Source organism: Rana temporaria, chromosome 2 (assembly GCF_905171775.1).
Source record: "Rana temporaria chromosome 2, aRanTem1.1, whole genome shotgun sequence".
NCBI classification, from domain to species: domain Eukaryota; kingdom Metazoa; phylum Chordata; class Amphibia; order Anura; family Ranidae; genus Rana; species Rana temporaria.
In genome coordinates, this window is record NC_053490.1 from 15980313 (window position 1) to 16124491 (window position 144179).

The following is a 144179-nucleotide window of genomic DNA, read 5'->3' on the forward strand; positions in this document are numbered from 1 at the left end:
TTCCATCAAGTAGCTGGAATAGCATTGTTAAGTATGGCCGTCGTTCCCGCGTCGAAATTTGAAAATTTTACGTCGTTTGCGTAAGTCTTCCGTGAATAGGGCTGGACATAATTTACGTCCACGTCGAAGCCAATACGTCCTTGCGGCGTACTTTGCCGCAATGCACACTGGGATATGTACACGGACGGCGCATGCGCCGTTCATAAAAAACGTCAATCACGTCGGGTCACAGTTAATATGCATAAAACACGCCCCCCACATCCTCATTTGAATTAGGCGCGCTTACGCCGGCCTATTCACGCTACGCCGCCGTAACTTAGGAGGCAAGTACTTTGTGAATACAGTACTTGCCTCTCTGACTTACGGCGGCGTAGTGTAAATACGCTACGCCGCCGCAAAGATGCGCGCCCCTACCTGAATCCAGCTAATATAGCTCCTTTAGAGGGGAGGGATGCTGAGAGGCAAGAGATTATACGAATGATTCAACAGTTCCCATGGATATAGGATTCTTCTGAAGTGCGGGAGAGACGACCTGCATGAGACAGAACGCCAGAATTTGAGTCACCACTTGGACAGGAACAAGGGATCCCACAGATGCTATCTGATTGAAACCTGCAGGTGTTACGCCCATAGTTATTTTACCTTTTATTTGTAATTTTTACACTGTTCTTTAAAAAAAAAAAAAAAAATTGGGTCACTTTTATTCCTATTACAAGGAATGTAAACATTCCTTGTAATAGAAAAAAGCATGACAGGTCCTCTTAAGTATAAGATCCAGAAATGTACTGGGCATTGGGACTACAGGGAGTTTCGTACAGGGAATTTTCGTATTTACGAATTTCGGAAATTCCGATTTTCGGAAATACGAAAAAATTTCGGATTTTAGAATTCGAAATATCGAATTTTTCAATTCATTTTTCGAAAAAAATGTTTCAAATTTCGAATTTTTCGAATTTTAGCATTTTCCGAATTTTCGTATTTACGAATTTTTTAATTTTCGAAATGTCGAATTTTTGACATTTCGAATTTTTCAATTTTTGAAATTTCGAATTTTTCAGTTTTCGAATTTTTTAATTTTCTCATTTTTCAGTTTTCGAATATTTCAATTTTTCAATTTCCGAATTTTTGTATTTCTGAATAATTTCGTATTTCGAAAATTGAAAAATTCGAATTTTTCGAAATTTGGAATTTTTCGAAAGTTGGAATTTTTCGAAATTTCGAAAAATTCCAAATTTCGAAAAATTCCAAATTTCGAAAAATTCCAAATTTCGAAAATTCAAAAAAAAATTCAATTTTCGAAATTTCGCATTTCGAATTTTTGACATTTCGAATTTTTTAATTTTAGAATTTTTCAGTTTTCGAATTTTTTAATTTTCGAATTTTCGAATTTTTCAATTTTTGAATTTCGAATTTTTGAATGTTCGAATTTTTTAATTTTCTAAAAAATCTAAAAATTCAAAATGTCAAAAATTCGAAATTTCCGAAAATTCAAAAATTCAAAAAATCTTAAATTTCCGAAAATTCTTTTTTTTTTTTTTTTGGAAATTCAGAAAATTCGTTTTTTTTCGGAAATCCGAAAATTTCCCGGATTTACGAAAAAAGCAAAAAAACGAATACAACAAAATGTTTTATTTTTTTTCGAAATTTCAGAATTTCCGAAAAAATAAAAAAAACGAATGAAAGAAACACATTTTTCGAATTTCCCGAATTTACGAAAAAATTTAAAAAAAGAAAATAACAAACGAAAAAAAACGGCAGTGCACATGTCTAATTGTTACACTGTTCTTTAAAACAAAAATGGGTCACTTTTATTCCTATTACAAGGAATGTAAACATTGAGCATGTAAACATTCCTTGCAATAGAAAAAAGCATGACAGGTCCTCTTAAGTATGAGATCCAGAAATGTACTGGCCATTGGGACTACAGGGAGTTTCCCGGTGGGCCGATGGCTCAGCGGGGCGGTTTCGGTGACAGCCTGTCAAAGTTATGGCTGTGCGGCACATTAATTTGAGCACCGCTGTACTGCCTAAAAAATAAATAAAGTAGAACGGCTAATGGCCAGTGAATGGGGGGGCTTGGGTGGCCATTGTGGTTGGCTGGCCGGGTTTGTCCGGCCAGCCGTTATAAGATTGACCTGTCATCCGCACTGCCCATCAATTCACTTCATAGTGCCTAACCCAGGTAAACCTCAGCGCCGCTGGATTGCTGAAAGGCAGCCAATAGCTGTGCAGCAATGCCAAATTCTGAAATTCCAGCCAATGAGGCTGTAGCAATGTTCCTGAATGTCGTTAGCCCTCCCGCTTTACTTTTTTTTGTGCATGTTTGCAAAAAGTGGGCTGGTCTGGATGAAGTCCAGAGCCAAAATTGTTGTCCCAGTCCAGGCCTGATGAGATCTGGGGGTCAAAAAGACCTCACATCTCATATTTACACTAAAATGCAATAAAAAAAAAACAAATAAAAAAAATTGTAATTTAATAAAAAAAAAAAAAATGTCCCCTTAAGAGCTATGGGTGGAAGTGACGTTTTTTTTTTTTTTGGAATTCCTTTATTTACCAAGTTGAGTTATAAGTCGCAGTCAAAAATAACAAGATATACAATATCTTAATCAAGTAACAGATAGGTACACTTAGGTCAAAACAGAATACAGCACACCCAGCATTGCACAAAATTTGCAGGCCATAGCGACCAATGCATTTGTGAAGATAATGTTCAGCGCAACGAGCTGGGATGAACATCGTACATTAATAGAAAAGACCATGGGGCCAGATTCACAGAGGAAATACGCCGGAGTATCTACTGATACTCCGGCGTATTTTCAAATTTGCCGCGTCGTATCTTTATTTGTAATTCACAAAAAAAGATACGACGGCTTTTGGCTAAGATCCGACAGGCGTACGGCTTCGTACGCCTTTGGATCCTAGGTGTAATTTTCCGGCGGCCGCTGGGTGGAGTTCGCGTAGTTTTCCAGCGTCGGGTATGCAAATTAGCTGATTACGGCGATCCACGAAGCAATCTCTTACGTCGTCGCTAGTCGGTTTTTCCCGTCGCAAACTTAGGCCTGCTTTTTCATGGCTTATCTTTAGAACAGCCATGTTAAAGTATGGCCGTCGTTCCCGCGTCGAATTTCAAATTAATTTTTTTTGCGTAAAACGTCCGGGAATACGAAACAACGTAACGCACGTCGCCGCTCAAAAAATACGTTGGGGCGCCGTAATTTCGCGCAAAGCACGTCGGGAAATTTTCACACGGAGCATGCACAGAACTTTCGGCGCGGGAACGCGCCTAATTTAAATGATACACACCCCATTTGAATTAGGCGGGCTTGCGCCGGACGGCTTTACGTTACACCACCGTAAGTTTATACGCAAGTGCTTGGTGAATCAGGCACTTGCGCTAAAAACTTGCGGCGGTGTAACGTAAAGGGGATACAATACGCCGCCGCAGATATTCGTGAATCTGGCCCATGGTGCGTACACTTTATTGCATAAAACAGTAAAATAAACTGATAGCGAATGCATGGGAAGACATAGGCCCGGATTCACAAAGCACTTACGCCAACGTATCTACAGATACGCCACGTAAGTGCAAATATGCGCCGTCGTATCTATGCGCCGGACTCAGAAACTAAGATACGCCTGAAAATAGGCTTCATCCGACCGACGTAACTTTCCTACGCCAGCGTATCGTGGGCGCATATTTACGCTGGCCGCAAGGGCCGCTCCCATTGATTTCCTATTCAAATATGGAAATGAGGGAGATACGTCGATTCACGAACGTACTTGCGCCCGGCGCATAATATACGCGGTTTGCGCAAGTCGTACGTCCGGCATAAAGTTATTCCCCATATAGGAGGCGCAACTCATGCAAAGGTATGGACCAGGGAACAGAGCCGTCGTATTTTACGTTGTACGTGAATATGACTAGGCGTAGGTTACGTTCACGTCGTAGGCAGTGATTCGATGTATCTTAGGCAGTTGTTTCTACGTGATTCTGAGCATGCGCACTGGGATGCGGCCACGGGAAGGCGCATGCGCCGTTCGTTTTAAGTACTTCTATGGCGCTTGGCCCATCATTTGCATGGGGTCACGCCTCATTAGCATGGCTCACGCCCACTTCCACCTACGCTGGCTTACGCCGAGGAAACCCAGCGTAGATTTGACAGCGAGTGGGAGCGAGTGCTTTGTGAATACTGTGCTTGCCTCTCTACGCTGCGTTGGCGTAGCGTATATTCGATACGCTACGCCGGCATAAATATGCGCCGATGTATGTGAATCAGGGCCATTGTAACTTAGATTGGGACTTTTCAATCAACTTAGAGGGAGATAAAACGCCCCTTAGGCTCGATAAACCCAGAGATGGGGCAACCTAAAAAAACAAATACAGACAAGGATATGCAATAAATCTGAAAAACACATCCCATCACTGAGTCCCAAAATAAAACAAAAAGGGGAACGAGAGGAAGGAAAAAAAAAAAGGAGGGGGGGGGGAACCAGAGAGAGCAGGAAGTAGGGGGGAGAAGAGGAAAGAAGCAGATAGCAGAGAGGGCCTCTCGCCCAGGGAGTGGAGATGAAGCCAGGAAAGTTAGATCATTTGTGCCACCTCCTGGAGGTACGCGTCAGTGTACACAATATGATTCCAAGGCCTCCAGGTCTCACGGAAGGTCTCCTCCCGGTTGTGTAAAGTAGTGGTGAGATCCTCCATATTTCTTAATTCATTCACCTTGGAGAACCACAGAGATTTAGATGGGGGTTTTCCGACCTCCAGCAAAGGGGGAGGCATGCCTTGGCAGCATTCAGCAGCTGAATCGTGAGAGAGGGCTTATATTTCTTAATCAGTCTGTCTGAAAGATGGAGCAGGCAGGCCACCGGGTTTCCTTCCAGGTCAACTTCTGTCAGGTGCTTGACCGTGCAGACCACCTCACGCCAGGTGGAAGTCAAGTTTTGACATTGCTTCCGCCCTGCAGTGGTATGGAGACAGGTGGGGGCCATCGTCCCCTCACTCGTCTCCATACCCAGGAAGGAGAAGGACCAGATTGTCTCTGCTGCTACCGACGGCTCCGGTAAGCGGCGGAGGGCACAAAAGAGCGGTGAGACGGGGGCCCTCTCCCGCCGCCGATAACGGTGATCTTGCAGCGAATCCGCCGCAGAGACCACCATTATCGGAAACCGGACCGCCAGCTGAAGAGGAAACCTGGGTTATGGTAGCTAGCTGCTGCCATAACAGAGATATCCCTCTTTAAAATGCCGATGTATATAGTCGTGCGGCGGTGCCGGAAGTGGTTAAAACCTTCAACAAAGCTTGCTGAAAGCTCTGCAAAAGCTTTCTGTTCACACTGCACTTATACAAGTTGAAGCCCGTGTGAAACAGGCCTGACAAAAGAAGCAAATGTACATGTGGGATATTGATTTACACAGTAAGAGCAGTCAGTGGGTGTAAAGATTTATTATATAGTGTAACGATCACCACCGTTTACGATTTCCCTTCCATCAACCACGACAGCTTATCTGACACTCCAACCAACAGGACCCGATCCATCCCCTTTCCCAGAATAACCGAGACACACAGCTCTGGGTTCTGGTTTCAAATGAAAGACATCTTTAATGGTACACTCTCAGGGTTTTATACAGTTCAAGCATGAAAGGAACAAAGAGACTCTCCACCCCCCTCATCACACACTGTGGCTTCAATACACTTTCAGATGGGCTAATTACTAATCACTATCCAGACATTTCGGCGCCGGGCTGACATTTTTAACATGACCTAATTACTACACCTGAGAAGTCACATTCCACATCTTAGACAGACGTTCTGTCTCCGCATACAGCTTGACAAGTTCCATTCCACATCTTAGACAGACGTTCTGTCTCCGCATACAGCTTGACAAGTTCCATTCCACATCTTATATCAATAGAATTCACACAAAGCAGCATCACACAATGAGAGGTCTTTCAGAAGCAGACTCAATTAGCATGTCAACAGTCTACACAGAGGAATGAGTCACTATTGACCGGTTGGGTCAACATTAACCAACAACTTGCAATATCTCAAGATCCTGCAATATGAACTATCAGTAATGTCCCATCTCATGTAATTTCTAATTAATATTTCCCAGTCACCCTATGCCCAAAAGGGACACAGGGTGACCCTAGACACAAGAGTTATTAGTGACGCTGGCACAGGAGTACCCCTCATCCTTCCAAAGTCTCTGTTTGTCACGGGTCATTCCGTTACATATAGTCTATACATTTATCTTATAAAAAACTATTATATTAAAACCTAAATTAAAAACTTTCCTGATTGCAGCGTGAGAAGGTGGGTGACAGGTCCACTTTAGATTTTGGCAAAGAACTCATATAATTTAGTGCAAATACATTTCCAAGAATCCATGCAGTGCCCCCAGTTGGCGGGGTATGACATTACATGACACAGCAGTTCAGCGGCCAGCGCAGAGCTGTAAGAGGTTTGACGGTAGGAGGACTCCACTGGTCCTGACGAAGATTCACTCCCCACACATGCTGGCGTGTTGTTCTATCTCAGTGCTCAGGAAGCGGAACGCACACAGCGGGCATGTGACCCAGGACTCTGGAACATCCCGAATGACCTGGAAGCCGTCCAAGGAATCGTCGTCTGAAGACGATAAGACGATACTGGGCGGCTGATAGACTTCCCCGCAGCTAGAGGCGTGAACAGGAAGGGCATCGGCAGGAAAGTACCCTGGAAAGGAAAAGAGTAAAACATGCTTATTTAATAGTCCAGGATGAAGGCGATGTGATAAAATAGAAGCTTTACTTATATGAGGCGCCATCAGGGGTGCACAAGATGATTAAAAATGGAACTTCAGCCATGTTTCAAACAGACCCTCCGCCACACCCAAAGTCTCCCTGGTGTTTTGTTTTTAAGGTCAAAAATGTTTAGGCATGAATATCCCTCCCTATACTTACCTGAGCCCTCATTTAATTCAGCGCTGTGCATGTCTCCAGCTCTTCTCTCCCCTCACTTACTGGTCTCACTGGCTTTGCTGGGGCACTGGGAGCCATTGGCTCCCCGCTGCTTCCAATCAAAGTCAGGGACAAGGTAGCAGGGGGGGGGGGGCGATTTTAGGCCGATACGTATTCTTCTACCTATTTTTGGTAAAAAAAAAAAAAATCGCAATAAGCGTTTATCGGTTGGTTTGCGCAAAATTTATAGCGTTTACAAAATAGGGGATAGTTTTATTGCATTTTTATAAAAAAAAATGTTTTACTACTAATGGCGGCGATTAGCGATTTTTTTAGTGACTGCGACATTATGGCGGACACTTCTGACACATTTTTGGGACCATTGTCATTTTCACAGCAAAAAATGCATTGTTTACTGTGAAAATGACAATTGCAGTTTGGGAGTCAACCACAAGGTGTGACGTCATCGATTGTGTATCCCTATATCAGGGATCACACGATCGATGACGATGCCACAGTGAAGAACGGGGAAGCTGTGTTTACACACAGCTCTCCCCGTTCTTCAGCTCCGGGACCGATCGCGGGACTCCAGCGGCGATCGGGTCCGCGGGTCCCAGAGCTTCGGACCGGGCCGCGAGCGCGACCCACGGCTGTGTACTAGCACAGGACGTACTTGTACGTGCATGTGCCCAGCCGTGCCATTCTGTCGACGTAAATGTGCAGGAGGCGGTCCTTAATTGGTTAAAATGTTAAGCCCTGTACACACGATCGGATATCTGATGGAATCTAGTCCGATGGATTTTTTCGGCGGATATCCGATGAAGCTGACTTTCATCAGTCTTGCCTACACACCATGGCCCGGATTTAGATAGCTTTGCCTATCTTTAGGCGGGCGTAGCGTATCTCAGATACACTACACCGCCGTAAGTTTGAGCAGCAAGTTGTGTATTCACATACAACTTGCGCTTAAACTTACGGCGGCGCAGTGTAACTGGACCGGCGTAAGCCCGCCTAATTCAAAATAGGCTGGTTGGGGGCGTGTACTATGTAAAATAGTAGTGACCCCACGTTTTTGACGTTTTCAACGAACGGCGCATGCGCAGTCCGTGGACATATCTCAGTGCGCATGCTCCAAATGACGTCGGCAAATCGTCATGCTTTCGACGTGAATGTAAATTACGTCCAGCCCTATTCGCGAACGACTTACGCAAACGACGTAAAAATTTCAAATTTCGACGCGGGAACGACGGCCATATTTAACATTAGCTACGCCTCATATAGCAGGGGTAACTATACGCCGGAAAAAGCCGAACGCAAACGACGTAAAAAAAAAAGCGCCGGGCGGTCGTTCCTGAATCGGCGTAAATACTAATTTACATATTCCTCGCGTAAACAAACAGAAGCGCCACCTAGCGGCCAGCCAGAAAATGCAGCCTAAGATACGACGGTGTAAAATACTGTCGGATCTTAGGGATATCTATGCGTAACTGATTCTATGAATCAGGCGCATAGATACGACCGAGCGCACTCAGAGATACGACGGCGTATCAGGAGATACGCCGTCGTATCTCTTTTCTGAATCCGGGCCCATCAGTCAAAATTCTGATCGTGCCAAAGCACGGTGACGTAAAACACAACAACGAGCCGAAAAAAGTTCAATGCTTCCAAGCAACTTGATTCTGAGCATGCGTGGATTTTTGACCGATGGAGTTCCATACAGACGATCAGATTTTTCTATCTTTTTTTTATCCATAGGAAAAATTTAAAACATGTTCTATATTTTTACACCGATGGAAATAAAACCAGCAGCAGACAAACCGATCGTGAGTATGCGGCTTTACTAAACCCAGGATCTGCATTCACTATATCTGGTCTCCCACAGTACACAGAACGTGGAAATGAAATAATTTTAGTAAATATAAACTGCTGAATACCTTTTCTCATCAGCAGTACACAGTATAGCAGTCTTGTGACTTCTATCAGTGTCTGATTAAAGCTTGTAGGAGGAGTTTTCATTCTCTCCTAATTATCCTATGAGGCTGCAGGACCCCTGACCCTCTGTCTGGACAGTGCCGATTGGCCCTGTGCTGATCGCATGCACTCTCCCAAGAAAGAAAAACTCTCTAGCAATACACACCAAACTGAGCATGTGCAGAGTGCCTCCAAGGCTCTGTTCTATCAGGAGTGAAAGAAGGGGGTGATCAGAGAAGACAGGATCAAACAACCTTTTTAGACAAGGCGGGGGATTAACCCCTTAGGTTCCACAGTGAATATAACAAGCGTGCTTTACTACATATACAGACGGATTTTACTATTGTGGGTTTAGTAACACTTATCATATGTGAAAACAATCCCAATCAGGGCTGTCATGGGGCAAAGCCTGAGATAAAATTGTGACATTGGATCCACGGCGACAGTCAGACAGACGTTTGCCCATATACAGTACAATCATGTTCTCACCTGCACAGATAGGACAGCAGCTTGTCCCGGGAGGAGGGAGCTGTGTTGGGTACTGACCGCCACGTTCTTTTCTCTGTGGATTACCAGACGGTCTCCTCCCTCTGCCGATGACACAAACACATTAAACATCAACAAGAGGAAATGACTGTTCAGCCGCTAACATGAGGCTCAAGCAGTGGCTTACATGACCCCCGGGGCTGATTTTATTTTTTTTAACCACTTCCAGACCTGCGCACGACGATGTACGTCCTATTTTTAAAGATGGATATCTCGGTAACGGCAGCAGCTGCTGTCACAACCGAGGTATCCATTTTTAGTGTGCGCGGTCTGGAATCCGATAATGGCGGTCTCCGCGGCGGATTCACCGCGAGAACACCGTTATCGGTGGCGGGAGAGGGGCCCCCCCCCCTCCCGCCGCTCTCCCGCGCCCTCCGCCGCTTACCGGAGCCGTCGGTAGCGGCGGAGGCGATCGGATGCTGTCGGCTGGTGAGCGGGGACGAGACTGAAGGAAAAATCTCCTTCGCCCGTCCCCATAGCTCGGCTGGGCGGAAGTGACGTCAAAACGTCAGTCCCGCCCAGCCTCTTAAAGAGACAAATTTTTTTTTTGGTCATTTGAAAAAATGACATTTTTTTTTTTTTTGCATTTTTTGCATTTAAGCCCAAATATGAGATGTGAGGTCTTTTTGACCCCAGATCTCATATTTAAGAGGACCTGTCATGCTTTTTTCTATTACAAGGGATGTTTACATTCCTTGTAATAGGAATAAAAGTGATCAAATTATTATTTTTTTTTTTCAGTGTAAAAAATAATAAAAGAAATAAAAATAAATCAGAAAACAAAAAAAAAATTTTTTTAAAGCGCCCCGTCCCGACGAGCTCGCGCGCAGAAGCAAACGCATACGCGAGTAGCGCCCGCATATGAAAACGGTGTTCAAATCACACAAGTGAGGTATCGCCGTGATCGTTAGAGCGAGAGCAATAATTATAGCCCTAGGCCTACTCTGTAGCTCAAAAAATGCAACCTATAGAATTTTTTAAACATCGCCTATCGAGATTTTTAAGGGTAAAAGTTTGCCGCCATGCCACGAGCGGGCGCAGTTTTTAAGCGCGACATGTTGGGTATCATTTTACTCGGCGTAACATTGTCTTTCACAATATATAAAAAAATTGGGCCAAATTTATTGCTGTCTTATTTTTTTATTCAAAAAAGTTAATTGTTTCCAAAAAAAGTGCGATTGTAAGACCGCTGCGCAAATATGGTGCGACAAAAAGTATTGCAATGATCGCCATTTTATTCTCTAGGGTGTTAGAAAAAATATATATATAATGTTTGGGGGTCTTAAAGTGGAGTTCCACCCATTTTTTTATGTTTGTCTGTGCTGCATGCTCTAATCTCATAGTGTTCAGAATGGACAATTTTTATTTAATTTGTTGCTTGTAAATACCTTTATTTTGTAGTCCTTCATTACTTCCTCCTCCTTATTTGCCTCGGCTATTTGCAAGGGTTTCTGGGATAGGCATCATGTTTCCCAGTAGTCCTTGCAAACCTGACTGAAACCTATTACATTGCTTGTGCACTGAGCATGTGCGAGATATGCAAAGCTGAAATCCAGGAAGTCATACAGTCTGGTTTCATGATGCCCACACTTAAGATGGCCCCAGTCAATTTCTATTTTATAAAGTGTCTAAATGCTGTAACAACCTAACAAAACGGACCTTAGTTTACAGACTAACTTTACTAGAATACATTAAGCTTGTGTATTACAGGGGTATTTATATTTAAAAAGTGAAATTGTGGGTGGAACTCCCCTTTAAGTAATTTTTTAGCAAAAAAAAATGTTTTAGTCTTGTAAACACCAAATCTGAAAAACACCCAAAGTAGAGAAGTGGTTAATGCGGAGATCTGTTGATGCTGCCGGGAGTCTATTGTTTCTGGGGGGGGGGGGGGATTTTGTTGTGGGTGGTCCATTGTTGTTAGGGGGATCTATTGTTGCTGGCAGCAGGGGGTCTATTTTACTGTTTTTCTTGATATCATTACCAAATTCCAAACAAATTACTTAGCATCACAAAATGATACTTGGTTCGATATTGTCTAAAAGGGGCGGTACTGGGAGGTGGGCAGGGGCGGAGAAAAGGGGTGACGTGGAAAGGGGGAGTTCCTGCACCTATTGGCTGAGAAACAAAAGCCCTGCTGCAAATCACTGAGCAGCAAATGATATCACCTGTCATGTGCTTCAGGTATCTTGCAAACCTGGGGCTAGATTCAGGTAGGGGGACGTAACATTGTGCGGGCGTAGCGTATGTTATTTACGCTACGCCGCCGCAACTAAGACGGGGAAGTGCAGTATTCACAAAGCACTTGCTCCTTAAGTTGCGGCGGCGTAGCGTACATCTGTCGGCGTAAGCGTGCCGAATTCAAATTGTCAAGAGGTGGGCGTGTTTTGTGTAAATAAAACACGACCCCACGTAAATTACATTTCTCACGAACGGCGCATGCGCCGGCCGTGAACGTATCCCAGTGCGCATGCTCCTAATCACGTCGCAAATAGCCAATGCTTTCGACGTGAACGTAATTTACGCAAAGCCCTATTCGCGAACGACGTAAAATTTTCAAGATTCGACGCGGGAACGACGTCCATACTTAACATTGGCTACGCCTCATATAGCAGGAGTAACGTTACGCCGGAAAAAACCTTTACGTAAACGACGTAAAAAAAAAATCCGCCGGGCGCACGTACGTTTCTGAATCGGCGTATCCAGCTCATTTGCATATTCTACGCTGAAATCGACGGCAGCGCCACCTAGCGGCCAGCGTAAATATGCACCCTAAGATACGACGGCGTAAGAGACTTACGCCAGTCGGATCTTGGCCTAATTTCGGCGTATGTTGCTTTCTGAATACAGAAAGAAGATACGCCGGCGCAGCTTTGAATTTACGCGGCGTATCTTTAGATACGCCGGCGTAAATTCTTGCTGAATCTAGCCCCTGGCCTGTTAGTGGGTCCTGAGAACGGGGGTTGATGACCACTGTTTTAAGGCTTACCTTTGCCGGGGAACCGGCGCCCTCTTCTGGTGGGGGCAGGGCTGCTGCAAGCAGTCACTGACGGCCCGGAGTGCTTCCCTTGCCTGCCCACCTCCGACATCTCCTTCCCAGGTTGGCAGCTGGGTTGCAGTTGAAGGTGTTGCAGGCTTGATCTTACCGCCAGTGGGGCAGATTCAGGTAGCTTTGCCCCTTTTTTTACGGAGGCGCAGCGCACCGTTTTGCCGCTGCGCCTCGGTAAATTTCCTGCGCTACGCGCGATTCACGGAGCAGTAGCTCCGTAAATTGTGTGTGCGCTCCGGGAAAACTGCCCGGCGTAAGGGCGCGTAATTTAAATGATCCCGTAGGGGGCGTGGATCATTTAAATTAGGCGCGTTCCCGCGCCGAACGTAGTGCGCATGCTCCGTCGGGAAACTTTCCCGACGTGCATTGCGGCAAATGACGTCGCAAGGACGTCATTTGCTTCAAAGTGAACGTGAATGGCGTCCAGCGCCATTCACGATTCACTCACGCAAACGACGTAAAATTTAAACTTAGTGACGCGCGATTGACGGGTATACGTAACATTGGCTGCCCCTGCTATTAGCAGGAGCAGCCTTACGCGAAAGCCGACGTACGCAAACGACGTAAACTGCGTACGCAGGGCTCGCGTAGGGTTGTGAATCGGCGTTAGTATGCAATTTGCATACTATACTCTGACCACAGCGGGAACGCCACCTAGCGGCCTGCGTAAGAATGCAGCCTACGATACGATGGCATAAGAGCCTTATGCCGCGCATATCTTAGGCTGCAGTCGGCGTAACGAGGTTCCTGAATCAGGAGCATTCGTAACGCCGGCGCAAGTAAGCAATTGCGCTGCGTAACTATGGTTACGCAGACGCAATTGCTTCTTGAATCTAGGCCAGTGAGTGGATGGGTTGTGTGGGGCAGTTGTTTTTACCCTCCACCACAAAGAGGGAGACACGGTTTTGTCTAAAGTGTTTGCATTCTCTTCTGTTTCTCCCTGTGCTGCCATCCAGCCTAGGGTGGCATGAGATTGCTCCAGTCACTGGATCACCCATCACTCACCACCTTCCTGCGCTGTCCTTCCCTAGTGAGCCGCTGCCCATCACATGCATATGGTAGCCAGGTGACGGACAGACTGTGATGCTGCCTTTCTGCCTCGGGCTACTGTGTCCCACTGAGCAGGGCCGATCCTAGGGTCACAGGCGCCTGGGTGCAGAAATATTTCTGGCGCCCCCACATGGGCGTCGTCATGTTACTAACTCCTCCCCTTTACAAATGTTTCTATGGCAACGACTCAACCACAGAGATGCTCCTCCCACAAAATACAGGAAGAGGACACAGAGAGGTCTTCTGTTAGAGAGTCTGTTAGATGTTTGGCGCCCCCACCTCTGCAGGCGCCTGGGTGCAATGCACCCTGCCTAGGATGGGCCCTGCTACTGAGGATGGTCCACAAGCCTTCTGCTGTGATGCGTAATGTGCCCCCCCCCCTCATCTGCAGGGCCGGGACCGACAATGCAGGCGCCACAGGGTAAAAGGAAGGGAGGAAAAACAAGCACATGTCAACTCTCCTCCCCATATTGCTCCTGACCCGGAAGCGATGTGTACGATGTCACTTCCAGATCCCCAGGAAAGAATGTAATGCAGTGCGATCTGCAGTGCATTACATTCAGTGGAGCACAGGGGAGACATGCACATAAACCAGAACTCGACAAATCCCGGCCGCCAGGTCGCCATGGCGACTAGAAATAGGGTCCTGGCGACTTGGCTTGGCGTTTTTTGTGAGCTGGAGCCATCTGGTGGTGGCCGTTGGTATTACAAGTTATTACCACCAGATGTGTAAGCTGGCGCCATCTGGTGGTGAGCCGTTGGTATTACAAGTTATTACCACCAGATGTGTAAGCTGGAGCCATCTGGTGGTGGCCGTTGGTATTACAAGTTAAGCATTACAAGTTAAACAGCAATTCTAATGTAATTTTTCACTATTTTCACTGCCATCTTCTTCCCTCTAATTAGAAGCCCCAAACATTATATATATTTTTTATCCCAACACCCTAGAGAATAAAATGGCGATCGTTGCAATACTTTCTGTCACGCCGTGTTTGCGCAGCGGTCTTACAAGCGCACTTTTTTTGGGAAAAAAATTACACTTTTTTTAATTAAAAAATAAGACAACAGTAAAGTTATCTCCATTTTTTTTTTATATTATGAAAGATAATGTTACGCCGAGTAAATTCATACCCAACATGTCACGCTTCAAAATTGCGTCCGCTCGTGGAATGGCGACAAACTTTTACCCTTTAAAATCTCCATAGGCGACATTTAAAAAATTCTACAGGTTGCATGTTTTGAGTTACAGAGGAGGTCTAGTGCTAGAATTATTGCTCTCGCTCTACCAATCGCGGCGATACCTCACATGTGTGGTTTGAACACCGTTTACATATGCGGTCGCTGCTCACGTATGTGTTCGCTTCTACGCGCAAGCTCGTCGGGACGGGGCGCGTTTTCTGGCTCCTCACTTTTTTAGCTGGCTCCTAGATTCCAAGCAAATTTGTCAAACCCTGACATAAACGCACGTACAAACATAAACGTACGCATTGGGGAGCCTACGCGTGAAAACGCAGATTGCCATACACATCGCTGTGCACAAACTGGCTCCTAACTTTTTTTTATCTGGCTCCTAGATTCAATGCAAATTTGTCAAGCCCCGACATACCAGTGTTACTCACCATCATGGCCTAGGCCTTCAGGAAGACTCCAGCTCCTCTCCAGGCAGTCCCTTTTAGTCTTACAATAATGCACCGGGCTGCTGGCGGGCACCATGATGAGCACTGGCAGGCAGTATGCATTTGGCAAGTCACACACCCTCTGGGCTAAAGACGTATCTCCTCTGCATCACTGTCCCCCGCAGTACATCTTCTCCAACACAAGGTGTCATCCAGGAGATGACATACCCCCCTCCTGCCCAGGCAAAATTTCAGCTTCCGGCACTGCGTCGCTTTAACTGACAATTGCGGGGTCGTGCGACGTGACTCCCAAACAAAATTGGCGTCCTTTTTTTCCCACAAATAGAGCTTTCTTTCGGTGGTATTTGATCACCCCTGTGGTTTTTATTTTTTGCGCTATAAACAAGAAAAGAGCGACGATTTTGAAAAAAAAAAAAACATTTTTTTCTTTTTGCTATAATAAATATCCCCGAAAAATATATAAAAAGACATTTTTTTTTCCTCAGTCTAGGCCGATACGTATTATTCTACATATTTTTGGAAAAAAAAAAAACGCAATAAGCGACTGGTTTGCGCAAAAGTTATAGCACCTACAAAATAGGGGACAGAATTTTTTTTTTTTTATTCTTTTTTTTTTTACTAGTAACGGCTGCGATCTGAGATTTTTATTGGGACTACGACCTTATGGCGGACACATCGGACACTTTTGACACATTTTAGGGACCATTCACATTTATACAGCTATAAATATGCACTGATTACTGTATAAATGTGACTGGCAGGGAAGGGGTTAACACTAGGGGGCGAGGAAGGTGTTAATTGTGTACCCTGCATGGTGTTTCTAACTGTAGGGGGAGGTGACCGATCTGTGTCCCTATGTACAAGGGACACAGCATCAGTCTCCTCTCTCCTTGACAGGACGTGGATCTCTGTGTTTACACACACAGATCCACGTCCTTGTCTTGCACCACCGATCGCGGGTGCCCGGCGGACATCGCGGCCGCCAGGCACGCGCATCGGCATCTCAGTGATGCGTCGGGGGTGAGCGCATGCAGCCGGCGGCGCTAGCGTGCCCCCCCAGTGGCTGGAGGACTCGCGGACGTCTAAAGACGTCCTCCCGGCAATTGAGAGCCACCTCGAGGCTGTCTTTAGACTATAGGCGGGATCTCAAGTGGTTAAGGATCGCTGCACGACGATATACATCGGCAGAATGGCACGGCTGGGCACAGGGATGTATATATACGTCCCCTTTAAGAGCCCAGCCATGGGTCACGAGCGCGCCACCGGCGGCGCGCTGGCGACCCGGTCCGAAGCTCCGTGACCGCGCCCGCGGGACCCAATCGCCGCCGGTGTCTCGCGATCGGTCCCCGGAGCTGAAGAACGGGGAGAGGTGAGTGTAAACACAGCTTCCCCGTTCTTCTGTGTGGCAGTGATCGTCTGTTACCTGATATAGGGAACGACGATCAGTAATGTCACGCCTACAGCCACGCTCCCCTACAGTAAGAATCACTTAACCCCTTAGCGCCCCCCTAGTGGTTAACCCCTTCACTGCTAATGTCATTTTCACAGTAATCAATGCATTTTTATAGCACTTTTTGCTGTGAAAATGACAATGGTCTCAAAAATGTGTCAAAAGTGTCCGCCATAATGTCGCAGTCACAAAAAAAAAAACGCTGATCGCCGCCATTAGTAGTAAAAAGAAAAAATATTTTTTTTTATAAAAATGCCATACAACTATCCTCTATTTTGTAAACGCTATAAATTTTGTGCAAACCAATCGATAAACGCTTATTGCGATTTTTTTTTTCCAAAAATAGGTAGAAGAATACGTATCGGCCTAAACTGAGGGAAATTTTTTTTTTTTTTTATATCTTTTTTGGGGGATAATTATTACAGCAAAAAGTAAAAAATATTGCATTTTTTTTTCAAAATTGTCGCTCTATTTCTGTTTATAGCGCAAAAAAAAATAAAAACCGCAGAGGTGATCAAATACCACCAAAAGAAAGCTCTATTTGTGGGGAAAAAAGGACGCCAATTTTGTTTGGGAGCCACGTAAATTTGTGAATCGGCGTATCTAGGTCATTTGCATATTCTACGCCGAAAACGACGGAAGCGCCACCTAGCGGCCAGCGTAAATATGCACCCTAAGATACGACGGTGTAAGAGACTTACGCCAGTCGGATCTCAGGCTAATGTCGGCGTATCTTGCTTTCTGAATACAGAAAGAAGATACGTCGGCGCAGATTTGAATTTACGTGGCGTATCTATAGATACGCCGGTGTAAATCAATGCTGAATCTAGCCCTTGGGCTTTAAGCGCAGATAAAAATGACAATAGTTGCAAAGCCAAGGACACACATAACACAAAACAAACATACACCTACAAGCATCCTGGTAAAGACACACATGCCGTAGTGAAATTTACTTCTAACTATATAGAACCAGCAGGACAGGATGAACGGGTAATCAGGAAGATCCAGCAGAGCGGGGCCTGGAATGCAGAACAGAATGTAGTACACAGGAGCGGAGCCAGAACACATACACTATAAATACAGGAACAAAGTAATGCAGCACTTGGGGAAAATACTGAGGTCCTGAGCAATGAGCCTGCAGCAAGGACTGGCTACTTAGTCTCCCTATAGGCAGCATCAGGTGGCAAAACTCTGGGAGCTGCAGTGGCATGACGCGATTGGCACTGCGCTGACAAGCCATTCACCTCTGCAGCTAGGGGTTCGGATCCCGGTCTCACCTACATGTAAATTGAGTTTGGTGGTCTCAGGTGTGGGTGTGCTATGCGAGGTAAGCCTGCGCTTAGTACGCCCACCCCCTCCCACAAAAACCACCACTCTTACACGCACTCGAAATTGGGTTAACATGCACGCACTTTGACCACGCGGTCTCTAAAAAGAGAGGCGAAGGACTAACAGGGCTGGTTGAGAGGGCAGATCCTCTCACTCCCTTATAGGGAGTCCCTCTGCCCCGTTGGGCTTCAAAGCGGAGCAGGTAGGGTGGGAGGACCCACTCACACACCCACCATTGCCACCCGGGGCATGGAGAAAGGTGGCAAATTGCCTCTACTCCCAACTCCTGCAGTACGGCTCCTCTCTCGAGTATACGCACAAAATACCCAAAAAATATAAAGGTGGCAAAACTCTGCCAGGTGGGCACAGGAATTGCACAACTCCAATCCAGTAGCCACAATGCTCCCCCAGTCCCTGACAAACAGCAGTGCATTACCTCCCGCGCGTCCGTACTGTTCTCTGCCTGCCTCTGTTGGAGGAATTTCCACAATACTTTGGTTTGCTGGGTGTCACAGACGTCTCAGGACAAGAACCTGCAAGCACACATACAAGATGGGTTAGTACACCCAAAACATGATTTCACATTATGAGGGGTTCCCACCATCCCTTCACCGATATCTCAGCCCTGCACACCTGTTATGTTTATTATGAGGGGTTCCCACTATCCCTGCTCTGAGTTACTGGGTCTGTACAGCTTCTTTGCTCATGAGAGGCTCTCGCATCATGAGTCAAGTTCCTGGCTCTGTACTCCCCTCTGTGCCTACTATGAGGAGTTCCCACCATCTCTGTGTTTGAGTTATCCACTCTGCATACCTGTTGTGCTCATTAAAAAGTGGTTCCCACCATCCCTGTGCTAAGTTCTCAACTCTGAATACCTGCTGTGGGCATTATAAGGGTTTCCCGCCATCCCTGTGCTGAGTTCACGGGTCTGTACACCCGCTGTGCTCATTATGAGGGGATGTCACCATCCCTGTGCTGAATTTCTGGGTCTGTACACCTGCTGTGCCCATTATGAGGGGTTCCCACCATCCCTGTGCCGAGTTCCTGGGTCTGCACACCTCCTGTGCCCATTATGAGAAGATCCCACCAATCCTGCATTGAGTTGCTTCCTCTGCACATCTGATGTGCCCATTATGAGGGGTTCCCACCATCCCTGTGCTGAATTCCCGGGTCTGTACAACTGCTGTACCCATTATGAGAAGATCCCACCAATCCTGCATTGATTTGCTTCCTCTGCATGCCTGCTGTGCCCATTATGAGGGGTTCCCACCATCCCTGTGCTGAGTTCCCAGGTCTGTACACCTGCTGTACCCATTATGAGAAGATGCCACCAATCATGCATTGATTTGCTTCCTCTGCATGCCTGCTGTGCCCATTATGAGGGGTTCCCACCATCCCTGTGCTGAGTTCCCAGGTCTGTACACCTGCTGTACCCATTATGAGAAGATACCACCAATCCTGCATTGATTTGCTTCCTCTGCATGCCTGCTGTGCCCATTATGAGGGGTTCCCACCATCCCTGTGCTGAGTTCCCAGGTCTGTACACCTGCTGTACCCATTATGAGAAGATGCCACCAATCATGCATTGATTTGCTTCCTCTGCACAACTGCTGTGCCCATTATGAGGGGTTCCCACCATCCCTGTGCTGAGTTCCCAGGTCTGTACACCTGCTGTACCCATTATGAGAAGATACCACCAATCCTGCATTGATTTGCTTCCTCTGCATGCCTGCTGTGCCCATTATGAGGGGTTCCCACCATCCCTGTGTTGAGTTCCCAGGTCTGTGCACCTGCTGTACCCACTATGAGAAGATCGCACCAACCATGCATTGATTTGCTTCCTCTGCATGCCTGCTGTGCCCATTATGAAGGGTTCCCACCATCCCTGTGCCGAGTTCCCAGGTCTGTACACCTGCTGTACCCATCATGAGGAGATGGCACCAACCCTGTGTTGAGTGGCTGGCTCTGCATGCCCATTATATGAGGGGTTCCTACCATCCCTGTGTTTGAATTATGAACTCTGCATACCTGTTGTGCTCAACAAAAAGTTCACCACCAGTTCTTAACTTTGAATACCTGCTGTGAGCTCCTGGGTCAGCACACCTACTATGCCCTCAATGAGAGTTTCCCACCATCCCTGCTGGGTTTTTCATTGATGGAGCACGTGCAGAGGAAGGTCCTCAAACTACGGCCTTCCAGTTGTTCAGGAACTACAATTCCCATCATGCTCAGTCATGTCTATGAATATCAGAGTTTTACAATGCCTCATGGGATTTGTAGTTCTGCAACAGCTGGAGGACCGTAGTTTGAAGATCCCTGGTAACTACTCCATAGTGAGTGGGAACAGAGCCAGCAGAAACAACAGCACACGGATGGTGCTCATGGAACCGCCCTGAAATATAGAAAGTAATCAGAGGACCCCTCCAGAAAATTAAACCACATGAGCAGACTGGCCGAGGCACTTGTCTGTCCTTCCACACTCACCAGAGGACACCGGGCTCTCTCCATGTTGGCCGTCGCCCTCTCCAGGCTGTAGGGGGGTGGGAGAACTCGATGGCGATGTGACGGGATAGCTGCGTTTACGTGACTGGGTTGCCGATAGCACCATGCGGACTGTGCGGCTGAGGCATGGGGTGCGGGGAGAAGGTGGGGACATGACCCGCTGCAGCCTCTCCTTTATCCGTTCCTCTCTAGGATCCCTACAGACAAAGGGGAAAAATTGTCAAATTCAGACAAACCCCTCGGGGGTGTAAACATAAGATCCCAGCCTATCAGAAGTCTAGGAACTGATGACATCACTGGAAGATGAATCTAACCATGCAGGACCTCTGCTAAGCATTATTTGCATATTCAATGGCTACAACTCATTGACGGCTCTATCATTTTAGATAAACTAAACTTATTTTCCCCACTGTAACTGTGAATTTTACAGGAAATGGAACAGAAATAAAATCTAGAACCTTATTACAGCCTACCGATTGTTGGTATCCTCTTCTTTCTGAAGTTTTCCTGGAAGCATGCCGGAGAGGAGAGAGGACTTATATTCCTGAAAAAGAAACCAGGATTATAACACTGTGTATGGGGGGGGCGGGACATTAGAAAGTAAGCTCCTTTGGTGCAAAGACCATGTGACTGGCTCAGTGTTCTCTGTACAGCACTGCGGTATTGGTCAGAGCTATATAACTGTATAATATTAACTCGTTGCCGACCAGCCGCCGTCATTTTATGGCGGCAGGTCAGCTTCCCTGCGCGAGAGCCCGTAGCTATAGGTCGGCTCTCGCGCAGGCCACCCGCTCGCCCCCGACTCCCCTGCGTGTGCCCGGCGGGCACGATCGCCGCCGGGCACACGCGATCGCTCGTTACAGAGCGGGGACCGGGAGCTGTGTGTGTTAACACACAGCTCCCGGTCCTGTCAGGGAGAGAAATGCTGATCTTCTGTTCATACAATGTATGAACAGAAGATCAGTCATTTCCCCAAGTCAGTCCCAACCCCCCCCCAACAGTTAGAACACACCCAGGGAACATACTTAACCCCTTCCCCGCCCCTTAGTGTTAACCCCTTCACTGCCAGTGGCATTTTTATAATAATCCAATGCATTTTTGTAGCACTGATCGCTATAAAAATGGCAATGGTCCCAAAAATGTGTCAAAAGTGTCCGAAGTGTCCGCCATAATGTCGCAGTACCGAAAAAAAAAAAAATCGCTGATCGCCGCCATTACTAGTAAAAAACAAAATTAATAAAAATGCCATAAAAATACCCCCTATTTTGTAAACGCTATAACTTTTGCGCAAACCAATCAATAAACGCTTATTGCGCGTTTTATTTTACGAAAAATATGTAGAAGAATACGTATCGGTCTAAACTGAGGAAAAAAAAAATGTTATATTTTTTGGGGGATATTTATTATAGCAAAAGGTAAAAAATATTCATTTTTTTTCAAAATTGTCGCTCTATTTTTGTTTATAGTGCAAAAACTAAAAACCGCAGAGGTGATCAAATACCACCAAAAGAAAGCTCTATTTGTGGGAAAAAAAAGGACGCCAATTTTGTTTGGGAGCCACGTCGCACGACCGCGCAATTGTCAGTTAAAGTGACGCCGTGCCGAATCGCAAAAAGTGCTCTGGTCTTTGACCAGCAATATGGTCCGGGGGTTAAGTGGTTAATAGTGTGCGACTGTGGGGGGGACATTAGAGTGTAAGCTCCTCTGGTAGAGAGACTGATGTGACTATCTCAGGGTTCTCTGTACAGCACTGCGGTATACAGTCATGGCCGAAAATTGTTGGCACCCCAGAAATTTTTCCCGAAAATCAAGTATTTCTCACAGAAAAGTATTGCAGTAACACACGTTTTGCTATACACATGTTTATTCCCTTTGTGTGTATTGGAACAAAACAAAAAAAGGAGGAAAAAAAGCAAATTGGACATAATGTCACACAAAACTTCAAAAATGGGCTGGTCAAAATTCTTGGCACCCTTTCAAAATTGTGGATAAATAAGATTGTTTCAAGCATGTGACGCTCCTTTAAACTCACCTCCTGGGGCAAGTAACGGTCGTGCGATGTGGCTTCCAAATAAAATTGGCGTCCTTTTTTTCCCCACAAATAGAGCTTTTATTTGGTGGTATTTGATCACCTCTGCGGTTTTTAGTTTTGCGCTACAAACAAAAATAGAGTGCCAATTTTGAAAAAAAATTATATTTTTAACTTTTTGATATAATAAATATCCCCCAAAAATATATATATATAAAAAAAAAAAATTTCCTCAGTTTAGGCCGATACGTATTCTTCTACATATTTTTCGTAAAAAAAAAAAAACGCAATAAGCGTTTATTGATTGGTTTGCGCAAAAGTTATAGCGTTTACAAAATAGGGGGTATTTTTATGGCATCTTTATTAATATTTATTTTTTTACTACTAATTGCGGCGTTCAGCGATTTTTTTCATGACTGCGACATTATGGCGGACACTTCGGACAATTTTGACAAATTTTTGGGACCATTGTCATTTTCACATTGTTTACTGTGAAGATTACAATTGCAGTTTGGGAGTTAACCACTAGGAGGCGCTGATGGGGTTATGTGTGACCTCATGTGTGTTTACAACTGTAGGGGGGTGTGGCTGTAGGTGTGACGTCATCGATTGAGATTCCCTATATAAGGGAACACACAATCGATGACAGCGCCACAGTGAAGAAGGGGGAAGCTGTGTTTACACACAGCTCTCCCCGTTCTTCAGCTCCGGGCACCGATCGCGGGACTCCAGCGGCGATCGGGTCCGTGAGTCCCGTGGCCATTCTGCCAACGTATATCGGCGTTAGGCGGTCCTTAAGTTAAAGTGGAGGTTCACCCTAAAACAATTATCTAACATTACATCCAGCATACTAACGACATGTACAGTATGCTGGTATTTTTTTTTTTTTTCGCCGTACATACCGTTATATTGTTATTGTTCTGATTCCCCTGGGACTGGGCGTTCCTATTGAGAGCTTAGATGATTGACGTCTGGTGAAAAACTTCCCATGGCGCATAAGGCGCGTCACCAGTTTTCCGTAAATAGCCGACCTACGGGTCGGCGCTATACGGCGCCTGCGCCCGCCGTGTAGAGGTGACTGCACAGGCGCCATATAGAGCCGACTCGCAGGTCGGCTATTTACGGAAAACTGGTGACGCGCTTTATGCGCCATGGGAAGTTTTTCACCAGACGTCAATCATCTAACCTCTCAATAGGAACGCCCAGTCCCGGGGGAATCAGAACCCGGAAGCCGGGGGGAAAATAACAATAAAACGATATGTACGGCAAAAAAAAAAATACCAGCATACTGTACATGTCGTTAGTATGCTGGATGTATTGATAGATAATTGTTTTAGGGTGAACCTCCACTTTAAGGGTGCCAAGAATCTTGACCAGACCATTTTTGGAGTTTTGTGTGACATTATGTCCAATTTTCTTTTTTTCCTCCCTTTTTTTGGTTTTCTCCAATACACACACAAAGGGAATAAACATGTGTATAGCAAAACATGTGTTACTGCAATACATTTTTCTGTGAGAAATACTTGATTTTCTGGAAACATTTCTGGGGTGCCAACAATTTCGGCCATGACTGTATGTCAGGGCTATATAGGTAGATTCACACACAATGGTGTAAACTTGCGGCGGCGTAGCTTAGCGTGTTTAGGCTACGCCGCCGTAAGTTAGCGAGGCAAGTACATGATTCACAATGTACTTACCTTCTAAGTTACGGCGGCGTAGCCTAAATCGGCGGGCGTAAGGGCGCCTAATTCAAATGTGTTTGGGGGGGGGGGGGGGGGGCGGGGCGTGTTTTATGTTAATAGTGCTTGACCTTACGTTTTTTTCGAACTGCGCATGTGCCGGGCGCCTACATTTCCCAGTGTGCATTGCGGCTAAGTACGCCGCACGGGCCTATTGATTTCGAGGTGGACGTAAACGACGTAAATCCCGATTCACGGACGACTTAAGCAAACAACGTAAAAAATTTGAATTTCGACGCGGGAACGGCGGCCATACTTGACATTACTATTCCATTAGGGCTAAGCTCTAACTTTAGGCGGCCTATCTCTAACGTAAACTGCGTAAAAGTACTGCGTCGGCCGGGCGTACGTTCGTGAATTGGCGTATCTCCTCATTTACATATTCTAAGCGCCACTTAGCGGCCATCCAAAATATTGCAATCTAAGATAGGACGGCGCAAGCCGTCGTATCTTAGCTTTGTTTAAGCGTATCTCTGTTTGAGCATACACTTAAACATAAGTCGGCGTAGATTCTGAGTTAGGTCGGCTTATCTACTGATACGCCGGCCTAACTCTTTCTGAATCTACCTAATAGAGTCTAGCTGGTGGTCTCGCTCTCTGTCCCATCAATCCTCCCCACAGTCAGGTTACCGGATGAATAATACCTGATGAGTATTGGTTTCCGGAGCGCAGTTCTGATCCTCTTCTTCCAGCGCAGATCGAAGGCGTATAAAAGACAGGCCGAACTGTGCCTGCTTGTTGAAGGGCTGACTGCAGGTGATTCGTAGTCGGTCCCATTTCTCACCAGCAGTCTCTTCCAAGAAGTCACCTACAAATGAGAAGAGCATTGCAGTAAATGTAAACCCAATTACTAAGGGCCAGATTCAGGTACATTTACGTTGCTCCGCGGCAGCGTAACGTATCTGATTTACGTTACACCGCCGCAGGTTTACAGCGTAAGTGCCTGATTCACAAAGCTCTTGCCTGTAAACTTGCGGCGGTGTAACGTAAATCCGCTCGGCGCAAGCCCGCCTAATTCAAATGGGGCGGGCACCACTTAAATTAGGCGCGTTCCCGCACCGAACGTACTGCGCATGCTCCGTCGGGAAGATTACCCGACGTACATTGCGCTAAATGACGTCGCACGGACGTCATTGGTTTGACGTTAACGTAAATGGCGTCCAGCGCCATTCACGGACGACATACGCAAACGACGTGATTTTTTAAATTTCGACGCGGGAACGACGGCCATACTTAACATTGCTTAAACCACCTAGGAGGCAGCCCTAACTTTACGACGCGTATCGCTACGGAAATGACGTAAATTTAGATCGACGGGCAGCGCGGACGTTCGTGAATTGCCGTAACTAGTCATTTGCATATTCTACGCCGACCGCAATGGCCTCGCCACCTAGCGGCCGGCCTAGAATTGCATCCTTAAGATCCGACGGTGTAAGTCAATTACGCTGGTCGGATCTTAGGGCTATCTATGCGTAACTGATTCTATGAATCAGCCGCATAGTTAGGACGGGCGGATCACAGAGATACGACGGCGTATCAGGAGATACGCCGTCGTATCTCTTTTGTGAATCTGGCCCTAAAATCTCATAGAGGCTTTAAACATGTTAATATTTCATTTTTATTTTAAAGTTTTCAATATTTTTAAACCTGCAAATTTCATAAAAAAAAAAATCCTTGATGATCCTGCCATGAAGATCCTTGTTCAGGTACTTCCTGCTGTGGGGTCCCTGTCCCCCAATTGTTTTAATGCAAAGAAAGCATCACAAGAAGTGCAACGTTTCGAGGCCACGCAGGACCTCTTCGTCAGGCAAGTGATGACGAAGAGGTCCTGCGTGGCCTCGAAACGTTGCACTTCTTGTGATGCTTTCTTTGCATTAAAACTTTTGGACGTTATAGACGATCCGTGGTGTGCTGGCGAATATGTTCATGTGGTTGATTGTTCCAGTACCCAGCTGGTGATCGCTGCAGCACCCATTTTTGTATTTATGAGCCGTTTCTCCAGGAAGGTGTGAAATTGGAGTATTAACTAGACTGTCCCCCAATTGTCACACGGGAGTGCAGTGGAGACTGTGACTGGCGATTTTCAACACACACGGGTTACAGCCCTCAATAAGAACCCCCCTCCCCCCATTGCTTTTTTTGCTTAGCGTCCATCCTCTTAGGGGCGTGGCTTCCATCAAGGGGCTGCATCCCCCCGACCCAGTTAAGCTTTACAGATAAAATATTTGCCTGGAGATGGGCTTTAACTACTTGCCGACCAGCCGCCGTCCTTTTACGGCGGCAGGTCGGCTCGTAGCTATACGTCGGCTCTTTCGCAGGCCGCTCGCCCCCGACTCCCGTGCGCGTGCCGGCGGGCGCGATCACCGCCGGGCACACGCGATCGCTCGTTACACACAGCTCCTGGTCCTGTCAGGGAGAGAAATGCTGATCTTCTGTTCATACAATGATCATTAAATGATCAATTGATCCCAGTGGCATGTGGGGTTGGCTTGTTATAGATCTGTCTAGTTGGTTATGTCAGACCAAATATGAGTAAGGCCTTGATAGGCTTAAAGCGGAGGTTCACCCATGGAGAACACATTTTCCCCTTAGATTCCTGCTCGTTTTGTCTAGGGGAATCGGCAATTTGTTTTAAAATATGATCCGTACTTACCGTTTACGAGATGCATCTTCTCCGTCGCTTCCGGGTATGGGCTGCGGGAATGGGCGTTCCTTCTTGATTGACAGTCTTCCGAGAGGCTTCCGACGGTCGCATCCATCGCGTCACGATTTTCCGAAAGAAGCCGAACGTCGGTGCGCAGGCGCAGTATAGAGCCGCACCGACGTTCGGCTTCTTTCGGCTACGAGTGACGCGATGGATGCGACCGTCGGAAGCCTCTCGGAAGACTGTCAATCAAGAAGGAACGCCCGCTCCCGAAGACCCATACCCGGAAGCGACGGAGAAGATGCATCTCGAAAACGGGTAAGTACGGATCATATTTTAAAACAAATAGCCGATTCCCCTAGACAAAACGAGCAGGAATCTAAGGGGAAAAGAGAAAAAAAAAATACAAATGGGTGAACTCCCGCTTTAAATGCATTAGTGTTGGCTCGGTTTGGAACATGTGTACTCTTTGGACGAAATAAAGATAAACTTTTATTCCTCCTCCCCCCATTACCAACTTTATCTGCATGGAAGGACTCTTGTGTTGTGGGGTGGAGACCGCAAGTCTGGCACAGCAAGTAGAACCAGAGAGCTCTTGTCGGCCCCAATTGAATGATTGGGTTGCAGTGCCATTATCTTGTATGTGCGTTTGGATGTCCTTATGGAGCTGGCTTTGTACACCGGGACAGACATGCCTGAACAAAAAATGGCCTTCACCAAACTTACCAATTGTCTACAATGTCTTTGTATGTTGTGGGGTCAACAGTACCCTTCACTAGACACTCCTAAACCAAGGAGGGGCCATATAGTAGATGTGATGGTCAGGTGTTCAACCGTTACACAATGGCAATGGAAACCCATTGCTAAAGTGGGACTCAATCACCAATGAACCTTTCTCGTAAGGGATGAGCAGAGTCAGACTGTGTTTTCTTGTGGCTCCATTTTACCTTCTTTGAACATCCGGACCCCTCTGGCGTTCTTCTCCAGTTTAGAGTCTGCTGGGGACATTAGGGTGGCTGTAGGTAGCAAAGGGACAAATGGTTGACCTACAGGCCCACTGGAGCGGCCAACGTCAATCTGGAAGAAGGCTGATCCGCTGTTTCCTGCAACAGAAGATGTGAAATACATAGAGCTATGAAACATATAGGAGGACATTGGGATGTATGAACATGCTGAAGAGAAGAACATACCGTATTTATCGGCGTATACCGCGCACTTTTTTCCGATACGCCGATCCCCGCTGTCTCTCCGAGAGCCAAGCCGAGTGTACTGCGCACTCGGCTAGGCTCGGCCACGCTCGTCTCCGCCCGCAGACACGCGAGAGGAGCCGAGAGAAGCCGAACACACAGGAAATCCGGCTTCTCTCGGCTCGCGCCAAAATCCAAAAACGAACACAGAACGCAGACGGACCCCGCGCAAGGAAGCCGCAGACTGACACCCACAAGACGGACGCCGGACAAGGCCGCCGATGGACGCAGGGCAAAAATGTAAGTTTTCTTTTTTTCCCTTGCTAAGCTTGGAGTGCGCGTTATACGCCGGGGCGCGGTATACCCCGATAAAAAAAGGTAATAGGGTTGGATGTAGCCCCCCCCACACCAACTTTGTGTTCCTGCTCACCTTTGTGTGCTTCTGCCCCTTGGAGTGTCCCCATCCCCATTTGAGTGTTTCAGCTCCTTCAACTCTATTCTCCGTAATATAAATTAAATAAGGTCAGGGAACTCAGCCCAGGGATGGTGGGAGCCCCAGGAGCTTAGGTGGGGATGGTGGAAGTCCGTCAAAGTGGGCAAAACAGGTGAACAGAATCAGAAATTTAGTGCAGGGATGGTGAGACCCCTCATAATGGGCACAGCAGGTGTACAGAGATGGAAACTCAGCACAGGGATGGTGGGAACCCCTCATAATGGGCACAGCAGGTGTACAGAGATGGAAACACAGCACAGGGATGGTGGGACCCCTCATAATGGGCACAGTAGGTGTACAGAGATGGAAACACAGCACAGGGATGGTGGGACCCCTCATAATGGGCACAGTAGGTGTACAGTGATGGAAACTCAGCACAGGGATGGTGGGAACCCCTCATAATGGGCACAGCAGGTGTACAGTGATGGAAACACAGCACAGGGATGGTGGGAACCCCTCATAATGGGCACAGTAGGTGTACAGAGATGGAAACACAGCACAGGGATGGTGGGACCCCTCATAATGGGCACAGTAGGTGTACAGAGATGGAAACTCAGCACAGGGATGGTGGGACCCCTCATAATGGGCACAGTAGGTGTACAGTGATGGAAACACAGCACAGGGATGGTGGGACCCCTCATAATGGGCACAGTAGGTGTACAGTGATGGAAACTCAGCACAGGGATGGTGGGAACCCCTCATAATGGGCACAGCAGGTGTACAGTGATGGAAACACAGCACAGGGATGGTGGGACCCCTCATAATGGGCACAGTAGGTGTACAGAGATGGAAACTCAGCACAGGGATGGTGGGAACCCCTCATAATGGGCACAGCAGGTGTACAGTGATGGAAACACAGCACAGGGATGGTGGGAACCCCTCATAATGGGCACAGTAGGTGTACAGTGATGGAAACACAGCACAGGGATGGTGGGACCCCTCATAATGGGCACAGTAGGTGTACAGAGATGGAAACTCAGCACAGGGATGGTGGGACCCCTCATAATGGGCACAGCAGGTGTGTAATGCAAGGATGGTGGACAGTCAGGACTTTTAACTTTCCAACATCTACCAAACACCAAAATATCCCCTTTGGGCAGGAATACATTTTAAGTATGGTTTCCTTGCACACCCCACAAACAAATGAGAAATGACCCACTATGAGTGACTTACCCACGTCAATATACGCAATATGACTGGCTCGCTCCAACTGCAGCTCAACCTTCAGCTGGCGGCTGCGGTCCCGGGGGCAGCTCAGCCACGGCTGGATGTTGTCACTCAGAAGATTGTCCACGGGGTGCCTGGGATCCTGAAATGGAGACAACGAAATGCCAGACATCAGAAAGAACAGACATGTTATTAGGGGGGATTGTAGAGGTTTAAGGCCCAGGGGCCAAACATGCAGTCTCTTGGTATTTGCTGTGTGGCCCTGTGGTCAGAGTGGGAATAATAATTTGTAATTGCAGGATCTCTAGAAGTCATAAGTCCTCTGCCTCCTACTTTCTTCTGCAGCATATCTCCAGTCTACAACCAAAACTTGTAGTAGGTCTGTAGTCTCTAATCATCTCCTGTACTATCTCTGACCATTTCCTGTAGTATGCCAACAGTCTCTGACCATCTCCTGTAGTGTGTCTGCAGTCTCTGACCATCTCCTGTAGTGTGTCTGCAGTCTCTGACCATCTCCTGTAGTGTGTCTGCAGTCTCTGACCATCTCCTGTAGTGTGTCTGCAGTCTCTGACCATCTCCTGTAGTGTGTCTGCAGTCTCTGACCATCTCCTGTAGTGTGTCTGTAGTCTCTGATCATCTCCTGTAGTGTGTCTGCAGTCTCTGACCATCTCCTGTAGTGTGTCTGCAGTCTCTGATCATCCCCTGTAGTGTGTCTGCAGTCTCTGATCATCCCCTGTAGTGTGTCTGCAGTCTCTGATCATCCCCTGTAGTGTGTCTGTAGTCTCTGATCATCTTATGTGGTGTGTCTGCAGTCTCTGATCATCTCCTGTAGTATGTCTGCAGTCTCTGATCATCTCCTGTAGTGTGTCTGTAGTCTCTGACCATCTCCTGTAGTGTGTCTGCAGTCTCTGACCATCTCCTGTACTATGTCTGCAGTCTCTGATCATCTCCTGTAGTGTGTCTGCAGTCTCTGATCATCCCCTGTAATGTGTCTGCAGTCTCTCATCATCTCCTGTAGTGTGTCTGCAGTCTCTGACCATCCCCTGTAATGTGTCTGCAGTCTCTGACCATCCCCTGTAGTGTGTCTGCAGTCTCTCATCATCTCCTGTAGTGTGTCTGCAGTCTCTGACCATCCCCTGTAATGTGTCTGCAGTCTCTGACCATCCCCTGTAGTGTGTCTGCAGTCTCTGACCATCTCCTGTAGTGTGTCTGCAGTCTCTGACCATCTCCTGTAGTGTGTCTGCAGTCTCTGACCATCTCCTGTAGTGTGCCTGCAGTCTCTGAACATCAGTTCCTCTAGAGAAGCAGACACCTTTAATTGGTAGAAAGACACTTGGGCCCAGATTCACAAAGGGCTTACGACGGCGCAATGCCATGTACGCCGTCGTAAGTCCTGATCTGGGCCGTTACGCATAGATATCCATTAGATCCGACAGGCGTAAGGCTCTTACGCTGTCGTATCATAAATGCAATTTTTTTTCCCGCCGCTAGGTGTCGCCACCGTCGGTTTCCCCGTCGAGTATGCAAATTAGCTAGATACGCGAATTCCCGAACGTATGCGCGGTCGACGCAGTGAAGTTACGACGTTTACGTAAGGTTTGCGCGGCGTAAAGTTGCCCCTGCTATATGAGGGGCAACCAATGTTAAGTATGGCCGTCGTTCCCGCGACGAAATTTTAAAAATTACGTTGTTTGCGTAAGTCGTCCGTGAATGGGGCTGGACGCCATTTACGTTCACGTCTAAACCAATGACGTCCTTGCGACGTCATTTGGAGCAATGCACCCTGGGATATTTTCAGGACGGCGCAGGCGCAGTACGTTCGGCGCGGGAACGCGCTTAATTTAAATGATCCACACGCCCCCTACCCGGCTAATTTGAATTAGGCGGGCTTGCGCCGGGTGATTTACGCTACGCCGCCGCAACTTTACAGGTAAGTTCTTTGTGAATCAAGCACTTGCCTGTAAAACTTGCGGCGGCGTAACGTAAATGAGATACGCTACGCCGCCGCAGAGATGCGCCGATCTCTGTGAATCTGCCCCTTGGTGGCTAAAAGTGGGAACAGACACAATCCTGTCACCCTAAGCCTGGGGGATACAAGGGGGTGAGCAACTTCAGCACTCCAGTTGTTTAAACTACAAATCCCAGGAGGCCGTGCAAGACAGGCAAAGGCACAACTCCCAGAGGCATGATGGGATTTGTAGTTTAGCTATAGCTAGAATACTGAGGATGCCTACCCCCTGGTTTAAAATATATGGGACTCTTCTTTCCACTGCACTATTGCCTCATAGGCTCATTTTCTATGGAAGAGATGGAGTGATTACCTGGGAGCTGAAGGAAACGACGTGCTGGATTCTGATTGGTGCCATCAGGTTCCGGAGTGAAGAGTCTGTAAAAGATTCGAGTTTTAGACTGTACCTGCAGATATAGTCACCCTCACACCTTCAACCACTTCAGCCCCGGAGGATTTGGCTGCCCAAAGACCGGGCCATTTTTTGCGATTCGGCACTGCGTCGCTTTAACTGACAATTGCGCGGTCGTGCGACGCGGCTCCCAAACAAAATTGGCGTCCTTTTTTCCCCACAAATAGAGCTTTCTTTTGGTGGTATTTGATCACCTCTGCGGTTTTTATTTTTTGCGCTATAAACAAAAATAGAGCGACAATTTTGAAAAAAAACGCAATATTTTTTACTTTTTGCTGTAATAAATATCCCCCAAAAAAATATATATATATAAAAAAAAAAAATTCCTCAGTTTAGGCCGATACGTATTCTTCTACCTATTTTTGGTAAAAAAAAAAAAACAAAACGCAATAAGCGTTTATTGGTTGGTTTGCGCAAAATTTATAGCGTTTACAAAATAGGGGATAGTTTTATTGCATTTTTATTATTTTTTTATTTTTTACTACTAATGGCGGCGATCAGTGATTTTTTTCGTGACTGCGACATTATGGCGGACACTTCGGACAATTTTGACACATTTTTGGGACCATTGTCATTTTCACAGCAAAAAATGCATTTAAATTGCATTGGGCCAGATTCAGGTAGACTTACGACGGGCGTATCACTAGATACGCCGTCGTAAGTCCGAATCCCCGCTGTCGTATATTTAAGCGTATTCTCAAACTGAGATACGCTTAAATATTGCTAAGATACGACCGGCGTTAATCTCCTATGCCGTCGTATCTTAACTGCATATTTACGCTGGCCGCTAGGGGCGCGTACGCTGATTTACGCCTAGAATATGTAAATCAGCAAGATACGCCTATTCACGAATGTACGCCCAGCCGTCGCAGTAAAGCTACGCCGTTTTACGTAAGGGGTTTTCAGGCGTAAAGATAAACCACCAAAAATATGGCGCAGCCAATGTTAAGTATTGCCGTCGGAACCGCGTAAAATTTTTCACATTTTACTTCGTTTGCGTAACTCGTGCGTAAATGGGGCTGGCCGTAATTTACGTTCACGTCGAAAGCATTGACAATTTGCCGACGTCATTTGGAGCATGCGCACTGGGATACGTCCACGGACGGCGCATTCGCCGTTCGAAACGTAATTTACGTGGGGTCGCAGTAAATATGTATTAAAACACGCCCACAGCTTCAACATTTGAGTTAGGCGGGCTTACGTCGGCCCTAATACGCTACGCCGCCGTAACTTCGGCGGCAAAATCTTTGAAAATACCATACTCGCCTCTCAAAGTTACGGCGGAGTAGCGTATAGGAGATACACTATGCCCGCCTAAAGGTACGTGAATCTACCCCTATATATATATATATAAAAATCCTCAATTTAGGCCAATACGTATTCTTCTACATATTTTTGGTTAAAAAAAAAAAAAAAATCGCAATAAGCGTTTATTGATTGGTTTGCGCCAAAGTTATAGCGTCTACAAAATAGGGAATAATTTTAGGCCATTTTTATTATAATTTTTTTTTTATCAGTAATGGCAGCAATCTGCAATTCTTATCGTGACTGCGACATTATGTCGGACACTTTTGCCGTTGTTTTGCGACCATTCACTTTTATAGTTTTGCGACCGCTCACATTTATACAGCGAACAGTGCTATAAAAATGCACTAATCACTGTGAAAATGTCACTGGCAGGAAGGGGTTAACCACTAGAGGACGAGGAAGGTGTAGGTTCACCCTCAAAAACATTTCTGACATCACACAGGGACGCGCCATCCTACCGACAGAATGCCGGTGTTTTTTTTTTGTTCTCAGCACATACCTCGTTATCACGATTTTCACCCCCCGGCAATCCCGCGGGAGTGGGCGTTCCCAAGCACTGCCTGTGATTGACAGGCTTCCGAACGGCGCATACTGCGCGTCACAGGTTGCCGAAAAAAACCCGAACGTCGGTGCGGCTCTATACGGCGCCTGCGCACCGACGTTCGGGTTCTGTCGGCAACCTGTGACGCGCAGTATGCGCCGTTCGGAAGCCTGTCAATCACAGGCAGTGCTTGGGAACGCCCACTCCCGCGGGATGGCCGGGGGGTGAAAATCGTGATAACGAGGTATGTGCTGAGAAAAAAACACTGGCATTCTGTCGGTAGGATGGGGTGACTCCATGTGATGTCAGAAATTTTTTTGAGGGTGAACCTCCACTTTAAGTGTGTCCTAGGGAGTGATTCCAACTGTGAGGGGGATGGGCCACAAGTGATGCAACATTGATGACAGGGAGCAGACGATCACTGTCTTGTCACAAGGCAGAACAGGGAAATGCATCTGCCCCGTTCTGCAGCTCCGTGACACGATCTCAAGACACCGCGGGACATAGAGTCCGCGGGTCCCGTGGGCACGGTCGCGGAGCTAGCGTGCGCAAAATTCAAAGCAACGTGTATATATACCATTGCGCAGCCATGCCATTCTGCCAACGTATACGTGCGAGAGGGTCGGAAAGCGGTTAAAGACCCTGTCGCCAACGTAATAAGTTAGAGGCAAAAAGCACATAAAATGCAAGTATTTTAAATACCGTATTTATCGGCGTATACCGCGCATTTTTTTCCCCTTAAAATCAGGGGAAAATCGTGGGTGCGCGATATACGCCGATCCCCGCTGTCTCCGACATTGTCCGAGCCGAGTGTACTGCGCACTCGGCTAGGCTCGGCCCGCAGCCACGCGAGAGAAGCCGAGTGCGCAGGAAATCCGGCTCTGCACAGCGCGCCAAATTCAAACACACGACGCTGCAACCCCGCAGACGGACACCCACAAGACTCGACGGACACCCACAAGGCTCGACGGAGAGGGATCGGTGCGGTGTACGGGGAGACGGAGGGGGATCGGTGCCGTGTACGGGGAGACGGAGGAGGATCGGTGCCGTGTACGGAGAGACGGAGGGGGATCGGTGCCGTGTACGGGGATCCGGAGGGGGATCGGTGCCGTGTACGGGGATCCGGAGGGGGATCGGTGCCGTGTACGGGGATCCGGAGGGGGATCGGTGCCGTGTACGGGGATCCGGAGGGGGATCGGTGCCGTGTACGGGGATCCGGAGGGGGATCGGTGCGGTGTACGGGGATCCGGAGGGGGATCGGTGCGGTGTACGGGGATCCGGAGGGGGATCGGTGCGGTGTACGGGGATCCGGAGGGGGATCGGTGCGGTGTACGGGGAGACGGGGGGGGGAATCGGTGCGGTGTACGGGGAGACGGAGGGGGATCGGTGCGGTGTACGGGGAGACGGAGGGGGATCGGTGCGGTGTACGGGGACCCGCAGGGGGATCGGTGCGGTGTACGGGGATCCGCAGGGGGATCGGTGCGGTGTACGGGGATCCGGAGGGGGATCGGTGCGGTGTACGGGGAGCCGGAGGGGGATCGGTGCGGTGTACGGAGAGAGGGAGGGGGATCGGTGCGGTGTACGGGGAGCCGGAGGGGGATCGGTGCGGTGTACGGGGATCCGCAGGGGGATCGGTGCGGTGTACGGGGACCCGCAGGGGGATCGGTGCGGTGTACGGGGACCCGCAGGGGGATCGGTGCGGTGTACGGGGACCCGCAGGGGGATCGGTGCGGTGTACGGGGATCCGGAGGGGGATCGGTGCGGTGTACGGGGAGCCGGAGGGGGATCGGTGCGGTGTACGGGGACCCGCAGGGGGATCGGTGCGGTGTACGGGGACCCGCAGGGGTATCGGAGCGGTGTACGGAGAGGGATCGGGTATACGGGGACCCGGAGGGGGATCGGTGCGGTGTACGGGGAGCCGGAGAGGGATCGGGTATACGGGGACCCGGAGGGGGATCGGTGCGGTGTACGGGGACACGGAGGGGGATCAGCCTTCCTGTGTCCCCCCCAATACATCACACATAGTGACCCCTCTACAGCACAATCCATACCTGAATTTCCCGCGCTCCTCCTAGTCCCGCCCCTGACGTCACCACACCATTCTCCCCCTACTGGACGCTAGAGGCCGGGCAGTCCTCTCATTCAGTGAACATAGCGGCAGCCATCTTCTCGGAGACCCTCTCTTCAGTCCGTTATAGGGATTGGAATGTGACAATACACCGTACAAGACATTGAGAGACATTCTGTCCTGTCTCTGTCTTCAACGGTCCTGGGAGTGTCTGAGAGTGATCAGGGGGTGTTGGTAACGGCTGGTATGTGAGACATCCTAACGGAGACCACAACAAAAATGGCCGCCACAAATCCATAGGATCACTTCCGGGTTACATGTGTGGGTCAGATGGTCACCGTCTTGTTCTCTGATTGGAGGGTCTCGGGAGGCTTTGGCCGTCGTGTCATTGGCCGGATTCTCCCGGAACTCGCTGTCGTGGCGCAAGATGGCCGCTGTGCTGGAGGTGGAAGTCGGGGGACCCGGGGAGGCGGCTGAGGAGGTGAGAGAGAGCGGGGGGAACCGGGAGGAGGCCTGGTCATAGAGAGAAATACCGCTACCGGAGGAGGGAGGAGTCACTGCAATGACAGCTGGTCACCCCTCCCCCCACACATAACACTGACAGCACCCCTCCCCCCACATACCCCTCCATTACACTGACAGCACCCCTCCCCCCACATACCCCTCCATTACACTGACAGCACCCCTCCCCCCACATACCCCTCCATTACACTGACAGCACCCCTCCCCCCACATACCCCCCCATTACACTGACAGCCCCCCTCCCCCACATACCCCTCCATTACACTGACAGCACCCCTCCCCCACATACCCCTCCATTACACTGACAGCACCCCTCCCCCACATACCCCTCCATTACACTGACAGCACCCCTCCCCCCACATACCCCTCCATTACACTGACAGCACCCCTCCCCCCACATACCCCCTCCATTACACTGACAGCACCCCTCCCCCCCACATACCCCTCCATTACACTGACAGCACCCCTCCCCCCACATACCCCCCCATTACACTGACAGCACCCCTCCCCCACATACCCCTCCATTACACTGACAGCACCCCTCCCCCACATACCCCTCCATTACACTGACAGCACCCTCCCCCCACATACCCCTCCATTACACTGACAGCACCCCTCCCCCCACATACCCCCTCCATTACACTGACAGCACCCCTCCCCCCCACATACCCCTCCATTACACTGACAGCACCCCTCCCCCCACATACCCCCCCATTACACTGACACCACCCCCCCCCCACATACCCCTCCATTACACTGACAGCACCCCTCCCCCACATACCCCTCCATTACACTGACAGCACCCCTCCCCCACATACCCCTCCATTACACTGACAGCACCCCTCCCCCCACATACCCCTCCATTACACTGACAGCACCCCTCCCCCCACATACCCCCTCCATTACACTGACAGCACCCCTCCCCCACATACCCCTCCATTACACTGACAGCACCCCTCCCCCCACATACCCCTCCATTACACTGACAGCACCCCTCCCCCCCACATACCCCTCCATTACACTGACAGCACCCCTCCCCCCACATACCCCCTCCATTACACTGACAGCACCCCTCCCCCACATACCCCTCCATTACACTGACAGCACCCCTCCCCCCCACATACCCCTCCATTACACTGACAGCACCCCTCCCCCCACATACCCCTCCATTACACTGACAGCACCCCTCCCCCCACATACCCCTCCATTACACTGACAGCACCCCTCCCCCACATACCCCTCCATTACACTGACAGCACCCCTCCCCCCCACATACCCCTCCATTACACTGACAGCACCCCTCCCCCACATACCCCTCCATTACACTGACAGCACCCCTCCCCCCCACATACCCCTCCATTACACTGACAGCACCCCTCCCCCACATACCCCCTCCATTACACTGACAGCACCCCTCCCCCACATACCCCTCCATTACACTGACAGCACCCCTCCCCCCACATACCCCCTCCATTACACTGACAGCACCCCTCCCCCCCACATACCCCTCCATTACACTGACAGCACCCCTCCCCCCCACATACCCCTCCATTACACTGACAGCACCCCTCCCCCCACATACCTCTCCATTACACTGACAGCACCCCTCCCCCCCACATACCCCTCCATTACACTGACAGCACCCCTCCCCCTACATACCCCCTCCATTACACTGACAGCACCCCTCCCCCCACATACCCCTCCATTACACTGACAGCACCCCTCCCCCACATACCCCTCCATTACACTGACAGCACCCCTTCCCCACATACCTCTCCATTACACTGACAGCACCCCTCCCCCACATACCCCCTCCATTACACTGACAGCACCCCTCCCCCCACATACCCCTCCATTACACTGACAGCACCCCTCCCCCATATACCCCTCCATTACACTGACAGCACCCCTCCCCACACATACCCCTCCATTACACTGACAGCACCCCTCCCCCCACATACCCCCCCATTACACTGACAGCACCCCTCCCCCCCCACATACCCCCTCCATTACACTGACAGCATCCCTCCCCCCACATACCCCCTCCATTACACTGACAGCACCCCTCCCCCCACATACCCCCTCCATTACACTGACAGCACCCCTCCCCCCACATACCCCCTCCATTACACTGACAGCACCCCTCCCCCCACATACCCCCTCCATTACACTGACAGCACCCCTCCCCCACATACCCCTCCATTACACTGACAGCACCCCTCCCCCACATACCCCCTCCATTACACTGACAGCACCCCTCCCCCCACATACCCCCCCATTACACTGACAGCACCCCTCCCCCCCACACCCCTCCATTACACTGACAGCACCCCTCCCCCACATACCCCTCCATTACACTGACAGCACCCCCCCCCCACATACCCCTCCATTACACTGACAGCACCCCTCCCCCACATACCCCTCCATTACACTGACAGCACCCCTCCCCCACATACCCCTCCATTACACTGACAGCACCCCTCCCCCACATACCCCTCCATTACACTGACAGCACCCCTCCCCCCACATACCCCTCCATTACACTGACAGCACCCCTCCCCCCCACACCCCTCCATTACACTGACAGCACCCCCCCCCCCACATACCCCCTCCATTACACTGACAGCACCCCTCCCCCCACATACCCCTCCATTACACTGACAGCACCCCTCCCCCACATACCTCTCCATTACACTGACAGCACCCCTCCCCCCACATACCTCTCCATTACACTGACAGCACCCCTCCCCCCCCACATACCCCCTCCATTACACTGACAGCACCCCTCCCCCCCACATACCCCTCCATTACACTGACAGCACCCCTCCCCCCACATACCCCTCCATTACACTGACAGCACCCCTCCCCCCACATACCCCTCCATTACACTGACAGCACCCCTCCCCCACATACCCCTCCATTACACTGACAGCACCCCTCCCCCACATACCCCTCCATTACACTGACAGCACCCCTCCCCCACATACCCCTCCATTACACTGACAGCACCCCTCCCCCACATACCCCTCCATTACACTGACAGCACCCCTCCCCCACATACCCCTCCATTACACTGACAGCACCCCTCCCCCCACATACCCCTCCATTACACTGACAGCACCCCTCCCCCCCACACCCCTCCATTACACTGACAGCACCCCTCCCCCCACATACCCCCTCCATTACACTGACAGCACCCCTCCCCCCACATACCCCTCCATTACACTGACAGCACCCCTCCCCCACATACCTCTCCATTACACTGACAGCACCCCTCCCCCCACATACCTCTCCATTACACTGACAGCACCCCTCCCCCCCCACATACCCCCTCCATTACACTGACAGCACCCCTCCCCCCCACATACCCCTCCATTACACTGACAGCACCCCTCCCCCCCACATACCCCTCCATTACACTGACAGCACCCCTCCCCCCCACATACCCCCTCCATTACACTGACAGCACCCCTCCCCCCACATACCCCTCCATTACACTGACAGCACCCCTCCCCCACATACCTCTCCATTACACTGACAGCACCCCTCCCCCCACATACCCCCTCCATTACACTGACAGCACCCCTCCCCCCCCACATACCCCTCCATTACACTGACAGCACCCCTCCCCCCACATACCTCTCCATTACACTGACAGCACCCCTCCCCCCACATACCCCCTCCATTACACTGACAGCACCCCTCCCCCCCCACATACCCCTCCATTACACTGACAGCACCCCTCCCCCCCCACATACCCCTCCATTACACTGACAGCACCCCTCCCCCCACATACCCCTCCATTACACTGACAGCACCCCTCCCCCCACATACCCCCTCCATTACACTGACAGCACCCCTCCCCCACATACCCCTCCATTACACTGACAGCACCCCTCCCCCCACATACCCCCTCCATTACACTGACAGCACCCCTCCCCCACATACCCCTCCATTACACTGACAGCACCCCTCCCCCCACATACCCCCCCATTACACTGACAGCACCCCTCCCCCCCCACATACCCCTCCATTACACTGACAGCACCCCTCCCCCCCACATACCCCCTCCATTACACTGACAGCACCCCTCCCCCTACATACCCCTCCATTACACTGACAGCACCCCTCCCCCACATACCCCTCCATTACACTGACAGCACCCCTCCCCCACATACCCCCTCCATTACACTGACAGCACCCCTCCCCCCACATACCCCTCCATTACACTGACAGCACCCCTCCCCCACATACCCCTCCATTACACTGACAGCACCCCTCCCCCACATACCCCTCCATTACACTGACAGTACCCCTCCCCCCACATACCCCCTCCATTACACTGACAGCACCCCTCCCCCCACACATACCCCTCCATTACACTGACAGCACCCCTCCCCCACATACCCCCTCCATTACACTGACAGCACCCCTCCCCCACATACCCCTCCATTACACTGACAGCACCCCTCCCCCCACATACCCCCCCATTACACTGACAGCACCCCTCCCCCCCCACATACCCCTCCATTACACTGACAGCACCCCTCCCCCACATACCCCTCCATTACACTGACAGCACCCCTCCCCCCCACATACCCCTCCATTACACTGACAGCACCCCCTCCCCCCCCACATACCCCTCCATTACACTGACAGCACCCCTCCCCCCCACATACCCCCTCCATTACACTGACAGCACCCCTCCCCCCCCACATACCCCTCCATTACACTGACAGCACCCCTCCCCCCCACATACCCCTCCATTACACTGACAGCACCCCTCCCCCTCCATTACACTGACAGCACCCCTCCCCCCCACATACCCCTCCATTACACTGACAGCCCCCCCCCCCCACATACCCCCTCCATTACACTGACAGCACCCCTCCCCCCACATACCCCCTCCATTACACTGACAGCACCCCTCCCCCCACATACCCCTCCATTACACTGACAGCACCCCTCCCCCCACATACCTCTCCATTACACTGACAGCACCCCTCCCCCCACATACCTCTCCATTACACTGACAGCACCCCTCCCCCACATACCCCCTCCATTACACTGACAGCACCCCTCCCCCCACATACCCCCTCCATTACACTGACAGCACCCCTCCCCCCACATACCCCCTCCATTACACTGACAGCACCCCTCCCCCCCACATACCCCTCCATTACACTGACAGCACCCCTCCCCCCACATACCCCTCCATTACACTGACAGCACCCCTCCCCCCACATACCTCTCCATTACACTGACAGCACCCCTCCCCCACATACCCCTCCATTACACTGACAGCACCCCTCCCCCCACATACCCCTCCATTACACTGACGGCACCCCTCCCTCCACATACCCCTCCATTACACTGACGGCACCCCTCCCTCCACATACCCCCTCCATTACACTGACAGCACCCCTCCCCCCACATACCCCTCCATTACACTGACAGCACCCCTCCCCCCCACATACCCCCTCCATTACACTGACAGCACCCCTCCCCCCCACATACCCCTCCATTACACTGACGGCACCCCTCCCCCACATACCCCTCCATTACACTGACAGCACCCCTCCCCCCCACATACCCCTCCATTACACTGACAGCACCCCTCCCCCACATACCCCCTCCATTACACTGACAGCACCCCTCCCCCACATACCCCTCCATTACACTGACAGCACCCCTCCCCCCCACATACCCCTCCATTACACTGACAGCACCCCTCCCCCCCACATACCCCTCCATTACACTGACAGCACCCCTCCCCCCCACATACCCTCTCCATTACACTGACAGCACCCCTCCCCCACATACCCCTCCATTACACTGACAGCACCCCTCCCCCCACATACCCCTCCATTACACTGACAGCACCCCTCCCCCACATACCCCTCCATTACACTGACAGCACCCCCCCCCCCCCACATACCCCCTCCATTACACTGACAGCACCCCTCACCCCACATACCCCCTCCATTACACTGACAGCATCCCTCCCCCCACATACCCCCTCCATTACACTGACAGCACCCCTCCCCCTCCATTACACTGACAGCACCCCCCCCCCACATACCCCCTCCATTACACTGACAGCACCCCTCCCCCCACATACCCCTCCATTACACTGACAGCACCCCTCCCCCCACATACCCCCTCCATTACACTGACAGCACCCCCCCCCCCACATACCCCTCCATTACACTGACAGCACCCCTCCCCCCACATACCCCCTCCATTACACTGACAGCACCCCTCCCCCACATACCCCTCCATTACACTGACAGCACCCCTCCCCCCCCCCACATACCCCTCCATTACACTGACAGCACCCCTCCCCCACATACCCCCTCCATTACACTGACAGCACCCCTCCCCCACATACCCCCTCCATTACACTGACAGCACCCCTCCCCCCCACATACCCCTCCATTACACTGACAGCACCCCTCCCCCCACATACCCCTCCATTACACTGACAGCACCCCTCCCCCCACATACCCCCTCCATTACACTGACAGCACCCCTCCCCCCACATACCCCCTCCATTACACTGACAGCACCCCCTCCCCCCACATACCCCTCCATTACACTGACAGCACCCCTCCCCCATATACCCCTCCATTACACTGACAGCACCCCTCCCCCCACATACCCCCTCCATTACACTGACAGCACCCCTCCCCCCACATACCCCCTCCATTACACTGACAGCACCCCTCCCCCCACATACCCCCTCCATTACACTGACAGCACCCCTCCCCCCACATACCCCCCCATTACACTGACAGCACCCCTCCCCCCACATACCCCCCCATTACACTGACAGCACCCCTCCCCCCCACATACCCCTCCATTACACTGACAGCACCCCTCCCCCACATACCCCCCCATTACACTGACAGCACCCCTCACCCCACATACCCCCTCCATTACACTGACAGCACCCCTCCCCCACATACCCCTCCATTACACTGACAGCACCCCTCCCCCCCACATACCCCTCCATTACACTGACAGCACCCCTCCCCCCCACATACCCCTCCATTACACTGACAGCACCCCTCCCCCCACATACCCCCTCCATTACACTAACAGCACCCCTCCCCCACATACCCCTCCATTACACTAACAGCACCCCTCCCCCACATACCCCTCCATTACACTGACAGCACCCCTCCCCCCACATACTCCTCCATTACACTGACAGCACCCCTCCCCCACATACCCCTCCATTACACTGACAGCACCCCTCCCCCCACATACCCCTCCATTACACTGACAGCACCCCTCCCCCCCCACATACCCCCTCCATTACACTGACAGCACCCCCCCCCCCACATACCCCTCCATTACACTGACAGCACCCCTCCCCCCCCACATACCCCTCCATTACACTGACAGCACCCCTCCCCCCACATACCCCTCCATTACACTGACAGCACCCCTCCCCCCCCACATACCCCCTCCATTACACTGACAGCATCCCTCCCCCCACATACCCCTCCATTACACTGACAGCACCCCTCCCCCCCCACATACCCCTCCATTACACTGACAGCACCCCTCCCCCACATACCTCTCCATTACACTGACAGCACCCCTCCCCCCACATACCCCTCCATTACACTGACAGCACCCCTCCCCCCACATACCCCTCCATTACACTGACAGCACCCCTCCCCCCACATACCCCTTCATTACACTGACAGCACCCCTCCCCCCACATACCCCTCCATTACACTGACAGCACCCCTCCCCCCACATACCCCTCCATTACACTGACAGCACCCCTCCCCCACATACCCCCTCCATTACACTGACAGCACCCCTCCCCCACATACCCCTCCATTACACTGACAGCACCCCTCCCCCACATACCCCTCCATTACACTGACAGCACCCCTCCCCCACATACCCCTCCATTACACTGACAGCACCCCTCCCCCACATACCCCCTCCATTACACTGACAGCACCCCTCCCCCCACATACCCCTCCATTACACTGACAGCACCCCTCCCCCCACATACCCCTCCATTACACTGACAGCACCCCTCCCCCCCACATACCCCTCCATTACACTGACAGCACCCCTCCCCCCACATACCCCTCCATTACACTGACAGCACCCCTCCCCCCACATACCCCTCCATTACACTGACAGCACCCCTCCCCCCACATACCCCTCCATTACACTGACAGCACCCCTCCCCCCACATACCCCTCCATTACACTGACAGCACCCCTCCCCCACATACCTCTCCATTACACTGACAGCACCCCTCCCCCCACATACCTCTCCATTACACTGACAGCACCCCTCCCCCCACATACCTCTCCATTACACTGACAGCACCCCTCCCCCACATACCCCTCCATTACACTGACAGCACCCCTCCCCCACATACCCCTCATTACACTGACAGCACCCCTCCCCCACATACCCCTCCATTACACTGACAGCACCCCTCCCCCCACATACCCCTCCATTACACTGACAGCACCCCTCCCCCACATACCCCCTCCATTACACTGACAGCACCCCTCCCCCCCACATACCCCTCCATTACACTGACAGCACCCCTCCCCCCACATACCCCCTCCATTACACTGACAGCACCCCCCCCCACATACCCCCTCCATTACACTGACAGCACCCCTCCCCCCACATACCCCTCCATTACACTGACGGCACCCCTCCCCCACATACCCCTCCATTACACTGACAGCACCCCTCCCCCCCCCCACATACCCCTCCATTACACTGACAGCACCCCTCCCCCACATACCCCTCCATTACACTGACAGCACCCCTCCCCCCACATACCCCTCCATTACACTGACAGCCCCCCCCCCACATACCCCCTCCATTACACTGACAGCCCCCCCCCCCCACATACCCCTCCATTACACTGACAGCACCCCCTCCCCCACATACCCCTCCATTACACTGACAGCACCCCTCCCCCACATACCCCTCCATTACACTGACAGCACCCCTCCCCCCCACATACCCCTCCATTACACTGACAGCACCCCTCCCCACATACCCCTCCATTACACTGACAGCACCCCTCCCCCCCACATACCCCTCCATTACACTGACAGCACCCCTCCCCCACATACCCCTCCATTACACTGACAGCACCCCTCCCCCACATACCCCCTCCATTACACTGACAGCACCCCTCCCCCACATACCCCCTCCATTACACTGACAGCACCCCTCCCCCACATACCCCTCCATTACACTGACAGCACCCCTCCCCCACATACCCCTCCATTACACTGACAGCACCCCTCCCCCCACATACCCCTCCATTACACTGACAGCACCCCTCCCCCACATACCCCTCCATTACACTGACAGCACCCCTCCCCCACATACCCCCTCCATTACACTGACAGCACCCCTCCCCCACATACCCCCTCCATTACACTGACAGCACCCCTCCCCCACATACCCCTCCATTACACTGACAGCACCCCTCCCCCCACATACCCCCTCCATTACACTGACAGCACCCCTCCCCCCACATACCCCCTCCATTACACTGACAGCACCCCTCCCCCCACATACCCCTCCATTACACTGACAGCACCCCTCCCCCACATACCCCTCCATTACACTGACAGCACCCCTCCCCCCACATACCCCCTCCCATTACACTGACAGCACCCCTCCCCCACATACCCCTCCATTACACTGACAGCACCCCTCCCCCCACATACCCCTCCATTACACTGACAGCACCCCTCCCCCACATACCCCTCCATTACACTGACAGCACCCCTCCCCACATACCCCCTCCATTACACTGACAGCACCCCTCCCCCACATACCCCTCCATTACACTGACAGCACCCCTCCCCCCACATACCCCTCCATTACACTGACAGCACCCCTCCCCCCCACATACCCCTCCATTACACTGACAGCACCCCTCCCCCACATACCCCTCCATTACACTGACAGCACCCCTCCCCCCCACATTACCCCTCCATTACACTGACAGCACCCCTCCCCCACATACCCCTCCATTACACTGACAGCACCCCTCCCCCCACATACCCTCCATTACACTGACAGCACCCCTCCCCCCCACATACCCCCTCCATTACACTGACAGCACCCCCCCCCCACATACCCCTCCATTACACTGACAGCACCCCTCCCCCCACATACCCCTCCATTACACTGACAGCACCCCTCCCCCCCCACACATACCCCTCCATTACACTGACAGCACCCCTCCCCCACATACCCCCTCCATTACACTGACAGCACCCCTCCCCCCACATACCCCTCCATTACACTGACAGCACCCCTCCCCCACATACCCCTCCATTACACTGACAGCACCCCTCCCCCACATACCCCCTCCATTACACTGACAGCACCCCTCCCCCACATACCCCTCCATTACACTGACAGCACCCCCCCCCCCCACATACCCCTCCATTACACTGACAGCACCCCTCCCCCCCCCCACATACCCCTCCATTACACTGACAGCACCCCTCCCCCCCACATACCCCTCCATTACACTGACAGCACCCCTCCCCCCACATACCCCCTCCATTACACTGACAGCACCCCTCCCCCACATACCTCTCCATTACACTGACAGCACCCCTCCCCCACATACCCCTCCATTACACTGACAGCACCCCTCCCCCCACATACCCCCTCCATTACACTGACAGCACCCCTCCCCCCACATACCCCTCCATTACACTGACAGCACCCCTCCCCCCCACATACCCCTCCATTACACTGACAGCACCCCTCCCCCCACATACCCCTCCATTACACTGACAGCACCCCTCCCCCACATACCCCCTCCATTACACTGACAGCACCCCTCCCCCCCCACATACCCCTCCATTACACTGACAGCACCCCTCCCCCCACATACCCCTCCATTACACTGACAGCACCCCTCCCCCCCACATACCCCTCCATTACACTGACAGCACCCCTCCCCCCCACATACCCCTCCATTACACTGACAGCACCCCTCCCCCCACATACCCCTCCATTACACTGACAGCACCCCTCACCCCACATACCTCTCCATTACACTGACAGCACCCCTCCCCCACATACCCCTCCATTACACTGACAGCACCCCTCCCCCACATACCCCTCCATTACACTGACAGCACCCCTCCCCCCACATACCTCTCCATTACACTGACAGCACCCCTCCCCCCACATACCTCTCCATTACACTGACAGCACCCCTCCCCCACATACCCCCTCCATTACACTGACAGCACCCCTCCCCCCACATACCCCCTCCATTACACTGACAGCACCCCTCCCCCACATACCCCTCCATTACACTGACAGCACCCCTCCCCCACATACCCCTCCATTACACTGACAGCACCCCTCCCCCCACATACCCCTCCATTACACTGACAGCACCCCTCCCCCCCCACATACCCCTCCATTACACTGACAGCATCCCTCCCCCCACATACCCCTCCATTACACTGACGGCACCCCTCCCCCCCCCACATACCCCTCCATTACACTGACAGCATCCCTCCCCCCACATACCCCTCCATTACACTGACAGCACCCCTCCCCCCACATACCCCTCCATTACACTGACAGCACCCCTCCCCCCACATACCCCTCCATTACACTGACAGCACCCCTTCCCCCCCCCCCCCATTACACTGACAGCACCCCTCCTCCATTACACTGACAACACCCCTCCCCCACATACCTCTCCATTACACTGACAGCACCCCTCCCCCACATACCTCTCCATTACACTGACAGCACCCCTCCCCCCACATACCCCTCCATTACACTGACAGCACCCCTCCCCCACATACCCCTCCATTACACTGACAGCACCCCTCCCCCCCACATACCCCTCCATTACACTGACAGCACCCCTCCCCCACATACCCCTCCATTACACTGACAGCACCCCTCCCCCACATACCCCTCCATTACACTGACAGCACCCCTCCCCCCACATACCTCTCCATTACACTGACAGCACCCCTCCCCCACATACCCCTCCATTACACTGACAGCACCCCTCCCCCCCCACATACCCCTCCATTACACTGACAGCACCCCTCCCCCACATACCCCTCCATTACACTGACAGCACCCCTCCCCCCCACATACCCCTCCATTACACTGACAGCACCCCTCCCCCCACATACCCCTCCATTACACTGACAGCACCCCTCCCCCTACATACCCCCTCCATTACACTGACAGCACCCCTCCCCCCCACATACCCCTCCATTACACTGACAGCACCCCTCCCCCCACATACCTCTCCATTACACTGACAGCATCCCTCCCCCCACATACCCCTCCATTACACTGACAGCACCCCTCCCCCCCACATACCCCTCCATTACACTGACAGCACCCCTCCCCCCCACATACCTCTCCATTACACTGACAGCACCCCTCCCCCACATACCCCTCCATTACACTGACAGCACCCCTCCCCCCACATACCCCTCCATTACACTGACAGCACCCCTCCCCCACATACCCCTCCATTACACTGACAGCACCCCTCCCCCACATACCCCTCCATTACACTGACAGCACCCCTCCCCCACATACCCCTCCATTACACTGACAGCACCCCTCCCCCACATACCTCTCCATTACACTGACAGCACCCCTCCCCCACATACCCCTCCATTACACTGACAGCACCCCTCCCCCCACATACCCCTCCATTACACTGACAGCACCCCTCCCCCACATACCCCCTCCATTACACTGACAGCACCCCTCCCCCCACATACCCCCTCCATTACACTGACAGCACCCCTCCCCCCCACATACCTCTCCATTACACTGACAGCACCCCTCCCCCCCACATACCCCTCCATTACACTGACAGCACCCCTCCCCCCACATACCCCTCCATTACACTGACAGCACCCCTCCCCCCCACATACCCCTCCATTACACTGACAGCACCCCTCCCCCCCACATACCCCTCCATTACACTGACAGCACCCCTCCCCCCCACATACCCCTCCATTACACTGACAGCACCCCTCCCCCCACATACCCCTCCATTACACTGACAGCACCCCTCCCCCCCACATACCCCTCCATTACACTGACAGCACCCCTCCCCCCCACATACCCCTCCATTACACTGACAGCACCCCTCCCCCCACATACCCCTCCATTACACTGACAGCACCCCTCCCCCCACATACCCCTCCATTACACTGACAGCACCCCTCCCCCCACATACCCCTCCATTACACTGACAGCACCCCTCCCCCACATACCCCTCCATTACACTGACAGCACCCCTCCCCCCACATACCCCTCCATTACACTGACAGCACCCCTCCCCCACATACCCCTCCATTACACTGACAGCACCCCTCCCCCCACATACCCCCTCCATTACACTGACAGCACCCCTCCCCCACATACCTCTCCATTACACTGACAGCACCCCTCCCCCCCACATACCTCTCCATTACACTGACAGCACCCCTCCCCCCACATACCCCTCCATTACACTGACAACACCCCTCTGTGTCCTCCATTGGTGGTATCTCTAGGATGAGCGGTGTGATGGGGTTAGAGTTGTGTGTCTTAAAGGGGACATGCATGTCTTCCCATTTGCCCACTGCTGCCATTCTGCTGACGTATATCGGCGTGCAGCGGTTGGCAAGTGGTTAAAACATTGATTTTTATTCACCCTTCAAATCTCATAATGCCTTGAGGGGTGGGTGTCGGTCGAGGGCAGTGGGTGGTCCTGGGCAGACGGGACCACTATAGGCAACGCCCACGTGAGATGCTGAACCTCAATGAATGAAAGATTGTCAACCTGGGGAGCAAAGGGCTAGATGATGTTGGTCGTCCCCCAGATAGGAAATGAAGTGGGCTCTGTATCTGACTTGCTGCTCGCAGTGTGCAGTGAAATCGGAGGACGCCATTTCAGCCCAGTAGAGTCGGTACAGCTGGAGTCTGGAGGTGAGATGTTAGTCTATCAGGAAAGGTGTTTGTCTCCAGGGAGCAGCGCAGACCTCCTTATCTGATGGCGGCACGCCCGCCCGCTAGAGGTGACCCATAATCTTGGCGTGAAAGTTATTGGAGCTCCTTGTTTCTCCTGCCAGGATAAGTGTAGGCATTTTTTTTAGAGATGATGAATAACAAGGACGTCAGCCGGGGGCTTTTTCTCCCCCCCCCCCCCCCTTTCTGATAATTCAGTTCAAGCTGAAAGCGCCATTAACCCCAAAAGCTAACATTCCAATCATTGGATGTGGCGGCTGCATCAGTTTACTCTTTTCGCACTCGCATGCAAATGTAAGTTTTACGCACATATGTAAATGGCAATCGCACCCCGAGATATTGTCGCAAACATCGGAGCGAGAGCAATAATTCCAGCACCAGATCTTCTGTGTGAGGCTTAAAAAGCATCACCTATACCAGGGGTTGACAAATTTGCTTGGAATCTAGGAGCCAGCTAAAAAAGTTAGGAGCCAGAAAACACACCCCGTCCCGATGAGCTTGCGCGCAGAAGCGAACACATACGTGAGCAGCGACCGCATATGTAAACGGTGTTCAAACCACACATGTGAGGGATCGCCGCGATTGGTAGAGCGAGAGCAATAATTCTAGCCCTAGACCTCCTCTGTAACTCAAAACATGCAACCTGTAGAGTTTTTTTAAAATCTCCATAGGCGACGTTTAAAGGGTAAAAGTTTGACGCCAATCCACGAGCGGACGTAATTTTGAAGCGTGACATGTTGGGTATGAATTTACTCGGCGTAACATTATCTTTCATAATATTAAAAAAAATGGGGATAACTTTACTGTTGTCTTATTTTTTAATTAAAAAAAGTGTAATTTTTTCCCAAAAAAAAGTGCGCTTGCAAGACCGCTGCGCAAATACGGCGTGACAGAAAGTATTGCAACAATCGCCATTTTATTCTCTAGGGTGTTAGGATAAAAAATATATATAATGTTTGGGGGTTCTAATTAGCGGGAAGAAGATAGCAGTGAAAATAGTGAAAAATGACTTTAGAATTGCTGTTTAACTTGTAATGCTTAACTTGTAATACCAACGGCCACCACCAGATGGCGCCAGCTCACATCTGGTGGTAATAACTTGTAATACCAACGGCTCACCACCAGATGGTGCCAGCTCACAAAAAAAAACTTTTTTTTTTTATTTTATTTTTTGCCCCCCTTCCAAGCCAAGTCGCCAGGACCCTATTTCTAGTCGCCATGGCGACCTGGCGCCCGGGATTTGTCGAGCCCTGACCTATGGAGACTGGATGGTAATAGTTGGCATTGGAAAATGGCGATGGTTTGCTATGGCAGGTGGCACTGATGGCTTTAGTTGGCACTGGTAGGTGGCACTGGATGGAAGGTGGCACTAATTGTCACCGGATGGTGGCAGTGGCATTGGCAGATGGCACTGGATGGGAGGTGGCACTAATTGGCACTGGATGGTGGCACTGTTATTGGCACTGGCAGGTGGCATTGGCAGATGGCACTGTATGGCAAGTGGCACTAATTGGCACTGGCAGGTGGCACTGGTGAAAAAAAAAAGTGTCACCCCCCTCAGTACAGACCCCCACCCTCCGTAGTACAGACACCAGAGAGCGGTGTGTGTCCCACGAGCGTGGGCCCCTCCTCCTCTGTGGGTGTAAACAGAGAGGAGGGCCGCAGGTCCGGAGCTAGGCCGAAGCCGCGGCCTTTCCTGATGCTGTGACCGCGGCGGCAATCCGCGGATTGCCGCCGAGGTCACAACATCAGGAAAGGCCGCGGCTTCGGCCTAGCTCCGGATCCGTGGCACCGCTAGCGGCCATGTTAAATATCGGCCTAATTTGGATAAAAATCGGTCGATGACGATTTCTCCAAAACGGCCAAATATCGGCCGATATATCGATCGACCTCTAGTTAGTACCGTGCTTTCGACAAACGATTCGACTTTTTCGTCGGTCTTAAAGGGGAGTTCCACCCACAATTTCACTTTTTAAATATAAATACCCCTGTAATACACAAGCTTAAAGCGGATGTGCCATTAAAAAAATATATTAAAAGCCAGCAGCTACAAATACTGCAGCTGCTGACTTTTAATATTAGGACACTTGCCTGTCCTGGAGTCCAGCGCCGATCGCAGCAGATGACGAGCGATCGCTCGTCTCTCTGCTGCTCCCCCCGCCATCCTCAGTGAGGGAACCAGGAAGTGAAGCGCTCCGGCTTCACTACCCGGTTCCCTACGGCGCATGCGCGAGTCGCGCTGCGCCCGCCGATTGGCTCCCGCTGTGCTCTGGGAGCCGAGTGTTCCCAGCACACAATGGGGGACAGACGAAGTCTGGAAAAACCCGTCTTTTGCCCGAGACGTGTGGCCGGAAGTGGGTGCAAATACCTTTCTTTAGACAGGTATCTGCACCCCCCTCCCCCCTGAAAGGTGTCAAATGTGACACCGGAGGGGGGGAGGGTTCCGATCAGCGCGAGTTCCACTTTAGGGTGGAGCTCTGCTTTAATGTAGTCTAGTAAAGTTAGTCTGTAAACTAAGGTCCGTTTTGTTAGGTTGTTACAGCATTTAATTAGTTTATAATCTAGAAATAGACCGTGGCCATCTTAAGTGTGGGCATCATGAAGCCAGACTGTATGACTTCCTGGATTTCAGCCTTGCAGATCTCGCACATGCTCAGTGCTGTAATAGGTTTCAGTCAGGTTTCCATAGCAACGGGAGTGTCAGAGGAAGTTACCGCCCCTTCTCTATGCAAATAGGCCATTTGCAAGGACTACTGGGATACATGATGCCTATCCCAGAAACCCTTGCGAATAGCCTTGTGACTCAATAGCCTAGGCTAATAAAGAGGAGGAAGTAATGAAGGACTACAAAATAAAGGTATTTACAAGCAACAAAATAAGTAAAAATTGTCCATTCTGAACACGATGAGATTAGGGCATGCAGCACAGACAAACATAAAAAAATGGGTGGAACTCCACTTTAAGCTGGGTGCGCAGACTATAAAATTTTTGTCTGATGTGAACTCAACATCTGATTTTCGGATGGTCGCTACAGAAATCCGTCACAGAAAAGTCAAAAGTACAAACGCGCATGATCGGAATCGAGGAACGACTGGGAAGAGTTTGGTCTTGTAAACTAACATTCGTAATTTTAGAATTAACATTCGCAATTGTTGTAATGTCAAAATGCAGCGCACATTCTCATCTTCTTTAATGGGATAATAATGAAGCTGCTTTGCATGTATTTGTTTTGTACGGTCTGAAAATCTCCAATTGAAGCTCGCCAAACTAACACAAAATTACCAGAAGGGTCCCGAAGGGTGGCGCCTTGAGAAATGAGCTTCCTCTTTATATACTCGTAGTATACGTCGCTACGTTCATGTTTGTCAAACGACAAATTGCGCCATAGTTGGACAAGATCCTGGCACACGCCCTTTTAACAAAAATAAAACGATTGGTCGTACGACAATCAGACCGTGTGTATGAGGCCTTAAAGTGGATGTAAACCCGATTTCATGAAATTTGACCTGGGCACATCTATCTCTCGTGTGTTCTTATCTCTCTCCAAAGCACTAAGTCCCCTGTGTTTCTGCTGCTCCGTTCTTCTGTTGTGTTCTTATCTCTCTCCAAAGCACTAAGTCCCCTGTGTTTCTGCTGCTCCGTTCTTCTGTTATCAGCATGATAACTTCTGACAATTTCTCCGTCAACTGAGATAAAACGAGCGTGAAATTTGTGTCGTGGGAGGGTGCTATAAATAGATTAGCAGAGAGCTTGTTTTGTCACAGCACAGCTCTGTAAGTCTCTGCCTATGTAGGGGGGGGGGGGCTTTCCTCCAATCGGCTGTCTTCGCTGTATGCCAAGAATCCACTCCCAGTGCTGAACAAGAAGAGAAAATCTCTAACACGATGAGCACATTCTAAAGAATATCGCAAGCTGAAGACAGCGGATATACATGTTAAACTTGTGTAGGGAGATTTGTTTCATCTCTGTGTATCATCTGAGGATGTTCAGTTTGCTGGGGTATATATAAGGGTTTACATCCACTTTATGTTACACTACATATCGAGTATTTGCGGGAGTACTTGTACTCGCGCAAATACCCCCGATACCTAAATAGAATACACCCCCCCCCCCCCCGCCGCTGCCGCCGCATCGAAAGCCGCCGCATCGCACCGAAGCATTTGAAAGCCGCCGCATGGGTTAAACGGCGTGCGGGAACATCACAGCTTTCATTTGAATAGCAGTAGTGTTCCCGCGCGTATAGACACTCCCCCTTGCTCAGGATTGGATGGGTGATCATGATCTGTCCAATCCAGAGCAAGGGGGAGTGTCTATACGTGCGGGCAAAACAGCTATTCAAATGAATGCTGTGATTTTCTCCATGCGGCGTCGGCGGCTTTCGGCGGCAAAGGTATGGGGGAAATGGCTGGAGGGACATGGCTGCATATGTGAGGGACATGGCTGCATATGTGAGGGACATGGCTAGAGGGACATGGCTGCATATGTGAGGGACATGGCTGTATATGTGAGGGACATGGCTAGAGGGACATGGCTAGAGGGACATGGCTGCATATGTGAGGGACATGGCTGCATATGTGAGGGACATGGCTAGAGGGACATGGCTGCATATGTGAGGGACATGGCTAGAGGGACATGGCTGCATATGTGAGGGACATGGCTGTATATGTGAGGGACATGGCTAGAGGGACATGGCTAGAGGGACATGGCTGCATATGTGAGGGACATGGCTGCATATGTGAGGGACATGGCTAGAGGGACATGGCTGCATATGTGAGGGACATGGCTAGAAGGACATGGCTGCATATGTGAGGGACATGGCTGCATATGTGAGGGACATGGCTAGAGGGACATGGCTGCATATGTGGGGGACATGGCTGCATTTGGGGACACATTTAAAAAAAAGTATCGGTATTCGGTATCGGCGACTACTTGAAAAAAAGTATCGGTACTTGTACTCGGTCCTAAAAAACTGGTATCGGGACAACCCTAGTAGTGTTCCCATTTTCTCCCCCCCCCCCCAGCAGCTACATAAAAGATTATGGCAGAAGGGGCTGAGGAGCTGGGCCAGCACAGACATTCACTCTCAGAATTGGAGACGGCGGAAGCTTTGCTAGGGGTTTGACGCTTTTCTGGAGTGGTCACGTTTTTTTAGCATGTTCACAGGCACGTTGTAAGTAAATAATTTATGGGAAATGTTTAACGTAATTGATTTCTCTCTGCTTTTACCGGCAATCTTTAGAGTGACAGGTCCTCTTTATTGCAGCACTTAACCACTTCTGGACTGCTTCATGCCGATATACGTCGGCACTTTGAAGAGTAACCCCGGGAACCTGTTCTTCAGTGAGCGCTACAGTTTAATATAAAAGTGGTCTCTGCGGCAGATTTTTTTTTTTATCGGCGGCGGGAGAGGGGCTCCCCTCCCGCTGCCCTCCGGAGCTGGCGATCGCATGTGCTCCCGTCAGTGGTATGGCACTAAGTGAGGGGAAGATGGGATATATATATATATTATTTAGGGATGCACCGATATATCGGTGGCCGATACATATCGGCCGAAAACGGCTGTTTTGGGGACATGCCGAAACAGCTTAAAAATTGCAGATAATGCTGTGTTGCCAACCGTCCGTTTTACGGACAGTACGCCGCTGGGCTGTCACTGCTCCTTTCTCTGCCTATGGCGAGTGTCACTGCCAAAGTGTCGCTCCTGAGTCCTGACTCGATGGGCTTTTCAAAAATGGCGCCATTACGTATCTGCGCATGCGCCGAGCGGATAAAGCTTTCCCGAACCCGGCCTGCTTCGGGGCTCGAGAAAGCTCGTATCCGCTCTCCCGGGCAGGGCATGCGCAGTTACGTAATGGCGCCACCTGGCGCCATTTTTGAATAGCCGATCGAGTCAGGAGGGACACTTTGGCAGTGACACTCGTTGGCTCGTGCAGTGCACTCGCCATAGGCAGAGGACGGAGCCGTAACAGCCCAGCCATGCACAGCCCAGCTAAAGCTGCTGGTGGCAGTAGGTGATGGGGGCATGAGGTAATGGTGGAAGAAGGTTATGCTGGCACTGTGGCAGGAGGTGGGTTAGGTGATGGTGGCAGAAGGTAATGCTGGCAGGAGGTGGTGGGGGCATGAGGTGATGGTGGAAGAAGGTTATGCTGGCACCGTGGCAGGAGGTGGTGGGGGCATGAGGTGATGGTGGCAGAAGGTGATGGTGGCAAGAGCCGATTGTGGCAGGAGGTGCGGGTGGTGGGTGCAGGAGGTGGTGAGAGCAGGTGGTGATGGTGGGAGCAGGAGGTGATGGCGGCAGGAGGTGATGGCGGCAGGAGCTGGCAGGAGGTGATGGCGGCAGGAGCTGGCAGGAGGTGATGGCGGCAGGAGCTGGCAGGAGGTGATGGCGGCAGGAGCTGGCAGGAGGTGATGGCGGCAGGAGCTGGCAGGAGGTAGGAGCTGGCAGGAGGTGATGGCGGCAGGAGCTGGCAGGAGGTGATGGCGGCAGGAGCTGGCAGGAGGTGATGGCGGCAGGAGCTGGCAGGAGGTGATGGCGGCAGGAGCTGGCAGGAGGTGATGGCGGCAGGAGCTGGCAGGAGGTGATGGCGGCAGGAGCTGGCAGGAGGTGATGGCGGCAGGAGCTGGCAGGAGGTGATGGCGGCAGGAGCTGGCAGGAGGTAGGAGCTGGCAGGAGGTGATGGCGGCAGGAGCTGGCAGGAGGTGATGGCGGCAGGAGCTGGCAGGAGGTGATGGCGGCAGGAGCTGGCAGGAGGTGATGGCGGCAGGAGCTGGCAGGAGGTGATGGCGGCAGGAGCTGGCAGGAGGTGGGGGTGGTGTTTTAACATACAATTATAAAAAAAAAAAAGAAAAGTCATTTTTGGTTTCGGCCTGACATTTTTTTTTTTTTTTTTTCGGTTTCGTTTCGGTTCTGAAATTTCCATTTTGGTGCACCTCTAATATTATTGCATTTTATGGGAAATATAAGATCTGAGGTCTTTTTGACCCCAGATCTCACGTTTAAGAGGTCCTGTCATGCTTTTTTTTTGAAGAACAGTGTTGAATTTGAATCGCCCAGCTCTAGTATCATTGCGATCGGTAGAGCGAGAGCAATCATTCTAGCCCTAGACCTCCTCTAACTCAAAACTGGTAACCGGTAGAATTTTTTTTTTTAAAGATCGCCTATGGAGATTTTTAAGGGTAAAAGTTTGTCGCCCATTCCACGAGCGGGCACAATTTTTGAAGCGTGACATGTTGGGTATCAATTTACTCGGTGTAACATTATCTTTCACAATATAAAAAAAAATTGGGCTAACTTTACTGTTGTCTTATTTTTTTTATTCCAAAAAGTGTATTTGTCACCCAAAAAAAAGTGCGCTTGTAAGACCGCTGCGTAAATACGGTGTGACAGAAAGTATTGCAACGACCGCTATTTTATTCTCTAGGGTGTTAGAATAAAAAACAACATATAATGTTTGGGGGTTCTAAGTAATTTCCTAGCAAAAAAAATGATTTTATCTTGTAAACAACACATCTCAGAAAGAGGCTCGGTCCTTAACCACTTAAGGACCGCCTCCTGCACATTTACGTGGGCAGAATGGCACGGCTGGGCACAAGCACGTATATCCTCTTTAAGTGCCCAGCCGTGACCGCGGGACCCGATCGACGCTGGAGTCCTGCGATCGGTCCCCGGAGCTGAAGAATGGGGAGAGGTGTGAGTAAACACAGCTTCCCCGTTCTTCACTGTGGCGCCGTCATCGATCGTGTGTTCCCTTATATAGGGAATCACAATCGATGACGTCACACCTACAGCCACACCCCCCTACAGTTAGAAACACATGAGGTCACACAACGCCTTCAGCGCCCCCTTGTGGTTAACTCACAAACTGCAATTGTCATTTTCACAGTAAACAATGCATTTTTAATGCATTTTTTGCTGTGAAAATGACAATGGTCCCAAAAATGTGTCAAAATTGTCCGAAGTGTCCGCCATAATGTCGCAGTCAGGAAAAAAATCGCTGATCGCCGCCATTAGTAGTAAAAAAAAAAAAATAATTAATAAAAATGCAATGAAAATATCCCCTATTTTTTAAATGCTATAAATTTTGCGCAAACCAACTGATAAACGCCTATTGCGTTTTTTTTTTATTTTTTTTTACCAAAAATAGGTAGAAGAATACGTATCAGCCTAAACTGAGGGAAATTTATTTTTTTTATATATTTTTGGGGGATATTTATTATAGCAAAAAGTAAAAAAATATTGCATTTTTTTCAAAATTGTCGCCCTATTTTTGTTTATAGCGCAAAAAATAAAAAACGCAGAGGTGATCAAATACCACCAAAAGAAAGCTCTATTTGTGGGGAAAAAAGGACGCCAATTTTGTTTGGGAGCTGCGTCGCACGACCGCGCAATTGTCAGTTAAAGCGACGCAGTGCCGAATTGCAAAAACTGGCCAGGTCCTTTAGCTGCCTAAAGGTGCGGGTCTTAAGTGGTTGAACGCAGGCGTTTTTAACGAGACACATGGTGTGGATGGGCCTTGTGTGAGTCGATGAAGATAATTTAGTTTATAGTGCAGAATGTTGAGAATACAGCGTGTGTGTTGTTGTGGTGTTTTCATGTATGTCCCGTAGTTTTGGAATCTCTCTTGTACAGATTTCTGGTGTGGCTGCAGTGTGTGAGCCTCCCTCCCTCCCCGGAGCTCTGACCTTCATACCCTCACCAGGCCGCTATAGCTGCTAATCCTCAGTACAGAGTATTAACGTACACAAGGTCCTTCCAGGATTGTCATCCTGTCCTCACCGGCTCCCACTCTCCTCCCTGAGCTGTGGTTATGTCTCCTCCACTCGTAGATCACACAATGGCTCCTCACCCGATAATACAACCCAACTAACGCAGCATGTGTTCTTCTTCTCTTCCAGGTGGATCTGTCTGAGTTGGCCCCTGAGGAAAGATGGAGGTGAGTCCTCGTCACTTTGGCCTTCACCTCTGTGCACCTCTTTTTTATTTAAACTGTCTAAACTAGACATGTGCAGTCAGGGCCGATCCTAGGGTCACAGACGCCTGGGTGCAGAAATATTTCTGGCGCCCCCTACATGGGCGTGGTCATCTTACCAACTCCTCCCCTTTAAAACTGTTTCTATGACTGAGCCCAGGTTCACACTGGGTACGATTTCCTTCGATTTGAGATGCGATTTCACGTGTGAAATGCATCTCAAATCGGCGGCATTTGCCGCCAATTGTCGGCAATGACACTGTCCTAATCGGTGCGGCGCTGCACCGATTTCAAAAAGTAGTTCCTGTACTACTTTTTGCGATTTCGGGCCGCGATTTACATAGACATCTGTGCAGAAACCTGCACAGATGTCTCTTAAATCGCGGCCGAAATCGGGACTGCCGGCGGGAGTGAAATCGTGCGAGTTCAGCTGAACTCACACGGCTTCACTCCCGTAGCCCAGTGTGAACCAGGGCTCAAACACAGAGATGCTCCCCCTAACACAAGGAGAACACGGCAGGCACGGACCGCCCCCCAGCGACGTCACTGCGCAGCTGGTCTCTCTCCACACAGAGACAGCCGCTGCTTCGCTCTCCTCCTCTGACAGGAGGATGGACGGGTTTGGGCAGCAAACACAGTGGCGGAGAACGACGGAGAGAGCCTCTTCTGGACACGGACAAGGAGAGGAGGGAGGGAGGTTGAGCACTCTGGTGCTTCAGTGCCCCCACCTCTGTGGCTCCTGGGTGCACTGCACCCCGCGCACCTGCCTAGGATCAGCCCTGTGTGTGTTTTTTTCCTGGTTATTCGTCATCCGAAAATAAGAAAGAACATCCCAAATTCTAAAGATAAAATAAAATAAATTAATAAATTATAGGTATTGGAATTTCCTTTAAAATTTGGCTGTTGGTGAACGTAACGAATACAAATGTATCCAAAGTTATGAATTATCCGAAATAACGAATGCTGCATCTAAACAAATAAAACCAATTAATAATAAATAATAATACATTTTTATTTTATTTTGTTACGTTTCATTCGTTTGGATGCAGCATTTGTTATTTCGGATAATTCGTAACTTCGGATGTATTCGTTACGTTCACTAACAGTCAAATTTTAAAGGAAATTCCAATACCTATAATTTTAATAGTTAAAGGGGTTGTAAAGGTTCGTCTTTTATTTTCTAAATGGGTTCCTTTTAAACTAGTGCATTGTTGGTTCACTTACCTTTTTCCTTCCATTTCCCTTCTAAGTGTTTTTTTTTTTTAAATTTCTCACTTCCTGTTTCTCCTCGGTAAGCTTTCCCCCATCATCCGAGCGGTGGAAAGTCATTTAGAACAGCTTACTGAGGAGGAACAGGAAGTGAGGAATTCAGACAAAGAAAACAAACATTTAGAAGGGAAATGGAAGGAAAAGGTAAGTGAACCAACAATGCACAAGCTTAAAAGGAACCTATTTATAAAATAAAAAACAAACCTTTACAACCCCTTTTAAGCGGAGGTTCACCCTAAAAACAAGTATTTACCATTACATCCAGCATACTTCCGACATGTACAGTATGCTGTTTTTTTATTTTTATTTTTAATTTTTTTTATCACTGTACATACCGTCTTATTATTCTTTTCCACCCGGGTTCTCACTCCCGCGGGGAGTAGGCGTTCCTATGAAGAGACGTAGTGTCATCTGGGACTTAGCCCTGATGATTGACGTGTGGATAAGGCACGTAACGTGTTCCGAAAATAGCCGAACTAGGAGTCGGCTCTATTCGGCGCCTGCGCAGTCAGCTCTACACGGCTCCTAGTCTGTGCGCTGGCGCCGTATAGAGACGACTCCCAGTTCGGCTATTTTCGGAAAGCGTGACGTGCCTTATCCACACGTCAATCATCTGGGCTAAGTCCCAGATGACACTACACCTCTTCATAGGAACGCCTACTCCCCGCGGGAGTGAGAACCCGGAAGCCGGGTGGAAAAGAATAATAAGACGGTATGTACAGCGATAAAAAATACTGTACATGTCAGAAGTATGCTGGATGTAATGGTATATACTTGTTTTTAGGGTGAACCTCCGCTTTAAGTTATTCGTTATTCAGATTTTTTAATTTTAACTATTAAATTATAGGTATTGGAATTTCCTTTCAAATTTGGCTGTTATTGAATGTAACGAATGCATCCAAATTTACGAATTATCCGAAATAACGAATTCCACATCTAAACAAATGGAACGGCTCCAGCAGTAATACATACTCACCGAACACTCCACTGTGGGGGAATCCGAACCTTCCGGAATTTTTCCGTAGATCGGATGGGGGATACTGGTCGAAAAGGGGGGTAAAAACTATTTTACATCTGTTCTCAGGCAATGTGTTTCGTACTTTTGAGGAATTTCGTAGAGACTATAATCTGCCACGCACGGCTTACTTCCTTTACCTACAGATACGCCACACTGCAGCAACGCAGTTTGGCCTTCGTAACATAGTCGTCCAGCTTTCTCGGCTGGGGCAACTACTAACTGACCCCTCGCACACCAAGTTAGTCTCCACATATTATGGGTCTCTCCTGCACACTACGACTCAAAGGCTGAGCAAAGCGGCTGCTAGCTGGAGAGCCGACATCCCTGAACTGACGGAGGAGATCTGGCAGGAGGTATTGCCCCTCCAGGTCCCTTCTGTCATTTCGTCCCGGGACAAGGTAATACAGACCAAACTGTTATATAGATCCTACTTCACACCATGCTTACTGTTCAAACTGAGCAGAATCCCCTCAGCGCTATGCTCCCGATGCGGCGCGGCCGATGGCACGTTCTTTCATATGATGTGGGAGTGTGCTCCGATTAGAAAGTTCTGGTCGGAGGTCACGGCCTTCATTAGCTCGCTGACTGAGCTACCCAATATATGTAATCCTCTGAGGTGTTTACTGGGCCACATTGATGACGAGACTATATCTAAGAATATGCAAACCTTCCTGCGGATAGTACTGTTCTATGCTAAGAAGTCTATAACCTTCCACTGGAAGTCTCCATCCTTACCTACCATTACCTTTTGGCTCACCACCATCAATCGTGCTATACCGCTGTATGAGATGACATATGAGGCCAGAGGGTGTCCAAAAAAATTCTTGAAGGTCTGGGGCTCTTGGGTTGATTCCGAGAGCACCATACCTCCTGCTCCTTGAACTTTGACTGATGACTGATACCTCTGCCTGTTGAATAGAACTAATTGCGTAAATTAACGATTCTGTTGTTTTTCTCCCACTTTTCTCTGTGCGTTTTTATGGAAATGCTCAATGTGTACCAGCTACCAAAGTTTTGTAAAATGATGTACCGGGCGATGTTCGCCTAGGATGTGTGTTTGTTGTATTGTCTGTTTTGTATGTACAAAAATGTCAAAATAAAAATTTACCTTTAAAAAAAAAACATGGAACGGAACAAGTTAATAATAATAAATAATGTTTTTGTTATTATTTCTTATTTTGTTACGTTCCATTCGTTTTGGATGCGGCATTTGTTATTTTGGATAGTTGGTGAACCTATCGAATACATCCGAAGTTACGAACAGCCAAATTTGAAAGGAAATTCCAATACTTTTAATTTTAATAGTTAAGTTATTTTAGATTTTTTTTTGTTTTTCCGTACTTTTTGCATTTACGGATTTGTCAAAATTCCTTGAAAAACTAATTCGGAGCGAAGCAAATTGCACATGTCTAATCTAAACCCAACAACACATTTCATATATTTCAGCTTAGATGTGACGACTGCATTGGGTTTCCTTTTTTCAGGGTTTTTTTCCTTTTACTTTCACCTGGTGATCCTCATAGTAACACACTTCCTCTCCTAGGATGACAGCACTCACTGCACTGTATCTATGGATTAACAGCATTCTCATCCTAGGAAAGGACTACAGAACACCTTATCCTCTCCTTCTCTCCACAGCACAGGTGGTGGGGGGGGGGGGTCGGTATTCCTCATAGATTGCTGGGAACAATGTAATTGAAGTAAAGTCGGTAGCGGCAGAAAGCACAGGAAGTCATCGGCTAATTTAGATCAATACATTTTGGTGTAATGTGTTGTAGTCAATAGAGAAGGTGAAACTATTGGACCCCCTTTCACACAGAGGCGGTTTTCAGGTGTTTTAGTGCTAGAAATAGCACCAGAAAACCTCCTCCCATTCATTACAATGAGTGCTTTCACACTGGAGATGGTGCGCTTGCGGTATGTTAGAAAAAGTCTTGCAAGCAGCATCATTGGAGCGGTTTAGGAGCGCTGTTTTTAGCGCTCCCAAAATGCCCCTGCCCATTGCAATGAATGGGCAGCGCTTTCCGAGGTGCCTAAAAAGCAATTTGGATGCGCCGCAATATGGGATTTTTTAACCCCTTCTTTGGTGTTAAAAGCGTCCGGAAAGCGACCCAAAGCGCTGCTTAAACAGCGGTAAAGCACTTCTAAAAGAAGCGGCGCTTTGAGTGTGAAAGACTCTTTCTCTCCCCTTCATTTATTAAAACTTCAGATATAAATACATGGTTTTTAATAATAATAAAAAAAATGTTGGTAATGCAACATGAGCTTCCTCCTTTCTCACATGGATACTGGGGAGTGATGTGTGTACTGGATTTAAATTCTCACTGGTGACATGGATACTGGGTAGTCGGCTGGGTGCACTGGAGTACAGATCTCACTGGTGACATGGATACTGGGGAGAGAGGGGTGTGTACTGGTGAACGGATCTCCCTGGTGACATGGATACTGGGTGCACTGGTGTACAGATCTCACTGGTGACATGGATACTGGGTAGTCGACTGGGTGCACTGGTGTACAGATCTCGCTGGTGACATGGATACTGGGTAGTCGGCTGGGTGCACTGGTGTACAGATCTCGCTGGTGACATGGATACTGGGTAGTCGGCTGGGTGCACTGGTGTACAGATCTCGCTGGTGACATGGATACTGGGTAGTCGGCTGGGTGCACTGGTGTACAGATCTCACTGGTGACATGGATACTGGGAAGTGACTGAATTGCAAGAGGCAGAAGAATCCTTTTTATTATTTCAGCATTGGACCTGTCTAGCATTATGTTGGGTAAATGACTTGCTGTGGTCTTCTGTGGAGTGTGTCTAACCCCTAATGTTTTTTTGATTTTCTCTTACAGGGTAGAACATGCCCGCATGCATGCCAAGCACCGAGGCCACGAAGCCATGCATGCCGAAATGGTGCTGATTCTCATCGCCACCCTGGTGGTGGCCCAGCTGTTGCTTGTGCAGTGGAAACAGAGACACACGCGCTCCTACAATGTAAGAGATCTTGAACCACAAAACTCTTTTTCAAGTTTTTATTTATTTTATTATTATTAAACATCTTTTACACCAAGGTGATGATTGCGCCTGACGTTTTGCTGAAAGAGGGTATCCTAAAAATGATGGGAGCTTGCCCCAGGCAACAGGAAAATTACCTTTCACTGATCTGCCTTACTATATATGTCACTAGTTTTTAGCCAGTGTCATAAACAGTGTATCCTCTAAGAGCAGGACTGTCCAGATGATGCAGGAGGCACAGGGCACATTGTGATACGGGGCATACTTGGGTGCACAAGATGCACTAGATTACAGCAGGTGCACTGCTGACACGTGGAGGCACTGGGGCTATACGGATTACACTGTACACACTGGTAACCCTTGACGTCCCAGGGCAACACTAGGGTGCCTTGTTAACACTCAGAAGCATAGGGCACACCTGGGACTTGGAGGCGCAAGGGTGCAAAGGACCCTAGATGACACTGGGTGCACTAGTGACTCTTGGAGGCACTGGGGCACACTGGTATCGCGTGAAGGCACAGGGGCACACGGTGCGTTGGATGACATTTTTTAAATTTGGTGGCATGTGCATACAGGATGCACTGGCAACACTTGGAGGCATGGGGTGCACAGGGCATGCAAAAGCTGCTGGGGTGCACTGGGAGCCATGGGGGAGCGAGTAAGTACAGCAGCATCAAACTCTGTGACACGCGTCCCTTTGCAATTTAAGGCAGCGCCAGTTGGGAAAGCTGTCTCTTCATAGGTTGCAGCGCCATTGCTCTAGGATGGTGAAGCCTGGAAGGGCAAGTGACCATACACCAGAGGAGAGAGCTAGCACTGGATCTTGAGTGGTAAGTGTGACAGCTTAGTTATCTCTGGCAACAGCCACAAGTCCTCTCTTGTGAATTGCTGAGCTTCCCCCTAATGACTGAGAGAGGCTATCGCAGATATAAAAGTGAACCTGTCACTAGTTACTAATGTATTATTTATTGTTGGGACAACACCTCTTGCTTGCCAGCACACACACACAAGTTTGCAGGTCACTGTGCACACCTGGGTTTGGGGACTCCTGGGATATACTGGGGAAGAACTTTGACGAAGGTAATGTTCTGACACCTCTTCGTTTTCCTATGACCTAACAGGAGCTTAGACTAGTGACAGTTTTGTAAGCCATAGTTGTCAAGAGCTGACTTTCAAGTGTTTCGAGACCGCTTGGCTGTAAGAAAGGGAAATGCATGTGTACACCCAGAACTTCTATACAACCCCTAAGCACATTTAATAATACCATGTAACTGGTAGTCTAAATTGTGTGTAACATTTGCAAAACATTGTAAGTGAGCCTAGACTCGGACCATTTGAGACTTTTGTGCGATCCATTTTAGAGCAAGAAACAATGTTCTGCTAGACACCAACCAACCAATAGAAGGCCCAAAATGCACGTATATGAATTGCAGCATGTGTTTTAAAGATAAACTGTGGTACTAAAAATGTTGCTCAGCATATTTGTGTTCTCTGCTTCCTTTGCAGATGGTGACTCTCTTCCAGATGTGGATTGTTCCCGTCTATTTTACAATGAAGCTGCACTGGATGCGGTTCCTGGGAATCTGGATTCTCTTCTCCCTAGTCACTGCTTTTATAACCTTCAGGGCCACCCGCAAGCCACTGGAGCAGACCACTCCTAGGTGAGGGGTCTCTATAGGGTGCCTTCATTCTCATGTATATAGACTGTGTAGGTGGTGATTCGGAATGTACAGTGTGTATACATCTCTGTTTAAAGGACATGGGTTAAAGGTTTACCTGAAAAAAGGTATACTAAATGCTTACCTCTCCGGCTGCTAAATACTGCTCTGTTCAAGAAAAATCTGCTTCGTATGTCTGCTGAGAAACTAACACTTCAGCAGCACTTGCTACTTTCTCTTTCCAACCTCTATAACGCTACTGGAGCCACTGAGCCCGGAGGGGGAGCAGGAGAACAACATTATGTATGTGTACTGGAGTACAGCTCTCACTGGTGACATGGATACTGGAGAGTGACGTGTGTACTGGTGTACAGCTCTCACTGGTGACATGGATACTGGGGAGTGACGTGTGTACTGGAGTACAGCTCTCACTGGTGACATGGATACTGGAGAGTGAGGTGTGTGTGTGTGTGTGTGTGTGTGTACTGGAGTACAGCTCTCACTGGTGACATGGATACTGGGGAGTGACGTGTGTACTGGTGTACAGCTCTCACTGGTGACATGGATACTGGAGAGTGAGGTGTGTGTGTGTGTGTACTGGAGTACAGCTCTCACTGGCGACATGGATACTGGGGAGTGATGCATGTACTGGAGTACAGCTCTCACTGGTGACCTGGATACTGGAGAGTGAGGTGTGTGTGTACTGGAGTACAGCTCTCACTGGTGACCTGGATACTGGAGAGTGAGGTGTGTGTGTACTGGAGTACAGCTCTCACTGGTGACCTGGATACTGGAGAGTGAGGTGTGTGTGTGTGTGTACTGGAGTACAGCTCTCACTGGTGACATGGATACTGGGGAGTGATGTATGTACTGGAGTACAGCTCTCACTGGTGACATGGATACTGGAGAGTGATGTATGTACTGGTGTACAGCTCTCACTGGTGACATGGATACTGGAGAGTGACGTGTTGACTGGTGTACAGATCTCACTGGTGACATGGATACTGGGGAGTGATGAATGTACTGGTGTACAGCTCTCACTGGTGACATGGATACTGGGGAGTGACGTGTGTACTGGTGTACAGCTCTCACTGGCGACATGGATACTGGAGAGTGATGTATGTACTGAGTACAGATCTCACTGGTGACATGGATACTGGGGAGTGATGTATGTACTGAGTACAGATCTCACTGGTGACATGGATACTGGAGAGTGATGTATGTACTGAGTACAGATCTCACTGGTGACATGGATACTGGGGAGTGACGTGTGTACTGGAGTACAGCTCTCACTGGTGACATGGATAGTGGAGAGTGACGTGTGTACTGGTGTACAGCTCTCACTGGCGACATGGATACTGGAGAGTGATGTATGTACTGAGTACAGATCTCACTGGTGACATGGATACTGGAGAGTGATGTATGTACTGAGTACAGATCTCACTGGTGACATGGATACTGGGGAGTGACGTGTGTACTGGAGTACAGCTCTCACTGGTGACATGGATAGTGGAGAGTGACGTGTGTACTGGTGTACAGCTCTCACTGGTGACATGGATACTGGGGAGTGACGTGTGTACTGGAGTACAGCTCTCAATGGTGACATGGATACTGGGGAGTGATGTATGTACTGGTGTACAGCTCTCACTGGTGACATGGATACTGGAGAGTGACGTGTTGACTGGTGACATGGATACTGGAGAGTGACGTGTGTACTGGAGTACAGCTCTCACTGGTGACATGGATACTGGGGGGTGAGGTGTGTACTGGTGTACAGCTCTCACTGGTGACGTGTGTACTGGAGTACAGCTCTCACTGGTGACATGGATACTGGGGAGTGACGTGTGTACTGGAGTACAGCTCTCACTGGTGACATGGATACTGGGGAGTGATGTATGTACTGAGTACAGCGCTCACTGGTGACATGGATACTGGGGAGTGATGTATGTACTGAGTACAGATCTCACTGGTGACATGGATACTGGGGAGTGATGTATGTACTGAGTACAGATCTCACTGGTGACATGGATACTGGGGAATGAGTTTTTTTGTGTACTATAGTAAATTATTTTTCACTTGTAAAATAGATACTGGGGGGTGAGCTGTGTGTACTATAGAGTACAGATTTCACTGGTGACATACTGGGGAGTAAGCTGTGCCTACTGGAATTTTCTTTGGTGTGGTATGTAGTGGAGTGTGGTGCCATTTTATACTGGGAAGTGATCTGCGTACTGGAGTACAGATTTCACTAGTGACGTGGCTACTGAGACGTGAGCGGTGTGTACTGGTGTGGAGATCTCTTTGATGCCATGAGAAATGAGCTGTGTACTGGAGTACATATCTTACTGACAAAGTGCATACTTGGTAGTGAACTTTGTTTAGTGAAGTGCAAATCTTACGAGTGCCGTGGATACTGGCAAGTCAGGTATGTGTACTGAATTGCCAATTTCACTGGTAATGTGGGTACTGGGGAGTGAGCTGTGTGTACTGAAAGTCAGATCCCTCTGCTGACATAGATACTGGGATGTGAGGCGTGTATACTAGAGTGCAGATCTCACTGGTGAACATGGATAATGGTGAGTGAGCTGTGTGGATTTCATGGGGAGTAAGGTGTGTGCACTGCAGTGGTGAATTTACTGGTGACATGGTTCCAGGGGTGTGGTGTATGCATACTGGAGGGAAGTGAGCTGTTTGTACTATAGTACAGATCTCACTGGTAACATGGATACTGGGGCGTGAGCTGTGTATACTGGAGTACAAATCTCACTGTTAACATGGATACTGGAAGTGTTGGTTTCTTAGGGCTCTTTCACACGGGCGGCCCGTTCAGGTCCGCCTGCCAGTTTATTAGGCGGACCTGAACGGGCACTCCGTGCTCCTCTATGGAGCCGCGGATGTCAGCGGTGACATGCCCGCTGACATCCGATCCGCCAAAGTGTGACGGAGGAAAAACCGTCTTTTCCATCCATCTGTTGGATCGGGTGACAGACGGTCCGTGTTCATCCGATCCCCCCCCATAGGGGAGAGCAGACAAAAAAAAACAGGGCGGTCCCCACAGTGTGCAGGGACCGCCCTGTCATCCGCCGGCTCAGTGGGGATCAACGGAGCGATCCCCGCTGAGCAAGCGGAGGTTCACGGGGCGGATCATTGCTGATCCGCCCCGTGTGAAAGGGGCCTTAGTGGACTTTATAGGAAGATTTCTCCTGAACACAGCAGTGTTTGGTGGGTAGGGGGAAAGGTAAGTATTATCCAGGTAGACTTTTTTATTTTTTTCCTGACATGGCTACTTTAAAAGAACAGTTCACATTTGTAACAATTTGTATAATTTTTTTTTTTTTTTACTTTCACACACTATATTCTATTAACATTTATCATTACTTCCCCCCCCCCCCCCCTCCGTGCTAAGTTAAAACTTTTGGATTTTACTGAAGTCCTGTGCTAAAAGGTGGTTTGTCACTCCTGGCCTCTGCTTCTAAAAATACTAATCCCCTGGCTTTCATGACAATATAATGGCTTCAGTGCTTCTATAGTCACCATCTGGTGTGCAGATCGGGCATTAGGACTTCATCACTTCCCTGGCTGCATGAATGTTCCAGGTCTTTGACTTAAAGCGGAGGTTCACCCAAATAACATTTTTCTCAGAACACCTTCTTTAGACTTCTAACATGTACAGTCCGCAATTTTTTTTTTTTTTACGCTGTACATACCTTAATCTATCTTTTCATTCCAGCTTCCGGGTACTTCTCCCCGCGGGAGTAGGCGTTTCCAAGCTGAGGAGGCATGTCATCTGGGAGGTCGCCCAGATGATTGACTAATTTTCAGCAAAAGTTCCCCCCGACGGATAAGGCCCCCGCCCCCCGTTTTGCGTAGGCGCGTCCGAGTCACGGCGTTTCCGAAAGAAGCCGAACATGCAGATCTGCTAGTCGGCCTGCTCCGTATAGAGCCGACTAGCAGATTCTTTCGGAAACGCCGTGACTCGGACGTGCCTACGCAATACGGGGGGGGGGCCTTATCCGTCGGGGGGAACTTTTGCTGAAAATTAGTCAATCATCTGGGCGACCTCCCAGCTTGGAATTGCCTACTACCGCGGGGAGAAGTACCCGGAAGCCGGAATGAAAAGATAGATTATAAGGTATGTACAGAGTAAATTTTGCGGACTGTACATGTTAGAAGTCTAAAGAAGGTGTTCTGAGAAAAATGTTATTTGGGTGAACCTCCGCTTTTAATAAATAATAAAGCCAGAGGATTAGCATGGATAAGATTTAATTGAATGAACAGGATTGAAATAAGTAAACTCTGTTCTCAGCTCTGATAGCCTCATGTTTCACATGCTTGGATTGGAGATGGGAGGTGCTGAAGTCACACATGAAGAGCACATAGAGTTGAAGTGTGTCAAAATTCAGTCTGGGCATTCCTAGGCAGGTTGTATTTTTCATGCAGATCACCCTAGGTAAGGCCAACATGGGACGCTGAGCCTCCATGATTGGAAGAACTGAAATCCAATCAATTAAAAGGGTGGGACAGTCAGGCTGGGAAGGAAAGGGGCTAGATAATGCTGGAAGTCCTCGGGGTGTTTCCACTCCTCCTTTTTGGCCTTTTATTTATAACTTGAAAATGTATAATGGATGGTGGGTCCCCACTGACTGCAATGGCTGAAGCACTTGGAACTCAAAGATGCAGGTATGGTTAGGTGGTCCAAATCTTCAGCTTCCCTCAAACGCTGAAATAATTTTGGTGGGATTGACTCCTTCTTTGATTTGCTGTGTTTTGTGTCTCCGCAGGCTCGTATATAAATGGTTTCTCCTCTTGTATAAAATGAGTTACGCCACTGGGATTGTGGGATACATCGCTGTGATGTTCACGCTGTTTGGTCTGAACTTCCTGTTCAGGTACGTCTGCCGAGGTCTGTTTATATAAAGTGTGTGGTCTGGGTGGCTGATTCTGACCCTTCGGGTGATAACCACATAGACCAGGGATCCTCAAACTACGGCTCTCCAGCTGTTGTAGAACTACACATCCCATGAGGCATTGTAACACACTGACATTCACAGACATGACTAGGCATGATGGGAATTGTAGTTCCTGAACAACTGGAGGGCCGTAGTTTGAAGACCTATGACATAGACGGTAAAAAGGTTTGGATGTAAGTCGATAGAAAAGTCTACTCCTAACTCTCCGATTCCATCCGTTGAATGTCAGCAAACATTAGGGCTCAATCACCTAATGTTTGCAATTGGCAATCCTCCTTTCTTCCTGGGGAAGGGTTGTATCCTCATTTTTTAAGGATCACTACACTCTTACCAGGTGACCTCCCTTGGGGAATGTGGTAATCTCAGATGTTTGAGATCACTGCCTGTAGTCCAGGTGTCCTCCCCTAGTAGTTGTGGGGTCTTCAGTTTTTGGGGATCTCTGCACACTCGCCAGGTGAGCTCCCCTGGGGTTGCAAAGTCCTCAGTTGGGGATCACTGCCCACTTTCTAGGTGACCTCCTTTTTGAGGGATGTTGGGTCCTCGGGTGTTCAGGATCACTGGCCAACTCTGCCCTAACTCTTCAGATGTTGGCGATCACTGCCCACTCACCAGATGACCTCCCCTGGGGTATGCGGGGTCCTCAGATGCCTGGAATCACTGCCTGTTTTTCAGGTGACCCCCCTGTTAGGGATAACTGCTCACCCTCCAGGTGACCTCCCCTGAGGGATATAGGGGTCCTCAGTTGTTGGTGATCACTGCCCACTCTCCAGATGACCTCCCCTGGGATATGCGGGGTCCTCAGATGCCTGGAATCACTGCCTGTTTTTCAGGTGACCCCCCTTTTAGGGATAACTGCTCACCCTCCAGGTGACCTCCCCTGAGGGATATAGGGGTCTTCAGTTGTTGGTGATCACTGCCCACTCTCCAGGTGACCTCCCCTGAGGGATCCTCAGTTGTTGAGGATCACTGGCCAACTCTTCCCTTAGCTTCTCAGTTGTTGGGGATTACTACTTTCCAAGTGACCTTCCCTGGGTTGTTGATGGGGATCACTGCCTGCATTCCAGATGTTCTCCCCTGCGGGGGGGGGGGGGGGGGGGGGGGGGTGTATGGGGTTCTCAGTTGTTGGCAATTTCCACCTACTTTTCAGGTGACAGATCAGGTACATGGCCCTCAGTTGTTGGGATCACTGGTCACTATCCAGGTGACCTACCCTGGGTGGTGTGCGCTCTTCAGTTGGGGATCACTGCCCCCCTTCCAGATAACCTTCCCTGAGGGATGGTGGCAATATTTTTTGGGGATCACTGTTCTTAGTCTAGGCCTAGTATTTTCATCATTCTTGGTGAAGGGGGTGTTGTGGGGTGCTGAGTTTTGGGACAGATGGTATTTTTTAAATGGTTAGTGTATTTCAGAAACGGTACGTACATTGTTGGCAGTATTCAGTCCAGCAGAAAGGGGAGTGGGGCTTGTGGGTAGTCAATTGATCTAAATTATTTAGACTTGTCTCCTGAACAATTTGGGCCAGATTCACAAAGAAGCGCCTATCTTTAGGCGGGTGTAGCGTATCTCAGATACACTACGCCGCCGTAACTTAGAGCGGCAGGTCCCGTATTCAGAAAGAACTTGCGCTCTAAGTTACGGCAACGTAGTGTAAATGGGCCGGCGTAAGCCAGCCTAATTCAAACTAGGCTGGTAGGGGGCGTGTTGTATGTAAATGATTCGTAACCCCATGTAAATGACGCGCTTAACGAACGGCGAATGCGCAATATCACGTCGAATTTTCAAAGTAAATTACGCCCGCTCAATGCTTAGTCGACGTGAACGTAACCTACGCCCAGCCCCATTCACGGACGACTTACGCAAACGACGTAAAATACGACGCTGTTCGGACGTTTCCGACGTCCATACCTAACATGACTTACCCCTGCTTTATGAGGGGTAACTTTACGCCGGTCAGACGCCTTACGTAAACGACGGATCTTGATACGCTGGGCGGGCGTACGTTCGTGAATCGGCGTATCTAGCTCATTTGCATATTCGACACGGAAATATACGGAAGCGCCCCTAGCGGCCAGCGTAAATATGCACCCCAAGATACGACGGCGTAGGAGACTTGCGCAGCTCGTATCTAGGCAAAATTAATGCGTAACTGATTCTAAGAATCAGGCGCACAGATACGACGGCGCACATTCGGACTTACGACGGCGTACGTGGAGTTACGCCGTAGTAAGTCCTTTGTGAATCTGGGCCTATAACTTATTTTTTTTTTTTTTTTTTTTTTTTAAGTTTTTATTGAAAAGAGTGAAATACATAGCAGGTAACGGCACAAATGCGGGCGCAGCTGTTAGACATATGAATCGAACAATATATATTATGATAGAATACAAATTAATTAACATAACATATATCACTTTGAAAAATAGGCATATGGTTTAGTGCGGTTAAATGCTTCTTCGTTCTTTTTACATAATGGCAGTAGTTGCGGGGGGGGGGGGGGGGGGGGGTGTGTGTGTGTGTGTGTGTGTGTGTGTGTGTGTGTGTGTGTGTGTGTGTGTGTGTGTGTGTGTGTGTGTGTGTGTGTTTCTATAGCGGGTCTTGCATCAATATTCTAGTGATTATAATACATTTTAATCCTCTCCTTCCCTACAGGATAAAGCCAGAAGACGCCATGGACTTTGGCATCTCCCTCCTCTTTTATGGCCTCTATTATGGGGTACTCGGAAGGGATTTCGCTGAGATGTGTGCCGATTACATGGCATCCACAATAGGTGTAAGTATGGAGGCATTCTACCCACAATGCAGTTTGCTTACTCGGAATGATATTGTAGATTGCGCTTCTTACATCTAGGTTAGACCCAGTTGGAGGGGGGGGGGGTTGGGGGTTAATTATTTGATGGCTATCCCACTGCACTGGAACTGACCTTTATGGCCACCATTACTCTGCATATATTGCTGGGTTACACTTATTTGGGTTGACTTGCTTGTGCATGCATGGGATGATGTCATCCTCCATCGGGCAATCAAGAGGCTGAAAATCTGGCACCCGGTAAAAAAAAATACAGGGGTTGGTGAGGGATGTAACCGCCGCATTGCTGGAAGGTGGAGGTGAGTATACCTGGGGAGTTCATTTCTGTCCTCTCCTTCGTCATTAATCTGTCACATGGCAGAACTGCAACAGGCAGTATAGACTCTGCCATAGGACAGTTGAATGAAAAGGGGTGGGACTAGACCTTGGGAGAGGTGGGGCTTAATATTGACCTGGGCAGAAAATGGTTGGACTCGCATAGTTAACAGATTGGACGGTGCATTTTTTTATGTTGATTGGTTGTGTATTGCACCATCTGGCTGACACAGAAAACAGATTGGGCATTGCATCTTTTATTGATCGGTTGTACATCGTATAGTTGGACTGACAGGGCACAGGTTGGGCATTGCAGTGTATATTGATCGGTTGTACATCGTATAGTCGGACTGACAGGGCACAGGTTGGGCATTTGCACTGTATATTGATCGATTTGTTGAACATTGTACAGTCAGACTGACACAGGAAACAAATTGGGCATTGCACTGTATATTGATCGGTTGTACATTGTACAGTCAGTCAGTCAGACTGACGGGGAACAGATTGGGCATTGCATTGTTTATTGATCAGTTGAACATTGCATAGTCGGACTGAAGGGGAACACATTGGACAGTATATGCAAAATTATAATTCTACCTGTTTGTGGAGCTGCACCTGACATGGAAGGTAAAACACACCGGTACAATACTGTGCCATTTGTAGAAAGTTGAAACTTGAACATCAACATTGTCAGTAGAAATCATTCTAGACCGTCCTTTACCAGTGTTTTGAGTCTTCGGTAATCCTTATGTGAATGAACTAATACTGAAACATTCAACTTTGCTTTCTCAGTTCTACAGCGCGTCGGGTATGCCCACCAAGCACCTTTCGGACAGCGTGTGCGCCGTATGTGGACAGCAGATCTTTGTGGATGTCAATGAAGAGGGTATCATCGAGAATACGTACCGGCTCTCCTGCGACCATGTGTATCCTTTTCACTGTCCAGCAGATTCAATGCATATATTCATGTAAATGAAGAGGAGGGGCAGATTGCAATATGATCTTTCCTCCATTGACGTAACAACAAAAAAAAATGCAATGCTTTTTGTGAATGGGCAAAGCAGGGGTGGGGATTCATCCTGATTATCCCCTTCTCCATTCAGTAAAACAAAATAAAACTTTTTTTTTGTCAATGGGTAAGAAGGGGTGGAGACACATCCATAATCTTTCACTGCCAAAGCTACAGCTCATCTTCCCCTGGGGTTTGGAGTGGGGGTAATCCGTGGTGAAAGACGGGACATCTAAGGTGACATTGGGATGCTCAGTACTGGGGGCATAACTTGGGGAGCATAATGCAATAAGCTGTTTGCAGGGGTGCTCTGTAGAAGAGGGGACATCTGAGGTGGGAGGAGGGGACAGAGGGATTTGGTTTCAAAAGAGGAATATGGAGGGGGGGGGGGGATGGGTACAACCCCCAGCAATCCAGTACTATGTGTAGGAGCCAGCTTGCAGCAAGGTATGATTATTATACTATGCAACAACCATCCACACACAGTATACATATTATTAGGAGTATCTTGCTTGGTTAGTACAGTATAAAAAAAGAAAAAAACTTCCTGGAGCTAGTCTTAAGTTCCTCCAGTGCGGTGATGCATAGTCATCATGCCCTTTGACTTTGCATACCCATGTCACCACATTGTACAATGGATATCGTGCCCCTTTCTCTGACCTCACCATTGCTGGCTGCAGTGCAAACTGGGAGATGGGAGTTTTGAACACAATGAGATGTCCTGCTGCTGAGAGGTTCGGCCCAATTTATTTCCCACTGCAGTCAGCTGTTGGCTTCATCTCTGGTAGTGAGCATGCCCCTGATCTATACAGAGGAGTGTGATCTCAGGCCACAGATAAGCATTTCTTTACATATGCCTTTGTAAAGGGTTTGTAAAGTCTCATGTTTATTATAAAAAAAAAAAAGTTATACTTACCTGCTCTGTGCAATAAATTTGCAAAGAGCAGCCAGGATCCTCCTCTTCTCAGATCCCTCTTTGCTGCTCCTGGCCCCTCCCTCCTTTCGAGTGCCCCCACAGCAAGCAGCTTGCTATGGGGGTACCTGAGCCGAGCTGAAGCTCTATGTGTCCACTTAGACATGGAGCTGTGATTTGGCCCTGCCCCTTCTCTCTCCTGATTGGTTCCCGCTGCTGTCAAAGTCAGCCAATGGGACCTCTACTGTGTCTCGGGAGGGAGAGTCCCAGGCGGCCGAGGGATTCATGGACATCGCTGGATAGAGAGGGGCTAAGGTAAGTATTAGAGGGGTTGCTGCACACAGAAGGCATTTTTATCTTGATGCATAGAATGCATGAAGATAAAAAAACAACCCCTTTAAAGCCCAATTGAACCTTCAGCTAGCTTAGTACTTTGCTGTCAGCAGAAGCCGTGACACTGAAGGCTGGTAAAAAGGGGTGAAATTCATTAATTCCCTGTGATTGGCTACTCAGTGGGGAACTAATTAGGAGCCCATTCCACAGGCTCCCAATCTAGGGGTTGGTCATGAGCAGCTGTTATTGACTGCCCAGTCACAGTTCTGGAGCGCACCTCTTAACACTGCAATGCATATATGTGGCAGCTGGGTGTTTGCCACATAAATGCTTACTGGTGTTGTAATGGGGTTAAATCATCTAAATATGTTTCAGGTTCATTTCACTTAGTCTTTTTATTTAGAAAGCAACTACACCCTAGTAGAAAATCCTGTCCCCTGCCAGCATACTGCAGAAAAGGACCCTTGCTTTCTGGTGGGAGGCAGTGATCTCTATGCAGAGGTCTGGCATGCTTCTCTTTTTTCTGATTGGAGATATTTCAGTCTGACTTGGTGGGGGGAGGGGGGGTTTGTCGGACCTCTGCAGATGGAACACTACTTCCGCAGAGAGCATTAACCACTTAAGACCCGGACCAAAATGCAGCTAAAGGACCTTGCCCCTTTTTGCGATTCGGCACTGCGTCACTAACTGACAATTGCGCGGTCGTGCGACGTGGATCCCAAACAAAATTGGCGTCCTTTTTTCCCCACAAATAGAGCTTTCTTTTGGTGGTATTTGATCACCTCTGCGGTTTTTATTTTTTGCGCTATAAACAAAAATAGAGTGACAATTTTGAAAAAAGATTTAATATTTTTTACTTTTTGCTATAATAAATATCCCCCAAAAATATATATAAAAAAAAAAAAATTTCCTCAGTTTAGGCCGATACGTATTCTTCTACATATTTTTGGTAAAAAAAATTGCAATAATCGGTTGGTTTGTGCAAAATTTATAGCGTTTACAAAATATGGGATAGTTTTATTGCATTTTTATAAAAAAATAATTTTTTACTACTAATGGTGGCGATCAGCGATTTTTTTTTTTTATTTTTTTTTTTCTTCTTTTTCGTGACTGCGACATTATGGCGGACGCTTCGGACAATTTTGACACATTTTTGGGACCATTGTCATTTTCACAGCAAAAAATGCTATAAAAATGCATTGTTTACTGTGGAAATGACAGTTGCAGTTTGGGAGTTAACCACAAGGGGGCGCTGAAGGAGTTATGTTTCACCTAATGTGTGTTTACAACTGTAGGGGGGTGTGGCTGTAGGAGTGACGTCATCGATTGTGTCCCCCGATAAAAGGGATGACACGATCGATGCAGCCGCCACAGTGAAGAACGGGGAAGCTGTGTTTACACGCGGCTCTCCCCGTTCTTCAGCTCCGGGGACCGATCGCGGGACCCCAGCGGCGATCGGGTCACGGCGCTTCGGACCGGGTCGCGGGATCGCGCCGCGACCTACGGCTGGGTACATGTACAGGATGTACCTGTACGTACATGTGCCCAGCCGCGCCATTCTGCCGACGTATATGTGCAGGAGGCGGTCCTTAAGTGGTTAATATGTGTATTTTATAGCAGTCTGGAATTCGGCTTTAGCAGTGTTTTTGTTTTCCCAATATTTCCCTTAACCTGTTTCCTCTCCAGTTTTCATGAGTTTTGTATCCGAGGCTGGTGCATTGTGGGGAAGAAGCAGACATGTCCGTATTGCAAGGAGAAGGTGGACCTGAAGAGGATGTTTAGCAATCCGTATCCTGTTTTTATTTTATTTGTATTTATTTTTATGTTCTTGTGTCGTCCTGTCTGATCTGCACATATTGACCTTCAATAATAAGAGTAGTGCACCTCATTTATTAGAGCCTGGAATAAGAATTGTTTGTTTCCATATAGGCACCAGTCACACCCTTCACTCCTGGGTGGTTTTGAGGGTGTGATTGAGTCTGGTCAGTATAGGAGAGCACAGACTGTTGCAAAGAAGACTTTAGAGTGAAGTGGTGATTTCATATAGTGTGCAGCTTCCATATGAACGTTGGAAGCCTTGTAGGTTGGGATGGCAGGAGTTAAAGTGGTTGTAAACCCACTTTTTTGATTTTTGCCTACAGGTAAGCCTATAATAAGGCTTACCTGTAGGTATAAAGAATATGTCCTAAACCTGTACGGTTTAGGAGATATTCCCCTCGCAATGCGCCGCTGATTGCAGCGGCGCATGCGCAGGGGGGGATCCTCGGCTGAAGGGCCGGCTTAGCTGGATAATCAGTCAGTGTCAGTTCAGTGAGGGAGTAGGACGCTTCCCGACGAGTCTGCTCTCTCCAGGGACCAGACAGATAGCCAGCTAGACACCGCAGACAGACAGGCAGGCAGGCTCCTAAAATCTTTGCTGCATGAATCAACTTGCAGCCCATAGGACCGGCTCCTTCCCTCCCTTCGTGGGCCCCTCTCTTCAGGTAAGACCCTGTCTTTCAGGGCCATCTTTCCACCCCCAGGAATCGCTAGTGACCGTCCTTTTCAGGACAGCCACTCCAGCGATCCAAATTGCGGCTGTTTACCTTCTCTTAGAGCCGCATGCACCCCAATCAGTCACCCATAATCACCCCGGCCACCCGCCGCGCATAGCAGCGCTTTTTTCTGGCGATCTGCGGCTCTTTCCCGCATCCGCGCCAGACCAGGCCTTATTCGCGGCCGCCGCAATTAGGAAAGACCGCGGCTTCAGCCGCGGCCTAGCGGTGCGCCGCAAAAAGGAGCACTGACAGCCTCGAAATTTTCCTGGAATTGTCAGGGATCATCCCCCTATCCCTGGAGGATCCCATCCTCCCCTGGATTAACAACCAGCTCATACCCACCAAGCCAAACAGCCCCCAAACCTGAGGCCTGTGGCCCGGTCGGCGGCCATCTTGGTACTCCTCAGCTACAGTGACACCCTTCTTCCCCCCATTCCAAACAGTACTTGATCCAGGGTTTCGTCCGATCGCCTTTCAGGGATCAGGAAGGAATTTTTTTCCCTGCGGCAGCAAATTGGCTTAGCACTGCCAGGGTTTTTTTTTGCCTTCCTCTGGACCAAGGCCAAGCGAGAGGATTCAGCGAATCTTCCCTCTATTGCAATTAATCCCCCCCCCCCCCCCCCCCGGTGACTGGCAACAATGGTTAAACTGCGATACTCTGCAGAAACGATTTGGGGTCTGAGACAATTCGCAACAGTATTACCAGCCATCACCAAAAAGGCCTTAAAAATAGACCAACTTTTGAGATTCGATCAACGATCGACCATCAAAAATTTCAACCATTTAACCCAGCTCAAGCACATATCATGTGCTTTGATCAACACAAGATCGGCAGTAAAACACCGATCAGAAATCCACGATTTCTTACTACAAAACGATCTAGACTGCCTCTTTATCACAGAAAGCTGGCTTTCAGACGACTGCAACACCATTCTTGGAGAATTGGTGCCAGAAAATTATCGAATTATAACGGAAAACAGAATAGGGCAAAGAGAAGGAGGGCTGGCGGTGATCCACAAGAATCACATTACAATCACTAAGCCGGTCCTTCAAAATCCTCTTCCATTTATGGAAACCCTTACTCTTCAACTTCAAACTAACCCCCAGGAGACTGTTCACATTCTCCTCTGCTATAGGCCACCTGGGCCAAAATCGCAGTTTCTACCATCATTAACGGAGTTCATATCCACTTATACCCTTAACAGCAAACATCTTTTGCTGCTCGGGGACTTCAATCTGTGGGCCAACTTCGCACAGGATCCCATTGCGGATGCCTGCATCGATCACCTGGAAGGATTAGGACTACAGCAACTTATATGCGGTCCCACGCATGCTTCAGGTCACACACTCGACCTAATTTTCAGACAAAATCTGAAAATAAACATTTTGGGAAATGAACCTTTGCCATGGACAGACCACCATGCAATTAGTTTCATAATTTCCAAAATTCCACCAGTTATAAAAGCACCCAAGCCGGTGACAATACACTGGGCTAGATCTCAGAAGAAGCTCCATTCGGAACTCTTCAAATCTACCTTGGGAAACCGAATCGAAACTATTCATCCTCAGTTAACAGCCTCAGATACACTGGATGCCATAAATGCAGCTCTGCTACAATCAGCCGACTTAGTAGCACCGAAACGCAAAGTCCGCATCCGGAAAAAAAAGTCCGGCTGGTTCAACAACCAGCTGTCCCTACTGAAGCAAGAGCGCAGAAGGGCGGAAGCCGCCTGGAAAAGAAGCCCTTCAGAAGATCACCTCATCATCTACAAGGCAATAACAACACAATATCATAAAGAAATCTTCAAAGCAAAGAAACATCATTTTTCTATGACGATTAACAGCGCCATGAACCGCCCCCGAGAACTATTCAAGATGGTCACCCAGACCATGAATCCAGGATGTCTTGAAGTCCCCAATTCAGACACCCAAGAGTTCTGTAATGAACTATCGGATTTCTTCATCGACAAAATCGAAAGAATCCGGGTAAGTATTCTGCAAAATAATACCCCCCTCAGCCCCCTCTTCAATCAACTACAAAACACCAACAGAAACCTTCTACAATCAACTAAGTTCACTCTGGAACCCATCTCCATCGGTACCACCAAAAATATCATTGGTGCGTTGCGGAACAGCACAGCACCCAATGACATCATTCCCACCAAGCTGCTGAAGGAATGCGCCGACATTCTGGCGCCTCCCATCACACAGCTTATAAATCAGTCATTTAAGGAAGGCATAGTGCCATCCCTGCTGAAAGAGGGCACAATCCAGCCCATCCTGAAAAAACCTAACTTGGATCCCAAGGACCCAACTCACCGCCGCCCCATAACAGGCCTAAATATTCTCTCCAAGATAATGGAGAAAATAGTGGTACAACAGCTGCAACAGCATCTGGATACCCACAATCTACTCGATCCATTTCAATCAGGTTTCCGTCCCGGACACGGGACAGAAACGGCCTTACTCAAAATATGGGACGATGCCCTCGAGGCCGCAGACGAGGGAGAATCCTGTCTCCTGGTTCTGCTGGACCTAAGCGCAGCCTTTGACACAGTAGACCACAAAATGTTACTGATGCGACTGGCCGAGGTAGCCAGAATCGCAGAAGGTGATTTACCATGGTTTTCCTCCTTTCTTGAAAACCGATCACAAACAGTGAAACTGGGATCTTTCACGTCGGAAAAACGCACGGTGCCATGTGGAGTCCCCCAAGGATCCCCCCTGTCACCGGTACTGTTCAACATCTATCTTCGCCCTCTCTTTGATATTATCAGTAGCCAAGAACTACTTTATCACTCTTATGCAGACGATACGCAATTGTATTTTCGCATCTGCAACAAAAAGGATCATCATCTCAGTTTAGAGAAATGTCTCTCTTCGATAGAAAACTGGATGACTAAGAGTTATCTTAAACTCAACAGTTCCAAAACAGAACTTCTTATGTTTCACGCCAGCCGAAAGAGTCAACTGGCAACAAACTGGACACCACCGCCCATTCTGGGCCAAAGCATCACCCCTAGCTCCAAAGTCAAAAGTCTAGGAGTCATTTTTGACACCTTAATGACAATGGACGCACAAATAGGGTCAGTAGTCAGCGGATCGCACCATTTGTTGCGCCTACTACGCAGACTTATTCCATTTATCCCCAAAGAAGACGTAGCAGTCGTAGTGGGAACAATCGTGAATTCCAGACTGGACTATGCAAATGCCCTGTACCTCGTACTCCCAAAGTACCAAATCGCTCGTCTGCAAGTCGTACAGAATACGGCCGCCAGACTGGTGACTGGGAAAAGGACATGGGAATCAATCTCACCTTCGCTGAGAACCCTTCACTGGTTGCCAGTAAAAGACAGAATTGTATTTAAAGCACTCTGCCTGACACATAAGTGCATCCATGGGAACCTCACAATTCTAATCGCGTTCTGCGATCCAGCGACCAAAATCTGGTCAAGGTACCAAAAACCAAATACAAGTCCAAAGGAGAAAGAAGGTTTGCTTTTCAAGGTCCTAGACTATGGAACGCTTTACCAACCAGCGTTCGGTTGGAGGAAAACCACCTGACTTTCAGAAGACGGATTAAAACTCTGCTCTTTTGATGTCATGAGACACGAAACATCAAGCGCCCAGAGGCGATTCGGTTCGCATGTGCCGCGCTATATAAGTTTTTCATTCATTCATTCATACCGTAAAGGAAATCTCCCGCGCGCATGTGCGGGAGTGACGTCATTGCCGCTCCAGCCAATCACAGCGCTGGAGCGGCGATACCCGGAAGACACGCTCGGCGTGGACCAGGTGAGTTCCCTCCCTCCCTCGTTCCGAGGTAAGTATTTCATAATGAGCTAATATGCGGTGCATACTAGCTCATTATGGCTTTTGCCTTGCAGGGTTAAAAAAAAAAAAAATGTATATGCGGGTTTACAACCGCTTTAAAGGGGGTCTCATTATCTTAGTTTAGACACTGGTCCATCCTGCAGCCAACCAGATCCTTAGAACCCCCGCAGGGCTAGATTAAACTGCACCAGAATTCATCAACATCAAGCCACACTAGAAGAGCACAGGGCCAGAGAAGAGTTCCACTGACTGAGCTTTATTCCATTCAAAGATTCTGCAGGTGGGAGGTTTAAAAAGCTCCTAAAAGTTCTCTTTACGCTTGCAGGCCCAGCACAGCAACCAGCTATTGCTGCAATTTCTGTTTTGTCAAACTTCAGCTAACAGGACTAGGACAATAAACAGCCAACAAGATCCTGTGTTCCAGGACTGTGCCTTTTAGCGGTAGTAAACGCCACTTTGCAACTTTTACCTACAGGTATTTGTAGAATAAAGTTTACCTGTAGGTAAAATGAATATGTCCTAATTAATGTACACCGTTTAGGGGATATTCGCGTGTTTTGCAGATTGTGATATCGCTGCACTCTGAAGGGACGGCATTCAAACAGCTGGAGCCTGTGAACCCGGGAAGGAAGACCGGGTGAAGATGGAAGCCCTGTTACCGGTAACGGCATGCTGCTGGAACGGCTTTGTTTTTCAGGAAAGTCTTTCATATTGTGTTAGTGTGTGATGCATACTGAGCAATTGCAGCATTTTACCTTCTGCTTTACTCTTCTGTGGATTCCCCTAGAACAGGAGTGGCAAACACAAGGCCCACGGGCCCAATCCGGCCCGCCGGACCTTGTAATGTGGCCCGCACAGCAGCCTCCTCATTTTGCCAGGTTGGTTTTCCCCAGAGAGAGCGGCGCGGCCAGTCTGAGCACAGGTATTAACATATTCCCCTTACTGTGCCGCTCTGTCTCCGCCTCTGCCCCCAACGCTGCGTCTCAGGCTGCCACTCTGGTCTCGCCTCCACCGCTGCCTCCGCTCTTTCTGCAGCCATGTCGGCTTACAATGCCGCTATGGTCTCCGCCCTGTCTCCGTCTCCACCCACCGCCCCACTTCCACCCCGCCTCCCCAGTCCTTCCAGCCAGTGATGCCGGCTTTTTTTGTATGCCACTGATTGTTTATAGTGGCAGAGATTGCTGGCAGATTTTTGGGCATTTTTTTCCCCCCCATCCAGCGGGCTGCGTCCTGTGGCTCTTCTTAATGAACTGTGTGCTGCTATTTTACTGTTATGGTGAAAAAAAAAAAAAAAAGCAAAGTACTGATAACACAGGAGATCTGCCCACAGAGGGGGTGGTACCACTATAGCCCAATAATAATAATAAAAAAAAAAGTACTATAGCTTAATACAAAGGGAGGGAGCCGCCTATACAGGGAGGTACCAGAGCTGGTCCAGGTAGGAAGGTAGGAGAGTACAGATGTGAGGATTTTTTTGGCGCAATCCTGACCCATGCACTGTGTACGCAGCGCAATCCTGACCCATGCACTGTGTACGCAGCGCAATCCTGACCCATGCACTGTGTACGCAGCGCAATCCTGACCCATGCACTGTGTACGTAGCGCAATCCTGACCCATGCACTGTGTACGTAGCGCAATCCTGACCCATGCACTGTATACGTAGCGCACCCGGCCATTTGAGGTGTAACCATACTGCTGATGCGGCCCCCGATGAATTTGAGTTTGCCACCCCTGCCCTAGAACAAGTAATGAAAACATTTTCCAGAATGGCTCTAATCTCCTCCATTCACATGCTCAGAATCTTGAAGCTTGCACTTTGAAGGAGGACATATTTTTGAAGATATCACAGGATGGAAGGTTCTGCTTCCACAAGGAAAGGTTCAGGAGACTCTACCTTAAAAAAAAAAAAAAATCGCAAAGCACCTAATCACTCTACCCAGGCTTCATCTTCAAAACCTAAGTTCAGTCCTTCCTTTTGGAGTAGGACTTGAGCCACAAGGCCCAACGAGTCCTCTTCCCAATGAATGCCTTTCTCTGGGCCACAGATTTTCAATTGGTGGTTTCAAAGAGGTACAAAATAGAGTTTTAAAACTATACCCCCTCGCAGCTTTCTTCTCTCAAATCAACCAAAATCTGCCCAAGGACGGTCAGATTTGCAGAATGCCCTAAACCATCTCTTGTCCCAGGTAGTAGTTGTGCCAGCACCCCTCAAACCTGATCACGATACCGAAGCCCAATGGGGTTGTTTGCTGTATTCTGGATCTAAAATCCCTCAACAAATACCCTCAAATACGGTTATTGCCTGGGACATGAAGAATACCTGCCATCCATAGCATTCCAAGATGCCTAACTGCATATTCCTATTTATCTGCCTCATCGGCATTTTATGCACTTTGCAGTGGACAATCATTTCCAGTTTGTTGCACTGCCTTTTGGCCTATCCTCTCCTCCCAGTGTATGCATTAAGGGCCAGATTCACAAAAGGGATACAACGGCGTATCTCCTGATACGCCGTCGTATCTCTGTTTCTATCTATGCGACTGATTCATAGAATCAGTTACGCATAGATAGCCCTAAGATCCGACAGGTGTAATTGTTTTACACTGTCGGATCTTAAGATGCAATACCGCGGCCGCCGCTGGGGGGAGTTCGCGTCGTAAACCAGCGTCGGGTATGCAAATTAGGAGTTACGGCGATTCCTGACAGTTTTTCGCGTTCGCTACGTCGCCGCTAGTCTAGTTTCCCGTCGCAAAGTTAGTCATTTTTTTTGGTGCCTTAACTTTAAACAGCAATCGTATTGCTGTATAAAGTATGGCCGTCGTTCCCGCGTCGAAATGTAAAAAATAACGTCGTTTGCGTAAGCCGTCCGGGAATACGGAATTACACTACGCGCGTCGCCGTTCAGAAAAATGACGTCACGGCGAGAGTTCGGAAACGGAGCATGCGCGGTAGGTCCGGCACGGGAGCGTGCCTAATTTAAATGGCACATGCCCATTTGAATTGGCCCGCCTTGCGCCGGAGGCCGCCGGCGTAGGTTTTCTTTGCAAGTGCTTGGTGAATCAGGCACTTGCGATGAAAAATTGCGGCGGTGTAACGTATCTACGATACGTTACGCCGCCGCTCTTCTATGTGAATCTGGCAATAAGGTCCTAGCACCCTTTCTTGCCCTCCTAGAAATGAAGGTCACAGGTTATCTAGATCAGGGCTCAAAATATCAAGTCCAGAGTACGGGATTGGTAAATCTAAAGGAAAATTGTATAATGTATACAGCCTTACTTGTCGCCAGTTTCCCCACCCAACCCTTATACTGTCCCACCGCGCCCTCGTAAATTCTCTCATGAAATAACAGTTAATTATTTTTGGAACTTTATTTTGCATAAAACATTTAACAATATTAACATAAAGCCTATTCGTTTCCATCAGTGCAGCCTATTAGTTTCCATCCGTGCAGCCTATTAGTTTCCATCCGTGCAGCCTATTAGTTTCCATCCGTGCAGCCTATTAGTTTCCATCCGTGCAGCCTATTAGTTTCCATCCGTGCAGCCTATTCGTTTCCATCAGTGCAGCCTCATTAGTGCCTATCATCGCCGCCTCATCCGTGCAGCATATCCATTCCACCCCATCAGTTCAGCCTCATCAGTGGCCATCACTGCAGCAGGGAGGCGGCCAAGTTACGGATGGTGGGGATCTCACTGTGACACAGCTTGTATATGAATAGCTGGCCACTGTCAAACAAAGTCCCGCCTCCTGGACTGGCATTGGACCAGTGTGCTGTCTGTCATAGTCAGGGCTGCTAAGGCAGTACAACCGCTCCTATTGTACTGGTCTCTGGCCCCATCAGTTAAATAGGGGGCCCCAGGGCAGCTTCATTGGTCATTTCTGCCTAGATTAATGGATTTCACTAGACCAACACCCCCTTGCCTACTTGCTTACCAGGGCTTAAATTACATTTCACTGGGCCCCATCAGGTCAACAGAGGTGGGTGCAGAGGAGGGTTTTTTTTTTCTTTCATTTTTGGGGCGTAGGCTGATAAGTCAGTGCCGCTCCTCATCCTCAACTGCACCGGGGGGGGGGGTAAAGGTGGGGTTGGGGGCATCAGGAAGGATGTAAGGGGGCCTCATAATTTCTAACTGCTACCCTGATCATAGTAGCCAGTCCAGGAGGTGGAACTTTGCCGGCCGGCTATTCGTATACAAGCTGTATGAACCGGCTGCCATATCCTCCTGACAGTTTACCTGGCTGATCGCTTCTTGCAGAAGCAGTGCAGCCTTTTTTTTTTTATATATATATATATATATATACACACACACACACACACACACACACACACACACACACACACACGACATCAGAGCAGCCCAGGGGCAGGGAGCAATCAGCCAGGAAACTGTCAGCCCAGTCCGCCCCTGTTCCACACTCGCCCTCCACTAATTTCCACTCGCCAAATGCAAGCAGGCGAGTGGAAGTTTTGAGGGCTGATCTAGATCAGTGGTTTTCAACCTCAGTCCTCAAGTACCCCCAACGGGCCATGTTTTCCTTTACAGTAAAACCTTGGTTTGCAAGCATAATTAGTTCCAGAAACATGCTTGTAATCCCAAAGCACTTGTATATCAAAGCATTTTTTTTACAGGTTTATAAAAGAGAAGAGAGCATCTCTAAGTGTAGCAATAAGTTGCTAAATGTTGTACCTTCATTAAATGTAACCATATTGCTACACTTAGAGGCTCCTCTTTTCTTTTTTTATACTCAGTTTGTGACATGACACTACTCTTATATCAAGACATCGCTTGTATATCAAGGCAAAATTTATTAAAACATTTTGCTTGTCTTGCAAAACGCTCTCAAACCAAGTTACTCTCAAACCAAGGTTTTACTGTACTTTGCACAGCTGCTTTAAATCAATATCAATGAAATGGTATTGATAAGAGCTATCTTGGCTAAGGGAGGTTTCCAAAACATGGCATTTGGGGGTACTTGAGGACTGAGGTTGAGAACCACTGATCTAGATGACCTTTTTCTGAAGGGCTTATCTGCCTTCCAACTATATGCTAATATCCCCAGGACAATTCAGATACTCCAGGTCTTTGGTTCGCTGGTCATCTTCCAAAAACTTGCTCGCCCCAGCCTTCTCTGAGCCTGTTTGTGGCGCCAAGGATCCAGGGACCCTCTAGTACTGGGTATCAGATGCCCTGATGGTCCTCTGCTCAGTTTAGGTTAATTCTATTGCCTCCCTTCCGGTGCAAATTCTTTCACAAAAATAGTGCAAGAATTGAATCATATTGCAATCAAACTGGCCCAGATTAACCTGGTACACATACATACTCAGATTACCCCCAGAACCTTTCCAACAGGGCCAGACCTGCTGTCTCAAGAGCCCTTGATTCCCATCCTTGCTTCCTAGTCACTAGATTAGCAACATGGTCTTGAGCAGCACAGGAATCTGAGTCTGTCATTCTCTTTACTAAAAGCAAGAAAAGTCACTTCCAAAAAAAATCATGCCTGGAAATCTTTCTTTGCTTAGTGTGAACACGGGCACATTATTTCCTACAATCAGGCCTTGACCAGAATTTGCTTTTAAGCACTCTGAAAATACATATTTCAGCCTTGTTCATTCTTTTTCGAAAACCTCTGACCTTGCTCTCAAGGTGTATCTTGGATCAGGCCCCTTTTACAGGACCCTGTGCTTCCTTGGGACCTCAACTTGGTCCCTTCTTAGGGAAATCCCTTAGTTGCTATCACATTCGTCAGATGTGTTACTGAGTTGGTCATTCTCTTGTAAGGGGCCATTCTTCATAAAGACAAAGGTAGTCTTACACCCAAGACCAGTGATCTCCAAACAGGAGTCAGGGGCCCGGATGTGGCCCTTTTCTAGCATTTATTCAGCCCCTTGGGCACTATCCCTCACACCAACAATGGGGCATAATTTGACCAATTGACACCAAACATGGGGCACTATTCCACCAACTATTATCAATGATTGGCCACCATTCCTGCCTCCAACACCAATGATTGGCCACCATTCCTGCCTCCAACACCAATGATTGGCCACCATTCCTGCCACCAACACCAATGATTGGCCACCATTCCAGCCACCAACACCAATGATTGGCCACCATTCCAGCCACCAACACCAATGATTGGCCACCATTCCAGCCACCAACACCAATGATTGGCCACCATTCCAGCCACCAACACCAATGATTGGCCACCATTCCAGCCACCAACGATTGGCCACCAACACCAATGATTGGCCACCATTTAATACATCAACACCAATGATTGGCCACCATTTAATACATCAACACCAATGATTGGCCACCATTCAATCCATCAACACCAATGATTGGCCACCATTCCTGCCACCGACACCAATGATTGGCCACCATTCCTGCCACCGACACCAATGATTGGCCACCATTCCTGCCACCGACACCAATGATTGGCCACCAACACCAATGATTGGCCACCATTCCAGCCACCAACACCAATGATTCCTTCCACCGACACCAAGGATGTGGAATTCCTTTTCCACAGACGGTGGTTTCAGCGGGGAGCATCGGTAGTTTCAAGAAACTTATATAAGCACCTGAACGACCACAACATACAGGGATTTTCAAAGTGATACTGACATACAAATCACACCCATAGGTTGGACTTGTGTCTTTTCAACCTCGCCTACTATGTAACGATGATGGGGCACCATTCCTCCCACCGACAGCAATGATCGGGCACCATTCCTCCCACCGACACCAATGATGGGGCACCGTTTCTCCTCTGTCTGACCTCAGGCACTATGCAACTGAACACCACACCTAAGGCATTCTTTACTCTGATGCTGAGCCTAGGGCATTTTCGAACCCCACTGGCCCCCCAAAAAAATCTGATAGTCAGTACACACTGGCCCTTTGTTTGGAAAGTCTGGAGACCCCTTCCCAAGACCATCTTTTCTTCCTAAGGTGGTAGTGGTCTTCCACATTAATTAAAAATGTGTCTTTTCATCTTTGTGCAATAAAATAAATTGCTCTTCATTGCCTAGGCAGAGTTGGAGCCATCAAACTCTACCTCAAAGCTACAGATTCTATTAGGAAGAAGGACTCCCTATCAGGACCTCACCAGGGACATCCTCCTTTGAAGTCCACTGTCACTCAATGTAAGACAACTGATTGCTAGAGCTAACACTCTAAAGGAGAAAATGCCTTGTGCGCTTTTATGTGTTCACCAGGGCGAGGGGAATTTCCTAGGCATTCAAGCACCAAGCCTCTGTGGCCCAGCTTTATAAGGCTGCCACCTAGTCTTCTGTTAATAGCTTTTCAAATTTTTACCAGGTGGACTTCCAATCTTTTGCAGCTTTTGGCTGCAAGGTTCTTGCAGCAGCGCTGAGGTTGGGTCTTTTGACCCTTGTCTAGTTTGCCCACCTTACACATGTATTGTTTGGGGACATCCCAGAGTCTATGAATACTTTTCCTGTGCTGTACAATTAAGATAAAAGGAATTTTTACTTACCTGTAAATTTTATATCTTGGAGTACAGGATATAGGACTTCCTTCCTTCCTTCCATTCCTTGGTTACTTTCCACTGCTTGCAACATAACTTGAGGGCTCATAGAGTGGGGTAGGGTTGGGTTACAGTGGATGTGCTCAGGGGGCATGTCCTGAAAAGCTTGCCAGTGTAACTTGAGGGCTCATAGAGTGGGTAGGGTTGGGTTAACAGGGGATGTGCTCAGGGGGCATGTCCTGAAAAAGCTTGCCAGTGTAACTTGAGGGCTCATAGAGTGGGGTAGGGTTGGGTTACAGGGGATGTGCTCGGGGGGCATGTCCTGAAAAAGCTTGCCAGTGTAACTTGAGGGCTCATAGAGTGGGGTAGGGTTGGGTTACAGGGGATGTGCTCAGGGGGCATGTCCTGAAAAAGCTTGCCAGTGTAACTTGAGGGCTCATAGAGTGGGGTAGGGTTGGGTTACAGGGGATGTGCTCAGGGGGCATGTCCTGAAAAGCTTGCCAGTGTAACTTGAGGGCTCATAGAGTGGGGTAGGGTTGGGTTACAGGGGATGTGCTCAGGGGGGCGTGTCCTGAAAAGCTTGCCAGTGTAACTTGAGGGCTCATAGAGTGGGGTAGGGTTGAGTTACAGGGGATGTGCTCAGGGGGCATGTCCTGAAAGCTTGCCAGTGTAACTTGAGGGCTCAAAGAGTGGGGTAGGGTTGGGTTACAGGGGATGTGCTCAGGGGGCATGTCCTGAAAAGCTTGCCAGTGTAACTTGAGGGCTCATAGAGTGGGGTAGGGTTGGGTTACAGGGGATGTGCTCAGGGGGCATGTCCTGAAAAGCTTGCCAGTGTAACTTGAGGGCTCATAGAGTGGGGTAGGGTTGGGTTACAGGGGATGTGCTCAGGGGGCATGTCCTGAAAAGCTTGCCAGTGTAACTTGAGGGCTCATAGAGTGGGGTAGGGTTGGGTTTCAGGGGATGTGCTCAGGGGGCATGTCCTGAAAGCTTGCCAGTGTAACTTGAGGGCTCATAGAGTAGGGTAGGGTTGGGTTACAGGGGATGTGCTCAGGGGGCATGTCCCGAAAAGCTTGCCAGTGTAACTTGAGGGCTCATAGAGTGGGGTAGGGTTGGGTTACAGGGGATGTGCTCAGGGGGCTTGTCCTGAAAAGCTTGCCAGTGTCCAATCATCTGAAGATTTGCGAATAGTCGGCCCATGTCCTGAGTTGAGATTGTGTCATCTTGGCATCTTGATATATCGTGGTCATTTACCCCGTAGGATCCCGACGTCCTATACTGTACTCCAAGATATGGAAATTACATGTAAGCCAATATTTCTCACTACAAGAAAATAAAAACTCCAGGATGTTATCTAGAGGGGCATTGGGTGATTTGGGGATACATTTCAGTAATGCCTAGACATACCACTTTACCATTTATTGCTTGTTTCCAAAATCCTTGACTTGCTCCATTCAGGTGGGAGAGGCCTCACGTCATGTACGGACAGTTACTAGACTGGCTACGTTACCTAGTGGCATGGCAGCCCGTGATCATCGGACTGGTACAGGGAATTAACTACTGTTTGGGCCTAGAATGATCCCTCCGTTTCCCGATCCTAAGAAGATCCCCGGCTCTCCCACCATCGCGGGTCCTGGAGGAGAGGAATGCCGAGAAAGAAGAGGCCTTCTCCGGATTTTAGCCATTGGCATCTGGAGCTGCTTGGACTCTCAACAGTGTTAGCAGCCTGCACTGGAGAATCACTAGTTGTATTATTTATTTATTACAACGTAATGTCTGTAAGATTATTATTTTTTTTTTTTTTTATTCCGCGATATATAAATTTCAGAATTTAAAATTTTATCTTTAAAGTGCTGAAAGGGTTCCATCCTCTCTGCAAAGGAAAATCGTACTTTAGCTCCTCGACTGGAGAGTGGAACTTCGTGGAGGACACGGCTTGTGGAGCCAGGAGGATGTTGAGCCATTGTCCTCTCAGAATACCAAGCGCCCATCCTCGCAAAGGCACTCACTTTGCTGTTCTGTCTAGGAATCTGGGTTCATATTTATGTTTCTGTTGAGTTCCCACCCTGATCGAGAGCTACAAAAACGCTTTTTTTTTATGGAATCCACGTTCTACACAAACCTACCACCATTTGCTGCTCTGTGAACCCATCATCTAAAGATTTGGATTGTTTATACAGTTCACTTTTCAATGTTTTTTTGTTTTAAGGAGATGTTCAGTTGGGTGATGCCTTTCTACGGCACAGGGATGGGCGCAACTTTTTAAAATCTCCCCCCCCCCCCCTTTTTTTTTATTTTTTATTATTTGGACACTCCAGAAGGTTTCCTTGTTTTATATCGCTGTGTACATGCGGTATACATTGTTTTCACATCAGAATCCCCCCCCCCACCCTTTGTACAAAAAATAAAATAAAAAAATGGACTCTGGAAATGGTATATTGGAAAAACCACTTAATAAACAAACATTCCCATGTGTGGGAATCTCACATGTGTTAAATTCTGATTAAACCTTGTGTTGTCTCATTGTGGAGCGCTTTGTAATGCCAGTATGCGAGTTCAGTGATGGTTTAACTCAGGGGTTGACAAATTTGCTTGGAATCTAGGAGCCAGAAAACGCGCCCCGTCCCGACGAGCTTGCGCGCAGAAGCGAACACATACGTGAGCAGCGACCGCACATGTAAACAGTGTTCAAACCACACATGTGAGGTATCGCCGCGATTGGTAGAGCGAGAGCAAAAATTCTAGCCCTAGACCTCCTCTGTAACTCAAAACATGCAACCTGTAGAGTTTTTTTAAACGTCGCCGATGGAGATTTTAAAGGGTAAAAGTTTGACGCCATTCCACGAGCGGACACAATTTTGAAGCGTGACATGTTGGGTATCAATTTACTCGGCGTAACATTATCTTTCATAGTATAAAAAAAAATGGGGATAATTTGACTGTTTTTTTTCCCAAAAAAAGTGCGCTTGCAAGACCGCTGCGCAAATACGGGGTGACAGAAAGTATTGCAACGATCGCCATTTTATTCTCTAGGGTGTTGGAATAAAAAATATATATAATGTTTGGGGGTTCTAATTAGAGGGAAGAAGATGGCAGTGAAAATAGTGAAAAATTACATTAGAATTGCTGTTTAACTTGTAATGCTTAACTTGTAATACCAACGGCCACCACCAGATGGCGCCAGCTTACACATCTGGTGGTAATAACTTGTAATACCAACGGCTCACCACCAGATGGCGCCAGCTCACAAAAAAATATATATTTTTTTTTTGCCCCCCCCCCTTCCAAGCCAAGTCGCCAGGACCCTATTTCTAGTCGCCATGGCGACCTGGCGCCCGGGATTTGTCGAGCCCTGGTTTAACTGCTTTCCAACCGCCCCACACAGATATACTGCTGCAGGGTGGCTGCTCTGCGCTGGATCCGCGTATCTGGTACGTGATCAGCACTTCCGTGTAGGGAGCACGTGCGCACCCACCCGCCGCTGCCCCTGGCTGTGCTGTGATTGGTTACAGCACAGGACGATCAGCGGGTCACGGCCGCATATTAATCGCTGGAACCCGCTGATCGGCTCCGTTCTGCACAGAAGGGAGCTCTGTGTTGTAAACAACACAGAGCTCCGAACACTGACAGGCGATCTTCAAAGCAGGGTAAAAAAAAAACGCAACCCCGTGTAGTAAAAGCAGAACATAATACACACATTACACATTGTTAGGCACACATTTAACTCCTTGATTGCCCCTAGATGTTTATTTGACAGTGATTGGGCCTAAAGTCGCATGCTCCCCTATACACGGAAGCTTGCGTTAGTGTTGCCCGCTAGGACAAAGAAAGGAGCACAAAGTGACGCAGGCGTTTTTGACAGGTACCTGTCCCCACTTCCGTTGTACTGCAGAACTTTGGCCCCCATTCCTCCTTCCCTGCCGCCGGGCCATTTAGAAAGCGCAGCGAGCTTGCGCAGTAGGGGATCTGATGTGAAGTCGCGAGGATTCACTGCCGGTTTACCTTACAGGCTATGGCGCCGGCGGCGGCAGCAGCACCTGAGAGCCGATGGAGACATTGGCTGGGGTGCGGACATCGCTGGATTCCAGGACAGGTACGTGTCCTAATATTAAAAGTCGGCATCTACAGTACTAATTTCTTCATCAGTTTAGGTCAATATGTATCCTATATATTTCTCTTTCGTTCATAGACGGACACAGCCTTCATTGACCTTAGGGTTATGCTTCTAAATCTCCTGGTAGGAAGAAGCATAACCCTAAGGTCAATGAAGGCTGTGTCCGTCTATGAACTCAGAGAAATGGATTTTACGGTGAGTACAAAAATCCTTTTTTCTCTTTCGTTCATAGACGGACACATCCTTCATTGACCTTAGGGTTATGCTTCTAAATCTCCTGGTAGGAAGAAGCATAACCCTAAGGTCAATGAAGGCTGTGTCCGTCTATGGATTTTACGGTGAGTACAAAAATCCTTTATTTTGGTATAAAAAATTGCAACTGACGTATATTGATTGGTTTGCGCAAAAGTTATAGCTGTTTATACATATATTTTTTTTAACGAATAATGGCAGTGATCAGCGATTTTGTGGCGGGACGGCGACATTGAAGCGGCCACTTTTGTTGGGACCATTGACATTTATACAGCTATCGGAGCTACAAATAGCCACTGATTTCTGTATAAATGTCACTGGCAGGGAAGGGGTTAATACTAGGGGGTGATCTAGGGGTTAAGTGTTCCCTAGGGAGGTGTTTCTAACTGTTGGGGCAGTGTAGTGATTGGGGAAGGCGACAGATCGCTGTTCCTAATAACTAGGAACAGACGATCTGTCTATCCTCCCCTAACAGAATGGGGATCTGTCTGTTTACATTGACAGATCCCCATTATGTCTCTCTCAGGAGCAATCGTGGGTGGCCGGCGGTCATCGCGACCACCAGCCATGCGAAATGGCTTCGGCGTCGCTCGTGTGCCCCCCCTAGTGGTCTTAAAGCGGCCGACGTACCATGACGGCGATTCGCCCAGGAGAGCCAACCTGCCGCAGTACAACTGCAGTGGCTGATCTTTAAGTGGTTAAGAGTTCCCTTCACTGGAACTAAAGGGCCAAGCCCAAGCGCTGAAAAACACCCCCACACAGTAATCCCCCCTCCACCAAACTTTACGCCTGGCACAATGCAGTCAGGCAAGTATCGTTCTCCTGGAAACCACCCAACCCAGACTTGTCCATCGGATTGCAAGACGGAGAATCGTGATTCGTCACTCCAGAGAACATGTCTCCACTTCTCTAGAGTCCAGTGGCGGCGTGCTTTACACCACTTCGTCTGACGCTTTGCGTTACGCTTGGTGATGCAAGGCTTGGATGCAGCTGCTCAGCCATGGAAACCCATTCCATGAAGCTCTGTAGCTATTGACTCTGCAGACAGTTGGCGACTTCTGCACACAATGTTCTTCAGCATGACCCATTCATTTTACAAGGCCTACCACTTCGTGGCTGAGTTTCTGTTGTTCCCAGTTGCTTCCACTCTGTTATAGTACCACTAATGCCGCGTACACACGGTCGTTTTCTGCGATGTAAAAAAACTACGTTTTTAAAAACGTCAATTTAATTGACCGTGTGTGGGAGAAAACGACGTTTTATGTCTTCTGAAAAACGACCAAAAAAAATTGAAGCATGCTTCAATTTTATGTGTCGTTTTTCAAAACGTCGTTTTTGACTTCACAGAAATTGACCGTGTGTAGCAAAAAACGACGTTTCAAACGACGTTTTTACACCCGCGCATGCCCAGAAGCTAGTTATGAAGCGAGCTTCAATGGAAAAACGTGGCGAACGTAACCTCGCTTTGCTAGAGCACTGTGAAAAAACGATGGTGTGTATCCAACTTCGTCTTTGAAAATTAAAGTTTCAAAAACGTCGTTTTTTACTTCACAGAAAACTTCGTTTTTTTACATCGCAGAAAACGACCGTGTGTACGCGGCATAACAGTTGACCGCGGATAATTTAGTAGCAAGGAAATTTCACGGCTGGGCTTATTGCACAGGTAGCAACCTATCACAGTACCTCACCTGAATTCACTGAGCTCCTGAGAGCAATCCATTCTTTCACAAATGTTTGTAGAAGCCGTCTGCATGCCTAGGTGCTGATTTTATACACCTGTGATTATGGAGGTGGTTGGAACACCTGAATCCAATGATTTAGAGCAGTGTTTCTCAACTCCAGTCCTCAAGGCGCCCCAACAGGTCATGTTTTCAGGTTTTCCATTATTTTGCACAGGTGATTTGATCAGTTTCACTGCCTTAGTAATTACCACAGCTGTTTCATCTGAGGGAAATCCTGAAAACATGACCTGTTGGGGCGCCTTGAGGACTGGAGTTGAGAAACACTGATTTAGAGGGTTGTCCCAATACTTTTGGCAATATAGTTTGTCTGACGGAAATCCAATACAGCTCACCATCCAAAAACCACCATTCCTACAGTAAAGCATGAAGGTGGTAATATATCCTATTATGGGGTTGTTTCTCTGCAGCAGGAACTGGGTAAAAGTAGAAATGGATGGGGCAAAATATTGTCAAATTCTTGAGGAAAATCTGCTGCCCTCTGCCAGAAAGTTGTCAATGGGAAGGTTTACTTTCCAGCATGACAATGACCCAAAAGCACGAAGCAAAAATGACCATACAGTGGATAAAGGGGAAAAAGGAGAATGTCCTTGCATGGCATGTGCATTGTCCAGACTTAAACCTCATTGAAAATCTGAGGAATGACTTGCAGTCCACAAATGGTCACCAATAAATTTAAAGTGTTTGTTAAGTCTGAGGCCGGGTTCACACTAGTCCGACAAACGCTCTGACATTGGGAGCTCATGTCGCATTACGTGTGAAAATCAATGTTTCCCTATGGGAGACGTCTTAACTGGTCTGACACATGCTCCCTGTACTACTTTGGTCCGACTTTGATCCTACTTCACTCCATTGAATATCATTGAAGTAGGATCAAAGTCGGATTGCAGTCTTGCATGCTCCGACTTTGGCATACTCTGCTGATCTTGAGGGGGAACTCCACGCCAAATTTTATCAAAAAAAACGGCATGGGTTCCCCTCCAAGAGCATACCAGGCCCATGGGTCTGGTGTGGATTTAAAGGGGAACCCCCTACTTTGAAAAAACGGCGTGGGGGTCCCCCCAACATCCATACCAGACCCATGGGCCGGGGGAGGGGACGAGTGAGTGCCCCCCCCCCCTTAACCGTGCCAGGCCGCATGCCCTCTAAATGGGAAGGTAGGTGCTCTGGGGCAGGGGGGTGCCCTGCGGCCCCCCCACCCCAAAGCAACCTGCCCCCATATTGATGAGGACAGAGCCTCTTCCAGACAACCCTGGCCGTTTGTTGTCGGGGTCTGCGGGCGGGGGGCATATCGGAATCTGGGAGCCCCCTTTAACACACTATGAAAGTCATTTCTAAAAACGAGCATTGTAAATAACTATTTAGAGCGATCTTAAAGCCGGTCATGAGACTCGTGGCCGCTTTATAGCTCCGATGGATTGCTTCTGCAGGAGGGGCTGAGATCTCCCTCTAACCCGGGAAGATCACGCAGCCTCCCACAGAAGCCCCGTCTCAGAGCTGTAAGGCGGCCGTGAGTTATGTGACGGGCCTGAAGATAACTCTAAATAGTTATTTACAACGCTCATTTTTAGAAATGACTTGCATAGTGTGGTATGACAGGCTCTAAGAGAGGGGCTGGCAGTAACAATTGTCAGTTTTTTATTTTGAATAATAGCGGCGGGCGGAGACCGAGAGGGAGCTGACAGGCAAGAAGGAGGGGGAGAGAGAACAGAGAGGACAGCTGTGTATGACGGAGGGACACACTCTGACCACAGGGGTCAGGGCTCAGCAGCCCTGGTTATCGTGGTCAGTACATAGAGGGGGATACAGGAAGTGGCAGGTTCAGGAAGGTTTTTTTTTTCTCTACAGGGGGGGGGGGGGATATGATTTTTTTGGGGTTTTTTTTGGGTTAACAAACACTTTAACTAAACTTGAGCAGTTCTGCAACGCACAGCAGGCAAATATTGCAAAGTCTAGATGTGCAAATTTAGTAGAGACAAATCTCACAGACTAAAATCCAGAATTAACGCAAAACGTGGTTCAACACAATTCTAACAGAAGGGGGTGATCCTTTTTCCAACTCAGTAATTCTGTTTTTGATTTTTTTTTTCTGACATGTTGGTGTTATATCTTTCACTAACAAAATCTGTGTCTCTCTTCATTTCAGGCTGCAAAGCAACACAATAGTATTATTTTAAAGGGGGTTGATTATTTTCTATACCCACTGTACACACTATTAGGTAGATTCACGTACATTGGTGTAACTTTAGGGCGGCCTAGCCTAGCCTTTTTAGGCTACACCGCCGTAAATTAGTTAGGCTAGTAGTGATTCACAAACCACTTACCTGCTAATCTACGGTGGTGTAGCCTAAAACGAGCGGGCGTAAGGGCGCCTAATTCAAATGACTTGGAGGGGGGCGTGTTGTATGGAAATGAGGCTTGACCTCACGTTTTTTGACGTTTTTTGACACTGCGCATGCGCCGGGCGACTACATTTCCCAGTGCGCATTGCGGCTAAGTAGGCCGTACGGGCCTATTGATTTCGACGTGTACGTAAACGACGTAAATCCCGATTCGCGGACGACTTGCGCAAGCGACGTAAAAAATTTGAACCTCGCGGCGGGAACGGCGGCCATACTTAACATTGTTATTCCACTTCATAGGTGGAATAACTATAGGCGGCCTATCCCTTACGGAAACGACGTAATGCGACGGTGTAGGCCTGGCGTACGTTCGCGAATCGGCGTATCCCCTCATTTATATAATCTACGCCGGCCGCAATGGAAGCGTCATCTAGCGGACAACAGAAACATTGCAAGCTAAGATAGAACGGCGCAAGCCGGCCTATCTTAGCTTTGTTTAAGTGTATCTCTGTTTGAGAATACACTTAAACATAAGTCGGCGTAGATTCAGAGTTAGGTCGGCTTATCTACTGATAAGCCGGCCTAACTCTTTGTGAATCTACCTACAAATAGGGATTTGCTTTGTTCATATTTCATTTCCATGGATTACAACCACTTTAAAGCGGAGGTTCTGCGGCGATTCTTTTTTTTATTTTCTGATGCAATCAATAGGGTTTCACAATACAAAGTTAAACTCACTTGTTCGGTGTCTTCAAATATCCCCTGTCCGTTTTGATGGCAAATAAGAACTTTTAAAATCGGTTCCTGAGAGTTTCCATTTTGCTTGTGGGCATTGTGAAGCCCACAAGCAATCATTTCCTGGAAGCGTCGGCTGTATAGAACGAGCGAGCGGCGTGTCTAACAAATGAGCGGCGTGTCTAACCAATGAGCGACGAGCGGCATCTCAAGCTAATGAACTGTTCATACTCGGGGATTTCCGTCTGATTCAATTGTGCCTGCTCAGACCATCCCGGAAACTATCTGATAGCAGAACCAGCTCGATAGAACAACGGCGTTCCGCATTGTCTGCTAGAAACATGACACGCCAAACTCCCAGCTGACATTGCGGCGCCGGGGAAAGGAGTAGGAACGCCCACTCCCGCGGGAGGGAAAGCCCGGAAGTGCCAGCTAAAATCAAAAATCTATGGTATTTACACTATACATTTTTTTTTTAAGGGGCTATTTAACTTGGTGATAGTGTTCTGCTTGTGCCGGGAGGTAGTTGTTTTTTTGGGTGAACCTCCGCTTTAAGGTCCAACAAACATAAGTGATGGTCTCATTACTTTTCAGAGCTAATTTACTTCTATTAATAACAGTTATAACAATAAAAATATAACAAAACATATTATAAAACTAATATAGACATCCAACAACTTTTACACTTCCCCTTCTACAACCCATTAACTACATTTCCTGTATCCATCTACATACATCCAAGGATGACGGGGATGCACTGAAGAGTCTCAACATATTTCAGTAACAAAGATCACTTCTTCAGGAGAAAAGGAAGATGAGGTCTACAATTGTACAAAAACACAATCGCAATCAAAATATGAACACTTTTACATTTAGTATAATGCATGCATACAATAACAAAGAAGTCTAGGATATTCATTTTTGTTTGTTTTATTAAAATCATTAGTAGCACATATTTGCATCCCATAAATATCCTTCATGTGTGAGGGACCCAGATGACTGAGGCTGGGTTCACACCTAAGGGCTCTTTCACACAGGTCCGCCTGCCAGTTTTTTTGGCGGACCTGAACGGGCGCTCCGTGCCCCTTTATGGAGCCGCGGATGTCAGCGATAACATGCCCGCTGACATTCGACCCGCTCCGATCCGCCAAAGTGTGACGGAGGAAAAACCTACTTTTCCATCCGTCTGGCGGATCGGATCCGGTGAACACGGACAGACGGTCCGTGTTCATCCGATCCCTACATAGGGGAGAGCTGAGAAAAAACAGAGCGGTCCTTGCACAGTGTGCGGAGACCGCCCTGACATCCGCCGGCTCAGCGGGGATCAACAGAGCGATCCCCGCTGAGCAAGCGGAGGTTCCCCTGGGTGGATCATTACTGATCCGCCCGGTGTGAAAGGGACCTAAGACGGATGCGGCTGACAGCAGGGGACCAGTGCGTCCCTGTTCTCTGTTTAAGGGGCGATTCAGGCCTGAATTTTTGCCTGAATTCAGACCTGAAACTAAGCCAAAGACGCACAGGACCCCGTGCAATTTGCTCTGCAGCCGTCCTGGAGATGTGTGAACTGGTGTTCTATCAGATTACCGCCATCCATGAGATTGTGTAACGGAAGTGACGTTCCAACCAAAATTACCTAGCGCATGCGCTATGCGTTCCAAACACTTCATGATCTGGCAGGTAGCGGTAATCTGATAGAACAGCGGCGGCGGACATCTTACTACACCCAGCTATGTCTTGAATTTCAGAGTAATTTTAGCAACAATGTGAGCGTATATAAATAAATATAGTATATAGACATCTGTGGTGCTGTTTTGATGTTACAAACTGGACACCAGCTGTAGGAAGGTGGCGGAGGCCATGTTGGCACACCCTGCACTGCTCAGTACAAAACCTTTAGGCTTCAAAAATGTAACATCCAAACAGCATCACAGATGTCAATACACTATATTTATTTACAGTACAGACCAAAAGTTTGGACACACCTTCTCATTCAAAGAGTTTTCTTTATTTTCATGACTATGAAAATTGTAGATTCACACTGAAGGCATGAAAACTATGAAGTAACACATGTGGAATTATACATAACAAAAAAGTGTGAAACAACTGAAAATATATTTCATATTCTAGGTTCTTCCACCTTTTGCAGCAGACACATCTCTAGAACTGGTAAGAGGAGACGGTGTGAATCAGGCCTTCATGGTAGAATATCTGCTAGGAAACCACTGCTAAAGAAAGGCAACAAGCAGAAGAGACTTCTTTGGGCTAAAGAACACAAGGGATGGACATTAGACCAGTGGAAATCTGTGCTTTGGTCTGATGAGTCCAAACTTGAGATCTTTGGTTCCAACCCCCGTGTCTTTGTGCGACGCAGAAAAGGTGAACGGATGGACGCTACATGCCTGGTTCCCACCGTGAAGCATGGCGGAGGAGGTGTGATGGTGTGGGGGTGCTTTGCTGGTGACACTGTTGGGGGTTTATTCAAAATTGAAGGCATACTGAACCAGCATGGCTACCACAGCATCTTGCAGCGGCATGCTATTCCATCCGGTTTGCGTTTAGTTGGACCACCATTTATTTTTCAACAGGACAATGACCCCAAACACACCTCCAGGCTGTGTAAGGGCTATTTGACCAAGAAGGAGAGTGATGGGGTGCTGCGCCAGGTGACTACCTCTTAAAGCTCATCAAGAGAATGCCAAGAGTATGCCAAGCAGTAATCAAAGCAAAAGGTGGCTACTTTGAAGAACCTAGAATATGAAATATATTTTATTTATTTTTATATTTAGTTTTGATGCCTTCAGTGTGAATCTACAATTTTCATAGTCATGAAAATAAAGAAAACAATTTGAGAAGGTGTGTACAAACTTTTGGTCTGTACTGTATATATACTCACTTTATTGCTAAAATTACTTTGAAATTCAAGACATAGCTGGGTGTAGTAATATGTCCGCTGCTTCTGTAGTTGAACAATCTGATAGGCTCTGTTGGTAGTGAAGTGAAGAAGTGTTTGGAACACAAAGCGAGCCGCGGAACGCGTGTTGGAACGCATAGACCATGCGCAGTAAGTATTTTTGGTTGGAACGTCACTTCCATTGCACAATCTGATGGGTAGCAGTAATCTGATAGAACACCAGCTCCATTGAAAGCCGGTCACAATCTCCTGACCTGCGAATTGGATGCAGAGAAAATTTGCATAAGTGTGAACCCAGCCTGAAGGAAGAAAGGGATACCCTTCATATCAACATACTTGTCTATGCCTCAACTCTTGCCATAAATAACCACTTCCCGGATACATGGTAAAATATTTTTCAGACGTTCCTTTTCTCCCTTGTACTGTTCTTGATATAATAAATACATTTACCAAATCTTTATACCGACCTTGGATATATTTGAACAAGTAAACTAAGTTGTCTCTAAGGTGCCTTTTCTTCCAAAATGAACATGACTAAGTTTTCTAATCTTTCATCGTAAGAAATATTTTCCATCCCTTTTCTCTAATTTGAACCTTCTCCAAAATTCCTTTACAAGTGATTAGTAATTAGAATTACCGGTACATGTTTTTTTTTTATCTCTCTTTTTATCCATTTCAAGATTTTGTTTGCTTTGGCAGCTGCCACTTGGTGCTACTAAGCTTTCTGTAAGTCACTATTCCCAAGTCCTTCACCAACTCAGTTTTGTCCAACTATCCAGTTCAACCAAAAGATAAAAACCTGCATCTCCAGAAACCGGAACCCGAATCTGATCCAGAGGAAGGCAAAAAATGACTTCTAAAGCATGGTCTAATTTGCCTCCTAATCCCCAGGGGCAATTGAAGACTCTTTGGGATAACAATCTACAGCAGGTTTTCTCAACTGGTGTTCTATGGAATTCTATGGGTCCTCAGGGGGTCCACCACTGGCTGACACTGAGGTCCACTTATATCTGCCCAACAGAGCATTTTGTAGGCCGGCTACAGACCTGAGTACCACTGGGCAGATTGATATCCACTCATTATTCTTTCCCCATCATGGATTCTCATTAGACTTTATCATTATTAAACTTAATTTACCATAAAGTTGCCCCATGAATCAGTGCATTGAGTTCATCTTGTTAGAGACATCTTGTAGGCATATGATTGCACTACATAGGAGTCATCTGCAGACACAGAGGCCCAGATTCACGTAGGAGATACGACGGCGTATCTCCAGATACGCCGTCGTATCTCTGAGTCTGAGGCGTCGTATCTTGGCGCCTGATTCAAAGAATCAGATACGCCAGAATTTTGCTAAGATACGACCAGCGTAAGTCGCCTACGCCGTTGTATTTTAACTGCATATTTACGCTGGCCGCTAGGGGCGTGTACGCTGATTTACGCCTAGAATATGTAAATCAGCTAGATACGCCAATTCACGAACGTACGCCCGGCCGTCGCAGTACAGATACGCCGTTTACGTTAGGCTTTTTCTGGCGTAAAGTTACCCCTGCTATATGAGGCGCAGCCAATGTTAAGTATGGACGTCGGGCCAGCGCCAAATTTTCCGTCGATTACGTAGTTTGCGTAAGTCGTTCGCGAATAGGGCTGTGTGTCATTTACGTTCACGTCGAAAGCATTGGCTTTTTGCGAGTTAATATGGAGCATGCGCACTGGGATACTTTCATGGACGGCGCATGCGCCGTTCGTGAAAAACGTCAATCACGTCGGGTCACAAGTTATTTACATAAAACACGCCCCCCTGTTCCAAATTTGAATTAGGCGGGCTTACGCCGGCCTATTTACGCTACGCCGCCGAAACTTACGGAGCAAGTGCTTTGAGAATACAGCACTTGCCCGTCTAAGTTGCGGAGGCGTAACGTAAATCGGATACGTTACGCCCGCGCAAAGATACGCCGAGCGACGAGAATCTGGCCCTCAGTATTCTTTCCCCATCATGTATTCTTATTAGACTTTATCATTATTAAACTTAATTTACCAGAAAGTTGCCCCATGAATCAGTGCATTGAGTTCATCTTGTTAGAGACATCTTGTAGGCATATGATTGCACTACATAGGAGTCATCTGCAGACACAGAGTGGTACTTTATCATTTACCATTTATAAATAGGTAAAAAGTAATGACCCCCAACACTGAACACCATCCAAAGACATGCTGGTAGGTAAATTGGATCTTGTCCAAATTGGCCCAGTATATATATGTATATCTGTGTGTATGACTGTGTGTCCCAAGCGTGTCGAGATCCTACAGGGTAAAATTACCGCACCAGCCAAGCAGACACTGGCTGGAAAAAGCGCCTAGAGGCGATTCAGTTCGCATGTGTAGCGCTATACAAGTCATTCATTCATCAGAGATGGTGCTAGCACTTTCCTATTATGCTTCTTCTGGGCTATTCTGTAATCTCCCATCTCTATAAGCCCCCAGGTATAGGTAACACAATGAGTGAGTGAGTGAAAAATGTATATAGCGCTACACATGCGAACTGAATCGCCTCTGGGCGCTTGTTTGACCATTTCTCCCTTGAGCTCAGAAGAGGTGGGTTTTGATCTTTCTCCTATAGGCCAAGTGGTTCTCCTCCAACCGAATGGAGGTTGGCAAAGTCTTCCAAAGTCGAGGGCCTTGGACAGCAAATCTTCTTTCTCCTTTGGACTTGTATCTGGTTTTGTGGATTTGGAGTAAATTTTGGTTGGAGGATCGCAGAGCGCGATTGGGGTTGTAGGCTTTTATTTTGTCGCATAGGTATTGGGGGGCATTTCCCCAAATACATTTATGCGTTAGGCAGAGTGTTTTGAAAGTGATTCTGTCTTTCACTGGTAGCCAGTGAAGGCTTCTCAGTGATGGGGAGAATGATTCCCATGGTTTTTTTTCGAACACGCGCGGCCGTGTTCTGAACGACCTGCAGGCGCGTGATTTGGTACTTTGGGAGTCCAAGATAGAGGGCATTTGCATAGTCCATCATAGAACAATTGTTCCCACCATGACTGCAATGTCTTCTTTAGGAATAAATGGGATTAGTCTGCGTAATAAGCATAGCAGATGGTGCGATCCGCTGACTACTGACCCTATTTGTGCATCCATTGTCATGTGGGTGTCAAAGATGACCCCAAGACTTTTGACTTTGGTGCTAGGGGTGATGATTTTTTCTAGAATGGGCAGAGGTGTCCAGGTTGTTGCCAGTTGATTCTTCCGATTGGCGTGAAACAGGAGAAGTTCTGTTTTTGAGCCGTTGAGTTTAAGATAACTCTTTGTCATCCAGTTCTCTATCAAAGAGAGACATTTCTCTAGATTGAGATGGTGATCCTTTTTGTTGCAGATACGAAAATACAATTGTGTGTCATCCGCATAGGAATGGTAGAGCAGCTTTTGGCTGCTGATAATTTCAAAAAGAGGGCGAAGATAGATATTAAACAGCACCGGCGACAGAGGTGATCCTTGAGTGACTCCGCATGACACTGTGCGTTTTTCAGAAGTGAATGGTCCCAAAAAGGAGGAGAACCAGGGTAAGTCACATTCCGCAATCTTGGCTACTTCAGCTAGCCAAATTAGCAATAGTTTGTGGTCAACCGTATCAAAAGCTGCGCTAAGGTCCAACAGTACTAGAAGACAAGGTTCTCCTTCGTCTGCGGCCTCAAGAGCATCATCCCATATTTTGAGCAATGCTGTTTCCGTCCCGTACTCTGGACGGAAACCCGATTGATAAGGATCGAGCAAATTATGGGTGTCTAAATGCTGTTGCAGCTGTTGTACCACCACTTTCTCCATTACCTTGGAGAAAACGTTCAGGCCTGTTATGGGACAACGATGTTCAGGGTCTTTGGGGTCAAGGGTGGGTTTCTTTAAGATGGGTTTGATTATCCCTTGTTTCAACAGGGAGGGCACTATGCCTTCCCTGAATGACTGGTTAATCAGCTGCTTGATGGGTGGTGCCAAAATATCGGCACATTCCTTCAGCAGTTTGGTGGGGATAATATCGTTAGGCGCTGTGCTATTTCGCAGAGTGCAGATAATATTTTTAGTGGCATCCAGGGAGACAGGTTTTAGAGTAAACATTGCTACTTGGGCCTGATTCCTGTGGTGATTGGGCTGGGGACTGCTGAGGGGGTTGAGGGGGATACTGTTTTGCAGAATGCTTACACGGATCCTTTCAATTTTGTTTACGAAATGGTCCGATAATTCATTGCAAAATGCTTGGGTATCAGAATTGGGGGCTTCAAGACAGGCTGGGTTCATGGTCTGACTAACCAACTTGAAGAGTTTGCGAGGACGGTTTAGGGCATTGGTGATGATCTTGGAGAAATGATTTTATTTGGCTCGGAAAATTTCTTTGTGGTATTTCTTTGTTGTTTCGTGGGAGATGGCACGGTTTTCGTCTGTAGTGCTTCTTTTCCAAGCTGCTTCCGCTCTTCTACGTTCGTGCTTAAGGGACAATAGCTGGTCGTTAAACCAGCTGGAGTTGTATTTCCGGATGCAGGTTTTACGTTTAGGCGCTACCAAGTCGGCTGACTGCAGTAGGGCTGTGTCAGTGGCTGATTGATGTGAAGGGATCGTTTTTATTTTATTTCCTAGTATTGGATTTGATATTAACCACTTCAATACTGGCATTTTCACCCCCTTCCTGCCCAGGCCAATTTTTAGTTTTCAGCGCTGTCGCACTTTGAATGACAATTGCCCAGTCATGCAACACTGTACCCAAATTATTTTATTTTTTACAAGTAATGGTGGCGATCTGCGTTTTTTATTGCGACTGTGACATTGCGGCGGACATATCGGACACTTTTGACACTATTTGGGGACCATTCACATTTACACAGTAATCAGTGCTATAAAAATGCACTGATTACTGTGTAAATGTGACTGGCAGGGAAGGGGTTAACACTAGGGGGCGATCAAGAGGGTAAATGTGTGTCCTAGGCAGTGATTCTAACTGTAGGGGGAGGGGACTCACAAGGGGAGGAGACAGATCAGTGTTCTTCTGTACTGGAACACATCATCGGTCTCCATGTGTTTACACACAGATTCACGTCCTTGGCTGTGTCACCAACAATCGCGGGTGCCCGGCGGACATCGCGGCCGCTGGGCATGCACACCGGCTCCCAAATGACGTGGCGGTGGCATGCGTACCCTAGACGGCAGGGAAGCCCAGGACGTCATATGACACCCACCCAGGATGGGAGATCCCTCCTGCGGACGTCATATGATTATAGCTGGGATGTGAAGTGGTTAAGATAATTTTCCATTAGTTTCGTAAGTGTGTTGAAAATTCACTTTGCAAAGAATAGCCAATCGTATAGAAGAAGAAGAAGACGAAGAAAAAAAAAAAAAAGATTTCTGCTTGCAAGTGATTAGCTGATGGAAGTCATCAGAACTTCATCTCATTCACAAAGCTGCGGAAAATTCTCTTGGGAAAAGCCCACTAGCTATTAGCAAATCAATCACCCGTGTATCTCTTAAGTTAAGATTTTTTTTGGCAACAGTAAAAAATAAAAAAATGGTTTATATTCTACGTGTTTGCGGTTATCAGTCTGGGGAAATCCTGCAAGAGATTAGTGCCAGGCATTTTCCCTGTCTCACATACGTTCCTTATTAAGATAATACACCCACATGTCTCACAACACTTCTACGCTAGTCAATAAATCTCGGTCCTAGATACACTATGGGCCATAGTTATAGAGGAGTGAATCTGACATTCATCCAGTATTCATTGCAGGCGAATCTTCCTGGTACGTGATTGGTTCACCATCAGTGAATGTTTGGTGAATCACTATTTTTTAATTATGCTCCTATATAGTTAAATGTTGGTGGACACCTGGTCATCACACCTACAGTATATGAGCTTTTTGAAAAACCATTCCAAAATCATGGCCATTAATATTATTATAACATCTTCCACAGTGGCGGCTATTTGTTTTTTCTTTCAGGGGGGTGGCAAACAACCCCCCCCCCCCCCGGCAGTCAGCGGCGTGGCACTAACACCCTTCTAGTCTGGGCGGCCGGCGTTTCGGCACTTACCCGATCTAGGTGGCGGAATGTGGTGTCCTCTGGCACGGACTGCCCATCGACCTGTGCTTCAGTTGCCCGGCTCTCATTTGCCCATGAGAGCCGGGCTAATAGCACTAGCCGGGGGAGTGTCAGTTGGTGTGCTCGAGGGGCACAGAAATCAGTACGCCGGCTGTTCTGTAGGAGGAAAGAAGTGAGGGAGCTTGGTAGGGTGCATTTCTTCCTAGCCATTCCTGTGTGTGCTGTGGATGTTCCACGAGTGGAGGAAGGTGTTTCTGGTGCTGTGGAAAGCCTTAGTTAGCTGGTATCTTCGGCGGTGATGTGGAGCTGTACACCGCCGAAGATACCAGCTAACTAAGGCTCTCCACAGCACCAGAAACACCTTCCTCTGCTCTGCTCGCGGAACATCCGCAGCACACCCGGGAATGGCCAGAAAAAAATGGTAGTTCAATCCAGCTTCTCCTCTCCTCCCCCTCCTTTCATAGCTGCTGAGCCGCTACATCCTCACTGCTCAATGTGCAGTGACAAGCGGCTCGGGAGGTGTGGCTGTCCTGCAAGTGATCCCCACGCTGCTCTGTCCCCTCCTCCCGCCCCTCTCTCCCTGCATGTGTGCTGCTACGTCTGTGAAGGGGATGTGTGAGCGGGAAGATTAAGGAGCCAAAGACCACTGTAACAGTCAGGGGTTAACGCCGTTTACGATATTCCATTCCACCAACCCACGACAGCTTATCCTACACTCCACAATCCAGCAGACACGACCCATTGGTATCACGGGCCATTCCGTTACAACCACATTGAGAGAAGTCGCTGACTGAGAGCCGCCGGGGACCATTCAAGTAAGTGAACATTGTGACCAGACCCCCTACTCCCCCCTCCTTCTCCCCCTTCCTTCTCCCCCTCCTCCTCTCCCCCCATCCTTCTCCCCCATCCTTCTCCCCCTCCTTCTCTCCCCCTCCTTCCTTCTCTCCCCTTCCTTCTTCCCCTCTTCCTTCTCTCCCTCCTCCTCTCCCCCTTCCTTCTCTCCCTCCTCTCCCCCATTCCTTCTCTCCCCCATCCTCCTCCCCCCTCCTTCTATCCCCCCTCCTTCCTTCTCCCCCTCCTCCTCTCCCCCCATCCTTCTCCCCCTCCTTCTCTCCCCCTCCTTCCTTCTCTCCCCTTCCTTCTTCCCCCCTTCCTTCTCTCCCTCCTCCTCTCCCCCTTCCTTCTCTCCCTCCTCTCCCCCCTTCCTTCTCTCCCCTTCCTTTTCTCTCCCATCCTCCTCCCCCTCCTTCTATCCCCCCTCCTTCTCTCCCCCTTCCTTCTCTCCCCCCTCCTTCTCTCCCCCCAAGAGGCGCCCAAGAACTGAAGCACAGGTGGTCACACCCACTGCTACACTAACCACTCCCTGCCCCCTGATCAAAACAAGCAGGACTAGCCTAAAGCATAGGCCAGCCTAAATGTACCTGCCTGGCAGCTACCTCACGAAAATTCTCACTCTAGCACCTACCTATGGTAGAGGGTGCTACATAAGTGTAGTGCCTGGTTACTTCCAAGTAATGGTGCTTTGTAAATTTAGAGGGGGATCAGAGATTTAGTTAGCTCTGATCCAGTTAATCTGTTCAAATTGGGTCTCTGTCTCAGCTTGGCTGTGCTGTGGGCTCATTCTGTTGTTCCCACCCCAGGACAATAGGTGGCAGCAGTGGAGTCGAGGTTTGGGTGCTTTTCCCCAGCAGCCTATCAGGAGGGTTTTCTCCTCGCTGTGCATTATGGGGGAGGGTATTTATGGGACAGACGCCATTGGTCTGGGTCCTTCTTCGAGTGCGGCACCCACCTTTAGGGTGACTGCATCATGGCGCCTCAGCGGGGTGCACGTGCCACGCGGTGTTCCTGGACCACGTTGGCCCGGAACATTTAAACCTGTGGCTGGGCCCCAGTAATCGACTGGGTCCCTATCCTTAAGAAGATTCCAAGCATTGTTCCCTTGTGAGGAAGCTGTTTGGTGGGGAGTCCATCTGAGGAGAGCCAAGAGAGGCTGGCCATCCAATAAGGACTCGACAATCCACCGGGGATCAAGGTAACCGGGTATTGAGAGGCTGGACGTTGGTCACCTATCAGTCGGTAACCTGCAAACTACCTGAAGGAGAACCAGGCCAAAGTCTATTAAGAAGGATCACCTCCGCTACCTCAATCCTAAGGAGGGTCTGTGGCAGAGACTTTTCCTCTAAGTTCCGAGTTATACTCTGGTTGCCAGGTCATTGAGAGAGGCCTGTCCGGGTACGCTATACCCACTCCGGTCAGTCCATTCGATGAGAACGGTCTGTTGGATGAAAAAACGATTGTGTCAGAACGCCGTGACGTAAAACACAACGACGTGCTGAAAAAAACGAAGTTCAATGCTTCCAAGCATGCGTCGACTTGATTCTGAGCATGCGTGGATTTTTAACCGATGGGCATGCCTACTAACGATCGGTTTTGACCTATCAGTTAGGAATCCATCGGTTAAATTTAAAGCAAGTTGGCTTTTTTTAACCGTTGGTTAAATAACCTATGGGGCCCACACATGATCGGTTTTGACCGATGAAAACAGTCCATCAGACCGTTGTCCTCTGTTTAAACTATCGTGTGTACGAGGCCTAAGTGTTGTTGGAAGCAGGACTGTTTCCCTATTGTTACACCTGAATCTGCTATTTCTCCTTTTATTTCAACTCTTCTATCACCACAAGTTTTCTTGTTTTTACCAGGCTGGGTAATAAAGAGCACAGAAAAAGACACCAGTCGTGGACATTGCGTTACTACTTTATTCACCATACACCCCTAGACGGCGGAGGAGCCATGAGGTAACATGCCACCCAAAACAAGCCAGCAGCTCCTTCGGGGGTAGTGCTACATAAGCTTTATTCTAGTGGCAACTGGTGCATGGGAATACAAATATACAATAAATTGAAGGCCTTTTGTGAGTTACTATTTCTCCAGCTGCCCCAGACACAATGAAATTCAAATACATCTTAAAAAGACCGAATTTAATCAAACACTTCATTGCCTGATCGGCTGAGTCTGCACAAGAAAAATTATCCAACTACTGTTGCTAGATGAAGGTCTTATCTGCCCCAAGGCTGTCCATTGGAAGCAAAAATGAAATACAGTCCGGAAAAAGAAAAAATATATTTTTAGGACTTTAACCACTTGCCGTCGCCGCACCATCGAAATACGTCCACAAGGTGGCTCTGCTGGGCGAGAGCACGTAATATGACGTCCTCTCTCCCAGCCGCCACTAGGGGCGCCCCCCGCTCGCCCCCGTCTCCCGTGCGTGTGCCTGGCGGGCGCGATCGCCGCCGGGCACACGCGATCGCTCGGTACAGAGCGGGGACCGGGAGCTGTGTGTGTAAACACACAGCTCCTGGTCCTGTCAGGGGGGGAAATGCTGATCTTCTGTTCATACAATGTATGAACCGAGGATCAGTGTTTCCCCTAGTGAGGCCCCCCCCCCCCCCCCCACAGTAAGAACACACCCAGGCATACTTAACCCCTTCCCCGCCCCCTAGTGTTAACCCCTTCACTGCCAGTGGCATTTTTATAGTAATCCAATGCATTTTTATAGCACTGATCGCTATAAAAATGCCAATGGTCCCAAAAATGTGTCAAAAGTGTCCGAAGTGTCCGCCATAATGTCGCAGTACCGAAAAAAAACGCTGATCGCCGCCATTACTAGTAAAAAAAATATAATAAAAATGACATAAAACTACCCCCTATTTTGTAAACGCTATAACTTTTGCGCAAACCAATCAATAAACGCTTATTGCGATTTTTTTTAACGAAAAATATGTAGAAGAATACGTATCGGCCTAAACTGAGGAAAAAAAATGTTTTTTTTATATATTTTTGGGGGATATTTATTATAGCAAAATGTAAAAAATATTCATTTTTTTCAAAATTGTCGCTCTATTTTTGTTTATAGCGCAAAAACTAAAAACCGCAGAGGTGATCAAATACCACCAAAAGAAAGCTCTATTTGTGGGAAAAAAAGGACGCCAATTTTGTTTGGGAGCCACGTCGCACGACCGCGCAATTGTCTGTTAAAGCGACAGAGTCCCGAATCGCAAAAAGTACTCTGGTCTTTGGGCAGCAATATGGTCCGGGGGGGTAAGTGGTTAAATGAGGCAGTGGCTGTTGAAAGGCCAATGTCTCCATCCCTAGTAGTTGTGTATAAAATGGGAGGAGAATGCAAACGTGGAGGGAAAAGGAAAGGACATGTATAAAAATAAAATAACAGAGTAGCCTTGGGACTATAAATGAGACAGCGGTTAGTGAGCTAAGCCATAGTCTCTACAAATAATATGGATAAACCACAAGTGATGCAAAGCCACAGAGGAGACGCGATGGGCGGAGTAACCGTGAGCGTGTCTCGCTGTCCTTTGTCTTTTGTTTTATTTGGTTGAGTCTGATGTGGAAAAAAAAAAAAAGAAAAAAAAAAAGCCATAATTTCTAGCCCTATTACTTGTAGGAAGAAGGGGAGCATCAGTAGGGAAGGGAGCAAGGGGGGAAGGGAGGGAGAAATAAGGAAGGGCGGGGAAATAGGAATTGTGGGACTTTAAAATGAAACACATCACCGGAATATAATGAATCAATTATCAAATTAAAATAACATTTATTGGATACACCAGAGCATACCGAGCAATAAACATTTATAACAATAGATACTATACAAATAATAACAGGCATGATTGGTAAATCATATGATAAATAGCATGAAACCTAAATGTACCTATGGTATAACATAATATGCATTGCTGTATCCAAATTATTGTATATAATACAAAATAGAAATACATAAAGACATAATTGTCTAAAAACATGATAAACATGATATTGGTTGTCAGGATATAAATTCATTGATTCATAATTCTCAGAGGTAAACCACATATGGTGTAATATAGTTACTGTGACAGAACATCAGTATAAATATCGACCTGTTTCGTGGATAAACTTCCACTCATCAGGAGCAAGTATGGCCTGGGTATATCTGTAAATATAATAAAATAAAATGCGCTAAATGGTAATTTAGTACATATATAATCCAAGGAGGGGACATAGAGTAGAGTCCCAATCCTCTTACCTATGGGTAGATTAACCATTAGATAGATTTTAACCAACAATGTTGGAGCTGGACATTTGATAGAAAGGAAACCCCCAATCGGCAACCATATTTGGGGTGTATATTAGGTGGCAACCCATAAGGTTCCTGTGGACATATTAAATGATAATAGGGTATCAATAGAGTGACAAGCAACAGCTATAAAGTAAGAGGCAATAGTGATCATATCCAAAGGAACGGTATTCCATAAAGAGAACACCAGTTTGTGGTGACAAAAGTGAAAATGACACCAGGGTGAGTGATTGGGGGAGCGCCAGGTAACAAAACAAATAACCTATTAGTAGGTGAGCAACAAGTACAAACATAACCAAAAGGACGGTAGTCTATGAAAAGAATACCCGTGTAGAGTGATATAAAATGGAGGATGACACCAGGGTAGGTGACTAAGGACAGGGCAAAGTAAGCAACAGATAGCCTAAAGCAGTGGTTCTCAACCTTCTAGGGCCATGACCCCTTGATATAATTTCCCAATTTGTGGGGACCCCTAACAGTAAAATTATTTTGTAGCATGGGTTGTCAGCACCCAAGTTACCCACGGACATTTAGCACTCCGAGTCCCTTCCACTCGTACAATATTAAAACCCCTTATGGTAAATTTTAGGATGCATCACTCTTTTTCTCTTTGTTCTCCTTTCTTTCCCTTTTATCTCTTTCTATGATTTCTTGTTTTTCCCCCATCCCTCTCTCCAGCCATCTTTCTTGTTCTTCCTCTTATTATTTCTATCCCTTTTTCTTCCTCCCACCCCTTTTTCTCTCTATTCCATGTATTCTCTATATTTTTATTCCTTCTCTTACTCCTTGGTGGGGGAAATGGGATGAGTGGCAGTGCTGGCGGGGAGTTGGGATGAATGGTGGTGGGGTGGGATCAGTGGCAGTGCTGGGGAGAGTTCTGATCAGCCAACTTAGTTGCTTATGATCAAGGTCATCTGCTGATCTGAGAACTGTAGTGGGGACTTTTAATGGCAACTATAATCACAGGTCCTTGGCTTCACTGTGTCTCCGACTTTGTGGTGTCTCTTAGCAGTGTCACCTATGCCGAAATCAGGAGATAGGGTCTCCTCCAGCCCCTCCCACTTCACATTCCTCACCAGTCAGCTGACCATAAGTCTCTGCCCCCCGCCATGCCGTGAACTGAATTGGCAGCTGCGAAGAGGCTGAGTGGGCGGCCGCGGGCTCCAGGAACAGCCCAGCTGGGCGGCTGCAAAAAGGCTGGAAGAGTAGCGCAGGCTTCAGGAACAGCCAAGGATTCAGTGACCTCTGGCAAATTGTCATTCGACCCCCGAGGGGGTCCCAACCCCCAGGTTGAGAACCACTGGCCTAAAGTTACCTGAAACAGTGAGTGAACAGCAGGGTCCAGTAAAATGTAGAAAATACACCAAGAGCCCAATAAATAGGCATGGCAGGTAGTCCATAAAGTTATTTTAATTCACTAATTGATTCATTATATTCCGGTGATGTGTTTCATTTTAAAGTCCCACAATTCCTATTTCCCCGCCCTTCCTTATTTCACCCTCCCTTCCCCCCTTGCTCCCTTCCCTACTGATGCTCCCCTTCTTCCTACAAGTAATAGGGCTAGAGACTATGGCTTAGCTCACTAACCGCTGTCTCATTTATAGTCCCAAGTCTACTCTGTTATTTTATTTTTATACATGTCCTTTCCTTTTCCATCCACATTTGCCTTCTCCTCCCCTTTTATACAGAAATACAATCCTGATCAAAAGTTTAAGACCACTTGAAAAATGGCAAAAAATCATATTTTACATTGTTGGATATTAACAAGGTTCCAAGTAGAGCTTCAACATGCAACAAGAAGAAATGAGAGTGAGACAAAACATTTTTTGAGCATTCAATTTAACCACTTAAGGACCCATTCACGCCGATATATGTCGGCAGAATGGCGCGGCTGGGCACATCCACGTACATGTACGTGGCTCTTTAAGCCCAGCCGTGGTGCACGCGACCCGGTCCGAAGCTCTGTGACTGTGGCCGCCGGGACTCGCGGACCCGATCGCCGCTGGAGTCCCACGATCGGTCCCCGGAGCTGAAGAACGGGGAGAGCCGTGTGTAAACACAGCTTCCCCGTTTTTCACTGTGGCGCCGTCATCGATTGTGTGATCCCTTATATAGGGAATCACAATCGATGACGTCACACCTACAGCCACACCCCCCTACAGTTAGAAACACAGATGAGGTCATACATAACACCATCAGCGCCCCCTTGTGGTTAACTCCCAAACTGCAATTGTCATTTTCACAGTAAACAAGGCATTTAAAATGCATTTTTTGCTGTGAAAATGACAATGGCCCCAAAAATGTGTCAAAATTGTCCGAAGTGTCCGCCGCCGCCATTAGTAGTAAAAAAAAAAAAATCAATAAAAATGCAATAAAACTATCCCCTTTTTTGTAAACGCTCGATAAACGCTTATTGCGATTTTTTTTACCAAAAATGGGTAGAAGAATACGTATCGGCCTAAACTGAGGAAAAAAAATAATGTTTTATATATTTTTGGGGGATATTTATTATAGAAAAAAATATTGAATTTTTTTCAAAATTATCGCTCTATTTTTGTTTATAGCGCAAAAAATAAAAACCGCAGAGGTGATCAAATACCACCAAAAGAAAGCTCTATTTGTGAGGAAAATAGGACGCCAATTTTGTTTGGGAGCCACGTCGCTAGGGTTGCCAACTCATCCCTTTAAAACAGAACACATATTAAAGTGGAGTTCCACCCATAAATATAACATTACATCAGTAGTTTTAAAAAAATGTCATTAGTCCTTTACGAATTTTTTTTTTTTTTTTTTAGATGCCTTCAAAGTGTTGTTGCTAGGCAGAATAGTTAATCTTCCCACTTCCTGCACCTAGGTGCTTAACCTACACCGCACAGACTCCTGGGAATGTAGTGGGTGTAACTTTCCAGGAGTCTGTGCACTCCCCAGTCTCAAAGAATCATGTGACTTGGACAGCACAGGTGCTGAAACCTGATCTGACACTGCTTGTGCAGCACTGGGCATGTGCGAGATCTGCAAGGCTGAGATCCAGGAGGTCATACAGTCTGGCTTTATGATGCCCACACTTAAGATGGCCCCAGTCAATATCTATTTTATAAAGTGTCTAAATGCTGTAACAACCTAACAAAACGGACCTTAGTTTACAGACTAACTTTACTAGAATACATTAAGCTTGTGTATTACAGGGGTATTTATATTTAAAAAGTGAAATTGTGGCCGGAACGCCGCTTTAATTACACAGGTTCTGAGGCTAATTTAATGCAAATAAGGCACCAAGTGAGTTTAATTACCTCCTTAATCAGCCACAGAACCTGTGTAATTAATATGTGTTCTGTTTTAAAGGGATGAGTTGGCAACCCTACACGTCGCACAACCGCGCAATTGTCAGTTAAAGCAACGCAGTGCCGAATCACAAAAACTGGCCGGGTCCTTTAGCTGCCTAAAGGTCCGGATCTTAAGTGGTTAATGAAAACAACGAATAAACTGAAACAAGCTGTTTTTGTCTCACTCTCATTTCTTCTTGTTGCATGTTGAAGCTCTACTTGGAACCTTGTTAAGTTCCAACAATGTAAAATATGTTTTTTTTGCCATTTTTCAAGTGGTCTTAAACTTTTGATCAGGACTGTACAATTTAGGAAATCTGTTGTTGGGAAATTTAAGATCCTCCTATGAAGTAGAAGCGAAAGAGTTAACTCTTCACACGACAATTCCTTTATAGTCTCAAGGACTTTTCCTTGTTAGATAAGCATGTTAAATCTTCATACCTTACACCTGCTGTGTACCACTTATCTTTGGAGCCAGATCTGAGCTATTTGGAAGGTCAGAGAGGGACATCTGACATGAGCAGAATATAACTAATGGGTTATTTTATATTAATCACCATTATTATAATATGAGCCACACCTTGTTATTCTGACGTGGCAATAATGTTAGATACAGGGATTTTTTACTAAGGGAACCTCTCCCTACCTCCCCAGTCTTGTCTAGGACTCAGGAGGTATGTAGGACTTCAATGACCAGATCTTCACAAGAACTACTCTAAGTAATCATTAGATATTTCTTCTTCTAACTCGTGTCTTCTTTTTTCTTCTCTAGCTTACAACCCAGTTATCGATAGATCCATGTATATCTTTTCTTGAATGCTGGAGGATCTTCACTCTATCTGACCTCCTCTTCCCCAATGGTTTTCCCTTCAGATACCATGGATAAGAAGAAGATAGGGTGTTTGCTGGGCATCCTGTGTTTGACTTTCTGTCTTGCTTTCAGCCAAGCAAAGAGTGAGTAACAAACCTTCACCTACCATCTCGAGGCTTTAAAGCGGATGTGCCACGGGAAAAATATATTAAAAGCCAGCAGCTACAAATACTGCAGCTGCTGACTTTTAATATAAGGACACTTACCTGTCCTGGAGTCCAGCGGTGATCGCAGCAGATGACGAGCCGATCGCTCGTCACCCTGCTGGTCCCCCCTCCATCCTCGGTGAGGGAACCAGGAAGTGAAGCGCTCCGGCTTCACTGCCCGGTTCCCTACGGCGCATGCGCGAGTCGCGCTGCGCCCGCCGATTGGCTCCCGCTGTGTGCTGGGAGCCAAATGTTCCCAGCATACAACGGGGGGACGGACGGGAAGGAAGGAAAAAACCCGTCCTTTGCCCGTATCGTAGGGCCGGAAGTGGGTGCAGATACCTGTCTGTAGACAGGTATCTGCACCCCCCTCCCCCCTGAAAGGTGTCAAATGTGACACCGGAGGGGGGGAGGGTTCCGATCAGCGGGACTCCACTTTAGAGTGGAGATCCGCTTTAAGTGTATCTAAAACCAAAAATGTAATATAATCAAACTTAAAAGTAATCTAATATCACTTATCCGGCGCTTAGGTAAATTAATATAATTAAAATTAAGAAATAAAACAAGCTGCTGCTATAATTAGGGTTGAGCGAACCCGAACTGTAAAGTTCGGGGTCGTACCGGACTTTTGGGTTTTTGGTACCCGGACCCGAATCCGAACAATCTACTGTAAGTTCGGGTTCGGTGTTCGGCAATGTAATGGCGCGCTGCAGGGCAGCCAATCACCATTAGTTTTACTCGTGTGACCTAGAAGCCATCACAGCCATGCCTACTAATGGCATGGCTGTGATTGGCCAGTGCAGCATGTGACCCATCATGTGACCCAAACTCTATATAAGCTAGAGGGACATATCACAGCGCGTCACTCTGCTTTAGATAGGGTAGGGAAAGGCTGCTGCTGCTGCTCTGAGGGAAAGAAATATATATGAGTCAGACTGTGCTGCTTCAGAAATCAAATTACACCAGCACTTCATATGTTCCTGTGAGATACTCTGCATTAGATACTTTAGGGAAAGGTTCCTGATTGTGCTTATAGGGAGAGAAATATATACCGTGTTTCCCCGAAAATAAGACGTACTCCGAAAATAAGCCGTAGCGGGATTTCGACGCAAGATCGAAATATAAGACATCCCCCCCGAAAATAAGACGTAGCGATGGTGTGTCATATGCGTAGCGGCGCGGGCGGGAAAACAAGACGTGATAGGCGTACTGTACTGGTGCGGAGCTCAGGAGCTGTAAAGAAGTCGTGCAGCCCTTCTTATCTGCTCCACGGTATCTCTAAGTGACCGGAGAGGTGTCGGCAGCCCCATAAATACGGTAAGGTCGGCTCCATACTGTTGTACCATACTTGCCGGTAAAAAAAATAAGATGTCCCCCGAAAATAAGCCATAGTGTGATTTCTGGAGGAAAAATAAATATAAGACGGTGTCTTATTTTCGGGGAAACACGGTAGGAGTCAGTCCTGCTTCAGAAATCAAATTACACCAGCACTGCATATGTTACTGTGAGATACACCCTTTATATACTTTTCATCTATTGTGCTATTCAAAAAACACCCATTTAGGGCAAAAAAAAATATTTTGCAGATTTTGTTTTTAATGTATTTTATGTTATTTCCCTATCCACATTTGTTTGCAGAGTACTTGCCATGCTCTTACCAACATGTTGCTGTCATTTGCAACCCTCTAGCCCTTTCCATTACTTTTTTAGAGACATTTTAGTAGTCAAAAGTTCGGGTCCCCATTGACTTCAATAGGGTTCGGGGTCAAGTTCGGGTCCCGAACCCGGACTTTTTTCCGAAGTTCAGTTGAACCCGAACATCCAGGTGTCCGCTCAACTCTAGCTATAATCACAAAAACGTATACTCATAAGCCCTAAAAGTTCATGTCCGATGATCCATAAGGCTAAAGCAGCGCTATGCAGTGTTTAGACTTAAAGTGGATGTAAACCCCCATTTTTTTTTTTTTTAACTAAGGCTTGCACCTTGTACAGTAGACAATTTCATGTTATCTGTGCCCAGTCTTGCCACAAAGAGTTAACCCAGCTCTGAGCAGTCCTCTTATCTTTTTTCAGTGAGATAAAAATGAACAGAGGAATAGAAGCCGGTTTCTCCCCCTTGCTGTGAGTGACAGGTGATTTACATATCTCATGCAGGTGCCTAAGAGAGACATTCTGTGTACTTTTGATCCCCTCCTTCTTTCTTTTCAAGCTCTCCCAGGATTGTCTGCTTCACACCTCAGCATGATTGGGCATGCTGAAATTATGTGATGACTTTTCTGGCTTTTGACTGGATTTTAGTGATCATAGCAGAAGTTCAGTGTAAGAAATACACAGGAGAAAATGCATGTTGACATCACGACTCCACCCACCGAGCCCTTGACAACAGATCCACCTACAGAATCTGCAGTTTTTAGGGTCTTCTAACAGACAGAAGGTAGACATTTGACAGGTAAGGATACATGCAGGAGACATCTATATCCTTATAGATAACCATTATGGGAGTAGTTTAGAAAGGATGAGAGTGGGTTTACACCCACTTTAAAAGAAAAAAAAACCTGATTGTGGTAAAACGTCCTATTAAGAGTAAGTCCAAATTGCAATGAACTCCTAAACGTGTTCATTAGGGGGCTTGACAGATGAATGTTAGGCACCTTCACCGTACCACGTGATTCCAATCCCTTCAAATTCAACACTCACCAGATCAATATAAAAGAAAGGTTTATTGGGTTTAAATGTCGGTTAGAATGTGGAGAGGCCGCTTCCAGACACCCAGATGGTTAATTAATCTCTCTCTGATGGTCAGGTCATTCAAAGCATAGGTTCCACTTTGCTGGCTCTTTGACTCATAACATAGGAAAAAAAAAAACTTCTCATGGCGAGAACCTATTTAAAAAATGTTCCGATAAATTGAGCCCCCCTCTTACATTGCACTTACACAAATATAGATATAAAACAGCATTTCATAATCAATCCATATATGCTGTGCAGCATGAAACCATACTCGCTCACCAAACGTAGAATTCCTGTCCGCTGTGATATCCAGGTGGAGATCATAACAGTTGACAGATAAAAGCTGTGTGGACACGCCTAGGCGTGTTTCGTCATTACGTCTTTCTCAAGTCCAACCTATGCGTGTGATTATATGTCAGTATTACATTGTATATCCCTGAATGTTGTGGTCGTTCAGGTGCTTATCTATTAGTTTATTGAAACTATCGATGCCCCCCGCTAAGACCACAGCCTGTGGAAGGGAATTCCACATCCTTGCCGCTCTTACAGTAAACATCCCTCTACGTAGTTTAAGGTTAAACCTCTTTTCTTCAAATTTTAATGAGGGGCCACGTGTCTTGTTAAACTCCCCTCCATGAAAAAGTTTTATCCCTATTGTGGGGTCACCAGTACGGTATTTGTAAATTGAAATCATATCCCCTCTCAAGCGTCTCTTCTCCAGCGAGAATAAGTTCAGTGCTCACAACCTTTCCTCATAACTAATATCCTCCAGACCTTTTATTAGCTTTGTTGCCCTTCTTTGTACTCGCTCCATTTCCAGCACATCCTTCCTGAGGACTGGTGCCCAGAACTGGACAGCATACTCCAGGTGCGGGTGGACCAGAGTCTTGTACAGCGGGAGAATTATCGTTTTATCTCTGGAGTTGATCCCCTTTTTAATGCCAATATTTTGTTTGCTTTGTTAGCAGCAGCTTGGCATTGCATGCCATTGCTGAGCCTATCATCTACTAGGACCCCCAGGTCCTTTTCCATCCTAGATTGCCCCAGAGGTTCTCCTCCCAGTGTATAGATTGCATTCATATTTTTGCTACATTTTTCTACATCGAACCTCATTTGCCATGTAGTTGCCCACCCCATTAATTTGCTGTTTTATATCTATGTTTTTGTAAGAGCAATGTAAGGGGGGGGCTCAATTTGTGGGAATACATTTTAAACAGGTTCACGCTATGAGGAGTTTTTCTTTTTCCTATGTTATGAGTCAAAGAGCCAGCAAGTGGAACCTATGCTTTGAATGACCTGACCATCCAAGAGATTAATTAACCATCTGGGTGTCTGGAAGCGGCCTCTCCACATTCTAACCGGCATTTAAACCCAATAAACCTTTCTTTTATATTGGTCTGGTGAGTGTTGAATTTGAGGGGATCGGAATCACGTGGTGCTGTGAAGGTGCCTAACATTCATCTGTCAAGCCCCCTAATGAACACTCTTAGGAGTTCATTGTAATTTGGACTTACTCTTAATAGGACTTTTTCCCAAATCGGGTGTTTTTTCTTTTTCAAGTCTAAACACTGCATAGCGCTGCTTTAGCCTTGTGGACCATCAGACGTGAACTTTTAGGGCTAATTATTACAATAATGTTATTGTAACGGTCAGGGGTTACCATCGTTTACGATATTCCATTCCACCAACCCAAGACAGCTTATCCGACACAATCAAGCAGACACGATCCATATGGATTTTCTCGGAAAAACGAGACACAAGCTCTGTTCTCTGGTTCTAAACGAATGAACACTTTAATGGTAAACTCAGCTCTTCTTATACAGTTAGCAACCAAATATGGACAATGACTCAACTCCACCCACAACATGACACAAGGAACTTGAATACACATTCCTTTAGATGTAAGTCAGACTTTCTGCATGAGTCCATTACTATAGCTGACATGGCAGACATCATGACTTTTAGAGTGTGTTAACTCACAACACATATTAGCATCAATAGAACTTTCACACAATACAGAGTTAGTTAGCATAGCACCATGAAATATTTTAGGAGCCAGGCTTAATTAACACAATAGACAATAGAATGCAATCACAGCAAGCTTTCCTCACTGCAGCCAGGTAGCCGGAGGCAATTAACATCATTTAACATCTCAACAGTCTATGTTCCACATTGAAGGAGACACTCTATTGACCTGTTGTGTTCAGAATGAACAACTTGTAATAATTCAAGATATCCTGCAATACATGAATTATCATTACTGTCCCATCTCATGTAACCCATGATATCAGTTCTCAGTCATCCTATGCCCCTAGTGGACATAGGATGACCCTAGACCCAAGAGTCATTGGTGAAGTTGACACAGGAGTACCCCACATCCTTCAAGAGCCTATGGGTCCCACGGGCCATACCGTTACAGTTATACATTACAGCTTACTAGTCCTTTGTGTGATGTCTGCATTCATTTTCAAGTTTATTTTATATAAGGGGAAAGGCAATTGATAGTCTACAGAAGATAACAAGGAGGAAATATATTCTTTGGTGCAGCTCATGGAAAGTGACAAGCACACAACATTTCTGGCAGAATCTTAGCTCCTAATGTGAAAAAAAATAGAAGATGAGTGCAGCTACCACATCTAAGGACTGTAAGCTGCAACATATTGCATGTTTGTTCTCGGGCTTATCTATCCTTTAATAAAAATTAACAAAAAACAAATCTGGTTACAATATTTACCTTCAAGTCCAGGGATTTTTGCTCCCTTTTTTTTCGACTACTAAATGTCCTCTGTCTAATGGCCAGCATCATTCCACAGAAATCTTCCAGGTAGGGTGACCACGTGTCCCGGATTGCCCGCGACAGTCCCGCATTTTGCAGGTCTGTCCCGGGCACCTTTATTCTAGGACAATACAGTGTCCCGGAATGAAACTGACACAGCCACCCCCCCCCCCGGGCCCCCAAAAAAGGCCACCACATCACCGCTTTACTCACTGACAGTACTTGTCCTGGCCGGGAATGCCTGGAGGAGCACAATCCCCGCCCCCTATTTGTGATTGGAGAAATCATAAATCCCGCCTCTTGTGTCCAATCACTGTGCTGAGAGTCGTTACAGCACAAGCTGATTTTTGTCTCTGAATTGTAGTTTGGAAATGTGGTCACCCTACTTCCAGGTCATCGTGGAGCCACTCCAAGTCTGTTATTGGACAGTAAAAAGAGAAGCAGCACAGTGATGAGCTCAGGCCTTCGGATGACGTAATCCGATTGCCACACCCCCGCCGTTATTTAAGTAATGCAGGACATCGGTGCCGACAGATCAGCATCGGCAGAGGAGTGCTGAGCCCCCCCCTGCCCCAAAGCACCCATCCCCCTATGTTAAGGGCATGTGGCCTGGTATGGTTTGGGGGGGGCGCTCGCTCGTCCCCTCCCTTTCCTAACCTGCTGGGCTGCATGCTGGGATAAGGGTCTGGTATGGATTTTGGGGGGACCCCCACGGCATTTTTTTTATTTTGGTGTGGGGGGTCCCCTCCGAATCCTTACTAGACCCAAGGGCCTGGTACGGACCTGGGGGGGGGACCCCACGCTGTTTTTTTTCTCGATTTTGTTTTTTTAAGCTGGCAATTCTTTTTTTTTTTTACAATCAGCGGGAAGCCCGCTGACAACTGATGACTCATCGGTTGTTAAGGATGCGGTGGCCGGCTTCCTGTCCCCCTCCTTAGTAACCAGCTATATACAGTTTAGAAAAAAAAAGCAAAATGTTAAAATCTCTGTAAAAGCGCGTGTTGAAAAACGCAGCAAAAAGCACTGCAGAAATGCTCAAAAGCAACATGCATAGATGTGAATAAGGCCTAAGGAGCCTATTTATGGTGCAGTAAATCTGACATTCAACAAACATTCACTACAGGTGAATCTTTCTGGTGCATGTGTTTTCAATGATAGTGATTGATTCACCACAAGTGAACAGAGACCCTGTTTTGCACATAACAATTTGGATCAGAGTTTTACTACACTCTGATCTCCCTCTAAATTTAAACAGCACCGGTACCATAAAGTACACAGGCGCTACATAGTAATAGAAATAATATGATTTGATCATCCTGACCATGCAGACAGTTTCCCCCCAGCCCAGCACTTTCCTTCCTCGGGTCAGCGCAGTCCTCTCCGCGCTCCCTCGATGTCTTCTCCCCCGCCCTCGATGTCGCTTCAGCCAATCAGGTGACCGGTAACCAAACCCGGTGCACCTGATTGGCTCAGAGGCGGGGCAGTGTTAGGCGATTCCCTAACACTGCACTGTTTAACCAGGGAACGCACAGCCTGTGCGCCCTCTGATTAACAATTTGGAAGCCGATTAGAGCCTGCATGCTCTAATCGGGAAGCCTATTATAGCCTCTAGTTCTAATCAGGCACTTCCAAAACACACCCACCGCTGTTCAGATGGCCGTCGCTCAAAAGGGGGCCGGACATCTGAATAGTGGGAGGCAGTGGCAACAATACATAGGTTCATGCAATGCATGAAGCTATATATTGTTGGTTGATGGGTGCAGGAGGAGAAAGGGGGTGGCGCTCCTGTGCCCACTATGAATGCACTGCCACTGATAACGACCCCAAACTCACCTCCAAGATGACCACTGCCTTGCTAAAGAAGCTGAAGGTAAAGGTGATGGACTGGCCAAGCATGTCTCCAGACCTAAACCCTATTGAGCATCTGTGGGACATCCTCAAAGGGAAGGTGGAGGAGCGCAAGGACTCCAACATCCACCAGCTCCGTGATGTCATCATGAAGGCGTGGAAGAGGACTCCCTGGTCAACCTGTGAAGCTCTGGTGAACTCCATGCCAGGGGCGTACCTAGAGCATTTGGCACCCGGGGCGGATCCAATATCTGGCACCCCCCCCACACGTTAAAATGTAAAAACACCCCACTGTGCCCCCTGCATACCTCTGCATCCTTCAATATCTTTTTGTTACTACTGTGTACCCCTCTCCACAACTGCACCTCTGGACCACTTTACATTGCACAGCACCCTGCATCACTGGACCCCTTTACATTACACAGCCCCCTGCATCACTGGACCCCTTTACATTACACAGCCCCCTGCATCACTGGACCCCTTTACATTACACAGCCCCCTGCATCACTGGACCCCTTTACATTACACAGCCCCCTGCATCACTGGACCCCTTTACATTACACAGCCCCCTGCATCACTGGACCCCTTTACATTACACAGCACCCTGCATCACTGGATCCCTTTAAAATTACACAGCACCCTGTATCACTGGACCCCTTTACATCTCACAGCCCCCTTCACCTCTGGACCATTTTACATTACACAGCCCCCTGCACCACTGGACCCCTTTACACTACACAGCCCTCTGCACCCCTTCACATTACACAGCACCCTGCATCACTGCACCCCTTCACATTACACAGCACCCTGCACCTCTGGACCCCTTTACATTACACAGCACCCTGCATCACTGGCCCCCTTTACATCTCATAGCCCCCTGCACCTCTGGACCCTTTTACATTACACAACACCCTGCATCACTGCACCCCTTTTACATTACACAGCACCCTGCATCACTGGACCCCTTTACATTACACAGCACCCTGCATCACTGCACCCCTTTTACATTACACAGCCGCCTGCACCTCTGCACCCCTTTACATCACATAGCCCCCTGCACCTCTGGACCCTTTTACACTACACAGCCCTCTGCACCCCTTTACATTACACAGCACCCTGCACCTCTGGACCCCTTTACATTACACAGCACCCTGCATCACTGGCCCCCTTTACATCTCATAGCCCCCTGCACCTCTGGACCCTTTTACATTACACAACACCCTGCATCACTGCACCCCTTTTACATTACACAGCCACCTGCACCTCTGGACCCCTTCACATTACACAGCACCCTGCATCACTGGCCCCCTTTACATCTCATAGCCCCCTGCACCTCTGGACCCTTTTACATTACACAACACCCTGCATCACTGCACCCCTTTTACATTACACAGCACCCTGCATCACTGGACCCCTTTACATTACACAGCACCCTGCATCACTGCACCCCTTTTACATTACACAGCCGCCTGCACCCCTGCACCCCTTTACATCACATAGCCCCCTGCACCTCTGGACCCTTTTACACTACACAGCCCTCTGCACCCCTTTACATTACACAGCACCCTGCACCTCTGGACCCCTTTACATTACACAGCACCCTGCATCACTGGCCCCCTTTACATCTCATAGCCCCCTGCACCTCTGGACCCTTTTACATTACACAACACCCTGCATCACTGCACCCCTTTTACATTACACAGCCACCTGCACCTCTGGACCCCTTCACATTACACAGCACCCTGCATCACTGGCCCCCTTTACATCTCATAGCCCCCTGCACCTCTGGACCCTTTTACATTACACAACACCCTGCATCACTGCACCCCTTTTACATTACACAGCACCCTGCATCACTGGACCCCTTTACATTACACAGCACCCTGCATCACTGCACCCCTTTTACATTACACAGCCGCCTGCACCCCTGCACCCCTTTACATCACATAGCCCCCTGCACCTCTGGACCCTTTTACACTACACAGCCCTCTGCACCCCTTTACATTACACAGCACCCTGCACCTCTGGACCCCTTTACATTACACAGCACCCTGCATCACTGGCCCCCTTTACATCTCATAGCCCCCTGCACCTCTGGACCCTTTTACATTACACAACACCCTGCATCACTGCACCCCTTTTACATTACACAGCCACCTGCACCTCTGGACCCCTTTACATTACACAGCACCCTGCATCACTGGCCCCCTTTACATCTCATAGCCCCCTGCACCTCTGGACCCTTTTACATTACACAACACCCTGCATCACTGCACCCATTTTACATTACACAGCCACCTGCACCTCTGGTCATGTCAGCTAAATTAATAAAAAAAAATTTTTTTTTTTTTTTTTTTTTTTTAAATCGGGATGGTGTCACCCCTCTAGTGGGTGTCACCCGGTGCGGCCCGCACCCCCCTAGCAACGCCACTGCTCCATGCCCAAGAGGGTTAAGTTAGTGCTGGAAAATAATGGTGGCCACACAAAATATTGACACTTTGGGCCCAATTTGGACATTTTCACTAAGGGCTCTTTCACACGGAGCGGACCGTTTCTGGGTCCGCTCCGTGTGTCTCCATTGGCTCAGCGGGGATCCCCGCTGAGCTGTCGGCGGATAGGGCGGTCCCCGCACACAGTGCAGGGACCGCCCTGTCTCAGCTCCGCTCTGCCCTATGGGGAACCGGATGCAGACGGACCGTCTGTCCGTCTGCATCAGTTCCGTTCCGCCGGACGGAAGAAAAATAGGGTTTTCTTCCGTCCGAAAACCGGATCCCGACGGACGCGGACGTTAGCGGATGCTCCATCCGCTAACGGACGCGATCCCATAGGGATGTATTACAAGTCCGTTAACAGACTTGTAATAACGGACAGGCGGAACGGACGTCTGAAAGGGGCCTTAGGGGTGTACTCACTTTTGTTGCCAGCTGTTTAGACATTATTAGCTGTGTGTTGGGTTATTTTGAGGGGGACAGCAAATGTACACTGTTATACAAGTTGTACACTCACTACACAACATTGTAGCAAAGTGTCATTTCTTATTGTCACATGAAAAGATAGAAGAAAATATTTACAAACATGTGAGGGGTGTACTCACTTTTGTGAGATACTATATACAGTGGCCCAGATTCAAGTAGAATCGCGCAATATTTGCGTGGGCAAATAGCAAATTTTTTTCTCTGCGCCCACGCAAATATTGCGCTTTGCCCGCGATTCACGGAGCAGTTGCTCCGTAAATTGCGCGGGCAATATGCTAAGCAGCCGGGCGCAAGGCTGCCTAATGTAAATGATCCCGCCGGGGGCGGGAATCATTTAAATTAGGCGCGCTCCCGCGCCGAGCGAACAGCGCATGCTCCGTCGGGAAACTTTCCCGACGTGCATTGCGGCAAATGACGTCGCAAGGACGTCATTTGCTTGTAAGTGAACGTGAATGGTGTCCAGCGCCATTCACGGTTCACTTACGTAAACGACGTGAAATTCGAACGTCGCGAGCGGGAGGCGCAGCTATACTTTAGCATTGGCTGCGCCTGCTATAGCAGGAGCAACCTTATGCTAAAGGCGCCGTACGGAAACTCCGTACCTTGCGTGAGAAGGGCCCGCGCAACTTTTGTGAATCGGTGGTAGTATGCAATTTGCATACTACACGCCGATCACAAAGGCCGCGCCCCCTAGCGGCCAACGCAAGAATGCAGCCTGGGATGTGAAGGCATAAGGAGGCTTATGTCTGTCACATCCTAGGCTGCATTCGGTGTAACGAGGTTCCTGAATCAGGAGCACTCGTTACACCGGAGCAAGTAAGCACTTGCGCCGCGCAACCTATGGTTGCGCGGGCGCAAGTGCTTCTTGAATCTGGGCCAGTATGTGTTCCCTAGTATGTATAGTCAAAATATCTTAAGTTAGTTGTGGGTATGTCGTACCCCCTGTTAGTTAATTTTTTTGTGGTGTGCTGTTGGGGAGATTTACTTCCTGTCCCAGAGACTGAAGAGGAAGTCAGTGGAAATCGCAACAAAGCAAGACATTAATCACCGAAACAGGTGTTCCCCATAGAAGATTTACCAGGAGGACAAATATAGGGGGAATCTACCTAATGGGGGCAACTTTATTGCTGCCCTAGCATCTCCCACCCACCACTTTCAGACAGTTTGTTTTGCCACACTTGCCAAGTTTTTTCCTGCCCACCCATCATATATAGAGGCTCTAAAAGACAAAATGGAACCTCTACCACCTGTAGAGGTGATACCTTTTTTGTCAGGCACTCTACATCCATGGCAGCCCTGCATAATTATCCCACCCACCATCATCAGTGCAGACGTGTGCCCTTCCTCGCTTTCCACCTACAGAGGGCACCTTCACACACTATGGCCCAGATTCTCGTAGGGCGGCGTAAATGTAAGCGGGCGTAGCGTATCGTAGTTACGCTACGCCGCCGCAACTTAGAGAGGCAAGTGCTGTATTCACAAAGCACTTGCGTCCAAAGTTACGTCGGCGTAGCGTAAATGTGCCGGCGTGTTTTATGTAAACTAATCATGATCATGACCCCACGTAAATGACGCTTTTTTCGAACGGCGCATGCGCGCGCATGCTCAGCATCGCGTTGAATTTTCAAATTAAATTACGCCCGCTCAATGCCTAGTCGACGTGAACGTAACTTACGTCCAGCCCCATTTACGGGCGACTTACGCAAACGACGTAAAATACGACGCTGTTCGTACGTTTCCGACGTCCATACCTAACATGACTTACCCCTGCTTTATGAGGGGTAACTTTACGCCGGCGTATGTCTTAAGTTAACGACGTATCTTGATACGCCGGGCGCGCGTACGTTCGTGAATCGGCGTATCTAGCTAATTAGCATATTCAACGCGTAAATATACGGAAGCGCCACCTAGCGGCCAGCGTAAATATGCACCCTAAGATACGACGGCGTAGGAGACTTACGCCGCTCGTATCTAGGCAACTGTGAGGCGTATGAATCAGGCGCCGAGTTGCGACGGGCCGCACTCAGAGTTACGACGGCGTATACGCGGGCGTAACTCCTTTGAGAATCCGGGCCTATGTATTCTTTTAGACCAGGGGTCTCCAAACTTTTCAAACAAAGGGCCAGTTTATTTTCCTTCAGACTTTAGGGGGGCCGGATTGTGGCCAGCAGGGGCAGAAAATGTCTCGGGCCCATCATCGGTGAGAATAAATATGGACTCGGGGTTGGTGGTCAATAGGAGTGGTGCCCCTATTAGTAGGAGGAATAGTATCCCATCATTGGTATCCATAGAAGAAAAAATGCCCCATTGTTGGTGTGAGTTGGGTTGCATGGATATCCGCTGAAATCCTCGAGAGGATTTATCCGCGGAAACGGTCCGCTGGACCGTATTCGCGGATAAATCCTCTCGTGTGTATGGGGCCTAAGGGTAAGGGATGACGAAGTGATGAATGTCGTTCGAAATAACTTCAAAAAATGTTTGCTTTCAACTTTATTTTTTGGTCTTTCCGTAACTACAATACATACAATCTGTGAGAGAAAAATCTTCTCTGGCCCTTCGATTTCACCCAACTGACGATTAGAAAACCAAACATCCTTAAAATGAAAATTTTCAAATCAAATTTGCTAGCGCACAGCGAGCTTTAGGCCCCGTACACACGAGAGGATCCATCCGCTGGAATTGATCCGCGGACCGGCTCCAGCGGATAGATCCCCTGGTGTGTACAATCCAGCGGATCTGTTTCCACGGATTTTTATCCCCTGGGATGGATTTCAAGCGGATAAAAATTTGAAGACATGCTTTAAAATCTATCCGCTTTAATCCATCCCAACGGATTGATCCGCTGGTCTGTACAGACTCACCGGATCAATCCGTCCGAATGGATCCCCCGCATGCGTCGTAATGATTCGACGCATGCGTGGAATTCCTTATATGAGAGCGTCGCGCACGTCGCCGCGTCATCATCGCGGCAACGGCGCGACATGTCATCGCGATGGGATTTCGGCGCGGATTTCGATCCTATGGTGAGTACACTCCATCGGATCCAAATCCGCGGAAATCCTCGAGAGGATTTATCCGCGGAAACGGTCCGGTGGACCGTATCCGCGGATAAATCCTCTTGTGTGTACGGGGCCTAAGACTACCCAACAGTTGTCACACAGTTATAGGAAGTGGAAAATGAAGTATCTATTTGCAGGATACTTGTGTATCCTAACTATTTTATGGAGGGGCAGAAAAATAAAAACTGCTTTGCTGTGTTAATGTTACCAACAGAATGCCTTATATATCATAAATTACTGACATTTGTTTTGGTGTTTTATTTCAGATACAGCAATCAATATCCCAAATACAACCTCAACTAGAAGGACTACAACAACAACAATCCCACCTTTGACAATCACTTCTCCAACTACAACAACACCTTCTCCCCCAACTACAACCACCATTCCCACCACTCCCACAACAATACCTTGTTGCCAAACTCCAACAACACCTACTCCCCCAACTACAACAACAACCAATCCCCTACCTATAGGTACACAAATCACCCCAACAACTACTACCACTCCAACAACTACAACAACCACCCCCACTTCTACAACAACACCTACTCCCCCAACTACAACAACCACCCCCACAACAGTAACTTGTTGCCAAACTACAACAACCCCAATTCCTCCAACCACAACAACCACTCTAACAACTACAACAACACCTACTCCCCCAACTCCAACAACACCTACTCCCCCAACTACAACAACACCTACTCCCCCAACTACAACAACACCTACTCCCCCAACTACAACAACACCTACTCCCCCAACTACAACAACCACTCTAACAACTACTCCCCCAACTACAACAACACCTACTCCCCCAACTACAACAACACCTACTCCCCCAACTACAACAACACCTGCTCCCCCAACTACAACAACCACTCCAACAACACCTACTCCCCCAACTACAACAACACCTGCTCCCCCAACTACAACAACCACTCCAACAACACCTACTCCCCCAACTACAACAACACCTACTCCCCCAACTACAACAACCACTCCAACAACACCTACTCCCCCAACTACAACAACACCTACTCCCCCAACTACAACAACCACTCCAACAACACCTACTCCCCCAACTCCAACAACACCTACTCCCCCAACTACAACAACACCTACTCCTCCAACTACAACAACCACTCCAACAACACCTTCTCCCCCAACTACAACAACACCTGCTCCCCCAACTACAACAACCACTCCCACAACAGTAACTTGTTGCCAAACTACAACAACCACAATTCCCACAACCACTCCAACAACTACAACAACACCTACTCCCCCAACTACAACAACCACTCTGACAACAACAACAACCACTCCCCTACCTACAAGTATACCAATTACCCCAACTACTACTACCATTACAACAACCACTCCTACTGATACAACAACACCTACTCTCCCAACTACAAAAACTGCTCCCACAACAGTAACTTGTTGCCAAACTACAACAACCCAAATTCCCACAACTACTACTACCACTCCAACAACACCTACTCCCCCAACTACAACAACCAATCCCCTACCTATAGGTACACAAATTACCCCAACAACTACTACCACTTCAACAACTACAACAACCACCCCCACTTCTACAACAACACCTACTCCCCCAACTACAACAACCACCCCCACAACAGTAACCTGTTGCCAATCTACAACAACCCCAATTCCTCCAACTACTACAACAACCACCCCCCCACCTACAGGTACACCAATTACCCCAACTACTACAACTACTAGACTAAACACAACAATGCCTATACCACCACCTATAACCATAATTGAAACCCCCGCCGAAATGACCTTCTCAACAGTACCACGTGCTTTGCAAACAACTATAATCTCCGCCTCAACTGCAACTTCCACCTTACCATGGGCCAGTCTATATCCACCAGCTCTTGAGCTTCTTCAAGTTCTTGAAATTTTGAAAGTCTTGGCTGAAAGCTTGTCTAACACTCTTCCTGATGGAGAAATTAATTGGATTAATAACAAAATAGACCAAATAATCGACCAAATATTTCAGCGAACCACTAGGATGGACCCCAGTGACTTTTCTGCTGCCCTTAATTACTTGTCTAGTGAGCTGGTAGTAGCTGTAAGCAATTTCCTAACAACTCAGAGTTTCAGTAAATAATATCTTCTCGCTCTTTATACTATTATTTTTGTGAAATAGCTGAAGGGTACAATGACGCATGTGCTTGTACAATACACATAAAGACATGGGAAGCTCCAACAAAACCCATCAGATCCCAAATTATGTTCATTTGGCTCTTTCTGGAAAGCAATGTTAATAATTACTATAACAAGTAGTAACATTTAATAGCTACAGAATAATATCACATTCAGGCTGGGTTCACACTACTACACTACTTTCATCCTACTTTGCTCGGTGTTCAATGTTTCCCTATGAGAGCGTCTTGTAGTGTCCTACATTGGTCCTACACAAGTCGTCCGACTTTGAAAATGCTCCCTGTACTACTTTTGGTCCTACATTGATCCTACTTCAGGCCCATTGAATATCATTGAAGTCGGACCAAAGTAGTATCCTGTTCATGAAAGTAGGATGGATGTAGGACCAATGTAGCAGAGCAAAGTAGGATCAAAGTAGTGTAGTAGTGTGAACCCAGCCTTAGGCTGGGTTCACACTACTACACTACTTTCATCCTACTTTGCTCTGTGTTCAATGTTTCCCTATGAGAGCGTCTTGTAGCGTCCTACACAAGTCGGTCCGACTTTGAAAATGCTCCCTGTACTACTTTTGGTCCTACATTGATCCTACTTCAGCCCATTGAATATCATTGAAGTCGGACCAAAGTAGTATCCTGTTCATGAAAGTAGGATGGATGTAGGACCAATGTAGGATAAATGTAGCAGAGCAAAGTAGGATGAAAGTAGTGTAGTAGTGTGAACCCAGCCTAAGGCTGGGTTCACACTTGTCCGACAACGGTCCTACATTGGGAGCTCATGTAGCATGACATGTGAAAATCAATGTTTCCCTATGAGAGCCGTCTTAACTGGTCCTACACAAGTCGGTCCGACTTTGAAAATGCTCCCTGTACTACTTTTGGTCCTACATTGATCCTACTTCAGGCTGGGTTCACACTACTACACTACTTTCATCCTACTTTGCTCTGTGTTCAATGTTTCCCTATGAGAGCGTCTTGTAGCGTCCTACACAAGTTGGTCCGACTTTGAAAATGCTCCCTGTACTACTTTTGGTCCTACATTGATCCTACTTCAGGCCCATTGAATATCATTGAAGTCGGACCAAAGTAGTATCCTGTTCATGAAAGTAGGATGGATGTAGGACCAATGTAGGATAAATGTAGGACCAATGTAGCAGAGCAAAGTAGGATGAAAGTAGTGTAGTAGTGTGAACCCAGCCTCAGGCCCATTGAATATCATTGAAGTCGGACCAAAGTAGTATCCTGTTCATGAAAGTAGGATGGATGTAGGACCAATGTAGGATCAATGTAGGATAAATGTAGGACCAATGTAGCAGAGCAAAGTAGGATCAAAGTAGTGTAGTAGTGTGAACCCAGCCGTAGTGTGAACCCAGCCTGAGGCTGGGTTCACACTACTACACTACTTTCATCCTACTTTGCTCTGCTACATTGGTCCTACATTTATCCTACATTGGTCCTACATCCATCCTACTTTCATGAACAGGATACTACTTTGGTCCGACTTCAATGATATTCAATGGGCCTGAAGTAGGATCAATGTAGGACCAAAAGTAGTACAGGGAGCATTTTCAAAGTCGGACCGACTTGTGTAGGACGCTACAAGACGCTCTCATAGGGAAACATTGAACACAGAGCAAAGTAGGATGAAAGTAGTGTAGTAGTGTGAACCCAGCCTCAAGCCTAACAATAAACTTAGCTAATTTGCTCCTTTATGGTAGAATATCCCCTCCCCGCCAAGCGTACGCATATATGTGGCCTCTGTTTTAGGGGGTTATACCGGGATGATGCCCACAGCTGCAGGCATCATCCGGTACCGTTTCTTAGAGCCAGGGGTCGGCTTTCTAGGGATAACAACCAATGCGGCTGAAAGGCTGTTTATCCCGGAGGAGCGGGAGGGGACATCCACCCTTCCGCCGCTCTTACCGGTAGGGTGACCACATTTCCAAACTACCATTCAGGGACACCCTCCCTTCCCAAAAATCAGCTTGTGCTGTAACAAATCACAGCACATTGATTGGACACAAGGGGCCAGATTCTCAAACGAGATACGACGGCGTATCTCCAGATACGCCGTCGTATCTCTAAGTTGCGCGATCGTATCTATGCGCCTGATTCTTAGAATCAGTTCCGCATAGATTTCCCGTAGATCCGACTGGCGTAACTGTGTTACACCGTCGTATCGTAACTGCATATTTACGGTGGCCGCTGGGTGGCGCTTCCGTCGAATTCCGCAGTAGTATGCAAATTAGCTAGATACGCGAATTCCCGAACGTACGCCCGTCCGACGCAGTAAAGTTACGCCGTTTACGTTAGGCTTTTCCCGGCGTATAGTTACCCCTGCTATATGGTGGCGTAAGTGCGGCGTAACAATGTTAAGTATGGCCGTCGTTCCCGCGACAAAATTTGTAAATTTTACGTCGTTTGCGTAACTCGTCTGTGAATGGGGCTGGACGTAATTTACGTTCACGTCAAAACCAATACATCCTTGCGGCGTATTAGGAGCAATGCACACTGGGAGATTTCAACGGACGCCGCATGTTGGGTCACAGCACATTTACATAAAACACGCCCCCCTGTTCCAAATTTGAATTAGGCGGGCTTACGCCGGCCGATTTACGCTACGCCGCCGCAACTTACGGAGCAAGTGCTTTGAGAATACAGCACTTGCCCGTCTAAGTTGCGGAGGCGTAACGTAAATCAGATACGTTACGCCTGCACAAAGATACGACGTGATCGTACGTGAATCTGGCCCAAGAGGCGGGATTCATGATTTCTCCAATCACAAGCAGGGGGCGGGGATTGTGCTCCTCCAGGCATTCCCGGCCAGGACAAGTACTGTCAGGGAGTAAAGCGGTGATGTGGTGGCCTTTTTTGGGGGTATCAGATTGGCCCCGGGGGGGGGGGGGGGCTGTGTCAGTTTCATTCCGGGACACTGTATTGTCCTGGAATGAATGTGCCTGGGACAGACCTGCAAAATGTGGGACTGTCCCGGGCAATCCGGGACACGTGGTCACCCTACTTACCGGCCTCCCGTCCCATCGGGAGACCCGATGAGCAATGCGCCACTTCCGGGGGGCTAGAGACAGACTGGCACGAAACCGGGAAATGGCTTTGTTCCAGTCTTCTCTCTGTAAACACGGAAGCGATGTCACAACGTCACTTCCAGTTTACTCGGCTGCCAATGGCGTCGGATTAAAAGAAATATACAGTGGCCCAGATTCAAGAAGCACTTGCGCCCGCGCAACCATAGGTTGCGCGGCGCAAGTGCTTACTTGCTCCGGTGTAACGAGTGCTCCTGATTCAGGAACCTCGTTACACCGAATGCAGCCTAGGATCTGACAGACATAAGCCTCCTTATGCCTTCACATCCCAGGCTGCATTCTTGCGTTGGCCGCTAGGGGGCGCGGCCATTGTGATCGGCGTATAGTATGCAAATTGCATACTACCACCGATTCACAAAAGTTGCGCGGGCCCTGCGCACGCAAGGTACGGAGTTTCCGTACGGCGACTTTAGCGCAAGGTTGCTCCTGCTAATAGCAGGGGCAGCCAATGCTAAAGTATAGCTGCGCTTCGCGCTCGTGAAATTTAAATTTCACGTCGTTTACGTAAGTGATTCGTGAATGGCGCTGGATGCCATTCACGTTCACTTAGAAGCAAATGACGTCCTTGCGACGTCATTTGCCGCAAAGCACGTCGGGAAAGTTTCCCGACGGAGCATGCGCTGTTCGCTCGGCGCGGGAGCGCGCCTAATTTAAATGATTCCCGCCCCCGGCGGGATCATTTACATTAGGCGCCCTTACGCAGGGCTAATTATCATAGCGCCCGCGCAATTTACGGAGCTACTGCTCCGTGAATCGCTGGGCAAATCGAAATATTTGCGTGGGCGCAGAGAAAAATCTTTGCTCTTTGCCCACGCAAATATTGCTCCAAACTACCTGAATCTGGGCCAGTATTCAGAATCGCTGTTTTCAGCAATCAGAATACTTTGAAGTGCAAAGGAGGGATTGGAGGTCTTTTAGACCCCCGATCCCTCCATAAAGAGTACCTGTCACCACCTATTACTGTCACAAGGGATGTTTACATTCCTTGTGACAGCAATATAAGTGATCAAAATATTTTATGTAAAAATAAATAAGAAAAACAAATGTTTATAGCGACCCCGTCCCCGCGAGCTCGCGCAGAAAAAAGAATGCATACGAAGTCGCGCCAGCTTATGTAAACGGTGTTCAAATCACACATGTGAGGTATTGCCGCGATTGTCAGAGCGGGAGCAATAATTATAGCACTCAACCTCCTCTGTAACCTGGTAACCGTAAAAACCGTAAATGTAAGCGTCGCCTATGGTGATTTTATGTACCGTAGTTTGCCGCCATTCCACGAGTGCGTGCAATTATAAAGCGTGACATGTTTGGTATTTGTTTACTCGGCGTAAGATCATCTTTCACATTATACAAAAAATTGGGCTAACTTTGCTGTTTCATTTTTTTTTTAATTCAAGTGTCTTTTTTCGCAAAAAGGTGCATTTAAAACACCACTGCACGAATACCGTGTGACATAAAATATTACAACAATTGCCATTTATTCTCTAGATTCTCTGCTAAAAAATATATATAATGTTTGGGGGTTGTAAGTAATTTTCTATAAAAAAAAAATACGTATTTTAACTTAGGCTTAGGCGTGAAATGGTTAAATGCACCATTGAAAGCATTGGGGTAGATTCAGGTAGCTTTGCGCTTTTCTTACGGAGGCGCAGCGTACCGTTTTGCCGCTGCGCCTCCGTAAATTACCTGCGCTACGCTTGATTCACGGAGCAGTAGCTCCGTAATTTGCGTGAGCGCTTCGGAAAAACTGCCCGGCGTAAGCGCGCGTAATTTAAATGATCCCAAAGGGGGCGTGGATCATTTAAATTAGGCGCGTTCCCGCGCCGAGCGTAGTGCGCATGCTCCGTCGGGAAACTTTCCCGACGTGCATTGCGGTAAATGACGTCGCAAGGACGTCATTTGCTTCTAAGTGAACGTGAATGGCGTCCAGCGCCATTCACGATTCACTTACGCAAACGACGTAATTTTCAAATTTCGCGACGCGGGAACGACGGGTATACTTAGCATTGGCTGCGCCTGCTAATAGCAGGCGCAGCCTTACGCGGAACCCGACAAACGCAAACGACGTAAACTGCGTACGCAGGGCGCGCGTACGGTTGTAAATCGGCGTTAGTATGCAATTTGCATACTCTACACTGACCACTACGGGAACGCCACCTAGCGGCCTGCGTAAGAATGCAGCCTACGATATGACGGCATAAGGAGCCTTATGCTAGTCATATCTTAGGCTGCAGTCGGCGTATCGAGGTTCCTGAATCAGGAGCATTCGAAACGCCGGCGCAAGTAAGCAATTGCGCTGCGTAACTATGGTTACGCGGACGCAATTGCTTTTTGAATCCACCCCATTGTGTTATATTTATTTGATAAGTGCAAAATATACCTTTTGAGTAGAAAAAACATGGCGCTGCTGTGGCCAATACCAGTAATGCAGCAGGGTGGATGTGAGATCAACATTTAGGGCCAGATTCACAAAGGTTAGCGGATCTTTAGATCCGTGTAACCTATGTGTTTTAAGATCCGCCCTCGCAAGTTTGTGAGGAAAGTGTCAAATTCACAACACACTTACCTCCAAACTTGCGACGGCGAATCCTAACTCCCCCGGCGGAATTCTAATTCCGCCGCTGGGGGAGTGTACTATTTAAATCAGGCGCGCTCCCGCGCCGATTTAAATACGCATGCGCCGTCCGGGGAATTTCCCGGCGTGCATTGCTCCCACTGACGTCAATAGGACGTCAGTGGTTGCGACGTGAGCGGGACTTGCGACGCGCGTGTTCGTGAATCGGCGTACGCAAACGACGTAGGAAATTTCAAATTCGACGCGGGAACGACGGCCATACTTAACAATACTTACCCCTGCTTTTAGCAGGGGTAAGTATACGACGGGTACGCCGCTACGGAAACGACGTAAGAACACAGCGTCGGGTCCGCGTACGTTCGTGAATTTCGCGTATCTCGCTGATTTACATATTATTCAGTGTAAATCAGCGGGAACGCCCCCGGCGCCATTTTTAAATCCAAAAAAAGATCCGACAGTGTAACACAGTGTGACACTGTCGGATCTCAGCCCTATCTATGCGTAACTGGTTCTATGAATCAGGTGCATAGATAGGACCAGAAAAAATCCGAGATACGATGGGGGATCTGAGATACTCCATCGTATCTCTTCTGTGAATCTGGCCCTTAGATGGAAGAAATAAGCAAAAACCACACTATAATACAGCGCTAACTCTAGCCCATATTCATAAAATATAACAAAACTGGAAATATTTGGATCAATAAAAGAGTCCATATTCTTGGAGGTATGGGAATCAATATCTAAAAATCTGGCTAACACAAATGGATGCTTGCAGGCTGTCTTTTAAAAGTGGACTGGGGATCTACAATCTGTAAAACAAGAGGGCAGGAAAAGATGCAGGCATAGTTTTGCACAGTTTACCGTGTTTCCCTGAAAATAAGACCTAGCGTTATTTTCCAGGAAGGCTTCCATATAAGCCCTACCCTGAAAATAAGCCCTAGTTTAAAATGCTTGTAAAATCCTATAATACGCTCTATTACAGTAGTATATAATGTACAATGTGCGTGTTTCTGTAATATAATTGCGGGGAAGAGAGCTCCGGTGGGTCACAGAAGCGCAGAGCGGCGCTATAACGAAGGTATTTGGCACAATTTTATTACAGTAACAAACACATTGTACATTATATAATACTGTAATAGAGTGGAGTGTAGGATTTTAAAAAACATTTAAACTCAGTTTACACTGGGGATTCCTATCAGGCAGGTAGAGAGAGGGGGAGAGAAGACAGCACATGACATGGTAAGACCTACCCCGAAAATAAGCCCTACTGTGTCTTTTGTTGCCAAAATTATTATAAGACCCGCGCTTATTTTCGGGGGAAACGCGGTAATATAACCCTTGCACCGGTAGGGCTGGTGCAAGGGTTTTTGACACCCTAGGTCAGCGGTGTCCAAACTTTTTTCAAAGAGGGCCAGATTTGATGAAGTGAACATGCGTAAGGGCCGACCATTTTGCCTGACATTCTTTGAACCGTTAAAATTCGGTCTAAGTGCGTTCGTTCGAGCACCTAATACACTCGCCAACAAGAATTCTCTTGCCTTTGTCGCTGTGTGTGGTGAAGAGATGAGCTTGGGCGTGTTATTTGGATATACCGTATTTAGGAGGGAAGTTTCAGGGGAAAAAAAATGTAAATAAAAAACTGTGAAGCAAAATAAGGGTCATTGCCCATCAATGCAGCCTAATCAGTGCCCATCTGCAGCCTCTCCATTGCCTCGGAGGGAGGGGGGGGGGGGGCGGGCTGAGCAAATACAGGAAAATTTACACAGCAGCCTCTTTAATACAATTTCACCCGCCTCCTATGATAGACAGAGGAGTCGTCCAATGGCAGCCCAGGAGACGGGACTTCCTATTACAGATGTCGCTGAGTAAACAGGAGATTCTCCTGTATGTAATTTGACAGCACTCGTTCCCCCTTTCCCTGTCCCCCCCGAGGCAGCGCCGATAAATACAGTATATATCCAAATTACCAGGGGGGCCACATTAAACTGGAACGGGGGCCGCAATTGGCCCCCGGGCCGGACTTTGGACATGCCTGCCCTAGGTGAAACCTCATTTTGCCGCCCGCCATTGGCTCCACCCCTGACCCCACCGCCTTTGCCCTGCCCATGTCTACCCAACCCTTTTAATGAAGCGCCCATCAAATGCAGCCCCCCAGCGCCCATCAAATGCAGCCTCACCAGCGCCCATCAAATGCAGCCTCACCAGCACCCATCAAATGCAGCCTCACCAGCGCCCATCAAATGCAGCCTCACCAGCACCCATCAAATGCAGCCTCACCAGCGCCCATCAAATGCAGCCTCACCAGCTCCCATCAAATGCAGCCTCACCAGCTCCCATCAAATGCAGCCTCACCAGCGCCCATCAAATGCAGCCTCACCAGCGCCCATCAAATGCAACCTCACCAGTGCCCATCAAATATAGCCTCACCAGCGCCTATCAAATGCAGCCTCACCAGCGCCCATCGATGCAGCGCCCATCAAATGCAGCCTCACCAGCTCCCATCAAATGCAGCCTCACCAGCGCCCATCAAATGCAACCTCACCAGCGCCCATCAAATGCAGCCTCACCAGCGCCCATCAAATGCAACCTCACCAGCGCCCATCAAATGCAGCCTCACCAGCGCCCATCAAATGCAGCCTCACCAGCGCCCATCAAATACAGCCTCACCAGCGTCCATCAAATGCAGCCTCACCAGCGCCCATCAATGCAGCCTCATTCAGGAGTTGGGACACTGACACAGTCCTCGGCCACGGCTGCGCCTCTGACACTATGTGCGAACAGAGTGGCGGCTGCCTGCTGATGCTGAGGAGTGTAAGGAGTCTCTATCCGAGATGGTATAAAGAGCCGTGAGGAGGGAACGGGATGAGCCAGGGAACCGTCGCGGAGGAGCTGGCATCAGGCTGCCCTCATAAGGCTGGCATAAGTCGCCCGGCATGAGGATACCTTCCAGGGTGTGTGTGATTCTCCAGCTGGAGTGTCAAAAAGAGCTGCCAGCCCATCCATTGTGGGGACCAATCAGAACGTGTTTCGGAAGCTAGCCACGCCTCCTTCATCAGCCTGATTTATTGAGAATACCTCCAGGAATTTATAGGGGCAGCTGATTGTATCTGTAGCCCTGAGTAGGCGTCAACATTATCCACCGGTGTAATAATGCAGGGGGAATCAGCTGCTGCTATTTACAATAAAAAAGGTTTCAATTCAAAGTGGGAGTTCACCCGAAAAAAAAAAAATTAACATTAGATTGAGGCTAATTTTACTAAGCAGAATCGGGTGTTTTTTTTAAATGAATGCAGTACTTACCATTTTAGAGATCGATGTTCTCCGTGGCTTCCGGGTATGGGCTGCGGGACTGGGCGTTCCTATTTGATTGACAGGCTTCCGACGGTCGCATACAGCGCGTCACAAGTTCCCGAAAGAAGCCAAACGTCGGTGCGGCTCTATACAGCGCCTGCGCATCGACGTTCGGCTACTTTCGGGAACTTGTGACGCACTGTATGCGACCGTCGGAAGGCTGTCAATCAAATAGGAACGCCCAGTCCCGCAGCCCATACCCGGAAGCGGCGGAGAACATCGCTCTCTAAAACGGTAAGTACTGCATTCATTTTAAAAAAAACACCCGATTCTGCTTAGTAAAATTAGCCTCAATCTAATGTTAAAAATTGATTTTTTTGTGAAGCAGTTTGCTGATAACTGATCGAAAAATAATATAAATAAATTATGTAAATAAAACAAGAAAGAGCTAGTGGTACCTATAATCCGAAAATTCTGAAGATTGTGGGAAATTGCTAAATCCAGTAATATAAAAATACCAAAAAGTGTATCTATCTATATATATATATATATAAAAAAAATTGGGTATAATATATATGTGTTGGTAAATGGAAGGATGAGAACAGCAGAAATGGTGACATATGTCAGTTTATAACAAAAAATTTTATATCTGAATATGTGGATGGGCTGATATGATAAAATGACGAAAGTCCTGTTGGATCTGTGTTAGTAAAAAATGAATTAACCACTTAAGCCCCGGACCAATATGCAGCCTAAAGACCCAAGGTGTTTTTACAGTTCGGGACTGCGTCGCTTTAACAGACAATTGCGCGGTCGTGCGACGTGGCTCCCAAACAAAATTGGCGTCCTTTTTCCCCCCACAAATAGAGCTTTCTTTTGGTGGTATTTGATCACCTCTGCGGTTTTTAGTTTTTGCGCTATAAACAAAAATAGAGCGACAATTTTGAAAAAAATTCAATATTTTTTACTTTTTGCTATAATAAATATCCCCCAAAAACATATATAAAAACATTTTTTTTCCTCAGTTTAGGCCGATACGTATTCTTCTACCTATTTTTAGTAAAAAAAATCGCAATAAGCGTTTATCGATTGGTTTGCGCAAAATTTATAGTGTTTACAAAATAGGGGATAGTTTTATTGCATTTTATTAATTTTTTTTTTTTTACTACTAATGGCGGCGATCAGCAATTTTTTTCGTGACTGCGACATTATGGCGGACACTTCGGACA

The 144179-nt window shown here is 48.2% G+C and overlaps 2 protein-coding genes across 3 annotated transcripts; one reads left to right on the forward strand and one right to left on the reverse strand.

Annotated features, from left to right (window-relative positions):
* Positions 1–6159: 6159 nt before the first annotated feature.
* On the reverse strand, positions 6160–36316 carry LOC120928847 (DNA repair protein XRCC1). Of its 2 annotated transcripts, XM_040339871.1 has the most exons (10): positions 36050–36316; positions 32051–32115; positions 29736–29871; positions 27830–27985; positions 24883–25046; positions 20944–21014; positions 20453–20667; positions 18405–18501; positions 9400–9500; positions 6160–6715 (listed from the first exon to the last, which is right to left on the reverse strand). In XM_040339871.1, exons 2-10 carry the CDS (start codon positions 32093–32095, stop codon positions 6501–6503), a joined length of 1200 nt encoding a protein of 399 aa, XP_040195805.1. In that variant the 5' UTR covers positions 32096–32115; positions 36050–36316; the 3' UTR covers positions 6160–6500. The 2 variants fall into 2 exon arrangements, with proteins under 2 accessions (XP_040195805.1, XP_040195806.1); XM_040339872.1 differs by lacking the exon at positions 36050–36316 and having other exon boundaries at positions 32051–32239.
* Positions 36317–36446: 130 nt separating this feature from the next.
* Positions 36447–93273, forward strand: RNF121 (ring finger protein 121). The gene is made up of 9 exons (XM_040339873.1): positions 36447–36547; positions 59530–59567; positions 64738–64879; positions 66407–66561; positions 71340–71447; positions 74175–74295; positions 75439–75572; positions 78588–78689; positions 92223–93273. Exons 1-9 carry the CDS (start codon positions 36494–36496, stop codon positions 92341–92343), a joined length of 975 nt encoding a protein of 324 aa, XP_040195807.1. The 5' UTR covers positions 36447–36493; the 3' UTR covers positions 92344–93273.
* Positions 93274–144179: the final 50906 nt, after the last annotated feature.

Bases quoted from the DNA above. Each gene is read 5' to 3' on its own strand.
- RNF121 (XM_040339873.1), top strand. From the start codon at position 36,494: ATGGCCGCTGTGCTGGAGGTGGAAGTCGGGGGACCCGGGGAGGCGGCT. The intron at 36,548-59,529 runs GTGAGAGAGAGC...CTTCTCTTCCAG, and splicing joins CCGGGGAGGCGGCTGAGGAG to GTGGATCTGTCTGAGTTGGC. The intron at 59,568-64,737 runs GTGAGTCCTCGT...TTTCTCTTACAG, and splicing joins GCCCCTGAGGAAAGATGGAG to GGTAGAACATGCCCGCATGC.
- LOC120928847 (XM_040339871.1), bottom strand. From the start codon at position 32,095: ATGGCACCAATCAGAATCCAGCACGTCGTTTCCTTCAGCTCCCAG. The intron at 20,668-20,943 runs GTAGGCTGTAAT...CTTTGTCTGTAG, and splicing joins GAAGAGGATACCAACAATCG to GGATCCTAGAGAGGAACGGA. The intron at 9,501-18,404 runs GTAATGCACTGC...TGTCATCGGCAG, and splicing joins ACAGTACGGACGCGCGGGAG to AGGGAGGAGACCGTCTGGTA.